This window comes from Vipera ursinii, assembly GCF_947247035.1.
Source record: "Vipera ursinii genome assembly, chromosome: 2".
NCBI classification, from domain to species: domain Eukaryota; kingdom Metazoa; phylum Chordata; class Lepidosauria; order Squamata; family Viperidae; genus Vipera; species Vipera ursinii.
Genome location: NC_139513.1, coordinates 180,007,541 through 180,120,002, shown reverse-complemented (window position 1 = coordinate 180,120,002; position 112,462 = coordinate 180,007,541). Strand labels below are relative to the sequence as shown.

Genomic DNA, 112,462 nt, shown 5'->3' with positions numbered 1-112,462 from the left:
GGTAGTTCCCTGGTGTTCCAGCTTTGAAAGATTTTATTCAGTGGTTTTGAGCTCACATTTGCCAGCTCCTTCCGAAACCTGGGATGTAATCAGTGGTGGGATTCAGCCAGTTTGCACCACTTTGGCAGAACCGGTAGCTAATTTTTTGTTGACCAGGCCGAGAATGGACTTCCGGAAGCAGTATCCACACAAAGAACCAGTTGTTCACATATTTTAATTCCACCACTGGATGTAATCCATTTGGTCCTGCAATTTGGTCTGGAGTGAATAGATGTTCTTTACCTTTTTTTCTCCCCTTTATGGATTACTGCCTTGTTGTGGTGAAAGGGCTTGGATAATTCAAAGAAGCTATGAGCTATGTCATGCAGGGCCATCCAAGATGGACAGATCATAGCACAGAGTTCTGACAAAACGTGATCCACTGGAGAAGGAAATGGCAACCCACTCCAGTATCTTTGACATGAAAGCCCTATGGACAGTACCAAAAGGCAAAAAGATATGACGCTGGAAGATGAACCCCTAAGGTTGGAAGGTGTCCAATATGCTACTGGGGAAGAGCAGAGGGCTAGTACTAGTAGCACCAGAAAGAATGAAGTGACTGGGCCAAAGCCGAAAGGACGCTCAGCTGTGGATGTATGTGATGGTGAAAGGAAAGTCCAATGCTGTAAAGATTTTTTCTCCATAGGAACCTGGAATGTAAGATCCATGAATCAAGGAAAGCTGGACGTGGTCATAGAAGAGATGACAAGACTGAACATCAACATCTTAGGAATCAGCAAACTAAAATGGACAGGAATGGGTGAATTTAATTCAGATGACCAGGTATACTACTGTGGGCAAGAATCCCTCAGAAGAAATGGAGTAGCCTTCATAGTCAATAAAAGAGTAGGAAAAGCAGTTGTTGTTGTTGTTAGCTGCGAAGTCGTGTCCGACCCATCGCGACCCTATGGACAACATTCCTCCAGGCCTTCCTGTTCTCTACCATCTTCTGGAGTCCATTTAAGCTCAAACCTACTGCTTCAGTGACTCCATCCAGCTACCTCATTCTCTGTCGTCCCCTTCTTCTATTGCCCTCAATCTTTCCCAGCATTAGGCTCTTCTCCAGTGAGTCCTTCCTTCTCATTAGATGGCCAAAGTATTTGACTTTGAGCTTCCGGATCTGGCCTTCTAAAGAGCAGTCAGGGTTGATCTCCTCTAGGACTGACCGGTTTGATCGCCTTGCAGTCCAAGGGACTCGCAGGAGTCTTCTCCAGCACCATAGTTCAAAGGCTTCAATTTTTTGGCGCTCAGCCTTTCTTATGGTCCAGCTTTCACAATCCCCAAAATGACAGAATGATCTCAGTTCGTATCCAAGGCAAACCATTCAATATCATAGTAGTCCATGTCCATGCCCCAACCACCGGTGTTGAAGAGGATGAAATTGACCGGTTCTATGAAGCCCTATAGCACCCTATAGAACTAGCACCAAAAAACGATGTCCTTATCATCATGGGGGATTGGAATGCTAAAGTAGGAAGCCAAAAGATAACCGGAATAACAGGCAAGTTTGGCCTTGGAGTACAAAATGAAGCAGGGCACAGGCTGATAGAATTTTGTCAAAAGAATACGATGGTCATAGCAAACACTCTTTTCCAACAACCCAAGAGACGGCTCTACACATGGACATCACCAGACGGTCAACACAGAAATCAGATTGACTATGTGCTCTGCAGCCAAAGATGGAGAAGCTCTATACAGTCAGTAAAAACAAGACCAGGAGCTGACTGGCTCAGACCATGAGCTTCTCGTTGCAAAGTTTAGGTTTAAACTGAAGAAAGTAGGGAAAAGCACTAGGCCACTCAGGTATGAATTAAATCATATCCCTGTTGAATATACAGTAGAGGTGACAAATAGATTTAAGGAATTAGATCTGATAGACAGAATGCCTGAAGAACTATGGACAGAGGTTCGCAACATTGTACAAGAGGTAGCAACTAAAACCATCCCAAAGAAAAAGAAATGCAAGAAAGCAAAATGGCTGTCTAAGGAAGCTTTGCAAATAGCTGAGGAAAGGAGGGAAGTGAAAGGCAAGGGAGAAAAATATATGCCCAATTGAATGCAGAATTCCAGAGAATAGCTAGAAGAGATAAGAATGCCTTCTTAAATGAACAGTGCAAAGAAATAGAAGAAAACAATAGAATAGGGAGGAACAGAGATCTCTTCAAGAAAATTGGAGAGATGAAGGGAACGTTTCATGCAAAAATGGGCATGATAAAGGACCAAAATGGCAGGGACCTAACAGGCAGAAGAGATTAAGAAGAGGTGGCAAAATTACACAGAAGAACTATACAAGAATGAGCTTAATGTCCCTGATAATCACAATGAGTTGGTCACTGACCTCGAGCCAGACATCCTAGAATGTGAAGTGAAGCTTAGAAAATCTGAGCAACAACAAAGCTAGTGGAGGTGACAGTATTCCAGCTGAGCTATTCAAAATCTTAAAAGACGATGCAGTAAAAGTGCTACACTCAATTTGCCAGCAAATTTGGAAAACTCAACAGTGGCCACATTCCAATTCCAAAGAAAGGCAGTGCCAAAGAATGTTCAAACTATCGCACCATTGCACTCATTTCTCATGCTAGTAAAGTAATGCTTAAAACCCTACAAACTAGATTCCAGCAGTATGTGGATCGAGAACTACCAGAAGTACAGGCAGGATTTCGAAGAGGCAGAGGAACTAGAGATCAAATTGCCAACATACGCTGGATCATGGAGAAAGCTAGGGAGGTCCAGAAAAACATCTACTTCTGCTTCATTGACTATGCTAAAGCCTTTGATTGTGTGGATCATAACAAACTGGCAAGTTCTTAAACATATGGGAGTACCAGACCACCTTATTTGTCTCTTGAGAAACCTATATGCGGATCAAGAAGCAACCATGAGAACTGGACACGGAACCACTGATTGGTTCAAAATTGGGAAAGGAGTCCGGCAACGCTGTATACTGTCGCCCTGCCTATTTAACTTATATGCAGAGCACATCATGAGAAAGATGAATCAAAAGTTGGAATTAAGATTGCCAGGAGAAATATCAACAACCTAAGACATGCAGATGATGCCACTCTAATGGCAGAAAGAAAAGAAGAAGTAAAGAGCTTCTTGTTGCGAGTGAAGGAGGACAGTGCAAAAGTTGGGTTGAAACTAAACATTAAGAAAACCAAGATCATGGCATCCGGCCCTCAATTCCTGGCAAATAGATGGGGAAGAAATGGAGGTAGTGACAGATTTTATTTTCCTGGGCTCCAAGATCACCGCAGACGGGGACTGCAGCCAAGAAATTAAAAGACGCTTGCTCCTAGAGAGGAAAGTCATGGCAAATCTAGCCAGCCCACTATAAAGCAGAGACATCACCCTGTCAACAAAAGTGCGTATAGTCAAGGCTATGGTCTTCCGAGTTGCAATGTATGGCAGTGAAAGTTGGACCATAAGAAAGGCTGAGCGCCAAAGAATTGAGGCCTTTGAACTATGGTGCTGGAGAAGACTCCTGCGAGTCCCCTGGACTGCAAGGCAATCAAACCGGTCAGTCCTAGAGGAAATCAACCGTGACTGCTCTTTATTTATTTTTTAAAATTTTTTTATTGCTTTTATAAAAACATATTAAAACAAAAAATACATATAAAAACAAAACATAACATAAACAATACAATCAACAAAAATACAAAAAGAATACTTAACTTCCATTATTCTTAATCTTTCTAATCATTTTCAGGTGACTTCCTCAAGTCCCCCCATCTGCGTTTCATTGTAGATCATCATTAGCAATTTCTATTTCATATTTCATATATTAAATTCATATTAAATCATATTTAATATCTATCTATATTTAATTTATCATTTAACAATCATTCTTTCATATTATCCTTAATACTAAACATTAAACTCTAAAACTGCAACCTATAAGCATTTCCAAGTCCATTTCAAACTAATTAATATGACAATATTTCTTCAAATAGTCCTTAAATTTCTTCCAATCTTCTTCCACCGACTCTTCTCCCTGGTCACGGATTCTCCTGGTCAGCTCGGTGAGTTCCATATAGTCCATCATTTTCATCTGCCATTCTTCCACAGTTGGTATTTCTTGTGTCTTCCAATTCTTGGCTATCAAAATTCTCACCGCTGTTGTGGCATACAGAAAGAGAGTAACATCTTTTTTGGGAATTTCTTTTCCAACTATACCCAATAAGAAGGCTTCTGATTTCTTAATAAATGTGTTTTTCAACACTTTCTTTAATTCATTATAGATCGTTTCCCAGAAGTCTTTTAGTATGCTCCAACCCTGACTGCTCTTTAGAAGGCCAGATCCTGAAGTTGAAACTCAAATACTTTGGCCACCTAATGAGAAGGAAGGACTCACTGGAGAAGAGCTTAATGCTGGGAAAGATTGAGGGCAATAGAAGAAGGGGACAACAGAGAATGAGGTGGCTGGATGGAGTCACTGAAGCAGTAGGCGTGAGCTTAAATGGACTCCAGAAGATGGTAGAGGACAGGAAGGCCTGGATGAACATTGTCCATGGGGTCGCGATAGGTTGGACATGACTTCGCAGCTAACAACAACAACCTTTTTCCTGCCTATTTTGACTTGCATTCCTATTCTGTTACGTATGGTGCTGCTTTTGATAAGTTGGACTATTTTTTCTTTTGCATAAAGACAGATGCAAACAATGAATTAAGCAGTTCCACTTTCTCCCTGCCACCCATCACCTCATTTCCGTCTTCTTAGTTTATTGAGGTTAGCTGCCAATAAATTTGATTTATACATAAATAGGCTATCAGACGTACAAAGCTTCATTTTTGTGCGCATCTGTTTATGCTTTCACAAACATGTATAGAAAAAAAATAGGTACATACTGATGAAATGAAAAATGTAAAACATTGACTTCCGGTCCTACATGCAGCACAGCAGTCAAGGGGTATGGGATTCCATGCCCTCCAGCTGAGTTTCTTCCTGTTAGGGGACCCTAAATGGGCCAGAGGCCATCTGAAGAGGCAGCAAAGAAGGAAGGAAGTCCTGTGGACCTCGGAGGGATGGCAGTCAACCTGATCGGTCCAGGAGAAGCCTTCCAGAAACCAACAGGAGAAAGGCTAGCCTAACTTCAGATTCTAGCCCAAGCTGTAAGCAACCAAAGTCAAAAGCACTATTTTAAGCTGATCGTAAACAGCGTGCTTGAATCTAGGTAAGAACATCAATTTTCTCTATCCTGCCTACCAACTTTCCTGGAAGGGGGGGGGGGAAATCCCAAGAAGCAAAAAACCTCCAAGACTGAAGGAGGGGATTTTTGCCCCACCCTTTTGCTAATGGAAGCGGCGAATTAAATTTTATGGAGGACCAAAATTTGAAAAATAAACCAGGGCTGACATCTACTGGTGGATGAAGATTATGACAGCTATGGCTTTCATGCAGGACTTGGTAAAATCTGGAAAAAAATAATCTCTACTTGTGACCTAATAGAGAACAGCTGTGACAAAAAAAAAATCTGGGCTGCAGATAAAGTGAGACTTACAAACTTTAGGAAACAAAAAAAAAGAACTTTTTTGAACTCCCTGGATTATAAGTATCTATTTAACTCTGACTTCAAAGCTATTTCCAGAGCTTTGGATTCTTGGTCATCATGGAAAATCAGAGATTTATAGAAAGAACTTATCAAGAAAAAATACTTTTCAAGAGGAGACATATGATATGTTGCAACTAATTCAAATAGCAATGATTTCAAATCACAAAGAAATCCCAAATAACTTTGAAAATATAAACCAACTCATCTCCAATTCAACTTTACAACAAAAAAAATCAGGAAAATACAACAGAGAAGGAACAGATAAAACAGATAATTGAATACAAACTCGAAGACAGGGACTTAAAAGACGGAATACTACAAAATAAAGAAGTATGATTTAATCCAAGTGGAAAAAAACCTACAAGAAATACTGGATTTGGAAAAGGCAACCTATATTTCAACACTACAAAATAAACTTGAGGATAAGAAAAAAGACTGGATAAAATGGACTGCAGAGATGCCAGGAAAAATACTAGAACTGGAGAGACAAAAAATGACAAGAGAAGCAGAGAGAAAAAGAAGGAAAAAGATTTTCAACAAAAATAGGGCAAATGCCTCTAACAAAGATACTGTACTTGACTTACTTTTTATATTTACAGTAACACCTATAAGAATATGGAAAGATTCTTTGACCCAGCAGAATATATTGATTAAGAAAGACATTCGGCAAAAGAAAGGGTAAAGTGAAAATTAAGAAAATAGATGATGGGGCCTATCAGAGAGAATATTTAAAAAAGAAACACCTATTTGAGAATGGTTAAAGAAATAAAAAATTTTTGGATGTGAATTTGACTTTAAGAGGGAAGAGCCCCTCAAGTAACATAGTACTTTCTTTTTCTGTCTTTTTATTTTATTTTTGGATATGAGTAATATAAAAGAGTTGGAATGGCCTATATAAAGGAAATGTTTTAGATATCTAAATGTGATTGACTTTAGGAAAATTATAAAGGGATTTAAAAATGTTTTGACTAAGAGCTAAAAGACTAGACACAGGGGTGTCAAACTGCCGGCCCGCGGGCTGGACGCATCATCCGGAAGCCGCACCCACCCTATTGCTGGCAATGGCAAAACTCTCCCGATATGTTGCACAACATCATGTGACGTCACAAGTTTGACATGCCTGGACTAGAGGATTAGACTCATTAAATGGAATATTTGAAGATTAAATACATTTTCAATTATGGGGAAAAAGAACAATTTTTTTTGGAAATATGTGTTAGCTTATAGGAAATAGGTATTTTAAGTAGCATACTATCTTTTTATTTTATCCTTTTTCTTTCTCTTTTTACTTTTATTTATTCCTTAAGAAAGGTAAAAGCAGGGCTTTTCTTTCTCATAGAACGCTCAGAACGGCGTTCCGGCACCTTTTTTTTTGCAAAAAAAAAAAAAGCTCCCTCTATTGCAGGGATAGGCAATCTTGGCTCTTTTTTATGACTCGTGGACTTCAACTCCCAGAAATCCTGAGCCAGCCACGCTGAGGGGAAAGAGAGGTTTCCAAACTGAGCCATGCTGGCTCAGGAATTCTGGGAGTTGAAGTCCCTGAGTCATAAAAGAGCCAAGGTTGCCTACCCTGCACTAGAGGAGGACAGTAAAATTATTTACAAGGTTACTTCTTTAGGAACTAAACTTTTAGAATCTAAAACAGCTAATTCAAAAAAGCCAACAGGAAAGAACCTCACATTTTTCATCTGCTTCTGTCTTTTGGAAGGTAAAATTAGATAACAAAATAATCTGTTTCCTATGTTAACATCTCTGCAATGAAATCAATAAAGGTAACAGGAAAGAAATGAGAAACATTTTTCTCAATGTAATATGTCTAATTTAGCTGATGCTAGAAAAAAATAGCATCTTTTGTAAATATTCTTGAAAACTATTTTGGATCTATAACCATCTATCACAACTAAACCACTTTAAATTAAACAATTCTTAAGAATGAAATATTCTTAATTTGGACTTTACTTTTACTGTTTGGACTGTTGTGTGTTTTGAAAAATAGACTATTTAGAATCTAGTTATGTTGCACTTCAGTCTTTAAATAATTAACCTAGTATATACATAACAATATATGATGTTTTCCATGGTGAGCTTAACATCAATAACAACATTTATTAAAAAGGCTAAAAAAATTTCTGGTGGTATTATCTGTACATTAAAATTTTGTTTAGTCACAATCTTTCACTGTGCAATGTTGCACAGGCAAGTTGTCTGCAGCGAAGGCAGGAACTTTGCACCCCTCCCTGCTGCCCAACTACACCATCTCAACTAGGTAAGTAAGATATTTGCAAATAGGATGGCAATAAACAATTTAGGCTGCATTTACATCAGGGCTTTTCAACCATTTGAGAAATTGTACCACTTTTAGGACATGACAATATTCAAGCATTACCAGTGCTTAACAAGGTGTCAAAAACTTGATGACTAAAAAAAAGGGGGGGTATTTTGGGTTTCATTGGTTAGATTCATTTATTGTGATAGAAATGGCTAGTTTATAATATTATAGAAAAGCAAAAAGTTGAGGTTCAATGTTAATGCTTCCTTCTACTCCTGTAACAGAGGAAGTCAGAAGTCTGCCTTTTCTTTTTCCCTTTTCCCCTTCTTTTCCCTTTTTCTCTCACCCGCTTGCAAAAGCCCCCCCACTCACTCACACTTTGCTCACAAAAGCCTCCAGTTGCTCTCACTCACTCCTCCGTCTCTTTCAAAGGCATCTCATTCAGTCTCTCCCCCACTCACTCCATCTCTTTCAAAGGCCTCTTGCTTGCTCACTCACTGCCCCGTCACTTCCAAACGCCATTTGCTCGTTCACTAACTCACTGCCCCATCGCTTCCAAACGCCACTTGCTCGCTCACTTACATACTGCATTTGGAAGTGATGGGGCAGTAAGTGCCAGTGCCGGAGGCCATCAGCTGTTTGGCGCCAGAGACCACTGCCATGAGGGACACACCTCTGGGTTGGGGTTCGAAACAGCTCCGGGTGGGGGCTCAGCACGGGCCGGGGCGTGGCAACTGCAGGGAGGGGAATCCCCATGGTGGCTGTGGGGAGGGGAATCCCCACGGCATGTGGCTCCAAGCCTCAGGGGTGGGGGTGCAAAGGACGGGCAGCAACGCCGTAGCAAGACACCGGCATCGCTCCCAGTGACAGCACCTCTGAGTTCCGGCACCTTTTTTTTTTTTTAAGAAAAACACTCAGTAAAAGTATTGGGTTGGTTTACATGAGAAAAAAATAGATTTAAATATTTAAATGTAATTAACTCTTGAGAAAATCTTAACCAGTAAAAATATTTAGAACATCGTGGGAAAAACAAATGTAAACAAGAACTGTAAACAGGATATATGATGAGACAACCAGAATGACTAGATAGAAAAGGAATATTATATAGATATGATTATTATTTGTAGAAATATTAGAAAACTTTTATATTGGTAAAAGAACACTATGGGGAAACGAGGAAATCAAGTAAAGTTATCATGTGGATTATAGAATTTAATTGTTAGTGAATGTTTGTTAAATGTAAACCCAGAGAACGCACTGTCTACCGAATATTACGATTATGTTAAAAAATAATAAAACATACTTAAAAAAAGAAAAACACTCTTTTGCATTTTATAATCATACATCACTATCTCTAAAATGATGCTTGATATGTTCGGTTTTAGAAGCTCTTAAGTAATAATGCGTTTACGTTTTTAAGAAGCCATCCCACTTTGGAATTCTGCCTCGCTTGAGAAGAGTGACGGTGAGGACATTCGTCCCGCCTATTCTACATTGGGCAAGTTCTGCGTAGTCTATTGGCCCCCGCCTTCACTCCCGTGGAACAATTTGCTGATTGATAGCTTCCCGGTGACTGGGAGGATATCCAATTATTTCCGCTGGTGAGCCCAACCCTTTCCGTCCTGAGCGGCCCGGAAATGAACCTGCTTCAGCGCAGGAGGGCTGAGTGGTAAAGCTATGTCCGGGCAGCCGTTGCGGGTCAACGCGGCGTTTGCTGTGCGTTATGGAAAGTACCGGCGTCGCGAGGAGCTGCAGCGGCGTGAGTCGTGGACAAAGTGGCCGGGTTTGGGCTTTGGGGGATTTGTTATGGGGATTTGTTACGGCCTTTGGGGCTGTCTTCATGTAATGCCTCGTTTCTCGCTCCCTCAGTGCAGGACAAATATGGGGAAGAAAAAAAAGCCTCGAGTTCCGAGTCGGCGTCTAGCGAAGAAGAGGTGGGTAGGCGTTACGCCGCCAATTTGAAGGGCAGATAGCGAGTGACAAGAAGCTCTAGTTTCTGTTAATCCGGGAGAATTGGGTTGCGTTTCCTTTTTTTTTTAATTAAAGAGTTTTACAAAAACAAGATTTTACAATATATCCCCAAATCCCCCCCACCCCAAACCCGCCCACTCCCCTCCCACTTCCCAGAGCTAAATACAGGATTATAGTTATAATAATCATATTCTAAATAAAAATTATGCATAATATACAATTAAACAAATTCATAATGTGCTTTAACTCCCCTTTAACATAGATACATACAAAGTACCAACACTAAGATCAATAACAATATCCCTCTAAAATCTCATAAGCTAAATGGAACTTTTTAGTCCCATATTTATTCTGAATATAATCTATCCATCTCCTCCAAACTGAAATATATCTTTCCTGTGAATGATCTTTCAAGTAAGCAGAAATCTTAGACATTTCTGCAAGATTCGAAACTTTAAACACCCATTCTTCTATAGTAGGCAAACTATCCTTCTTCCAATATTGTCCCACCAGTAACCGTGCTGCTGTTATCATCTTCAACATCAAATTGGTTTCTTTAACATCGCAATCTACAACAATACCCAATAAAAACAATTGTGGAGAAAACTTTATCTTTCTCTTAAAAATCTTTTGAATGTTCCACCAAATTTTAATCCAAAAAGCTTTTATATTTCTACAAGTCCACCACATATGAAAATAGGTGGCTTCTAAACTACCACATCTCCAACATTTAGACTGTAATTTAGGATACATGTTAGACAACTTCTTGGGATCCAGATGCCATCTATAAAACATTTTATAAAAATTTTCTCTTAAGTTTTGAGCCTGAATAAATTTAACATTTCTGACCCAAATTATCTCCCAAGTGTCCAGCGAAATTGGTTCCTGAATATTTTGTGCCCACTTTATCATACAGTCTTTAACTAATTCCGTTTCCGAATCCAATTCAATTAAAGCATTACATATCCTCTTTATATGTGCACAATTTAAGTCTCTAATTTGTTTTACTAAATTTTGATCTATAATTGTGATGCCAACCTTTTGATCTAACTTCCACCTAGCTTTCAATTGGGTATATTGGGTTGCGTTTCCTGAGGAGTGTTGTTCCCTTGCTACTCTGAAAACTGAAATTCCAAAGCATTCGGAGCGACGGCTGGGTTGACGTTTAGGGGCCGTTTCCCTGTGCAAGTGAAACGCTGCCTTCCCAGGGGTTCGCAAAGGGGAACTCTGATATTTGCTGCCAGGGGATGCGGTTCTTATCACCTTCCTAGAAGTGTTACTTATAATTTAAATTTTTAAATAATGTGTATCTAATGCTTTCCACTCATTGAGGATTTTCTGTGTCTTGCAAGGATTAAAAGCAAAAGCAATAAATTAAAAACAGTGATAAAAGACATGGAGAGGGCCAGGGAGGATTCTTAGCAATAAGCACTGGATAAAGCTCTTTTCTGGGGAAAGGGCCCTGTCTTCAGAGCTCTTTTGAAGGATAGCAGGATCAGACTTCCTAAGGCAGGGATCCCCAATCCCCAGTCCGTGGACCACTACTGGGCTGCTGTATACCTGCAACTAGGCCACACAGACAAGCAAAGCCACATCTGTGGGATGCAGGCAGCACACAAAACCATGCACCCCCCAGTCCGTAGAAAAACCTCCCCACAGAACCGGTCCCTGGTGCCCAAAAGATTGGGGACCTCTGTCCTAAGGGACTCAGTTATAAAGGACAAGCTATAAAGCTTTCTGTTGTTTATACTTTTCAGGTTCTATATTTGCTGGGAAAAATTGAAAAATAGTACCACAGAGCAACTATTTTTTTTTCTAATGCTTTGGTGATTCTTTCCTTCTATGATAGGAACTTGACCCCAAACTGGATCGTGCTTTTTATTCCATGTTAGGCTTATTAAAAACAAAGGATCCCCGAATTTATCAAAAGAATGTCACTTTCTACACTGAGGAAGGTGAGTATAATTTACAAATTTGTTAGATTAAGGCAACTGTCCAGTGGCTTTTTATCCAAATATAAATACACACATTTCGTTATTTGGGTTGGGTAATGAGATTTAACTTTACTAGTAGTTGTCAGGTGATCAATTATGCTTGATTCTCTTCTCAGATTCTTGTTCAGCCATTGTTTGTAAGAAGACTTCTAAAAAGAAGAAGAAAAAGCCCATGTTTCTTAAGGATTATGAGAGAAAAGTTATGGTGGAGAAGGCAGGGTAAGACATAAAAAGTTGGACTACCTCATATATAGGTTAGAGATGTTGAACACTGAGAGTTTATCTTTGCTTAAATGATTTTAGAGAGGAGTGTAATTGGGATAGCATTAGGTACGTTTTACACTTATTTTCTGAGGTTTCAAGTCATTGACAAAACACAGAAGATAAGTATTTGAACCTTTATCCTCATATTAAGTCCAAATACATATCTTCTGTGTTCAAGTATTTTTTCAATGGTACAAGTAGTTCTCATTTAGTGATCACGATTGGGACTAGGAACTAAATCACTAAGTGGAAAATCACATGACTACAACTGTGCTTATGATTTTATCTTAGTTTTCCTCTCGTCTCCTCTCCTCCCCCCCAATGCCTTGTCTTTCAAATGCTCACCCAGGCACTGGAATAGTTAGCAAGAAGAGAATTGTATTTACGTTCACTCTCAAAAGAAGGCATTATAAGAGAGGAAACAGGCACTCAGTGGTGAATACGCATTTTACCATGTAACAGATTTCCTGAAAGCTATCTGCAATTTTTATGACATTTCTTTGGCATGTAATTTTTAATATTCATTGATACATTATACAACCTACAACCACAGTTGGGACCAAAATTTCTATTGCTAGGCAAGGTGGTTTTTAAGTAAAATGTGCCTGATTTTACAACATATTTTGCTACGGTTGTTAAATGAATTGTGGTTACAAAGCTTTTCCCATTGACTTTGCTTGTTGAAGGCTGACTGAGAAGTTCACAAATGGGATCACATGGTCCCAGGATGCTACAACTATCATTAATAAATGTGGGGGCGGGAAGGGTGCTGAGGTGGGGGTAGTCAGGCTGACCTCCGGCCAGAGCGGGGGGGCCCTTGCCCCAGGACCAAAGTGGCAGGTGGAGTCCCGGAGGCTCAGGGAGAGAGGGTGGTAAAGTGGGGAGGCATCCTGCCGTCAGCATCCATGCCAGCTGCCCCTTCCCCGTGGAGCTGGAGAGCTTGCCACACCACTGTCCAAATGCCCTTGCTTCCTTCAGGAATTGCATTTCTTTGCTTACCTGGCTTCCAGCACCGTGCCGTTTCTCCTTTGTGATCTGCTGCCGCAGCATGCAGGGAAACTAAGTATCTGAGAGGAAAAAAGGTCAATCAATTCCAACTTTGAGACATGATTGTTGTTTTTTTGCGAGAAGTTGAAATTGATTGATTGACCTTTTTGTTTGGAGTGACAACCCAAATGACAGTATTTCCCATGCTTTCAGGTAACTCCACAATAAAATCCATGGAGATTGCTCTCCAGAGTGCTAAAGGGCTCGCTACTGGCTGCAGGAGGCCAGGCATTTTCCCCTGCCTTCGCTTGGCCAGTCACGTTGGGCAGCTGGCCACATAGCTTTCAATGTCTTTCTTTAAAGATGGCCACCAAAATTGCCGCTTAAGCAGGTGAAGAGTCTTTACAAACCCAAAGTGTCTTGTCTTTTTCGAATTGTGATAGGCCTGTATGATTTTTAAGTCTCTGACTTGCAGGCATATACAGCTTCCTTCCAACACAGACCAAACCCTCTTGCATCGAACAGAGGTGTCTGTATCCTCCAAACCACTCATCTTTTTCCAGCGCCTTCTTTAACTCCTCGACCCCCACATTGTCTAATGGCAGGATTTTCTTAGCCTGCACTCTCGTAGTGACAGGGGCCACCAGTTACTGTGGGGAAAGGAGGGGTTTAACCACCTCTGCCATCCTACTGTTGTATTGTGGCATTCCTGACAAAGCATCTGCCAGGAAGTTTTTTCCTCCGGGCAGGTAGTGGATGGTGGAAGTGTTGAGTCCAGCATGCCTGTTTCAGAGACAATCTCCTGGGGTTTTTTAAAGGTTCGAGATTCTTATGATCAGTCCAGACCTGAAAAGAAATGTCTTCTAAGAAATGTCACCAGGTTAAGAGGGCCCATCTCACTGCATAGGCCTCCTTCTCCCAAGCTGCCCATCATTGTTCAGTCTCAGACAATTTTTGGATGTGTAAGCACAGGGTTGTAACTGACCCTGCTGGTTTTTCTGCAGTAATGCGCCTCCACTGCCACATCCTTAGCGTCAGCCTGAATCACAAATGGCTTTTCAATACCAGCTCCACTGCCTTGGTGGAGCAGTGGGCTAATGCCTCCTTAAGTAACACCAGCTGCCTGCAATTAGTGCAGGTTCGCATCCCACCAGGCTCAAGGTTGACTCAGCCTTCCATCCTTCCGAGGTAGGTAAAATGAGGACCCAGATTGTTGGGGGCAATTAAGCTGACTTTGTAATAATGCCGCTTGGGGTGTGTGTGAAAGCCCTAATAAGCAGGCATATACATAGAATGAAGGCTACTGCTAAGCTTGTAAGCCGCCCTGAATCTTCGGAGAAGGGCGGGATATAAATGGAATTAAAATAAAAAATAAATAAATAAAAAGTTCTTAAGTTTCTTGAATGCAGATTGATATTCTGCTGTCCATTTTAGTGGCTGGCTGGACTTCGGCTTACCCCCTCCCTTAGTTTTCAGTAAGTTTGAACAAACAAGGGGATAAATTTCCTGTAAAAGTTGGCAAATCCCAGAAAGCTCTGTAACTGCTTCCTGGTGCAGGGAGGGGTCCACTCCATGATGGCCCGCACTTTCTATGGGTCCATCTCCACTCCTTTGTGGGAGATGTTATAGCCCAGATAGTCAATTCTATCATTAGAAATTCACACTGAGAATTTGGCATACAATTTAGCAGTGCGGAGCTTCTTTAGGTCTGCCCTAACTCACTTTACATGTTTGGCTTTAGTTTCAATGTAGATCCAAGATATCAAGATATCGTCCAAATACACCAGAACCCCCTTGTACAAGAGCTCATGGAGGGCCTCATTGATTAGTTGCATGAACACTGCTGGGCCTTCATGTAACCTGAAAGGGAGCACCCTAAATTGGAAGCAACCTAGGGGGCAGTTGGAAAGCAGTCTTCCATTCATCCCCCTCTTTAATGCGATAGTACACTTCTCACAAGTCAAATTTAGAGAAGATTTTTTCTTTTGCTAGGTGAGCTAGCATGTACCTCATGAGGGGCAGGGGGTACATGTTTTCCATGGATACTGTGTACAAACACCTATAATCCAAGCAGAGATGAAGAGACCCATCCTTCTCTCTGAATAGCACAGGGGCTGCCACCCAAAGTCTGGCTGGCTGGATGAAACCCCGGGTTAAATTCTTGTCAATGAGCTTGCATAGCTCATTTAGTTCCCTAGGAGTCATCAAATATAGTTTCAGTTTAGGTAACAGCCCCTGGCATGATTTCAATTGCACAGTCTGACCTCTTTTCACTGAAAGCCTCGGCTAAATTGTGGTACTCTTTTGGAATGCTCTGAGTCTCTTCCTCACTCAGCGCTGACACTAATTCTTGCTTCGGACCCTCCGTTCTATTACCAGGCAACCCCGGGGAGGAGCTCTCTTCCTTGGGAACTTTACCTCCCCTCTCTCCAGTCGATAAAGGGCTTCTATTTCTTTAACCAGGTTAGCCTAAGGACAAGGGGCCATTCCATGCCAAGAGCCACAATGAAAGCCAAAGTGTCTCAGTGGCATCCCATGGTGAGTCCCAGGAGTTCAGTGACAAAGCTTGCTGGGATGCCCCCTGCCACGGACCCATCGAGCTGACAAAAGGCAATGGGGTCTTTGAGTTTCCTAAGGGGAAGTCCCTTTTTCCCAACTAGGCTGGGGCTTATTAAGCACTGGTGCATCCCAAGTCCATCAGTGTAGTTATGGCCATTCTCCTGCCCATGCCTGGGATCGACAGTTCTATGGGCATAGGGGTTCAATCGGCCCACTTAACAATGAGTCGTTGTCATAGTTGCACTCCGACATCCCCAGCTCGTTGCCTGATGGGGTTGGAGCTCTGCTCCCAGCCTTTGGGGCTTGGGGGAGCTCCATAACCTCCAGTGGACTTCAGGGCCATGTCTTTCAAGTGCTGGGCAATGTGGCTTCCTAGCCGGAGTTTTGCTGCAGCATTCCATGGCACAACGCCCTTCTTTGCTGCACTTGAATCAGGCAGAGGAATGCGGTTGGTTCACTGAGATTTTGCTGGCCTCTCCTTCTCTTCTCCGGCTGGCTTCACACACACACACCTGACTTTGTAGAACGGTACAGGTTGTGGGTCTGGTCGATTTTCACTTCTTTAGCTAGGACATACCAGCTTGACATACAGGCGAGCTGGTGCTCCCTGGGCCACAAAAGCATTTTATAGATCATTGTTTAGCCTGTCTTGGAAACAGCTTTTCAGGATGTCTTTGGGCCAGTTGAGGTGGCAAGCCAAGTCGCGAAACACCTCCAGTCAATGCCCCTGTTTCACTGTTTTTATATGATCCCAAGCCTTCTGGTCTGCCAACCGATCTTCAAACCGGCATCTCAGGAAGGTCATGAACCGGTTAAAATTTCGGAGTTCAGGAGTGTCGCAGTTATATAGAGTCACCATCCATCTGGTGCCTAGGGTGATGACCCTGATCTTAGCTGCATAGTTGGAGAGAGACCTCCCATACACTTGAATGTATGTGAGGATGTGAGCCAAGAAGAATCCCAATTGTTGAGGATCCCCATCAAATTTAACTCCCAATGGAACTAGCTTTGGCTCATCCGGGGGAGTTCTCTTTTGAAGTGGTCATGGGGACCGGGCCCTCCAAGGAGTGCTTGCTGTCAGACTGCCTGAGTAGTTTTTGTCAACCCCGCAGCCCCACCTACCGCCTCGGTGGTTACAGTCTCTCCTTCACCGTGTTCGATTTCCTCGGCTAGTTCTTCTTCCCTTTCTTGGCAGCCCAGGGATCTGGCTTTCAGGTCCTCGAAAACTTCCACCATGTAACGCGTGGCGCACTTCAAGATCCCCTCCATCAGGTCTAACTGCCTGTCTGATTCTTTATTGTCAGAAAAGATTTCTGTCCTTTACTTTCGAGTCTTCTTCTGACCTCGGGTGAAAGTTACTCTTTGCGTTCTTTCTTCCCAGTCTTCTTTCTTCCCGTCACTGAGTGACCACCTCAATGTCGAGCAGTCTTCTAGGGCAACGGCTTCCTCCAACCAGATGGAAGTGCCTTCTCTGGGATAGTTTTGGACAGCTGACTCACTGCTGTCTTCGGTCCCAGCTTCTCCCATTTCACTGCCGAGTAGAGACATGTTGTGCACGACTCCCCTCGGTACCAGCTAACATCACACGCCTCACCAAAAAGAAGCAGTTCCAGCCATCATATTACAAGTGAGATAGTTAAATGTTTGATCAAATATAGCAGACTAAATTTTAAGTTAATAATTTTGTATGGCCCGCAAATGATGTTATAAATATCCAAATGGCCCTTGGCAGAAAAAAGATGCCTGGAGGCTGCGGGGGGCTTAAAGGAGACTGCTTCATGCTTGCAGCTCCAAGGGGGAAGCAGCAGTGGTGGCGGAGCTCTCTGCTAGTCGCCTGACCTGCCCCATGCATCTGCCATCCCCACCTGGAGCCTCTACCTCGTTACCAGCCATCCTGGTGGGATTCTGCTGCTGCTGCTGGGCCATCCTGGGCCATGCCCTGATGCTGTCTCCCAAACTCCACCTTTGCCTGCTACCCAGGATTTTCATATGCAGCAGCTGGTTTGGGAAGCAGTGGCGGCGGCATAGTGCTCTGTCCTGGAGGGAAGATTCTGCTGTTGCTGCTGTTGGGCTGGCCTGGGCTGCCCCCCGCTGCTGCCTCCCAAGCCAGCTGACAGACATGAAAATCCTCAACAGCGGGTGAAAGTGGAACTTGGGAGGCAGCGGCAGAGCACACCCCAGGCTGGCCAGCAGCAACAGCAGAATCCTCTCCCCCAGGACGGCCCCTCCGGCATCATTACATGCTATTTAAATCTAGTGCCAAGATTAGAGCCTCAGGCTGGTAAGGAGGCAGAGGAAGCTCCATCTCCTTCAAGGAAGCTCAGTTTCCTTGCAAATGGGGCACTTTGAAATGGAGCGATTAGCTCTGTCTCCAAGCATCCCATTCACAAGCAGATGGAGCTTCCAGTTTCCGTCAGATCTCCGGGGCAAAAGTAGGTGCCAATGGGGCACTTTTGAACCGAGTGAATCGCTTCATTCCAAAGCACCCCATAGGCACCCAAACACTTCCTGTGAACGGAGATCAGACAGAGAATGGAAGTTCCGTCTCTTTGCAAATGGGGCTTTTTGAAATGGAGTGATTAGCTCTGTCTTCAGGCGTCCCATTTGCAACCAAATGGAGCTTTTATTCTCTGTCAGATCTCAGAGGGAAGTGTTTGAGCGCCTATGGGGCACTTCGGAACAAAGTGATTCGCTCGGTTCTGAAGTGCCCCATAGATACCCAAACACTTCCCCCCACCTCTGCCTCTGATTGCAGACTTACCTGCACTGCGCCAAGGACGCCTTCGGCCCCAGCTTGCGCAGCTGCTTGTGCTGGCCATGCCCAACCCCCCTGGGCTTATTTTCGGCATGGGTCTTATTTTTGGGGAAACACAGTAATATCGCAGTTCCAATTTATTTTTCAAGTTCTTTGTCCATTAGGACTAAAACAAAAGTCTCTAGCTTTATCTTTGTATTCACTTTAAGAATCTTCTGTATTAAGATATGAATCCTATTCCAATATATCTTGGTGTCAATGCTGCTAACATCAGATGTTCTTGCTTGACAACATAGGGTGATGTAGTCTTTTTCTTTAACTTGTATATTACTTTTAGAGTTAGAATTAGTGGACTCTGGGGGGGGAGTAGGGAGAATGTATCTCAAGACTGTTTGTAATAAGAGAAGATAAGAATTTGGCAGGCTGTTAAACAGGAGGGAAAGCTTACAATTCAAACTAACTGAAGAATGTGATTTATGACAGTTAATTAGAGAGAGGAACTGTGCTTGATACTGTGTTCTTAGGGGAGGGGAATCCAGATTTCGGCTTGACCATGTACCTGCCGAAGCTATGCTCTTTTGATTAAAGACTCCTTAAGGTAAACAGCGTTCCGTGCACCTTTGGCATCTAGTCTTGCCGGCCACATGACCACGGAGACGTCCTCGGACAAGCGCTGGCTCTTCGGCTTTGAAACGGAGATGAGAACCGGCCCCTAGAATCAGAAATGACTAGCACGCATGTGCGGGGGAACCTTTAACTTTACTTTAAGGTAAACAATGCCTCAAGGTTCTTTGAAGAATTTTATCTGTCGGAACCATGACACTTGGCTTTGTTGGAAGTCCATCATAGATGATAATAAGTTCCTTCTTTACATTTACACTTCCTGCATACATTTGAAGTAACTTTATATATAATTTTTACCCAAATCTTTATATATAATTTTCATCCAAATTCCCATAATCTGTATCCCAGACCCAGATGAAACTTTCAAAAAGTCAACTGACCCAAATTTGCTGAAAACCTTGTTAAAACCAGGCATACAGAGCTTTCCCTCTCCCTCACCTGGGTACATCTGACCATCTTTCACTCCTGTTGTGCCCAAAGTATGTCCCTCTTAGGAAAGAACTCAGGCAGTCACAAAAAGGGTCAAAACCTGGCCAGTAGGTGCTCTCAGCCAGTTGTAGGACTGCTTTGAAACCACTGACTGGAATGTATTCAAAGAACAAGATCTGAATGCATGTACAGATGCCGTACTCTCTTATATTAGAACATGCACTGATAGTGTAACAACAGAAAAGTGCATTAGAGTTTACGGGAACTGTAAACCCTGGATGACTGCAGAGATACGAACACTCCTGAGAGCCCGGGATTCTGCCTTTAAGGCAAGGGACAGGGACACATACAGAGAGCCCAGGGCAAATCTCAGAAGAGGCATTAGGATGGTGAAACAACAATATAAACACAAGGTGGAGAACCACTTAGCAGACAATGATCCGAGGCAAGTATGGCAGGGACTGCAGCACTTAACCAACTACAAGGGCAGTACGAGGAGCATGGCTAACACCATTGCCTCGTTGGCTGAGGAGCTGAATATCTTCTTCGCTCGCTACGAGGTAAAAAGATCAGACCCCATAGCTTCTGCCGGCCGGCCTTCTGATTTTCAGCCACTCACCCTGTGTAAACACCAAGCGAGAGCTGTATTGAAGGCTGTGAATCCCAGCAAAGCTGCAGGCCCAGACAGGGTGCTGGGGATAGTGGTTAGGAATTGTGCCGACCAATTAGCAGGGGTCCTGACAAGGATTTTTAACATCTCCCTGCAAACGGCATGTGTACTATCGTCCTTGAAAGCAGCTACCATTGTCCCGGTCCCCAAGAAAACTGCAGTTGAGTGCCTGAACGACTACAGATCTATTGGATTAACGTCTGTAGTCATGAATGCTTCGAAAGATTGGTTCTCCAACATCTCAGGACATGCCTTCCACTGGATTTTGATAAACATCAATTTGCCTATAGGGGAAATAGGTCGACAGACGATGCCATAGCTACTGCTTTACACCCTGTAGCAAGTCATCTTGAGAAACCTGGAAGTTATGTCAGGATGCTTTCTGTTGACTATAGCTCAGCTTTTAACACCATTTTGCCGAGCATTCCCATCGAGAAGCTGACTGACTTGAAATTCTCCCCCGCCATCTGCGATTGGATTCAAGACTTTCTTAGGGACCGGCTACAAACAGTGAGGGTCGGGTCTGCTTTGTCCACCCCCCTGAAGCTTTGCACCAGCTCGCCACAGGGCTGTGTACTTAGCCCCTACCTGTACTCTTTATACACATATGACTGTGTATCATCTGACCCATCCACTGCGATAATTAAGTTCGCAGATGATACAACTGTGGTGGGTCTTATTACAGGTGGAAATGAGACAGCATACAGGGCAGAGGTACAAAAACTATCCATATGGTATAGTAACAACAACTTGCACCTGAACATCGGCAAGACGAAAGAGATGGTGCTAGACTTCCGGAGGAAAAAGGAGGAACCTGCCCCACTTTACATCGGGAAGGACTGTGTGGAAAGAGTTTCCGCCTTTAAATTTCTGGGAGTCTACCTCTGTGAAGTTCTGACCTGGAAAGTTAATACAACCCAGGTGGCTAGAAAGGCCCAACAGAGGCTTCACTTTCTCAGGGTCTTGCGGAAGAACAGGGTAGAACAACGGCTAATGACCCTCTTTTACCAGTCTACTATAGAGAGCGTCCTCTCGTATGATATTGTGGTTTGGTATGCTGGTCTGACAGCCGCAGATAGGAAAGTATTACAGAGGGTGGTGAGTACAGCACAAGACATTGTAGGCTGTCCCCTGACACCACTGGATGACATCGCCAGGGCTCGTTGCCTTGGAAGAGTGAGGAAAATTCTCAGGGATGACTCACACCCTGGATGGTATCTCTTTACTCTCCTACCATCAGGTAGGAGATATAGGAATATAGCCAGCCGCACCAACAGGCTGAAAACAGCTTTTATCTGTGGGCTGTTAGGCTTTTGAATGAGAAATAACTTTTGTGAATTTTACAGAATTGACTTGGGAGGCCGGTGTGTGGTGTAGTTGGTTCACATGGTGTAGTAAGATGGAGGGTTTGTTGTCACTGTGTGTTGGGGGGGTGGGAGCACAAAGGGAGGCTCAGCTAATCTCAATGTACACATAGTTGTACTTTGACAATAAAGGTTCATTCATACAGTGGATTTCACCAAGTAGTCAGCATTATCATAGATTCTTGAAGGCGATAATCGCCTTTACGAAAAGACATATCCCTCAAGGATTTAGAAGAGAGTACATCCCAGGATGGACTGAAGGACTCTACCAAACCTTTTACAGAGCGTGATCCCAAGATCACCGATGGTTTTTTACACAGCTTGGATGAAGCTTGATGTAAGAAGTGGGAACAATACACAGAATCACTAAGTTTCAGCAAATCCAGCAGGAAAGCTTGGGGCCTATTAAGAAAACTGAGTGGAGTTAGGCAACCCGCATGACAAACACCCAGTATAACCCCTGACCAAATAGTCCCCTGAGCTATATCTCTCTCCAAAGCTCCAAGGGTGAAAGGACACCCCATTCTCATCAAAAAAGCATTTTCAGCTTTTCAGCATTCCGGTGAAATGCTTTCTCTATAAAGGAAATTGACACTGACATTGGTAGTCTGAAATGTGATAAAGCATCAGGCATCAATGGTATTCCTCCAGAATTCCTGATAAACTTTGGAGGCGCACACAGAATTGGATTGGTAAATTCCTTTCAGATGTAGTTTCCAACGGCTGCCTTCCATCAGAATTAAAAAATGCTAGAATAACATCACTTCTAAAACCTGGCAAACTATAAGACAGAGTTAATAGCTACCACCCAATCACCCTTTTGAGTTCCTGCTATAAAGATTAATTATAAACAGGATAGGTCCCATAATAGATAAACATCTGCCTGTGGAACAAGCCAGCTTCCAACAAGACTGGAACCTAACATACTATATTGAAGCAGGATTCCAATGAGGTCTCAAAACCATGGCCAAATCTGTAGACCTAACAGGCATACAACACAGTTTGGAAGGACGGGTTGTTATACAAACTGCCATATCCCCTGCAAAAATCTCTATCAAGTAATTAATAACATGCTGAGTGATTGGTCCTTTCAGATAATAATGAGGGACAACATAGGTAAGGTAAGAAGATTAAATATTGGCTTTCCACAAGGCTCTGTAATGGCACCTACACTATTCAACATATATATCAGATATGCCAGCAGCAAGACAAGAAAAACACATGGAGGTGGCAGGCAGGTTCCTGTCCAAAGATCTTAAAATCTTGGAAAAACTCTTCACTGACTGGAGGCTTACTCCTAGCACCAGCAAAACAGTAGCCATGTGCTTCCACCTTAACAACAAACTAGCTTGTTTAAGCCCTGAAGGTCTACTTAAACAACAACCTATTCCCCTATGATCCCCAGCCAAAGTACTTAGGACTGGAGTCTCTACTATAAGATACACCTAGAGAATACGGCAGCAAAAATCAATACTAGGAATAACATAGTTCAGAAATTATGTCAAACTAAATGGAAAGGACAGGAAGGCCTGGAGGAACATTGTCCATAGGGTCGCGATGGGTCGGACACGACTTCGCAACTAACAACAACAACAAAATGGAAAGTGTCAGTGTGTAAGAAATTTTATAAACTAGAATAGCCATAGCAACAAACCAGCCAATGAGAACTGTTTTTGATTAAGACACAATATTGGCTGTGTGAGGCATGTGATCCAGTCTAGGTCTGGGCGTGTCTTGTTTTCTCTGTGTTGTTTTCTTTTGATCTCCAAGTTAAGAGTTGTTGATGTTCCCCAGAGCTAAATGAAACTGTATGTATCATGTTTATATATATTTTATAGATAAAGTTTTTCTAAACTATGCCTCCTGCTCATTTTGAATGTGTGCTTATATTGGGGGCTTATTTTTGCACTGGAAAGCTGTAAACAAGACATGTTAAACACAAGGCCTGGGGGCCAGATCTGGCCTGCGAAGTGGTTTCATGTGGCCCACGAACCCATCCTGGAAACAGTGAGGGAACGGCCCCCGCTGCCTTGGCCCTGGCCCTGGCCCAGACCGGCCAGGAGCCAATGTACAATTTTGTGGTGGCCATCTATGCTGAAACGCATTCAGTCTTAGCTCCACAAGGCTGTCTGGAAACAGCAAGGGACCAGCCCCTGCCGCGTCGGCCCTGCCCCTTGGGCGCACGCTGGGGAGGTATCACCCTTTGTGAGGAATGAAGAAATACACCATCGCCTGGAAGTGGCCAGCACACAGCCCTGCCTACTTCAGGCAGGCTAGAGGCTGGGCAGCATTGCGCTTCTCTTCAGATTCATGCCACCCAGCTCAGCCTCTCGACACTGTGAGGAGAGCACACCACTGCCTGCCAAAACCGGGAAGGCTGGGGGCTGGGCAGCATTGTGCAGGTTACATCAACTCTCATGCTGCTCATGGCATCCCCTTCCTCACAGCCCACCAAACCAGATATGTGAAGTAGGCAAGGGCCATGTGCTGGCCACTTCCAGGCGATGGTGCATTTCTTCATTCCTCATGAAGGATGACACTTCCTCAGCTGCATTTCTTGCCTGTTTTTCTTCCTCCCTCATTTCAAATATTTTCCCACCATTCTTAGGAAGGAAGGAAGGAAGGAGAGGGAGGGTCTGAGGGAAGTCCTGCCTTAATCCTTCCCTGCTGCCCTTTCACCATCCCCTTGCCTCCTCCTCCTTGGTCTATCCTGGTGGGGTGTGTGTGTCTCCCATCCTATTGCTAAGGAAGCTTTGGATACAAAGCCAGGTCTCCTCACATGGAGATGGAGTGGGCCTCTGTCTTGACTTTGCCCTCGTACCCATCATGAGCAACCTGGCTAAGGAGAGCAAGCACAGCAGCAGCAGCCTTGAGGAGGTAAGTGCAGCTGGGTGCCCCCTTGGGGAAGTGGGACTGGGCTTAGTGCCGCGGGTGCTTGAGGGCTGGGCTGGGCATTTGACCTCCGTGCCACAGTCCAGCCCCCGCCCTGGCCTGAGAGGAACAGTGAAGCTCTTCCAGTGGACCATGCCTTGGCACTTGCCCCGGTCCCATCTCCTTCTGCCCATAGGTACCCTTGACGTGAATGATGCCATGCCTACCCAGTAGGCCACACCCACTCAACCCATGCCCACCCAGTAGGCCACGCACACCCTGGCCACACACACCCGGCCCCCCTGAGGGCAACCACAATGCTGATGCGGCCCTCAATGAAATTGAGTTTGACAACCCTGCTGTAAACTAGCAGGGAGCTTCAGCTGCCGTTATGTCATCAGCACTAAAGTTTGTCTACTCTGCAGTAGAATACTGTGTCCCTATATGGCTTCACACTTATGACCGTTGCAGCATCCCTGTGGTCATGTGATTTACATTTGGATGCTTGACAAGTAACTCAAATTTATGACCATTGCACTGTCCTGGGGTCATATGATCACCTTTTGCAACCATCTGACAAGCAGAGTCAATGGGGAAACCATATTCACTTAATAGCTGTGTTACTAATTTAACAGCTACAGTGATTCACTTAACAACTGTGGCAAGAAAAGTCATAACATAGGGCAAAACTCATTTAACAAATTTCTAAAGAAAGCTTCCTAGGATAATACCTAGGAATCTTTGTAGGGAACTTTATTCCAAACCCTTCAGATGGCATGTCTAACAAAGTGAATTTTCCAATGACATGAGAAATTCAGTGATTCTGTAGTAGACTATCTTGTCACCATATTTTCATGTAATGACACTTGCGTTTTTGCAGTATAGAGGAGTTAGGTTTCCCGTGCTACATTTCTGTATCTGGAACTGAAAGAAAATGTTCGTACTTCAATTTCCCATCCTTAGTAAGTTTATATCAGCTTAGCAGTAGGATGAATGTATGAGCAGCTTTGTTTCTTTCTGAGAAGATTCAACCTCTTTGGAAGCAATATCTCATCAGTATCAGAGGACTGAAATTTATGTTTCAGATAATTTGGTTTCTTTAATTTCAAGTGTTTGTGAGCAAAGATTGGTCAACTCATCGTTCTTTTTTTCTGTAGCAAATATGCTGATGAAGAGGATGAAGAAGAGATAACAGTTAAAAATCAACTGGTGAGTCTGGAAGGGGTTTGCAAGTATATCAATTTGAAGTCTGGATCCCCTCAAACAGTTCTAAAATCTAAAACATGTAAAGTTACTGGCTGAATTTTCTTTTTCCCTTTTTCTAGACTTATGTAGAAGAACAGAAGGAGCTGAAGGAGAGGTGAGGCAAGAATTCATTGTAGTTATTAGCTATCTGAAAGGCAGGAACTGAATGGAAACAACTTGGGCGGTTCAAAATCATTATGCTGATTGCTCTGTATGTGTACATATCCTCCAAATGGTAAATGACTATAAAAAAGAGGTGTGATTTGGAACTAAATCATCTTGGAACCCTGTTTCTCCATAGGCATTGGGGGAGTAAGGTATAGTTATTTCATATTTGCTTAGTGTTCTTTCTATATGATCATTAGCTTGTCCCTTGTCTTTTGTTGCACATCTCTTAAGATTAATGACAGATTCTGGGGTTTATTTCAGTTTTACTTTTTATTTTTCTGTAGCTGCATTTGTCCATAAACAAAGAATATTTGGTGGCAACTGAAGTATTGTTAAATATCTTGCTGGGGTTGTTTGGAGCAGAGAATTTCTCTTTAGTTGGATCTGAACATTACATTAAACCAAAATGTAATTTGGGACTTCCAGTTTGCTGTCATGATGGCACAGATGAAAGAAACTGGGACTCTGGTTTCCTAGTCTGATTTTGCTCCATCTGGGGACCCCAAGGGGTCGGAAAGTTGCCCTGGAGAGGCGACGAGGAGGAAGGGAAGCCTTGGGAGCTTGGAGCCAATTGTGGTCAGCCCAATCAAACTAAGGAACCCTTCAAACAGATGGGAGAAAGGCTGCCAGCAACTGCACAGACAGCCCGAGTCATAGACAGCTGGGAAAGAAGCGAGAAACGCTGCATGCCACTGAACAGCTTATTTTCAACAACGTGTTGAGATCTGGATGAGACAGCTTTTTATTTCTTTTCCCTGTGGATTTACAAATATGAATCCCTGGATTGGACAATTTCCAAAAGCAAAAGACCCCAGGAAGATTTGGAAATAGGGAGTTAAAAGCGGCAAAAAATCTTAAATGGGGGAACAATATTAAGGAATACAAAAATATATATATAGAAAATGAAATTGGGATTGATATCAAGAAAACTTTGCTAACTTTTAGGATTTGGGAAAATTTCTTATTTTCCCTGAGAAAGAATTTTTAAAAGTTTTTTAAACCTGGATATAGACATTACAGTTAAATGAGGACATCTCGTGGTGGGAAGAAGAAGGCGCTACAATAATACAAAAAGAACTAGAGAAATTGCTGACCTTGGACTAACACCTGTTGTAAACAAAAAGGATTCTGTGTGATTCTATGCTAGGAAAAGTTTTGTATAATCATATCTCCTGGCTCTGGATACAACTATTAAAGAAACTATTTGGAGATGATAGAGGCTCTTTATATTTTTGAACTGATCGGAATATTTGGATTAGCCTAAAAAGTTGTCTTTTTTCATGGTGGGATTATAGCCTAAAGCAGTTGGATTTTCTTTTCCTTTTTTCCTGTGGATTTACAAAAGCTGATTAATTGAAAAATGAGTGTACCACATACTAAAATTACAAAAAAAAACCTTTTTCTGTACCCTCCTCTGGGACATCTAGTCCAGCAAGGCAGGGATCCATTGAAACAATGTTACGAGAAAAAAACAATTTCCAAAAAGAAATGCAAGCCACATTACAATTAATTCAAGAAACAAAGAAGAATCATGAAGAGACAAAAAACAACTTAGATAAGCTAAATGAGCAAATGCTTGATATAGAGACACAATTTGATGTCCATAAACAAATGATTGCTAAAAATGAACAAAGAATTCAGAAAATGGAGGATAAATCAGAAGAAACTGATTAAAAAATGGAGGCAATAATGGAAGAAGATGAAAGCTAGGACAAGCAAATCAAAGCCTAGAAGGAGCAGTTGCAGCCTTGGAAATGGAGACAGCTGTATATTATTTCAGGGCCCGTCCGACGAGTCACCAAAAAGAATGAAACCGGAACGGGAGCTGGTTCTCCTAAGCCACGTTTATTAGCCTCATAAACAGTTGCTCGAAGACAAACGAAGTCAGCGTTGATTCTACAGCATAATCAATGCTGCTAAATAGCCGGCAAAGCCAACACCCTCCACCACACCCCTAATTATTCCACCACGCCCACACCTTACTTAACTACCACCCCCTACAGTGTCCACCCTTTGGCACCCGCCCCACCACCATTGCAGCCGGTAAGCCACCCCCCAGCCCAAACCACCCTCCTTTCCCCCAGAGCTCCGCATAATTTCACTTTCCCCCTCATCTCTCCAGTCTGCCATGAGCTGTGTCCCGAGCCCCTCCCTAACTCGCCGGCAGTCTCCACCACCCCCTGAGCCCTCCTGGCACCCGTCCTTGTCCTTCCGCTTGAGCGCTGGGTGTCCACCGGCCGCCCCACCGTACAGCCGCTCCCTGGCCCTCTGGTCGGCCTCGGAGGCTGTCAGGCCGCGACGGCATTCTCGCCCTCCCCTCCAGCCCCCGAAAGCCAGCTGGCCGCTCCATGGCCTTGCATGCCAGCCGCGCTCCCTCCCGACTCTCTGGTCGCTTCCGGGAGCCGGCAAGAGCGGCACGGTGCTGTGGGACGTGTTGGCAAGCGGGCCCCAGGCTGGCAGGCTGCACTCGGTGCCTCGACGTCGCCGCTCTCCATTCTGGGCGCCACCGAGGGAGGAAGAGTCAGGAAGAGGCCGCCGAGAGTCCCTGGAGGCCGGTAGGGTGCTTTTCGGCTTCTCCGGACGTTGGGCGGGCGGTTGCTGAGGCGAGGCGATGGCCGAGCATTGTCCCGGCCTTCTAGGAAGACGCGGGCGCCGGCGGTTGATTTTGGGGCCTGGCGGGTCGCTCCGCGGGCGCCGGCGGTGGTTTTCAGGGCCGGGCGGGTCGCTCCGCGGCCCCTCCGAATGTCGGGCATGCCAGGCCCGACATATTATTTAAGATTCCAGAATATACCTGAAGACAAGAAAGATATTTATAGGGGAAGTGATTATTAATTTACTGGCGGAGGCAGATGAAATTGAAGATTGATCAGACATTTAGAATGAATTCAAGCTATGCAATGAAACAGAAAGTGCCTAGAGAAGTCCACGTTAGATTTGTAAGGAAAACAATGAGGGATGAGATATTGAAAAGAGTTAGGGATAATCCACTACAATACAGAAACAGGGAAATTGTGGTGTTGAAGCAGATGCCTAAGAGAATAAGGGACATCCGAAAACAATATCACTTTCTGACTACAAAGCTAATTGCAAAAGGTGTAAAGTTCAGATAGTTAATGCCAGAAGAGATTTTAATTAATTGGAACAATATAAGATTGGACTCAATTTGGAAGGCAGAGTATTTTTGGAAGAAAGAACACAATACCAACAAGAGGATAGAGAAGTCCAGAAACAGATAGAACAAGCAACAGAGGAAACAATTACACAAATTGAAGAAGAGAAAGAGAAGACAGACCAAGAGGGCGAGGGAATGGCAAGAGAGCAGAGAACCACAAGATCAACAAAACCTAAACATAAGTAAACAAAATGGAGAAGGAAAACGGATATTTTTTCAGTGAATATAAATGGACTGAACTCCCCCATCAAAAAGGAAAAGATTTTTTTTAAAATTGCAGAAATTAAAATAAATATAATTAAACATAAAACATAACATAAAAAACTATATTACAAACTTTTGGAATGTCCAAAAATTGGGAAACTACTGTGCATTAGTGCAACAAAAACAAGAGAGTAGTAGCTGTATATGTTAGAGAGACAATAAACTCTAAAATGATCTATTCAGATGAAGGAGGAAGAATTGTAATGGTGGAAATAATTTTAAATCAAAAACAGATACTTTTGATAGTAATATATGCAGCAAACAATAAGCAAGAAGAATTTTATCAAAAATGTCATAGAAAAATAGTAGAAATGGAATATCAAAATATTTCCTTAGTAGGGAATTTTAATGCCGGCCCATGGGCTGGATGCATCATCCAGAAGCCGCACCCACCCCATTGCCGGCAATGGCAAAACCATCCTGATACATTGCACGACATCACGTGACGTCACGAGTTTGACATGTCTGCAATAGTAGATGGGACATTAGACAATAAAAGTAGCAAAACAGGAAAACAAGGAAGAAAGAGACTACCTAAGACTTTTTTTAACATGATAGAGGTAATTGGTGTACAAGATACTTGGAGAGAAACGAATTTAGAAAAGCTACAATATACATTTTACTCAAACAGTTATAAAACTTGGTCCAGAATTGACGTGATTTAGATGATGCCTGAATTAAGAATCAATATGCAGGAAATTGAGATAGAATTAGGCACTTGGGCAGACCATAATCCCTTAAAAATGATACAGAAAAAAATAAAAGTAGCAAAACAGGAAAACAAGGAAGAAAGAGACTACCTACGACTTTTTTTAACATGATAGAGGTATTTGGTGTACAAGATACTTGGAGAGAAACGAATTTAGAAAAGCTACAATATACATTTTACTCAAACAGTTATAAAACTTGGTCCAGAATTGACGTGTTTTAGATGATGCCTGAATTAAGAATATGCAGGAAATTGAGATAGAATTAGGCACTTGGGCAGACCATAATCCCTTAAAAATGATACAGAAAAAATTAAGATGGACCTTGAATCAATCCATATTAAAAGAGAAAGAATTTATACAATTAGCAACAAAAGAAATGATTTTTTTAAAGAAAATAAAGAAGATACAACATTGTTAAGAGAAGAATTTGAAAAATTAGAATTAGAACTACAAATAAATCCACAAAAGAAAGTATTGAAAAGACAAATGGAAATAATAAAACACAAACTAAATTTAATAGAATCAGAAAAACTGGTGCAGCAAATTAAAAGAGCAAAGCAAAACTTTTTTGAAAATGCAAATAAACCAGGAAGATAGCTAGCTTACAAACTTAAAAAACGGAGAAAAAACTAATAATTTAGTAGATGAAAAAGGTTGTCTACAATTTAAAAGTGAGACAATAAAAAAGATAATGAATATTATGAAACTGTGATATGGAAGAAATTTCATGGGAGAAAACAACTCTGTCATGGTTCCGACTAATGAAACACTTCAAAGAAGTGTATGGAAAAAACTTAGCTTACCAAAAGTCTCAGAAAACTTCAGAACTATGTTAAATGAGAAAATAACAATGAGGGAATTGATAAGAGGCTATAAAAAAACAAAATGACAAAACACCAGGACCAGATGGGCTCCCAGTAGAGTTTTATAAATGTCTACACTGCGTTTACCATTGAAAGAGGTCTGTAATCAATTTCTATTGGAGGCTAAATTCCCAAATACATGGACAGAAGCAAATATTACTCTGATACCAACGCAGTGGCTCAGTGGGTTAGGACGCTGAGCTTGTCGATCAGAAGGTCGGCAGTTTGGCGGGTCGAATCCCAAGTGCCGCGTAGCAGAGTGAGCGCCTGTTACTCGTCCCAGCTTCTGCCAACCTAGCAGTTCGAAAGCACGTAAAAATGCAAGTAGAAGAATAGGGACCACTACGGTTGGAAGTTAACAGCGTTCCGTGCGCCTTTGGCATCTAGTCATGCCGGCCACATGACCACGGAGACGTCCTCGGACAAGCGCTGGCTCTTTGGCTTTGAAACGGAGATGAGCACCGGCCCCTAGAGTCGGAAACGACTAGCATGCATGTGCAGGGGAACCTTTACCTTTACCTTTATAAAATCTTTACTTCAATAATAGCTGAGAGACTGAAAAGATTTGTGATTGAATTTATACATCCAGACCAAAATGGATTTCTACCAAAGAGACAAATAAAAAAATAATTTAAGAATTATAATGGACCTATTGGAATATTGTGAAATGCATCCAGGGAGGCAACTGGCATTAGTATTTCTAGACGCTTAAAAGGCATTTGATAATGTTGCTTGGCAATTTATGACACAACAACTAAAAACAATGGACTTGGACAAAATTTTATAAATATGACCAAGACAATATATCACAAAGAAACAGCAAAAGTGATTGTAAATGGAGACTATGCAGAGTCTAAGAAAAGGCACAAGAAAAGGACATCCACTATCCCCATTGTTATTTATTTTAATCTTTGAAGTTTTAAATAGAAATATTAGACAAGATTTAGAAATTAAAGGACTAGAGGTAAAAGGTGAAAGCTAAGAAATTTCAAGCCTTTGCAGATGATTTGGTATTCATTCTAGACTAGAGGAACCCTTAGAGATGATTCCTAAATTATTGGAAAAGATAGAACAGTTTGGAGAGACAGTAGGATTGAAGATAAATAGAAAAAAAACTAAAGTGATAGTTTAAAATCTTACAGAAAAACAACAAAAAAACAATTGTCAGAAAACAGATCTACAAATAGTTAAAAAGGTTAAATATTTCGGAATATATTTGACAGCAAGATATTCAATGATAAAAAACAAAATTACTAAACCAAATAAAACTTGACTTGGAAAAATCTGCAGTTGTTAATGTTAGGGAGAATTGCTACGGTGAAAATGAATATATTACCAAAAATACTTTTCTTATTCCAAATGATACCTATAAAACTAGAGAACATTTTTTTTGAAGACCTGAAGTCCTTAATTTTAAGATTTATCTGGCAAGGAAAGAAAGTTAGAATTAAATTGAAAATGTTACAAGAAGCTAAGGGAAATGGAGGTTTTGGTTTGCCAGATTGGATATTATTTTACCAAGCATTGGTGTTAACATGGGTAAAAGAATGGATAACCCTCAGAAATAAAAGATTATTGTATCTAGAGGGACATGACTTACAACTTGGTTGGCATGCTTTCCTATGTTATGGGAAAAATAAAATTCATAAATATTTCCAAAACCACTACATTAGAAAGGCGTTATTACTAACATGGGAAAAAATAAAATGTAAAATAAATTTGAAAATTCCAGGATGGCTTTCAACAATGGAAGCATTCGTACACCCAAATCTAGTTAGTCTTGAGAAAATATGGATATATAAAAGATATTCTAAACTCTGGAGAAGGAGGGAGGCTGTTTAATGAATATCAGTGGGCTAGTTCTTCCAAAAATACTTTAACTAAATTGTTTCTCTTTCTTCAATTAATATATACAAAAATAGAGGAAGAATTATTTGATGATCCAAATGCATTGACTTGGAAAGTTAGTTGGCAAAGGAAGAAAGCTAGAGTAAGATTGAAGGAAACAGAAGTTATTAGAGGGGATGCTTTATTACTAATTAGATGTTTGAATATCGTTAAGAATAGATTGTTAGAAATAGAAGTATTATTATAACTAGATAGATAGTATTTGTAATCAGAATATTTATTTATTTATTTTATTATATTTATATACCGCCCTTTCCCGAAGGACTCAGGGCGGTTTACAGGGTATGAAAAGGGAAATAAGAATATGCTAAGAACTTTGAATAAGGGATGCTTTTGGTTACCCAAATATAACTTGTTTTGAAATTATAAATGATACTTTGAACATGGATGGGAAATTAAATTGAAAAAAGCAAAAATAGGATATGGACTAAATAAATGAAAATTGAGTGCAGATGCAAAATTTGTTACATTTTTCTAATAGTGTCAATAATATCAGATATTCCAAACTGATATTATTGACACTATTAGAAAAATGTAACAAATGTAGATATGCAATTGTATATTTACTAACAACAATAAGAATTTTATTTGCTTAGTGTGGAAAAATGGTTATTACCAGAAGAACAGAGGATGTACTGGAGGGTGTAGTATTAGACTTAAGAAGCTTACATGTACCATGGAATCACTAATGGACTCAGTCATCTTGTTGTCTATTGGGCTCTTGTTTGTGAAAATAGAAAATGAATGAATATATAAAAAAGATTCTAAACTCTGAAGGGAACTTAAAATCTAGATAATCAGGGTATTGATTTATCATGGTGGTCACATTTATAGATGCAAGTGAAATATAATAAAGATGTTAAATTGTATGGATTCTATAAAGAGCAGATTTTGTTAGATCAGATATTATTAACCTCTGATGAAAAACTAATTAAGAAAATGTATAACTTTTTATTAAATTTGAAAATGGAAGATGAACAAGTAAAACAAGTGAAAACATGGGCAAAGAATTTTGGATACAATATAGATTAAGAGCAGGGCTTTTCAACCTTTTCACAGATTGTGCCACTTTTAGGACATGACACTATTTGAGTACCACCAGTGCTTAGGAAGGTGTCAAAAACTTGATGACTAAAAAAGGGGGGGGGAGATTTTGGGTTTTACTGATTAGATTCATTTGTTGTTATGGAAATGGATAGTTTATAATAAAAAGTTGAGGTTCAATGTTAATGCTTCCTTCTGCTGTAACAGAGGAAGTCTGTTCTTTTTCCCTTCTCCCCCTCAATTTTTTACATTTTTCCTCCCCACTGTATCCTATTATTTGCTTTTGTATTTTATTCTATAATCTAATAAAATGCTACAAACTGTACAAAAAAGTTAAAAAGTACTGGTTTTAATTTCTTTGGTTGCTGTTCCTTTGCTGAATCACCCGGCTTTTCATTTCATCAGCGCTGATTGCATTCTCCTGGCTGGAGAAAACGAACCAGGGGACCTTTTCTTCCAGCAGCAGCTGCTGCTTTTTCCCTGTCTCTTTTTCTTCCCTGACTGTTGAGCTCTCCTATAGCTTCTTCTCTGTCCCCTTCTCTTCCCCTGTTGTCTTTTTTTCCCCTTTCCCACCAAAACCACCACCTTTTATATCCTCTCCTCCCCCCCCCCTTTTTCTCCAGTTTATCTCCAGCTCCATGCTGCTTCTAGAAGCGCCAGTCAGCTGGAGCCCTGCCAGCGCTCCTGGGGCTTCTGCTGAGCCCTGACAGACTTGCAGCTCCAGCTGCCTCTCCCTCAGGCTTGGGTCTCTTCGGCTCATTCCCCTGCCCTGCTACACTTCTCTAAGACGGTCACGCACCACCTGCCACGTGCCAAAGTACCACAAGTGGTACGTGTACCACTGGCTGAAAAGCCCTGATTTAGAGAAATGGCAAAGCCTGTGGGAAAGAAATTATAAATTGACAATGTCAACCTCTTATAAAGAAAACTTATATAAAATGTTGTATAGATGGCACTTGCCACCAGCAAGATTAGCAAAAATGTTTAAAAATATAGTGAATAAATGTTGGAAATATAATCATAAACCAGGTACTTATTATCATGTATGGTGGACATGTGTTAAAGCAAAGAAATATTTGACAAAAATGCATACGTGTCTAGAAAATGTGTTGGGGAAACATGAAGATTTTAAAGCTGAACTTTATTAGGTATAATGCAAAAAAAGCTTGACAAAAGAAATATATATTTGATTTTACATGTGACAACAGCAGCAAGACTTATATTTGCACAATGTTGGAAAAATGAAGAAATACCATTGGAGGAAGAAATAGACAGCCTTACTCTGAGAGTTAAAGAAAAAGAAAAACAGAATATTTTCGAACTTGGGACTTATTTTATCAATGGTTGGAAAAACGAACTAGGGATTAGGAATCTAATTTGTATTAGTGAACAATAAATTCAGACAACACATTTGTTAAATAAGCCCTGTTGAATTATGTTAAAAAGCCAATAAAACTTATAAAAAAATAAAATAAACCAAAATGTAATTTGCCTGGCTTTGTTTCTTTGAACTCAGTTCTCATTATTTTTATTTATTTATTTAATTGATTTTATATACTGCCCTATTCCCGAAGGACTCAGGGCAGTTTACAGGGCGAGTTAAAACAATACAAATAAGTACACTTTAAAATGGAATTAAATTAAGACTAGCCCACAATTAAACAAATTAAAATTAAAATTAGGAAACTATAGTTCTGGATTAGTGGTTTAATAAACCTAGTTATTTGATAGGCCATGGTTAAAAAATCAGTTTACTAATTTGAATTTAATTATTGTAATTGTAAATCTTTGTGACCATGTGCTGTGTGATGGTATTGATTTTTAACCTCCAAAAACATTTGACCTACCTTTGTATCTGATACAGCTTCCGAAAGTTTGTGGCAGAAAGCGATGAAGAAGAAGGCAACAGTGGCAATTCTTCAGCTCTGCTTCAGAAACGGGTTAAAAGTAAGGAAGAGAAAGTATGTGTCTATATAAGGTAGTATTATTTAGGTCTTTTGCTCATCTAAGTAGGGTACTGTTCTGAAAATCAGCTTAGTTTCTGAGGGGAAAGGTGGGAAATACATATTTTTTCTGCTTGGTCCTCCAGGCTGTCTGAAATATTAATCATATCTTCAGATTATGAGGAACTTTACTTGAATGTCACAGGGGATACCTCCTTCCTGTGATAACTTTTTCTTGATTACTCCTGATTTTCCAGGAGTTCTCAACAGTGACATGCCTTTCTGATATTTCAGATACCCATTCCTTAAAAAAAATAGAATGCTGAATGTGTCTCCAATTTTATATGCAATTTACCTATAGTATACAGTGGCCTCCTCATGAGATGCTTCACTGGGTCTAAGGTAGGGTTAGCACCTTGCTTAAATACAAGAATTAGCTTAACTTAGAACAACTGAATCCCAGTGAGTTATATCAGTCAAATTCAAATAGACTGCACTACATAATAACTAAGTATTTATGAACAAGCTAGATAACCTGGCATATCTACAAATTTAATTATTTTCAGTTCAATTGGAGCAGCTTTACATCTTGCTAATTTTCTTCTGCTGTGCTGAATAAATCATTTATCAGGTGGTAGTAAGGTTAACTATTTTATGAGAACCTGGCGATCCAATTTTGTCAACTGTCAATTAAACTTAAAGACAAATGGCAGATATCATGACAACATGAGACAAAGAATTTGCTTCCGAAAATATACAACTAGTCTACACTTCAGTATTGCCCAAATCTTTTTTAAGATAGCCCAGGGTATTACTTAGGTTTTGAAAACTTGGTTTATAATGGAGAGAGACACTTAATTTTTCAGTAGCCAAATTTATATTGATTTTTTTAAGGAGGGGCAAAAATAAAGTATAAATATTTTGACTGAAAAATAATCTAACTCAAGAATGAATTTGAAAGTAATTAAAAATGCAAATAAAAATCCCCATAGTATGATGCTGGAACTATAAAGGGATATTAATGTTGTCTGTTTAATACTTACTTTCTTTCAGGAACATGAGGAAGCAGACTATATCAGCTGGTTGAAAGGTCAAAAGAAGCTAGAAACAGAGAATGAACTTCAAGATCTGGCTAGTAATGGGATGGGGACAATTGATAACTGTACAAATGGCTGGAATAACTGGAGGTTACCGTAAGAGTTGAATGTTGGCTTAGGATATAATTGTTTCTTGGTGATTTAGGAGACCCTAGAAATCCAGATAACAATTATTCAACTGACTTGGATTATTCTCTGAAAATAATTATTTACTGATCTCTAGAACTTTCATTTGGGAGTACTAAGTAAGGAAGAGGGACAGATTTTATTCTTGACCGTTTGAGTGGGGGATTTTTTACAGGTAGTCCTTGAGTTACAAATGGAATGGAGCCTGCCCATTCCATTCATAACTTGAGGACTCGTAGGAGTGAATCTTGTACCTTGAATGCGATCACTCCCTGCTTTCAGGCACACATTTGCTAATTGAATGTGTGGCTTGTTAAGTGCACATGAGGTATCTCAGGGTGGGGAAGGCCATGGGGGGGGCTAGTGATGGAACAGGCCACCTGCTTCAGACCACTTAAGGCCTCCCCCGGCTCACTGAGATATCTCATTCTCCCTCCCCTGGGGTCCCCACAGTTGCTCCTCCCCCCATCCTGCCATGCCGGGTCACTTACCTTGTGAAGATCTGTCTCCTCTCCAGCCTTTCTGTTTCTTTGCCTGCTCCTGGCGAGTGGTGAGAGCAGAAGGAGAGCAGGACAAGTGCACCCTGCTCAGCTTCTCTGCCTCACAGGGCTGCCTACCACTTCTGGAGCAGTGGGCAGTCTTGGTGAGTCTCCTCCAAAGGCTTCCAGATTCAACAAGGAAAAGCATACCGAAAGAAGGTTTGGGTCACCGAAATCATGTTGCTTCAAGTCTCCAGTTGGCATGCATTTTTCGCACAGAGACTGAAAGCTTCTGGATGCCCTGATCTCACGGGAAGTCAGGCACCTATTCTCTGCAAAAATGGATGGGTGCTAGAAGTTGCACGAGATCATGGCCCCCAGAAGCTTTCGGCTTCTGGCCAAAAAGTGTTTATGCACCTATAAGTGCTGCTTCAAAGAGCCCAATAGGGCTTGAGGCGGCCTTTGCCTCTGAGAACGGAGCCCCTGGAAGGAGCGTGTGTCGCTCCTGGCCTTCATTCTTGGTGGCAAAGGCCTCAAGCCCTTTGCCAATGAAAACGAAGCCCCTGGAGGGAGTGTGTGTCACTCCCAACGTCTGTTCTCAGCAGCAAAGGCCTAATTGAGGCCTTTGCTGGTGAAAATGGACCCCCAAGTTGATGGATGCGTCATCCCCAGCTTCCGTTTTCACAGGCAAAGGCCTTTCCTGAAGGCCTCTGCTGGCAAAAACAGAACCCGGGAGTGACGTGCGTGTCAACCTGGGGCTCTGTTTGCAGCGGCAGCTGCTTTTTGCATAGATGGCAAAAGGCTTTGCAAATTGAGGGAAGATCTCAGGCCATGCAGAGGATCCCAGTGATGTAGGCTGCCTGGAGCCCTGGGCAGTGGAGGGCAAGTGCCCCGTCTAGCCTTTCCCAACGTGGCGCCTGGCTGCGCTTACCTACTCCTCAAGGATGCTGCTGATTAGCTTGCTCTGCTTGGCCAAGTTGCTTATGGTGTGTGCGGGAGGGCAAAATGTGTGGGTCAGAAGGAGGCCCACTCCCTCTCTCTGTGAAGAGACCTGGCTTTGTAACCAAAGCATCCTCAGCAATCGGATGGGAGACCACCAGAGAAGGTCAGGAGGACCAAACAAGGGGATGCAGAAAGGGCAAAAGGGCTACTTGTGGCCAAGTGGTAAGGCAGTACTTCCCTCAGACCCATCCTCCCTCTCATTATAATCTTATCTTCCTGCCTTCCTTTCTTCTTTTCTTTTTTTTCCTTCCCTCTTCATTCTCCTTTACTTCTTCCTTCCATCTTTCCTTCTTTTTGTTAGTCTTTCCTCTTTCCCTTTCTCCTTTCCCGTCCCTTCTTGGATGCTCAAATGCAAAAGGTGAAATATTTCTCAATGCCTTCTTGCCTTGTGAACAAATGCCACTTTTGCTAGTAGTCTGTGGCCACTTAAAAGACTGAGAATAAACCAGGCTCAGTTTATTCCATGTTTGCATTTAGTGGGGGCGTCCACAGACAACAGTACAGCAAAACTGTCAAAATGGTGACTGTGATAGTTGAACAGAGCTCCTGTTTTTTATGTGCAACAGCTTTAGTATTAGGAACAGAGGTAATTTAGTTGCTTTTCTATTAATACATAATCCTTAAAATAGCTCTCCTGTAGAGACCCTGCCATGGTCTAATTCAGACTGGAAATATAGCAAAGGAAAATATTTTCCCCCACTCTGCTTTGTCCTGTTTTCCCCACTGGAAATGGCTGTTTGTAACACACAAGGAGGGGATACTTTCCTAAGAATTCACAATTCAAGAATACCAGTGTTAACTTGGATTGCCTATAAAGTCCTGTCTGTGAAACAAAAGAGAACACAAAATTGCTTTCTCCTTTGAGCCCAAGTCTCAATGGATCTAGGATTGAAGCAGAACTGTGTGAATTGGAGCATTTCCAACCACATTTCCTTTCCTTTCCTTTCCTTTCCTTTCCTTTCCTTTCCTTTCCTTTCCTTCCCTTCCCTTCCCTTCCCTTCCCTTCCCTTCCTTTCCTTTCCTTTCCTTTCCTTTCCTCCTTCCTTCCTTCCTTCCTTCCTTCCTTCCTTCCTCCCTCCCTCCCTCCCTCCCCCCTCCCTCCCTTCTCATTCTCATCTCTTTCCTTCCTCCGTGCTCAGGAAGGGGTGATGAGAGGGGGAGAGATTGCCAGCGCTGCCAGTGTCCATGATACCGCCATCGCTATCCCACACAGGCGAGAGGGCCCAGTCCCAGTGAAAGGGAAGCCTCATGGCTGCGAGGCTAGTCCAGCAAGCAGGCCATGGAGGTGCTGACAGATCTACAATCTGTGTCTATCAAAGCCAGAAAGCACTCAGCTTTAGATCCACGGGGCAGCACCGGAACCAGTGATGAGCCGCCCCGCCACCTCTGCCCTGGTGACGACCAGCGCCAGCATCCTGGGTGAAGTCAGCCTGTGGGACAAGACAGCCAGCAGGGACGTCAGACTCTGCCTGCTTGCTGCTTCTTGCACATGCGCCCAGAAGGCGGGGTGGGTACGCTAGTTGCTGGTTCCAGGGCTGCCCCATGGATCTAAGGCTGAGCATGTTTGTGGTGCTGCAACATTCATAATTTTGGGACTTGTTTGCAAACACTAGGGGGCACTTATCATGTAACCTCGAACATTCGCTAAGGGAATGTTTATAACTCGGAGATTACCTGTACTGATCACCCTGTGGCTAATTTTAATTCCAAGTTGCTGCAATAAAATAGAAGAAAAAACACTCATTATGAAGGTAGCTGTATCAAAAAACCAAAAACTTGAAAGATCAATTGTTAGTTTTCTCTATGTCTCATCATAGTTTGTCCACCTCCTTCCAACACCTTTAGGATAAAATGGGCATAAGACATTTCTGTAGAGTCTAGATCATCCCTGAGCAAAGAGAAGTGGGATGGCAGTTATATTTGGAGTGAATTTAATGATGATTATTGTTCACATTTTCATTCTTAGTAGTATGTTTTGGATTTCATCTGTGTATCTCTATCTCCATAGATACCTCTGAAAATATACTGGAATGATCCAAAACTGGATGAAGGGGAGCAGTTTCTGAGAGATTATATCTTAAACCAATGTTATAAGGAAGGAAGCAGTGAGGAGGAGCAGGAACAGGAGCATCAACCTGAAGGGTCAGAACTTTTTAAGCTTTTGACTTTTTTCTTTCCCTTCAAAATTGGAGCAAAGAGTGAGCTAATAGGAAAGGAATGTATTGGTTTCTCACAGTCTACTAATAATGTATTACATAGTTATATAGGTTATCACTAGTAGCTCATTAAGGATGTAACTCAATGTGCAACAGCTATGAAAAAGGCAATTTTGTGTTAGGGATCATTTGGAAAGAGATTGAAAATAAACCTGACCATACTGTAATGCCCTTTGATACCTTTGTGGGACATTAAAATTTGGAATTAGGTGTACTGAAGTGGATGTGGTAGCCACATTTGAAACAAGAAGTGATAGAATTGGAAAAATGTAGAAAAAACTGCTAGAATGATTAGAACACCTCTCTGAATGGATCTGTTTCATTTACGTAAAAAGCAACTGGTAAAATCATGTATGGTGTGAGGAAGATGGCCAGAGAGAAGGTTCTCCCCTTCAGACTTTAGAATTAGGGGTCATTCAGTGCAGCAAGTTGCAATTAAAAAAATAAAAGAAGGTTCTTTGCTTGGCATATAGCCACTGACTTGAATAGCTTTAAAGGAGGATTGAATAAATTCAAGGACACTAGACCTGTTAACACTGAATGTTACCTCAGACATGGGGGAAGCATATCTCCAACTACCAGTTACAAGGGAATATTGTTAAGGACAGTTATCTCTCCATTTTCAGTTTTTTTAAAAATATAGATTTTATTGATTTTTTTACAATGACAATCTTTAGTGCTTAGTAAACAGCGTGTTGTCTGGGTTCATATATTTAAAAAACAATAATTTATGTAATTCTATAATCAATATATTAATAGTTTGTTTCCTTGAACTTCCCTTCTTCTAATAATATGCTCCTTTATCAGCATTAGGCAGATATAATTCTTAATATTTTCAGCATCAAGTTCCCTTCATCCAGAGGGAGGGTCTTCTCAGGGTGCCGCCAGTAAAAGATTGCCGGCAGATAACACCCAGGGGGAGGGCCTTTTCTGTGGGTGCGCCTGCCCTCTGGAACCAGCTGCCCGTGGAGCTCAGGACTACCCCTGACCTACGTTCATTCCGCCGAGACCTGAAGACTTGGCTCTTTGAGCTCTCTGGCCCAGGCTGAGAATTTAAACTGGGGTTTTATTTTCAGGGATAATTTAATCTTTTATTTGTCTTTTAACTTTGTATTTTGTATTGGTATGATTTTAAAATGCCCTGTAAACCGCCCTGATTCCTTCGGGAAAGGGCGGTATATAAATCTAATAAAATCTTTAAAAAATCTAAATCTAATGCATACAAAGTTGGATATAGACATTATTTTGTATTTGTACAAGTAACAATGGCATCCATGTATAACATCTTTTCTGCTTGACTTATATTGCAGTTGTAAAAGTCATCTTATTAAATCACTATATATCCTGTTTACAGAATTCTTATTTATACTTAATTTCCTCTCAATATTCAGATCATTATCAGTCATAATTTTCTCAAAATTGATTACCTTTGAATATCCAAACTTTTCATTTACTTATATCATCCCAATATTTTCATATTTCATATATTATAAAGATACTGTACTACTTATATATCTTATAACATCCACATATAACGTCTTTTCTGGTCAGCTTATGTTTCAATTATATTTGTAAAAGACATCTTGCTAAGTCACTATACTGGTAAAACTCGAAAAATTAGAATAATGTGCAAAAGTTTATTTCAGTAATGCAACTTAAAAGGGGAAACTGATATATGAGATAGACTCATTACATGCAAAGCAAGATAGTTCAAGCCGTGATTTGTCATAATTGTGATGATTATGGCTTACAGCTCATGAAAACCCCAAATCCACAATCTCAGAAAATTAGAATATTACATGCAATCAATAAAACAAGGAGTGTACATAGAACAATATTGGACCTCTGAAAAGTATAAGCATGCATATGTACTCAGTACTTGATTTGGGCCCCTTTTGCAGCAATTACTGCCTCAATGCGGCGTGGCATGGAAGCTATCAGCCTGTGGCACTGCTGAGGTGTTATGGAAGACCAGGATGCTTCAGTAGCGGCCTTCAGCTCTTCTGCATTGTTCGGTCTCATGTCTCATCTTTCTCTTGGCAATGCCCCATAGATTCTCTATGGGGTTCAGGTCAGGTGAGTTTGCTGGCCACTCAAGCACAGTAATCCCACGGTCATTGAACCAGGTTTTGGTGCTTTTGGCAGTGTGGGCAACTGCCAAGTCCTGCTGGAAAATGAAGTCAGCATCCCCATAAAGCTCGTCTGTGGAAGGAAGTGTGAAGTGCTCCAAAATCTCCTGGTAGACGGCTGCGTTGACCCTGGACTTAATGAAGCACAGTGGACCAACACCAGCAAATGTCATGGCTCCCCAAATCAACACAGACTGTGGAAACTTCACACTGGACTTCAAGCATCTTGCAGTGTGTGCCTCTCCATTCTTCCTCCAGACTCTAGGTCCTTGGTTTCCAAATGAGATGCAAAAGTTGCTCTCATCAGAAAAGAGGACTTTGGACCACTGAGCAACAGACCAGGTCTGTTTTTCTTTAGCCCAGGTAAGACGCTTCTGACGTTTGTTGTTCTGGAGCGTCTTGACAAGAGGAATACAACATTTGAAGCCCATGTCCAGGATTCGTCTGTGTATGGTGGCTCTTGGTGCACTGACTCTAGCCTCAGTCCACTCCTTGTGAAAGTCCCTAACACTTTTGAATGGCCTTTTCCTGACAATCCTCTCCAGGCTGCGGTCATCCCTGCTGCTTGTGCACCTTTTTCTTCCACACTTTTCCCTTCCACATAACTTTCTATTAATGTGCTTTGATGCAGCACTTTGGGAACATCCAACTTCTTTTGCAATTACCTTTTGAGGCTTTCCCTCCTTATGGAGGGTGTATAAGTGATGGTTTTCTGCACCACTGTCTGGTCAGCAGTCTTCCCCATGATTGTGATTCCTACTGAACCAGAGACCATTTAAAGGCTCAGGAACCCTTTGCAGGTGTTATGGCTTAATTAGCTGATTAGAGTGGGACCCTTTGAGCCTAGAATATTGCACCTTTTCACAATATTCTAATTTTCTGAGATTGTGGATTTGGGGTTTTCATGAGTGTAAGCCATAATCACAATTATGACAAATCACGGCTTGAACTATCTTGTTTTGCATGTAATGAGTCTATCTCATATATTAGTTTCCCCTTTTAAGTTGCATTACTGAAATAAATGTACTTTTGCACGATATTCAAATTTTTCGAGTTTCACCTGTATGTCCTGTTTTCAAAATTCTTATTTAAGCTTAGTTTTCCCTCAGTATTCAAATCATTCTTCTCTGTCATACTTCTGTCAAAATTAATTACTTTTAAATGTCCTACCTTTTCATTCACATACATCATCCCAATATTTTCACATTTCATATAAAAATATACTATTTATGTCTCTTATCCCTCTTACTATAAAAGGTAAAGGTAAAAGTTCCCATGCGGCACTCGGAATTCGACCCGCCAAACTGCAGACCTTCTGAGCGACAAGCTCAGCATCCTAACCCACTGAGCCACCGCGTCCCTTTTCCTCTTACTATAAAAAGTAAAGGTAAAGGTTCCCCCGCACATGCGTGCTAGTCGTTTCCGACTCTAGGGGCCGGTGCTCATCTCCGTTTCAAAGCCGAAGAGCCAGCGCTTGTCCGAGGACGTCTCCGTGGTCATGTGGCCAGCATGACTAGATGCCAAAGGCGCACGGAACGCTGTTACCTTCCCACCGTAGTGGTCCCTATTTTTCTACTTGCATTTTTATGTGCTTTCAAACTGCTAGGTTGGCAGAAGCTGGGACGAGTAACAGGCGCTCACTCTGTTACGCGGCACTTGGGATTCGACCCGCCAAACTGCCGACCTTCTGATCGACAAGCTCAGCGTCCTAACCCACTGAGCCACCGCGTCTTACTATAGCTATATCCAAAATTTTATGTTCTTTTAACCATACTCAAACAAGTGTAGAATCATGTAGTACTCCATCCGGTAAGTCGAGTCAGGTCTCTTGAATCTAACTCTAGTCTTCTTTTGCCAAGTAGCTTTCAAAGTTAGTATATTCTGCTTGCCAGGGGATTCCTGTATTTTCGTAAATAATGTTGGGATTGAGAAAGACAGGTTGTATATGATGTACGCTTTTTGTCTCCCAGATTCTAATGATTCTCCTGGCAGCTCTATAATCCATTTTCTTAAAACTTTTTCTTATCCTCAAATTTGTTTTGAAGTCCTGACAGATAAAATATCTTTTCCATTTTCATTGTTGTGGCAAAACTTTGTAGATTTTTTTTATTAAAAAGTTTTGTAAAAATTACAATATAATCCCCAAAACCAACCCACCCAAAACTCCCCCCTCTCCCTCCCCCACTTCCCAAACCTGAACACAGGGTTACAAATATAATAATCATAATCTAACTAACATTAACCAACTATATAAATAATCAAGTTCATAATGCGCTTTAACTCCCCTTTAACGTAAATACAAACAAAATAAAAGTGAACATAATAATAAAAACATAAACAAATTAATATCCAAGTTATTAAACAATACTAATACTAAAAATAATAATACCATATAATTAAAACTAATAAAATTCTGCTATAATAAACTATTAATAATAATAACAATCTAAAATTTACCCATAAGCTAAATGGAACTTTTTGGTCCCATATTTATTCTGAATATAATCTATCTATCTTCTCCAGACCGAAATGTATCTTTCTTGTGAATGATCCTTCAAGTAAGCAGAAATCTTAGCCATTTCTGCTAAATTTGACACTTTAAATGTCCATTCGTCTATAGTAGGCAAACTATCTTTCTTCCAATATTGCCCTACCAATAACTTTGCAGCTGTTATCAAGTTCAACATCAAATTAGTTTCTTTAGTATCACAATCTATAATAACACCCAATAAAAATAGTTGTGGGGTAAACTTTATCTTTCTCTTAAAAATCTTTTGAATGTTCCACCAAATTTTAATCCAAAAAGCTTTTATATTTCTACAAGTCCACCAGATATGAAAATAAGTGGCATCCAAACTGCCACATTTGGGCTGTAAATTAGGATACACACAAGACAACTTTTTAGGATCCAAATGCCATCTATAAAACATTTTATAAAAATTTTCTCTTAAATTTTGGGCCTGGGTAAATGTAACATTTCTAACCCAAATTACCTCCCATATATCCAATGGGATCGGTTCTTGAATATTTTGAGCCCACTTTACCATACAATCTTTAACTAATTCCATTTCTGAATCCAATTCTATTAAAGCATTGTAAATTCTCTTTATATGCGCTCGATTTTGATCTGTGATCTGTTTTACCAAATTTTCGTCCAGTAGTGTAATGCCAACCTTCTGATCTAACTTCCACCTAGCTTGCAATTGAGTATACTGGAACCAGGACTGTACAATATTTTCTTGTTTTAACTCAACTAACAACTTTAATTGCCAATCATTCCCTACCAATCTAAGTAATTCCTTATAAGAAATCATATCCGAACTCACACCCAACTCACACTCTATCGCGTGTCCAGGAACCCCCCAAATTGGTATTTTATAATTTATCTTATAATAATACTTTTTCCAGACATGCAATAAAGCACTTATTAAAATATGAGATTTAAAAGCCTTGTCAACTTTTTTGTCATAAATTAAATATGCATGCCACCCATATAATAAGTCCCATCGCTCAAGATAAAGTGTTCTTTTATTTGTTAAATTAAGCCAATCACTAACCAATGTTAAAACTACCGCATCATAATATAATTTCAAGTTAGGCACCTTAAGTCCTCCTCTTTCCCGTGCGTCTTGTAGAATCTTAAGTTTAACTCTTTTTTTATTATTGAAAAGTTTTAGAATACATTTTAAAAACATAAACTCCCTCCCTCCCCCTCCCCCCAACTTACCCTCCCTCACCCACCCACCCCGACTTCCCAGAGCTGAATACAGGGTATTGACTTTTACAAACTAAAGCTAGAATATGCTAACTAACTAAAAAAACACATTAAATTCTATCACACTTTAACTCCCCTTAAACATAACTAACTAATAATGAATACCTAATGATACATCATATAAAACTAATACTTATTCATATGCTAAATGAAACTTTTTAGTCCCATATTTATTCTGAATATACTCAATCCATCATCTCCATTCCACAATATATCTCTGTTGTGATTGTTCTTTCAAATATGCTGAAATCTTTGCCATTTCTGTCAGGTTTGAAACTTTCAAAGTCCACTCTTCTATAGTAGGCAGTTCCCCCTTCTTCCAATCTTGCGCTACTAAAAGTCTTGCTGCCGTAATTAAATTCAACATCAATTTAGTATCTATAACAGTACAATCTGTAATAATACCCAACAGAAATAACTGTGGAGAAAACCTTATCCTTTTCTTAAATATCTTCTGCATGTTCCACCAAATTTTAATCCAAAAAGCTTTGACTTTTTTACAAGTCCACCATATATGATAATACGTTGCATCATCACAACCACACCTCCAACATTTAGGCTGACAGTTCGGATACATACTTGCTAATTTTTTTGGATCTAAATGCTATCTATAAAACATTTTATAAAAATTCTCTCTTAAATTTTGAGCCTGTGTAAATTTTACAATTCTAACCCATATCTTTTCCCAAGTATCCATTGTTATGACATCCTGAAAATTCTGGGCCCATTTTATCATACAATCTTTAACAAGTTCCGTTTCTGAGTCTATTTCTATCAATGCATTATATATCCTTCTTATATGTGCTTGACCTTGATCTCTAATTTGTTTAACCAAATTTTCATCAGTTATCGAAATACCAACTTTCTGATCTTCCTTTCATCTAGCTTGTAACTGCCCATACTGGAACCAAGTTTGTACTATTTTCCCTTCTTTTAAAATATTAAATGGCTTTAATTGCCACACATTCCTTTCCATCCTAAGAATTTCTTTATATGTAGTCACATCATGTTTAAATCCCACATTTATATTTTCTATTGCATGTTTAGGTATTGCCCAAATTGGTATTTTATAATTTAACTTACGTCGAGCCTTGGTGGAGCAGTGGGCTAATGCCTCCTTAAGTAACACCAGCTGCCTGCAATTAGTGCAGGTTCGCATCCCACCAGGCTCAAGGTTGACTCAACCTTCCTTCCTTCCGAGGTAGGTAAAATGAGGACCCAGATTGTTGGGGGCAATAAGCTGACTTTGTAATAATGCCGCTTGGGGGGGGCGAAAGCCCTAATAAGCAGGCATATACATAGAATGAAGGCTATTGCTAAGCACATTGATTTGTGCTTTAAATTGTAAGCCGCCCTGAGCCTTCGGAGAAGGGCGGGATATAAATGGGATTGAAATAAAATAAATAAATAAATATTTTTTCCAAACTCGCAACAGAGCATACGTGTCTTAAAAACATTATCCACCTTCTTGTCATGCAATAAATATGCATGCCAACCAAATAACAAATCACAACCCTCAATATTCAATAATCTCCCTTGTGTTGAATTAAACCAATCACTAATTGATAAAGCAGCAGCCTCATAATATAATTTAAAACTAAATATTTTAGTTTTTTGAGCATTTAACTTAAATCCAGAAACCTTTCCATATAACAATATTATCTCCATCAAATCTACAACTGAGTAGGTCGGTTGACTTAAAGTAATAACCAAGTCATCTGCAAATGCTCTCAATCTATAATCTTGACCTCTTATTTTAATTCCCTTAATTTTATTTGAGTCTCTTATCTTAATCAATAATATTTCCAATGTTAAAACAAACAACAAAGGTGACAACGGACACCCCTGTCTTGTCCCCTTTTCAATGTTACATGCTTCTGTCAAACTACCATTATTATTTGAGCTGTTTGCTTCTGATATATTGCCCTCATAATTGCAAAAAGGTATCCCCAAACTCCATTTTCTCCAGTACCTTAAATAAAAATTGCCAGTCCAATTGATCAAAAGCTTTTTCAGCATCCAAAAAAATCAGCGCTGCAGAGACCTGGTTATTTCTTTCCAAAAATTCCAATAAATCTACAATATGTCTCACATTATTTTTCATTTGTCTACCACTTATAAAACCTGTTTGGTCACTATGAATCATTTGCTGCATTACCTTCATTAATCTATTTGCTATTTTTTTTGCAAATATCTTGTAATCAGTATTTAAGAGTGATATTGGCGTATAATTTTTGGGTTGGGTAAGATCTTGATCTTCCTTCGGAATCAGCGATATAAAAGCTGTTTTCCACGATGGAGGCACTTCACCTCCGGATTGGATTGTTCTAAATAATTGTTTTAAAGGTTCCACCATTTCTAACTGTAAATCTTTATAATAAACAGCAGTCAAGCCATCTGTTCCTGGTGCTTTCCCCACCTTTAATTGTTTAATTGCTAAAATAATTTTTTTCAGCATTTATCAATTGATTCATCCCTTCCCTTTGCTCTTGTGTAAGAACAGGGATATTCACTTCTTATAAATATCTATCTATATCTATACCTTGAATCTTATCCCCAACATATAACTTAGAATAGAATTCAACAAAAGCCTTTTTAATAAGATTTTGCTGAAACACCTCTTTACCTTATGTACTATTCTATCTATGTTACGTGACCTTTGTTTCTTCCTTAACAAATAAGGTGACCACCTACCCGGCTTATTAGCATTACAAAAAGTATTATGTTTAATATACCGTAGGTTGGTTGCCACTTGATCTGCCATCAACATATTAAACTGACCTCTTAACAAAGTAATTGCTTCTTTGATCTTATCAGATGGATTCAAAATTAGAGCCTTCTCTTTCCTCTTAATTTCCTCCTCTAACTCTTTTCGCTTATATTCCAATTTACGCCTATATTTATTATTCAAATATATTAACACTCCTCTCATATAAGCTTTACTTGCATCCCAAACCATTTCAATAGAAGTACCCTTATGCATATTTGTATTAAAAATGCTTTCTTCTGTTTTTTACATTCATCCACATTTTCTTGATATCTAAACAGATTTTCATTCAATCTCCAAGACCACCTCTGTCCACTCTCTTTTTCCAATTCCAACCATACTGGACTATGATCTGATAAAATTCTTGGACATATCTTAATCTTCTTGATCCTAGAAAAAAATCATTAGTAGTTAATACAAAGTCAATCCTGGAAAAGGATTGATGTCTATCAGAAAAAAAGGTAAAATCTTTTTCTTCCAAATTTCTTTCTGTCCAAACATCTCTCAATTCCAAGTCATCTCAAAAAAAGATTTAGGCAATCTAGCATGATTTGGTATGCTTTTAAAAAGACCTTTTTTGTCTTTTTGTGTGTCCAGGACTCCATTCCAATTTCCCATCAAAATACACGATTTATAATCCCATTGAATTATCTTACTATGTAAAAGTTTATAAAATTCTCCTTGCTGTTGATTAGGAGTATATAATCCAACCAAAAGTATCTTCTTGCCTTCTATTAAAAGTTCAATTATAATATATCTTTCTTGTTTATCTGTTTCAATTAAATTAGCTGTTAAATTTTTCTTCATATAAATAACTACTCCATTTTTCTTATCTGGAGCAGACGCACTAAACTGTACACCCAATCTAGAGTTTATCAGATATTTTTGATCAGCTGCACGAATATTAAATCTTAAGTTTAACTCTTGATTTTTTCCCCACCCAGATAAATTTATTAATACCCTTCTGCCATTCATCCAGATTAGCATCTTTTTTCAGTATAGGTATCATTTGAAACAAAAAGAGAAACTTTGGTAAAACATTCATTTTAACAGCTACAATTTTCCCCAGCAAAAATAATTGTAGTTTTTTCCAATTATTTAAATCCTTTTGTACTTTTAGCCATAATGTCTCATAATTATTCTTATATAATTTCACATTAGAGGCTGTAATATATACTCCCTTAAATATTTGTTTTACTTTTTCACTATTTCATAACCTGTCAATTTTACTAACATTTCCTTTTCATTCATAGTCATATTTTTAGATAATATTTTAGTCTTATTATTTACCTTAAAACACAAAGAAACAGCATTCCAGTGCCATTTTTCCCCTTTAAGTCAAATTAAAATATGGAGAAGATTAATTCTGCCCGAGTTTCCAGCAACTTCTCCTGGTCAGCTCTGTCTGCTTTTAAATCACTCACAAGTCACTTTAAATAGCAGATGTGGATGCGGCGTCTTGCTTCGCTCCTAAAGCTCGGAGCAAAGGCGTCCTGGGTGTGGAGAAAGCCTCGGGCTCTGAGGGAGCTCTCACCCTCCGACCCCCAAATAATTAAGGGGGTCTAGGGGAGCTCTACCTCTACCCGAGGAAAACTCTCCTCCCCCTCTTCTCCCAAGGGGGAGGTTTTCAAGCCGCGGGACAGTTGATTTTCGCTGTCTCCGCGCGCTTTCCACGGAATCCCAGTACAGGTGGCCAGAAGAAAGCCGCCATCGGTGTGCCATCGCCACCGGAAGTCAGATTTTTTTTTTGTATTAAGGTGTACTTCTCTTGATTTGTAGCTTCCCTATTTATTATTTACCTTAAAACACAAAGAAACAGCATTCCAGTGCCATTTTTCTCCTTTAAGTCAAATTAAAATATGGAGAAGATTAATTCTGCCCGAGTTTCCAGCACTTGCAATTTTAACTTCTCCTGGTCAGCTCTGTCTGCTTTTAAATCACTCACAAGTCACTTTAAATAGCAGATGTGGATGCGGCGTCTTGCTTCGCTCCTAAAGCTCGGAGCAAAGGCGTCCTGGGTGCGGAGAAAGCCTCGGGCGCTGAGGGAGCTCTCACCCTCCGACCCCCAAATAATTAAGGGGGTCTAGGGGAGCTCTACCTCTACCCGAGGAAAACTCTCCTCCCCCTCTTCTCCCGAGGGGGAGGTTTTCAAGCCGCGGGACAGTTGATTTTCGCTGTCTCCGCGCGCTTTCCACGGAATCCCAGTACAGGTGGCCAGAAGAAAGCCGCCATCGGTGTGCCATCACCACCGGAAGTCAGATTTTTTTTTTGTATTAAGGTGTACTTCTCTTGATTTGTAGCTTCCCTATTTAAGTCGCTTTTGTCAGTGCTGCAAACATTGGATGTTTTTGCTCTGACAATATAAGAGGCGGCCTTTTCCTTTAAACTGTTTTGCTTTAAATTAAATGAAGCTGGGGGGAGGAGAATGCTATCCCGGTTGTTTTTAATAAGTTAAGGAATGGCACACTATAGAACGGAAGCAAAGCTTTGTATGGTTGGAGAATTGGAGAATGCAATTTATGACGTTTAAATTAAGGGGGGGAATTATATTTGATACGATGTGTTCAGGGGAGGAGAATTCAGATTCTGGCATCTATCCATGCTGTGCCAATGTCTTGTTCTCATTATTATAGACTTCTTTAGAATATACGCCAGAAGATCATTTGAAGTGTTTCATTAGTCGGAATCATGCCAGAATCACCTTTCTTTTCAAATAAACTGGGGTCCTGAGCCCCAGCCGCTGTCTCTAGCCTTGAGAGAAGCTGGCAAACATTCAGGGGAAAATCTTCATCATAGGAAAAGAGAAAATGCTCGAAGATGGTGACTTGGCAGCTACTGACACTCCAGAGGAGGAAGCAACAGACAGCATGCTATGGGAAGATGAGTTTTTGCAGTACTCCAAGTTGGGGGCAGAACCCAAGCAGTTAGGAGAGCTTATCTGGTTGTCAGGCTGGAACCACTCCAGTGGAGAATCCAGACAGCTCGAGACTGCCTTGCCGCCCTCAAAGATTTCAAAAGCAGAATGATGGAGAGCTACCAGATCATCTGCCACTGAGAATTTGTGTGCAGACAGAATCCTGTCTGCAGACCAGACAGCCCTCCAGCCCCAGGAATCCCCTGCTAGGCTCTCTACCCCCACAGAGACAGAGAACCCCAGCCTGGCGCCCTTGCAACAATGGGAGGTTTGGGAACCCCCGCAAGTGGAAGGCTAACAACCTCTGAGCTTGCCACAGCTAATAAAGGCCTTGCAATATTTTTGGGTGTTGCAGAAGCCTGGAGATAGCAGCTGGTGGGAGAATGACCACAGCTAGGAGATTGGTCACTGTCCCCGAACGTACAGCTACCTCTGTGGGGCCCACAAATGAGGGAGATCCAGCAGCCTCAACCACAGCAAGGGGAGGCAGCAGCAGGGCCCGAATGTGCAACCCCTGGGCATACAGCAGGACTAATGGGGTCACCAGCAACTGGAGGTTCAACAGCTGCTGTGGAGGGCCCAGCAGCCGTTGAATCAACAACCAGGATGGGGCCAGCAGCAACTGGGGTTACAACAGCCACAGTGGGGGCCCCAGCAACCAATGATGGCCCCACCTTTCAGAGCAACCTTTGATGGAAACCCAGAGAAACTGATTTTTTCCCCTCACCCTAGTATGATCTCATTTGAATTGCTGGGCCTATCTCTACCTGGATCCAGGTGCTATGGTCAATGTGATTGCGTCTAGCCTAGAGGGAGAAGCATCCAAATGGTTAAACAATTTATATAATGAGCAAGCCGCTGAATTGGAGGGCCCCCACCTCTTCCTCCTAGGGCTGAGAGAAAGATTTGAGGACCCATCTATTGCCCTCAAAGCAGAAGAACAAATCCACAAGTTAAAACAAGCTGGCTGACCTGCCCTGGAATATGTGCGAGAGTTTCGCAAGATAGCCCGTCGGATAGAGAGATGACCTGAGCAATCCATAATTCATCATTTCAGGGAAGGATTGGACAACCACCTTTCTCAGGCCTGCCTCTATCGAGCTGTACCTGACCAGCTGCAAGAATGGTACCGGGGAGCGGTAAGATTAGATGTTCAGCTCACCCGCTATAAGAAGCCTTTCCCACCTGAAGCCGAGCCAAGGCCAGAACAACCCAAATGACAATCACCCTCACGTAAACCTCCAACTACTGTGATGGCTGAAAGACCCAGGCCACCTGCAGGCCCATCAATTAAGTGTTTCCGGTGCAGACAGCAGGCACACTGAACAGCAAATTGTCCAGTCCCCTCACCCCAATTGCAGAATAGACCAGGACCAGCTGCGAGAAAGAAACCTGGACAGCGGTAACGAAAGAGAAATCCAACCAGATCACGCAGGAACCTGTTGCCCAAGTCACATCCCCCACACAAGAGGATGCCAGGACTCAGTCTGGATCTGCCCCTGTTCTACCCTCTTTCAACAGTGATGACGAAGGAGAGAATGACCCGATGGTGAGCCGACACGTCCCCCCTTTCTCACTACCTGCCAAGCTCATAATCCCTAAGTCGGGTACGCAGGTAGATTTAAAGGTGCTAGTTGATTCTGGATGGTCCCGATGCATCATTAGCTTGCCATTTGCCTTGAAACTGGGCATAAGCAAAACTGCTCTCCAAACCTGTGAGGTTCAAGCAAGCCATGGCTCCCTGATTACACACAATTAACGGAGCCCCTACGCCAAGAAATAGGTGAGCACTGGGAGTTTATTCGCTTCCTGGTGGCCCCAAAAATGACTGAGGCTGTGATCCTAGGATCATCCTGGTTGGACAAATGGAAGCTGTTTATCTGGTGGGAGAAAGGAATGAGAACAGTGAGACTACCTATAGGGACTAAACCTTCCACTGATTCAACAGATGTAGCAGGACAATTTAGGCCACCAACTGAATGAGCGTGCATGGCTGCCTCACCGCCCCCAGGTGAACCAACCGTCCCCAGTGAGTACCGGGACCTGGTGGGGGTATTTAGTGACAAAGAATGCGACACCCTGCCCCCTCACAGACCCAATGATTGTTCTAGCGAATTGTTGCCAGGAGCCAAACTCCCATGACCGAGGATGTACGCCATGTCCCCCCTCGAAATGGAGGGGATGCAACGATATGTGGATAAAAACCTAGCGAGAGTTCATTGAACGAGCCAAATCTACTGTGGGAGCCCATGTGTTGTTCAAGGAAAAAAAAGATGGGTCTCTTCATGTCTGCATAGACTATAAAGGGCTTAACACGGTGAATGTGGAGAACAAATATCCCCTCCCCCTCTAGAAAGACTTGTTAACCCACCTAGCTAAGGGGAGCATTTTCACATAATTGGACCTGAGAGAGGCATACTACCGGGTGAGAGTAAAAGAGGGAGACGAGTGGAAAACTGCCTTTAATTGTCCCTTGGGAAGCTACCAATTCAAAGTCATGCCATTTGGACTGCAGGAGGCCCCATCCACATTCATGCAGCTGATTAATGAGGTTCTACATGATCATTTATACAAAGGTGTTCTGGTGTATCTTGATGACATCTTGATATACAGCATGACTGATCATATAAAGCTAGTGAGAGAAAAACTTGCAAAGGACTCCCATCTGCCCAACGACTGACTAAATTTTTCCTCAAACATACGTACCAACTGCATGGCTCCCCTAAGCGAATAATTTCGGATAGAGGAGTGCAGTTCATAGCGAAATTTTGGAGGAGTTTTCTTATATTAATTGGATCATCTCAAGGCTTATCAACTGCTTTTCATCTGCCTACCAATGGGGCTGCAGAATCCACTAACAAAATGGTGGAGCAGTATCTCAGATGCTATGTTTCCTACCAACAGAAAAACTGGATTGACCTCCTCCCTTTCGCCGAGGTGGTTTACCATAATTCTGTTCACAGCAGCACCAGCTACATGCTTTTCAGAGTAGCCACAGAAAAAGAGTTCAGCCCAATACGTGAATACCCTCAGGTGCCCTCCACTTCCCAGACACTTGATCTATCAGTGAGGAAGTGTCAACTAAATATTTACGCCTCAAATTACCCAGAAAGTAATTAGGACCAAAATTCCTGGGCCTTTCCCCATTGTAAGGATCATCAACCCCGTCACAGTAGAATTAAAATTCCCTAGGGTTTTAGGAAAAGTACACCCTGTCTTCCATTGCAGCCTGCTGGAACCTTTTCGGGACTCCACCTGGAATGTAAGATCCATGAATCAAGGAAAGCTGGACGTGGTCAAACAAGAGATGACAAGACTGAACATCGACATCTTAGGTATCAGCGAACTAAAATGGACAGGAATGGGTGAATTTAATTCAGATGACCATCAGGTATACTACTGCGGGCAAGAATCCCTCAGAAGAAATGGAATAGCCTTCATAGTCAATAAAAGAGTAGGAAAAGGAATACTGGGACACAATCCTCAAAATGACAGAATGATCTCAGTTCGAATCCAAGGCAAACCATTCAATCTCACAGTAGTCCAAGTCTATGCCCCAACCACCAATGCTGAAGAGGATGAAATTGACCGGTTCTATGAAGCCCTTATAGAACTAACACCAAAAAATGATGTCCTTATCATCATGGGGGATTGGAATGCTAAAGTAGGAAGCCAAAAGATAACCGGAATAACAGGCAAGTTTGGCCTTGGAGTACAAAATGAAGCAGGGCACAGGCTGATAGAATTTTGTCAAGAGAATACGATGGTCATAGCAAACACTCTTTTCCAACAACCCAAGAGACGGCTCTACACATGGACATCACCAGACAGTCAACACAGAAATCAGATTGACTATATGCTCTGCAGCCAAAGATGGAGAAGCTATATACAGTCAGTAAAAACAAGACTAGGAGCTGACTGTGGCTCAGACCATGAGCTTCTCATTGCAAAGTTTAGGCTTAAACTGAAGAAAGTAGGGAAAAGCACTAGGCCACTCAGGTATGAATTAAATTGAATATACAGTAGAGGTGACAAATAGATTTAAGGAATTAGATCTGATAGACAGAATGCCTGAAGAACTATGGACAGAGGTTCGCAACATTGTACAACAGGTAGCAACCAAAACCATCCCAAAGAAAAAGAAATGCAAGAAAGCAAAATGGTTGTCTGAGGAAGCTTTGCAAATAGCTGAGGAAAGGAGGGAAGTGAAAGGCAAGGGAGAAAAATATATGCCCAATTGAATGCAGAATTCCAGAGAATAGCTAGAAGAGATAAGAATGCCTTCTTAAATGAACAGTGCAAAGAAATAGAAGAAAACAATAGAATAGGGAGGACCAGAGATCTTTTCAAGAAAATTGGAGAGATGAAGGGAATGTTTAATGCAAAAATGGGCATAATAAAGGACCAAAATGGCAGGGACCTAACAGAGTCAGAAGAGATTAAGAAGAGGTGGCAAAATTACACAGAAGAACTATACAAGAATGAGCTTAACGTCCCTGATAATCACAATGAGGTTGTCACTGACCTCGAGCCAGACATCCTAGAATGTGAAGTGAAGTGGGCCTTAGAAAATCTGAGCAACAACAAAGCTAGTGGAGGTGACAGTATTCCAGCTGAGCTATTCAAAATCTTAAAAGACGATGCAGTAAATGTGCTACACTCAATTTGCCAGCAAATGTGGAAAACTCAACAGTGCCCACAGGATTGGAAAAGATCAGTTTACATTCCAATTCCAAAGAAAGGCAGTGCCAAAGAATGTTCAAACTATCGCACCATTGCACTCATTTCTCATGCTAGTAAAGTTATGCTTAAAATCCTACAAGCTAGACTCTAGCAGTATGTGGATCGAGAACTACCAGAGGTACAGGCAGGATTTCAAAGAGGCAGAGGAACTAGAGATCAAATTGCCAACATACGCTGGATCATGGAGAAAGCTAGAGAGTTCCAGAAAAACATCTACTTCTGCTTCATTAACTATGCTAAAGCATTTGATTGTGTGGATCATAACAAACTCTGGCAAGTTCTTAAAGAGATGGGCGTACCAGACCATCTTATTTGTCTCTTGAGAAACCTATATGTGGGCCAAGACGCAACAGTGAGAACTGGACACGGAACCACTGATTGGTTCAAAATTGGGAAAGGAGTCCGGCAAGGCTGTATACTGTCACCCTGCCTATTTAACTTATATGCAGAGCACATCATGAGAAAGGCAGGGCTAGATGACTCAAAAGTTGGAATTAAGATTGCCGGAAGAAATACCAACAACCTAAGATATGCAGATTATACCACTCTAATGGCAGAAAGTGAAGAGGAACTAAAGAGCCTCTTGTTGTGGATGAAGAAGGAGAATGCAAAAGTTGGGTTGAAACTAAATATTAAAAAAACCAAGATCATGGCATCCAGCCCTCTCAATTCCTGGCAAATAGATGGGGAAGAAATGGAGGTAGTGACAGATTTTATTTTCCTGGGCTCCAAGATCACTGCAGATGGGGACTGCAGCTAAGAAATTAAAAGACGCTTGCTCCTGGGGAGGAAAGTCATGGCAAATCTAGACAGCACACTAAAAAGCAGAGACACATCACCCTGTCAACAAAAGTGCGTATAGTCAAGGCTATGGTCTTCTCAGTTGCAATGTATGGCTGTGAAAGGTGGACCATAAGAAAAGCTGAGCGCCAAGGAATTGAAGCCTTTGAACTATGGTGCTGGAGAAGACTCCTGCGAGTCCCTTGGACTGCAAGGCGATCAAACTGGTCAGTCCTACAGGAGATCAACCCTGACTGCTCTTTAGAAGGCCAGATCCTAAAGCTAAAACTCAAATACTTTGGCCACCTAATGAGAAGGAAGGACTCACTGGAGAAGACCCTAATGCTGGGAAAGATTGAGGGCAAGAGAAGAAGGGGATGACAGAGAATGAGGTGGCTGGATGGAGTCACTGAAGCAGTAGGCGTGAGCTTAAATGGACTCCAGAAGATGTTAGAGGACAGGAAGGCCTGGAGGAACGTTGTCCATAGGGTCGCGATGGGTCAGACATGACTTTGCAGCTAACAACAACAACAACCTTAAGACCTCCCCCTAAGAAGGCACCCGGGCCCCTTGTAGTAGCGGGTCAGACACACTATGAAGTGAAAAGCATTCTTGACTCTAGAATTTTTAAAGGGAAATTGCAGTACCTAGTACTATGGAAGGGGTACTTGCTGTCTGAAGCTACTTGGGTGAAATCTAGTGATGTGAAGGCTGTCCGACTCATCAAAAAGTTTCATGAAAGAAACCCCAACAAACCAAGTGATAATCCCTGACACATGCTTTTGTTTATCTTACAGGATTTATCCTTTTTGTAAGGGGCGGCTGGATGTCAATGCTGCAAACATTAGATGTTTTTGCTTTGACAGTATAAGAGGCAGCTTTTTTATTTAAACTGTTTGCTCTGATTAAAATGAAGGCTAACCTGTTTGTTTTAAACAAGATAAGGTATAGCACGCTACAGATAGGAAGTGAAACTTGGCATGTTAAACTAATTGGAGAATGTGATTAATGACATGCAATTAAGGGAGGGAATTGTTTATGATAAAATGTGTTCAGGGGAGGGAATGAAGAGAGAGAATTCAGATTCTGGCATCCATCCATGAGTGCCGATGCTTCATTCTCATTATTATAGACTTTTAAGAAAAACAATGCCTGAATATTCTTTGATTTGTCTCATTAATCGGAACCATGACATCATCACTCTGAACCTCTCGAGCATTGCCCTGACCAATTTTACATGCTCCTGTCAATCCTACTAGCAAACCCAACAAAGGAATCCTCAAGGCAATTGAGTCCCAGCAGGCATAACTTTATTGATCACAGCATTTGAGAACTAAAGAAGCAAAACCAACTCTGAAATTTCCCGCATGAAAGTTTGCTTAGTTAATTAGATTCCTAATTCCCCACCCACTGGGTGTTCACCTTGTCCAATAGTAATATTTGTTTTTGTTATAGGAACAGTTCACTTTTCCATCGAGCACCTGTGGCAGTGACCTTGGCTTGGTGCATGTTCTCATGGTCTGAATGGCTTCTTGGCGTTCCATTCCATTTCCTCCCCTCCTTTTTTGGCAAGATAATGAAGCTAACAGGCATTGTAGCAATTCAGTCTTGACATCTTGATCCCCCAAAGGAAGGGCAGAGTTGGAAAACATTAAACACAAATTATCACTATTTTTTTTTATTGAAAAGTTTTATCATACATTTTATCTTTAACAATCCCCCCTAGCCCTCCCCTATCCCTCCCTCCCTCCCTCCCCCCCTCCCCCCCGACTTCCCAGAGCTAAGTACAAGGTATAAAAAATTAAAAAAACCCAATCATAAACATTCATATGCTAACAACCATAAACTCTGAGATCCATCTCTCTCTAGCTCATATAGGATAACTACAAACACTATTAATATAAGATATATAAAAAAAAGAAAAGAAAAAAAAGAGGAGAAAAAAAAGGAAGACTTATTCAAATGCTACATGAAACTTCTTAGTCCCATATTTGTTCTGGATATAATCAATCCATTTTTTCCACTCCATAATGTAATGTTCTTGCGAGTGATCTTTCAAATAAGCCGAAATCTTTGCCATCTCTGCCAGGTCAGAAACCTTTAAAGTCCATTCTTCTATAGTCGGCAGTTCCTCCTTCTTCCAGTAGGCTTAAAATCTCCTTGTACGTAGTCACATCATGTTTAAAACCAACATTTATATTTTCTATTGCGTGTTTTGGGATTGCCCACAATGGTATCTTACAATCTAATTTATGTCTGTACTTCTTCCAAACCCTCAACAATGCCTGTCTTAAAATATGCACTCTAAACACATTATCTACCTTCTTATCATACAACAAATATGCATGCCAGCCAAACAACAAGTCATGGCCCTCAAGATTTAATAATCTCTCTTGTGTCAAATTGATCCAATCACTTATTCCTGCTAAAGCAGCAGCTTCATAATATAATTTAAAATTAGGCATTTTAAGACCACCTCTTTCACGAGTATCCTGTATTATCTTTAGTTTAACTCGTGGCCTTTTCCCTGCCCATACAAATTTATTGATACCTCGCTGCCATTCCTCCAAATTAGAATCCTTCTTAAGAACCGGTATCATTTGAAATAAAAATAAGAATTTAGGCAGGACATTCATTTTCACTGCTGCGATTCGCCCCAACAAAGACAATTGCAATTTTTCCCAACTCTCCATTTCTTTTTGAATTTTCCCCCATAATTTTTCATAGTTATTTTTATATAACTTTGTATTAGAGGGCGACAAAAGCACCCCCAAATATTTAACCCTTTTAACAATCTCAAATCCAGTTAATCCTTCTAAGAGAGCCTTTTGCGAAGCTGTCATATTTTTGGCCAGAATTTTAGTTTTTTGTGTATTAACTTTAAATCCAGAAACCTTCCCATATTGTATTATTATCTCCATCAGGTCCACAACAGAGTTCTCCGGCTGGGTCACTGTAACAACCAGATCGTCTGCGAACGCTCTCAATCTATAATCCTGATCTCTAATTTGTATACCCTTAATTTTTTCCGAATTCCGTATTTTAACCAACAATATCTCCAATGTTAGTACAAATAACAAGGGCGATAACGGACACCCTTGCCTTGTGCCCTTCTCAATATTACATGCTTCTGTCAGGCTATTATTAACTATTATTCGGGCAGTTTGTTTTTGATATAATGCCCTAATTGGTTGCAAAAAATTATCCCCAAAATTCATTTTATCCAAGACTTTCATCAAAAATTGCCAGTTCAATTGATCAAAAGCTTTTTCAGCATCTAAAAAAATTAGCGCCGCAGGGATCTGGTTTTTCCTTTCCAAAAACTCTAACACATCAACTATATGCCTCACATTATTTTTCATTTGCCTACCACTAATAAACCCCGTTTGGTCCCCATGAATCGTCTGTTGCAGAACCCTCATCAGTCTATTAGCCAACACCTTAGCAAATATCTTGTAATCTGTATTTAAAAGCGATATCGGTCTATAATTTTTAACTTGAGTAGCATCTTGGTCTTCCTTCGGAATCAAAGAAATAAAAGCAGTTCTCCAAGACGGAGGCACCTTTCCCCCCCTCTGAATTGTCTGGAACAGTTCCTTTAACGGTTTTATCATCTCTAATTGTAGATTTTTGTAATAAGCCGCAGTCAAACCATCCGTGCCTGGCGCTTTGTCCACCTTCAATTCCTTAATTGCTATAAGAATTTCTTCTTCTGTTATCAATTGATTAATCCCCTCTTTTTGTTCTTGCGTAAGAACCGGGATGCTAGCATTCTCCAAATATATATCAATGTCTTTTTCATTAATCTTCTCCTTAGCATATAATTTAGAATAAAAATCCACAAAAGCATCCTTAATAAGATCCTGTTGAAACACAACCCTTCCCTTATGCTCAGTTTTATCTATATTAGAAGCCCTTTGGTTTTTCCTCAGTCTATAAGCTAACCATCTACCTGGTTTATTAGCATTGCAAAAGGTGTTGTGCCTGGCAAACCGCAAATTGGTTGCCACTTGGTCAGCCATTAATTTATCAAATTGTCCTTTTAATAGCTTAATAACCTCCTTAGTCTTCACATCCGCTGGATTCAAAATCAAAGCCTTTTCTTTTTCCTTAATTTCATTCTCCAAATCTTTCCTCCTGGCTTCCAAAATACGTCTATGTTTATTGTTCATATATATCAACACCCCTCTCATATAGGCCTTGCTAGCATCCCAAACCATGTCCATAGAAGTGTCTTTGTTCATATTAATTTCAAAAAAATCCTTCATCCGCTGTTTACATTCTTCCACATTTCTCTGATTTCTAAACAAATTCTCATTTACGCGCCACGAGCGCCTATCTCTATTCTCCTTATTAATCTCTAGCCAGACTGGGCTGTGATCAGAAATAGTTCTTGCACATATCTTCACCTTTTTAATCCTTGAAAAAAAGTCATTAGTCAGCAAAATAAAATCGATCCTGGAAAAAGATTGATGTCTGTCAGAAAAAAAAGTATAATCCTTTTCATGCAAATGTATTTCACGCCAAATATCTCGCAGTTCCAAGTCATCCTTCATTTCAAAAAAGGATTTAGGCAGTCTAGCATGACTTGGAACGTGCTTAAAAGAACCAGCCTTATCCATCTGTACATCCAAAACACCATTTCAGTCCCCCATAAAAATAAACGATTTATAATCCAACTGAGTAAGCTTTGTGTGAAGTAAACTAAAAAAATCAGCTTGTTGTTGATTAGGAGCATATAATCCAACTAAAAGCGTCTTTTTACCTTCTAACAGCAACTCTATCATAACGTATCTTCCATGCTTATCTGCTTCAATTAAGTCCGCTGTTAAGGCACTTTTAACATAAACAACCACTCCATTTTTCTTATTCATTGCAGAAGCAACAAATTGCGTGCCCAACCTTAAGTTCGATAAATACTTTTGGTCCATAGCCCTAATATGCGTTTCTTGCAAACATATAACATCTATCTTGAATTGTTTTAAATATTGAAAAACTTTCTTCCTCTTCTGTGGTGAATTTAGTGCATTAACGTTCCAAGTTAAGAATTTAGTCACCATGCATGTCATCCCAAAGCTGTTGGAGCACATCTTTAATAGGCTCTCCTTTAGGCCGTGCTCCTCCCACTGCTTGGCTGTAAGTACGTTTTGGAAGTTCCATAGACTTCTGCTGATCTTGTTCTTTTATTTTTTTTGCTCGTTTCAAAGCAGCACGCGTCACCCTCTGCTCTCCAGGATCAGCCAAAGAAGTTGTAGCTTGATCTCCTCCAGCACCATTCTCCTCTGTCTGTCCAGCTTCAGCCTCTTGAAGTTTTCCTTCTCCAGATCCCTTTGCAGCTTCCAGAAGTGGTAGTGGGGTTGCTTTTAAAACATTATTATAAAAATCCCGCGCCTGTGTCACAGTGACCAGACGGTACCTTTTGCCTTCATGCATCGCCACCAATCCAACTGGAATCTCCCATCTGAACCTTATATCACATTGTTTAAGCTCCTGCACAAGAAATGCATAATCTTTCCTTCTCCTTAAGATCTTTGGAGGAATTTCTTTTAAAACCAAAACTTCTTGGTCAGCAATCACAACTTTAGTATCATAGGCAGCTTGAATAACTTCATCTCTAATTTCCCTCTTTGCAAAATATACCACCACATCTCTAGGTAACTTTCTCTGTCTAGCAATCCATGAATTAACACGGAACACTTTATCCATGCCTCCCTTTATTTCAGATGCTGGCTGACCCAATACAGCTTCCAGAGCTTCAGAAATCAGCTGCTTTAGGTCTTCCTTAATATTTTCTTTTAAACCTCTGATTCTAACAGCATATTGCATCTGGTAATATTGAACTAGACACAGTTCTCTGTCCATTTTGTCCCTTAAATCTTCATTCTCCAATACCTTTGCTTCTAATATGGCATTCTTTTGAGTCAGGTCCTCCACTTTTTCATCCAGATCTTGCACACATTCAGCCACACTACGCACTGTAGACAAAATGTCTACCCTCATCGCACTGAACTTCTCCTCCATCCTCTCCTCCAATTTCTCCTCCATCTTTGCCAATTTATCACCCATTGATTCCAAAATTACCTGGGCATGTTTTTCAAGAGCATCTTGTAAGTCCTTCGATGTCAGTGCAGCAGGAGGAAGCAAAGCTTGCAATGATGTCTGTTGCACCGGAGAAGTTCCAGCACTCCGAAGAGTTTTTGGGGGAGGTTTAGCCGCCATCTTTTTACTTTCACTTGTGACGCACTTTCACTTTAATTTTATAAAGTCCATTAAGCTAGAGAGCAAAAATAAAAGTCCTCTTCACCATATCCTCCTGTACCGCTCTGCCTGCTCTTTTTATTCCATGGTCTTTCCTTCTGGCAGGGGTGGTCGCAAACGCCTGGCTCCGCTCCAGAAATCACGGAGCAGAGACGCTGAACAGCTGGGAGCAACCCAGGCTACGGGGGAGTTCAATCCTTCAGCCGCCCAAGCTTTAAGCTCAGGCGGCCCCGGAGAACTCAACCCCTACCTGGGGCCTCTCCCCCTCCTCTTCTCCCGAGGAGGGGGCTTCAAATTCACCCGAACAGCTGATCGGCGCTGTTTCGGGTGAAAACAACACAGCTGAGCCGCGGACAGCCCGAAAAGGCTGTCTCCGGCGCCGCGCCGCCACCGGAAGTCCCACAAATTATCACTATTAATCATTAATGCTCAGTTATGGTTTTGAGCATTGAGGGTATTCATCAAGAATTTTTTTATTAATCTGTTTGTGCTAACATTATGAGTGGCCACCCATTCCACATCTACTAAGGGGTATCCTTTCCACTGTACTAAATACTGCAGTTTCTCTTTAAAAAATTGTGAGACCAGAATTCTGTTAATCTTGTAGTTTTTAGTTTTAGTTTTTATTAAATTTTTATACCGCCCTTCTCCCTAGGGACTCAGGGCGGTGAACAGGGCAGATAATAAAAGTACAAAACTTCCCCCCCCCCCGCCCCAATAACTGGAGGAGGACGCTCCTTTTCAATTGATCTTAGGTTAGAGTCTTGAAACAGCTTCAACAAACTACAGTAGAACATCAGATGTCTTAAATAATGGCAGAAGATCATTTGAAGTGTTTCATTAGTCGGAACTATGACAGCTGCCTTCTAGTTTGTGTTCTGTTATCTGGTTTATTCGTTCTTTATTGTCATAAAGAGTTTGTCTGAGAGTTTTTTAGTTGTGATTTTAAATTGAAAATGTGCTCATTTATGTCATCAAAGTGGTTTTTAATCTCATCGTGAATTGAAACCATTGTCATTTGAATCTGTTGTAGCGTTGCATACATTTCCTTTTGGAAAGTATTTGACTCATCTTGGAGTATTGGTCCTGCAGATCTCTGATATTCCAGGCTAGGTCCTTCAGAAGGGAATATTAGGTGTGGTTTCCTGTCACTTTTAGATAGGTATGCAATATTCATTTTGTCTTCTCCCTTCAGGTAGTCTTTTACCAGTACCATAGTCTCTCTGTTTAGCCTTATCAAACCAGCCAATCTTAAAATCAAAACAACCAAATCTTATATAGTTCTTATATTTGTGCATGATTTTTGTTATCAAAAGTGTTTCCAATTATCAAGGCATCAGTGAAAGCAATGTTTTATAACGATTCTTCTATTTAGAGGTCTTTGAATTATCAATCAGTCAAAATTGTAGCAAAATGTTTCACCACTTTAAAGCCTTCAAGTAAATTCCCCCCTAGAAGATTAGCCAAGAGGCAAAGTTTTTCTTTCTCTGCAAACAATTCTTGAGCTTAGACAAGTTAAAGGGTTGTTGTTGTTTTTTGCAGACATTTCTTAAGCTTATGGATGGCCAGGTATGTTTTCTTTCTTTGTTCCCAGCAGTTTTCTATTTAGCTGAGTGTTATCAAAGTTCAAGGGAACAAATTGTTCATTATTTCTGGGCATCTTGCCAATTTCTGAGTCAGTGTTATACTTTGTTCTATGCTCTAGTTCTCTACTAGATGTCAGTAGTTATTTATTTTCCAACTTTTTCAAACAAAGAATTATTTTTCTTTTTTTAAACTTCATTGGGACTCTAGGATATAAAATCTTAATTTTCAGATTTATCCAGACTATAGTAATATTAATTTTATTTTAGTATATTTCTTTCCCCCTTGGAAATTAATTCACCGCTGCTGTCTGTTCAGGGGATGCAATCCCCTCCCTTCACTTTTGGAGGATTTCTTGCTTTGTGTTGTGATTCAGGGTCAGCCTGTGGGTTCGGCAGTTGGGTCGGATGACGACTCAGAGGAGGAGGGGGGTGTTGAAGATCTTGCTGATGATAGCCCTCAGGCAGGCCCCTCCCACTTGGTCACCATGGAGACCCAGCTGTGTGAGCCTGACAGTGTGGATGAAGATGACCCACAGCTGGCCCTGTTCAAGGACGCCCGACGCAGGAGGCAGTCAAGTAGGAGCAAACAGAGGAAGGCTGTGGGGCTTCTCGGAAGGAGGCAGAGAGGCCACGCCCTGAACTCTTTATAAAGGGAATGTTTGGGAAGGGCTGGTTTGCTGAAAGCAACCGCTCTGATAGTGTTTCAAAGCTCCTGTATCTTGGTACGTGTCTTGTTTGTTTTTGTAATAAATTTGTCAGACGTATTCCAGCCTCTTGCCATTTATAAAGGGGTTGCCTTTTCTGCAAGGCCGGTAGCAGGCTGGTACAGAACACTTTGGGGATCTTTTCCAAGGAATCAGTTACAAAATAGAAGATTAATACTGTCACCCAGTTCTAAGCACGCTGTTCACCGTTGTTCTGGTTTGTGCTCTTAGATTTCAGCTGCTAGCAGTTTGGGCTAGATGCTGGTGTGCAGCTAGCCTTTCTCCTGTTGGGTTAGAAGGCTTCCTCCGGATCAAACGGATTGACCACCATTGTTCCATGTTCATCGGGGTGCCCCTCTTTGTTCGTCACCTCTCCAGGGCGACATCAGACCTGTTTAGGGTCCCTGGCAGGGCGAAACTAGCCATGGGGTGCGGAGCCCCAGAATCCCTCGGCTGCGTTGCTGCGAGGTGGAACAGGAAGTCCTCCATTTTCAGTTTTTGAGCTCCAGAGGCTGGCAAAAGGCCTCTGCCCCACACAGATCTGCACAGCAATTTTGCGCCCTCCCCACTGCCAATCCAGGCCGCTGACGTGCCGCAAAATCACCCAATGGTTATGGATGGGAGCTCCAGAGGCTTTGAAAAGGCCTCTGCCACCTGGATCAGCTGGGGGTGTGTGAAATCGCTGTGCAGCCTTAGATCCATGGGGCAGAGGCCTTTTCCAAGCGGCGACGGCGGCAGGATGATCATGCGAGGGGTGGGAAATGGCAGTAGTGGCATGGCGATTCTGGGGGGGGAAGGGTGGCGGCGGCAGGACAATTCGTATGGGGGGGAGAAATGACGTGCGGAGAAATCCGTGTGATGGCTCAGCCAGGGCTCGGGAGACTGATTGGGGCACCAATCTTCCCTCCCCCTCCATGGCAGGCTGCTACTCACCGTGCTGTAGGCCACCCTTGCAGCCCCCGGGAGTCTGCCCCCGGTCAGAAGGAGCTGGCCACCTGGGCTACGGGGGTGTACAGGGGTTCTGTTCTACCAAAAGGCCACCAACTCCTGGCTAGCAACCTACCCTGTCAGTGCCAAAGCGCCACGCGCCTTGCCCAGAACCACACCCAGCTGCTGCCTCGGCCCCTCTGCTGCGGAAGGCGAGCACGCCACCAGGGCTGGGGCCGAGAGGAGACAAACATCCATGCCACGCCAAATCCGGACATTTGCCACAATGCGCAAGGTGGCTGCAAACAGCTACCTCTTGTGTCACGGCAAATATCCGGTTTTGTGCAGCATGGCTGCTTGGCTCCGGTTGGAGGCAAAAGTTCACCTCGAACGTCGTGGCAGAGGGCTGGTTTTGGGCATGTCATGGCTGCTCACCTCCGGAGGTGAATGGCTGCCTCGTGCATTGCGGCAGAGGGCTGGTTTCGGGCATGTTGCAGCCGCTCGAAAGGCTGCCTGGCGTGTCACAGCAGAGGGACGGTTTCAGCGCGTCACGGCCACTTGCCTTCCTCCGGAGGTGAATGGCTGCCTGGAGCATCATGGCAGTGGACCAGTTTTGGCACATCGTGGCCTGGCGCGTCGTGGCCAAGTTTCAGTTTCGGGCACGTTGTGGCCGCGCATCTCCCCCAGAGGCAAACGGCCACCTGGTGTGTCGTGGCACAGGGCCAGTTTTGGCATCTCTTCCCCCACCCCTTCAATATCTTTTCCCCACCCCCCTTCAATATCATGTCTTCCCCACCCCCTTTAATATCTCTTCCTCTACCCTCTTTAATATGTCTTCCACCACCTCCTTTAATATCATGTCTTCCACCACCCCCTTTAATATGTCTTCCACCACCCTTTGTCTTCCACCACCCCCTTTAATATATCTTCCACCACCCCCTTTAATATCATCTCTTCCCCCATCCTCTTTACTATCAGTAAGGCTCCTCCAGTGGACCATGACCTGGCACTCGCCCCGATCCCATCCCCACTCTGCCGGAGACCCTCAGATCCGCCCCAGTCCTGCCCAGCTCCGAACAAGTGCCCCTGACATGAGTGACATCGAGCTGGCCATGCCCACCCAGTAGGCCACACCCAGGCCAGCCACGCCCACCTAGTAGGCCACGCCCACCCAGTACCTGACAATAAATAAGTGTGGTTTGGGCACTTGGTCTCTAAAAGGTTCGCCATCACTGCACTACCCTGTTTTTGTCTCTCCTCTACTTCCCCCTCTGTTTTTCAACTGTTAACTAAACTGATAACATATTAACTTGTCCATCAGTATCATAGTAATCTCTGCAGTCCTAGAAATTCAACTTTTTTGAGTACCTCAGTGGTTGACCACTGAGAAACCAGTTGCAAGACTACCTTGGCTTGATAATAGCAAGTCTATTCCTCTGTTGTTACATAAACTTCTTGTTCCTGGTATTACGGTAGCCTAATTGCTCCCTTATTTGCTCAGTATGTTTGCATACAATCTAAGTATAGCTTTAGCTACCAGGCATTACATAGAATTACATACACTACCCCCATGGTGGCAAACGTATGGCATGCATGCCACAGATGGCACACGGAGCCACCCCTGTGGGCACGTGCACCGTCGCCCCATAGAGAGATGGGGCCAGGAGGCTCCCTGACCCCTCTCCACGTGCTCCTGCACTCTTGCTCTCTTTCTCTCTGCACTGAGAGTCAGGGAGCATCTGCAACAGCTGGGCAGATTCAGGCTGGATGGTGGAGGCAGCTGCAGAACGAGTCCAGGTAAGTCTCTGGAGTGATTTCGCGCCCCCCCCACGGCCGATCCGGGCAGCAGAGGCCTTTTTGAAGCTCTGGAGCTTGCATCCATGGCCGCAGGGTGATTGTACAGTGTGCCAGTGGCCAATCCAGGCTCCAGAGGCCGGCAAAAGGCCTCTGCCCCACACAGATCTGCACAGCAATTTTGCGCCCTCCCCACTGCCAATCCAGGCCGCTGATGTGCCGCAAAATCACCCCATGGTTATGGATGGGAGCTCCAGAGGCTTTGAAAAGGCCTCTGCCACCTGGATCAGCTGGGGTGTGTGAAATCACTGTGCAGCCTCGCACCTAGTAGGCCACGCCCACCCAGTACCTGACAATAAATAAGTGTGGTTTGGGCACTTGGTCTCTAAAAGGTTCGCCATCACTGCACTACCCTGTTTTTGTCTCTCCTCTACTTCCCCCTCTGTTTTTCAACTGTTAACTAAACTGATAACATATTAACTTGTCCATCAGTATCATAGTAATCTCTGCAGTCCTAGAAATTCAACTTTGGCCCTATTGACTGCTTGAAAAAATGTTTGATTTCTGTGGCCAATCAAGGCAGAAATTATGAGAAATGGTCATTGGGTTATTGCTAGGGGCATATTTACAACTGAAGTATGGTCCCTGAAACTGCCTAAATTTGATTAGGGTCCAAACTTTCGGAGTAAACCGGTATTGACACCATAAGATTGGTGTATTCCATTTAGGTGACATATTTTGTAGAATAGTTCCCTTGATTTAAACTTAATTCATTTGCTAACTACCGTATTTTCCGGCGTATAAGACGACCCCCAACTTTTGAGAAGATTTTCAAGATTTTTCATCTTATACGCCGGAAAATACTTACATGCCAGTTGCCAAGTGTCCGACACAAGCCCGATTCAGCCCCGTCTGATGCAGATGGTGCAAAGCCTCCCTTTTGAAGCCCAAAGGGGCTTTTCCTTCCACCCACCCATTTGAGAGCACATTTGCAGACGGAGCAGCCGCGCGTCTGGAGCCAAGCCCCGCCCATGAGGCGGTCAGCCAGGTGGGCTCGGAAGACGCGCTGGAGAGCCGGGCTTGGGGCGGCCATGCCGAGGCCGGCTGGCGAGGGCCGCTGCGTCTTCTGCGGGCGAGAGGGGCGCCAGGCCCGCCAGAAGTCCCCGGAAGTTCCTGGAACGGGCTGGCAGGCACGCTCTTCCCCAGCCCGCCGGAAGTCCCTGGAAGTTCTTGGAACGGCCTAGCAGCAGGCGGGCGCTCCCTCCCCGACCCGCCGGGGAGCGTCTCCCAAAGCGCAGCGTCTGGCGGCCGGGAGTCCGTCAGCCTGGTCACTGGCGAGCTGGCCTGCGGCTAGGGCCGGGGCCCAGGAACCGGTAGCCGGGTGCGGGTGGAGGTAAGGAAAGCCGGGCACGGGCTTCTGTGGCTGGTTGCAAGGCCGGATGCGGGCGTCTGCCGGGAGAGATAGCGGGTAGCAGGGCGCGCTCTGCTTATGCTCAGATGCCGCTTGGGTGAGGGTGAGGGGCTTCCTGCCACTCCCGGGGTCTGGCGTTTGCAAGGGGGAGGGGAAGGGGCTTAGAGGCTCTTGGGGGTGGGAAGGGAGAGTCACGTTGAAGGGGGGACTGGACTAAGGAGGCTTGAAGTTGCTTTGCAAGAACGGGGACACTCGACTGATTTATGTTTTTTTTCCAGCGTATAAGACGACTGAGCGTATAAGACGACCCCCCAACTTTTGAGAAGATTTTCATGGGTTAAAAAGTCGTCTTATACGCCGGAAAATACGGTATTGTAAATTGTTCCGTATATACTAAAGTATAGTAATGCTTTATAAATAATTAAGCTACAGTTTAGATATAACTCCAATGGAGATAGAACCTATTTTTGAAATAATGCTGCTACTGAGAATTCCTGAAGTGTTATGCAATGTGCTGGGGTAGAAAGAGGAATATTGAATTGGTAGAAAATATTTCAGCTGTGTTTGCTCAAATCAGCATTTCTTAAACTTTTTGCTCCCTGGACCCCTTCCTACTTTTAAAAATTATGGGGGACCCTGAAAGAGCTTTTATTTGTATGGGTTATATTTAGCAACATTTAAACATTAAACATTAAAACTGATGCATTTGTAAAATATTTATTGAATAAAATAAAAATAACAAAATTAAGTTAATTAGATATTAACATATTTTTCATGAAAATTCCTAATATTTTTAACAAATTAAGTTACATTGTTTTAAATTTTTGCAAGTATCTTTAATATCTGGCATTTTGATTTCATGGACCCTTAAGAGGGTCTTGGTATTCCCAGGGATCCTAAGACCGTGCTTTAATAACTGATTCATGTAATACTGTTTTGTGCTGCCTCCCCATAGGCCCCCTGGGATCCCGCTGGCTGTTTCAGACTCATCAGATGAAGGTGAATTCTTCTTAAAGAAACAAGCGGATTTTGAGCGCAAATACAATTTTCGTTTTGAGGAACCTGAAGCACAACATGTAAGTGTGATGGCAGTGGCTAGAAATCTGAATGGGAAAACCAAATGCTCAGTTCAAAAACTATTGCATTCAAGTAATGCCCCTTTCTCTTTTTTTACTCCCATTCCCCCACTAATAGGTAAAAACATATCCCCGTTTTATTGCAACATCTGTGCGTCGAAAGGATGAGCGCCGCAAAGAGAAGCGCCAAGAAATACAGGAGCGCAAGAGAAAAGTGAGTGGCTTGGAATCTACCCTAAACCTTGAACCAATATGCCTCATTTGTCAATGGTTTATCTCTTAACACTCTTTCCTAGTTCATGCATTTACTAATTTATTTAAAAGGAGAGGGAACAGAAGCAGCAGGAGCTGAAGCACCTGAAGAACCTGAAGCGTCAGGAGATCCTGGAACAGTTAAAGAAGCTACATAAGATTACTGGTAAAGCAAATAACAGTTTCAAAGAAAGTGACCTGGAAGGAGACTTTGATCCCTGCCTGCATGACCAGCTCATGGAGGTGAGTAGTTGTTCTTCCCTATTTGCCTAGACCAAGGGCCGGCAACCCAAAACAGTGAAAGAGCCACTCGGAACCGGTTCCCTCACAAAAGAAAAAGCTGGGAGCTGCAAAGAAGGGTGCGCATGCATGCGCGCATGCGCAAAACAACAGGCTCCAACTCTTCCCCCCCCAGGAAACAAGAGGTTCATGGACTGGTTTTCACGCCGCCTTCCAGCTGCTGCCACTACTGCTGCAAACTGGAAAGGGTGATTCATAGCTTTGGAAGCCCCCCAAGCAGGAAAGCATGTCCCGATGAAGCCTTTTCCTACCAGGCTTTGCTGCAAAACCCCACATTGTCCAGGGCCCCCGTGATCGCCCAGAAGTGACCCAACAAACAGCACACCTTTCTCGGCCTGCAAAACACCACAAGCGCAGCAAACACCCTCTCCGAAGGGAACCCGGAACCCTTCCGCTCCCTAAACCCAACGATTGGCGAATGACATCCTTTCCCTCCCTCCCTCCGCTGCCGCCACTTGCCGTTCCCGCATCACCTTTACTCCTCGCCTTTACCTTTGCTAAGCCTTCTCGTGACAAGTTTGAAGAGTGTACGGGCAAATTTCACGAGGCCGTGCTTGGTGCAAGCTTCCCGCACCTGCTCATGGCTCCCGAGGAGGAAAGGCCCGGCTTCTCTCCTGCTAGCTAGCCCGAAAAGTCCTCGCCAACTTCGAGAGCGCAAAACTCTCAACTGAAGCCGGGTGGGGGGAAAGGGAGGTGGCCCTTTCACTGCCACTTCCCCGGACGCCGGGCTTCCTGCGCAAAGCTTGCAGCCTTGGGAGGCACCTGCGCAGCAGCGGCGGTGGGTCTCCCTGACGACGGGTGCTGGGTCGCAGCGCCGTCTTCAGCCTGGGCGCCACCGGAGCCACCCGAGCGCCCTGCCCCTCCCCCCAGGGCCTCCAAACCGTCGCTGCCAGTTTGGAGATCATGTTTGATGAAGGTGGAAGCTCTGCAAACATGCGCAGCTTTCCAAACCGCCGCCGTCCCGTTTGCAGAGCTTCCCCCTTCGTTCATGTTTGAAGGAGGCGGAAGCTCTACAAACGGGACGACGGCAGTTTGGAGAGGTGCGCACGCACTCTCCAAACCGCCACTGCCCGTTTGGAGACCTGCCGCGCTCGTCAAACATGGATGAACGCGGCAGATGTGCAAACGGGACAGCGGCGGTTTGGAGAGTGCGCGCGCACCTCTCCAAACCGCCGCCGCCCATTTGGAGACCTGCCGCGCTCGTCAAACATGAACGAACGCGGCAGCTGTACGAACGGGGGGGCGGCGGTTTGGAGAGTGCGCGTGCACCTCTCCAAACCTCCACCGCAGGCAGCAGTTCTGCAAACTGTTTGGAGAGCTGCTGCCTTCGTCAAACATGGACGAAGGCAGCATCTCTGCAAACAGGGCAGTGTAGGTTTGGAGAGCTGCGCGCGCAGCTCCCCAAACCTCCCCAAACCTCTGCCGACCCATGGCCTAGACAGAGTAAGAGACTGCTCTAATGTAAATCTTATTCTGACTTTCCAAGTTTAAGAGTCTTGATTGTGTGGAACTAGGGCTGTGGAAGAATAGTATTTAGCTTAAAGTCATCTAGAGAGTTCGTGGTAATAGTGAAATTTAATGACAGAACTGCTCAAAATTCAGGTTTTTTTCTTTGTTCTTTGCATGACATGATAAATCCTTGCCTGCCTAAGTACTTAGTTACTATAAATCTGAATTTGGCTTTGTGTACAGCTGGCTGATTGATCATTTTTGGAGAATATAGCAACTAATTGTATGAAGTAGAAATGCCTGACAAAAGTAACCTTCCCAAGAACCCAGCAAAATATTTAACTGTTAAAGGCTGCTGAAACTAAGAGGAAGTAACTCAAAAAATGTTTCAGCATCTTCACTAGAAAGCAAAGACAGTTTTCTTACTACACTGATTAGAGTAAAACATCTGCTGTTTATAATTCAGAATGACATACTATTTAATATCCATGAATATCCCAGTAAATTTGCAAGGGCTGGGTTGCTGGATGGATGCTCACCTACCATTGTCCTTGTTACTCTCATTCCCCATTTGCATTTTTAAAATACCTGTCTTCAAATAACTGCCCAGATAGTCCCTAGCCAAGCCTAATTGATTTTAAAAAAATTGAGTAGGTTTACATCTGGTTAATTTGTGGATGGGAAATGATGGAAGAAATACCAGAAATGTAGACTAGGCTGGGAAGCTGTAAAAACATCCTGGAAGGATACAGACTTATTCCATTTTACCATCAAAAAAATTATGTGTACATGTCCATAAAATCACTGGGACTCGACTTGGAGGAGACTTGTTGGTTTGATAGGATGTGTCAACCATCCCACTTAGTGCATGCAGCAAATAAAGACTACTGGGCCATTTTTTCTTTCCCAGAATATAATTTACTGAGCAGATATGGATACGAAAGTAGTGAAGCCAATTCTAACGCTTTCGCACACAAACAGCATAGTTAAACATTCATTCCCCTTTCCTTGTCCCTCCCATTGTCACTTTATTCCATCCAATCAATTATGTTCAGTTTATTTGGGGAACAGACTCTAGTGGACTTTCCCAACCGGTGACCTTGGAACACTGGTATGACTCTCTTTGGAGTTGGTGCTCTTGCATTCCATTACCCCCTCCCTTGCATTCCAGCCCACTCCCTCCCCCCCCCCCCGTTATTTATTTTATTTATTTATTATGGGACTTATATGCCGCCCTATCTCCCAGAGGACTCAGGGCGGCTAACAACAATAAAAACCAACAGTACAAAAGTTAAGAAAAAATTAAAAAACAGCCCCAAATATTAATTACACAGTTAAAATTAAAACTTTTAAAAACCCATCATCAATCCAGGTCAGCCTGATGGAAAAAGAACGTCTTGAGGTTGCGGCGAAAGGACCGGAGGTCCGGGGCCATCCGAAGCTCAAAGGGGAGTTGATTCCAAAGGGCTGGCGCTCCCACAGAGAAGGCCCTCCCCCTGGGGGTCGCCAGCCGACATTGTCTGGCCAACGGCACCCTGAGGAGGCCCTCTCTGTGTGAGCGCACTGGGCGATGGGAAGTTGTCCCCGGCAGCAGACGGTCCTGCAGATATCCCGGGCCTAAGCCATGTAGGGCTTTAAAGGTAAGAACCAGCACCTTAAATCTCACCCGGAGGGCAACCGGTAGCCAATGCAGCTCACGCAGGAGGGGTGTAATATGGGAGTATTGGGATGCTCCCATCACTACCCGCGTGGCCGCATTCTGCACCAGCTGGAGCCTCTGGGTGGTCTTCAAGGGCAGCCCCATGTAGAGAGCATTGCAGTAATCTATCCGAGAGGTAACGAGTGCATGAGGCATCTCGGTCCAGATAGGGCATCTCGGTCCAGATAGGGGCGCAACTGGCGCACCAGGCGAACCTGGGCGAATGCCCTCCTGGCCACGACTCCAATATGATCTTCAAAACTGAGTCGTGAATCCAGGAGGACGCCTAAATTGCGTGCCCTATCAACGGGAGGCAACACCTCTCCCCCCATAACCAAAGATGGAACCTCTTGGACAAGACGAGATGCCGTTACGTAAAGCCACTCAGTCTTGATTGGGTTGAGCTGGAGCCTGTTCTTCCCCATCCAAATCCGTACCGCTTCCAGGCAACGGGACATCACATCGAGGGCATCACTAGCTTGGTTCGGGGTGGAGATAAAGAGCTGGATATCATCGGCATATTGATGATACCTCACCCCGAAACCACGGATGATCTCACCCAGCGGCTTCATATAGATGTTGAACAGAAGAGGCGAGAGTACCGACCCCTGAGGCACCCCACAACTAAGGGGCCTAGGGGCTGACCTCTGCCCTCCTGTCAACACCGTCTGCGAGCGGCCCGAGAGGTAGGAGGAGAACCACCGTAAAACGGTGCCTCCCACTCCCAACCCCGCCAGACGTCGCAGCAAGATACCATGGTCGATGGTATCAAAAGCCGCTGAGAGATCTAAAAGGACCAGGACAGAGGAATAACCCCTGTCTCGGGCCCGCCACAGATCATCCACCAGTGCGACCAGTGCCGTCTCCGTGCTGTACCCGGGCCTGAAACCCGATTGGTATGGATCGAGACACTTTTTGTCTGGCTGAGAGCAGGGTTTGTGAATCAAGCCATGATATGCTGCCCTTCCAAAAGGAAGACTATCCCTGAAACAGAACAAACACACATATTATTAATGGTATCTTTTACTCAGAATCACCCAGGTTTAGTTGGGGTACTTGCTGTGCGAGTTTACGGGCACAGACCTATTCTGCCTCCGCAAGAGGAAACCCCTTCCACAGGATTAATTATTGCAATTATTATCCGACCGATTGCGACTAAGAATCCTCACCAGGTCTTATCTCGCTGCGATAAGGGTGGCAAAATCCAACTACTTTTCCACCCTCATCGCGTCCGCAGATAATCGCCCAGCTGCCTTGTTCAGGGTGACTCGCTCCCTATTAAACCAAGAGGTGAGGGAGGAACCCTTGCAGGGTCGAGCCGAGGAATTTGGTCAATATCTGCTGGATAAAATCGCTCGGATTCGAACTGGTCTGGACTCCAACTGGGCTGAGATGGAAGAACAAGACATGGACAGTCTTGTCGACGTCATCTGGGAAGAATTTGATCCTGTAACTCCTAAGGAAGTGGACAGGATTATGAGAAGGTTAAGCTCCTCCACATGCTTACTGGACCCGTGCCCTTCCTGGCTGGCCTATGCAGCTCGAGAGGCGACACGAGGCTGGTTCCTAGCGGTCATCTCTGCTTCTCTGAGTGAGGGTCACTTCCCCACCGCCTTGAAGGAGGCGGTGGTGAGACCTCTCCTCAAGAAGCCCACCTTGGACCCATCCTCTTTGAATAACTTTCGTCCAGTCTCCAATCTTCGCTTCCTTGCGAAGGTTGTTGAGAGCGTGGTGGCGCACCAACTTCCTCAGATCCTGGATGAAGCGGTTTATCTAGACCCGTACCAATCGGGTTTCAGGCCGGGCTACAGCACGGAGACGGCATTGGTCGCTCTGATGAATGATCTCTGGAGAGCCCGGGACAGGGGCCATTCCTCTGTCCTAGTCTTATTAGACCTCTCGGCGGCTTTCGATACCATCGACCATGGTATCTTGCTGCGACGCCTCAGGGGACTGGGAGTGGGAGGCACGGTTCTGCGTTGGTTCTCCTCCTTTCTCCAGGGTCGCTCGCAGTCGGTGCTGACAGGGGGACAGAGGTCGACCCCGAGGCCTCTCGCTTGCGGAGTCCCTCAGGGGTCGGTCCTCTCGCCTCTCCTGTTCAACATCTACATGAAACCGCTGGGTGAGATCATTCGCAGTTTTGGAGTAGGGTACCATCAGTATGCTGATGACACCCAGCTTTTTATCTCAACTCCAAACAATATCAGTGATGCCCTAGACGTGATGTCCCGCTGCCTGAAAGCGGTCCGGGAATGGATGGGGAGAAACAGGCTTCAACTGAACCCGGACAAGACTGAATGGCTGTACGTACCGGGAAGCCAGGAGATTCAGAACGTCCCACTGCTTAACATTGGGGACAAGTTACTTCCCCCTGTTGATAGGGCCCGCAACCTGGGTGTCCTCCTAGACTCGCAGCTCTCCCTGGAAGACCACATTGGAGCTGTGACCAAGGGGGCCTTCTCCCGGGTTCGACTAATTCGCCAACTGCGGCCTTATCTGGACCTGGATTCCTTACGTACAGTCACCCATGCCCTTGTGACATCTCGCCTAGACTATTGTAACGCTCTCTACATGGGGCTGCCCTTGAGATCCACTCGGAAGCTTCAACTGGTGCAAAGTGCGGCGGCACGGACACTCTTGGGAGCCTCCCGATACTCCCATATCACACCTCTCCTCCGTGCGCTGCACTGGCTTCCGGCTGCCTTCCGTGTGAAGTTCAAGGTGCTAACGATGACTTACAAAGCCCTACATGGCATGGGTCCGGACTACCTTCGGGAGCACCTTCTGCCGATGTCAGCACCCCACCGTCCTGTGCGCTCCCACAGAGAGGGCCTCCTCAGGGTGCCACCGCTCAAGGAATGTCGGCTGGTGGCCCCCAGGGGGAGGGCATTCTCAGTGGGTGCGCCAGCCCTCTGGAACACCTTACCAACAGAAATCCGGATGGCCCCTGACCTCCGTACCTTCCGTCGCGACTTAAAAACTTTCCTGTTTCAGCAGGCTGGCCTGGCATGATAGCGTTAATTGGGGTCCCAGTTTGTGTTCATTAGTGTTTCTTATTATCTTTTTTGTTCAATCTGTATACCTTCCTTCCTCTGTACACCGCCCCGAGTCCCTCGGGAGAAGGGCGGTTTATAAAAACTAATAAATAAATAAATAAATAAATAAATTTCCCCTTGTGGATTCAGGAGTCCAGGATCTCCTTAACTTCAAAATGTTTTTCCCCTTTTACCCATAGGAGGAAAGGGGGCGGTTCAGCATCTAGTCACAGAGGAGAGCTACAGAAGGGTTTCAGTGAAACACTGGGTGGATGTGTCTTAAGGTTCTTTGGCAGCTTCAATTCTGCAGTCACCAGATTTATGATCTGGGTGATGGGGAAGTGTCCTATATACTTGGGACCTAGATTCTTGCAGAATTGCCCTAGCTGCAGGAACATGGTAGATAGATAAACGTATCTCCTATTTTAAAGTGCTTTTGGGCTTCCTATCTTCTTCCTATCAACTTGTCTCTTCTGTGTTTCTGTTGTGGCTTTTAGTGCCTTACGAACCACAGGCCATGTATTTACTTGTAGAGTATTAATCCATTCAGTCAGCAATGCGTCTGAAGGGGTCTGCTAGGGGAGGTCTGGCATGGGCATGAAAACTGCATCAGTAGCTACTTGGAAAGGAGTAAACTTGGTGCCACTTTGTACAGAGTTATTGTATGCTACTTCAGCGAAAGGCAGGAGCTTGGCCCAATTGTCTTGCTGGTAGTTTACATAGCAGCAGAGGTACTGCTCTAGTATGGCATTCATACATTCACAAGCTCCATTTGTTTGCAGTTGATGGGCAGAGTTAAGATTCTGGGAGGACCATATCAGATTCAGGAATTCACGCCAAAACTTTGAAGTGAATTGTGCCCCCTGATCATTTATTATATGCTTGGGAGCACCATGCAACCGATACACACATTGCACAAACAGCTTAGCCAGTGATTAGGTGGAGGGGATCTTGGGGCCACAAAGTAGGCTCATTTGGAGAAAAGATCTCTAACAACCCAAATCAAGGTATTCCCAGCGCTCTCTGGTAACTCTACAATGAAATCCATTGATATTTCCTTCCGGGGGTTGAGGGGCTGGCCATGATCTGCAGCAGCCTTGGTGATCTTCCAGGTAGTTTTTTTGTCGGCACACACACAAGGCAGCTGGCTACTTAGATCTCTGTCCTTCATGAGTGGCCACCAAAACAATCGTTTTACTAGGTGGAGAGTTTTCACAAACCCAAAGTGCCCTGCCGCTTTCATATCATGGCTAAGCTGGAACACCAGGGTATACTGGCTTGCTGGAATATACAATTTGGCCTCCATCCATGCCAACTCATCTCTCATTGAGGGCTTGTCCTTATGTTGCTGGAGCCACTCATTTTCCGCTAAAGCCCCTCTTTAGAGTTTGCACTAGAACTTCAGCTACTAATGTTGGTGAGGCTTGCTGCTGTCTTGTGAGGGCTTAGATTACCTGCACTTTCTTAAGGTCCATTTTCACATTGTCCTGTGAAATCCTTAACCCCAGTTAATCCAATCTGGTTCTATGGAAGTCATACTTGGACAGTTTTAGATTTAGATTTAGATTTTTTTTAGATTTTATTAGATTTATATACCGCCCTTTCCTGAAGGACTCAGGGCGGTTTACATGGCATTTTAAAATCATACCAATACAAAATACAAAGTTAAAAGACAAATAAAAGATTAAATTATCCCTGAAAATAAAACCCCAGTTTAAATTCTCAGCCTGGGCCAGAGAGCTCAAAGAGCCAAGTCTTCAGGTCTCGGCGGAATGAACGTAGGTCAGGGGTAGTCCTGAGTTTTGCATAAAGCTGAGCCTTTCAGAGTTTCTCGAGCATCTGTCAATGCTGCAAACATTAGATGTTTTTGCTCTGACAATATAAGAGGTAGCCTTTTTATTTAAACTGCTCTGATTAAAATGAAGGCTAACCCAGTTGTTTTAAACAAGATAAGGTATAGCGCGCTACAGATAGGAAGTGAAACTTGGCATGTTAAACTAATTGAAGAATGTGATTAATGATGTGCAATTAAGGGAAGGAATTGTTTATGATATGATGTGTTCAGGGGATGGAATGAAGAGAGAGAATCCAGATTCTGGCATCCATCCATGAGTGCCGATGCTTCATTCTCATTATTATAGACTTTTAAGAAAAACAATGCCTGAATATTCTTTGATTTGTCTCAATAATCGGAACCACGTGAAAAGTTTAGTTAAAAATTAGATTCCCGCTTCTCCACCAACCAGATGTTCACCTTGTCCAGTAGCAATATTTCTTTTTGTTATGGGAACAGTTCACTTCTCCATTGAGAACCTGCAACAGTGACCTTGACTTGATGCAGCCTCTCACGGTCTGTGAATCGCTTCTTGACATTACATTCTATTCCATTCCCTCCCCCCTTTTCTTTGGCAAGATGATGAAGTTAATAGGCATTGTAGCAGTTCAATTTTGACAGCTCCTCCATTGTTTTGGTATAGATCAAAATGTCATCTAAGTATATTAGGATTCCTTTATATAGATGTTCATGTAGCACCTCATTTATCAGTTGCATGAAGATAGCCGGGGCCCCATGCAGTTCAAATGGCATCACTCAGAACTGGTAACAGTCCAGTGGGCAGTTGAATGCCCCCTTCCATTCATTACCCTTCCTGATCCTTACCTGGCAATACGCCTTTCTCAAGTCCAGTTTTGTAAACATTCTCCCCTTCACAAGTGTCCCAACATATCCTTCATCGAGGTGGTATGCATTCATACCACAACCTAAGAGACCCATCTTTCTTTTCTTTGAAGAGTACTAGGGCTGCCATTCATGACTTCAACAGTTGAATAAAGCCCCAGACTAGGTTCTTATCCACAAACTCTCAGAGTTTCTCCATTTCCCGGGGCATCATTGAATACAACTTTAGCTTTGGCAGTTCAGCCCTGGGCACAATTTCAGTAACGCAGTCTTCCCCCCCCCCCCCCAAATAGGTGACTGAAGCATCATCCTGCTGCTCTATGCAGATGATGCTGTAATCCTCTCCAGGACACCAGTAGCCTTAAAAGAGCCTCGTCCAGTATTGTAATTACAATAAACGTTTACGTTTACGTTTTATTTAATTTATATACCGCCCTTCTCCCTGGGGACTCAGGGCGGTTCACAGGGCATATAAATAAAAATACAATACTATACAAAAGTTAAAACAAAGATTAAATCAATGCCCAATTAAAAAACAATAATACAATCTAAAATGACAATTTAAAACCCAGCTCCCCCATCAGGCCAGACCGGCCAATTCAAACAAATGGGTCTTCAGACCACGACGGAAAGTTCGGAGGTCCGATGCCGTCCGGAGCTCCACCGGCAGTTGGTTCCACAAAGCCGGGGCACCCACAGAGAAGGCTCTCCCCCTGGGGGCCGCCAGTCGGCATTCCCTGACCGGAGGCACCCTGAGGAGGCCCTCTCTGTGGGAACGCACAGGGCGGAGGGGAGTTGAAGCCGGCAGCAGGTGGTCCCCGAGGTACCCCGGACCCATGCCATGTAGGGACTTAAAGATCATAACCAAGACCTTGAACCTCACCCGGAAGACAACTGGTAACCAATGCAGCTCGCGGAGCAAAGGTGTAACATGGGAGTACCGGGAAACTCCCAAGACAACTCTCGCGGCCGCATTCTGTACCAGTTGGAGCCTCCGAGTGGTCTTCAAGGGAAGCCCCATGTAGAGAGCATTACAGTAGTCAAGGCGAGAGGTCACGAGCGCATGAGTGACCGTGCACAGGGCATCCCGGTCCAGATAGGGCCGCAACTGGCGCACCAGGCGAACCTGGGCAAAAGCCCCCCTAGTCACGGCCACTACATGATCTTCTAGGGTAAGCCGTGAATCTAGGAGGACTCCCAAGTTGCGAGCCCTATCCACGGGGGGTAAGAGCTCACCCCCCATAGAAAGAGATGGAACATTTTGAATGTCCCGGGATGCCGGAATGCACAGCCACTCAGTCTTGTCAGGGTTGAGCTGAAGTCTGTTCCTCCCCATCCAGACCCGAACCGCCTCCAGGCAACGGGACATCACAGCGAGGGCATCACTGGGGTGGTTTGGGGTCGAAAAGAAAAGTTGGGTATCATCGGCATATTGATGATACCCAACTCCAAAACCACGAATGATCTCACCCAGCGGTTTCATGTAGATGTTGAACAGGAGAGGCGAGAGAACCGACCCCTGAGGAACTCCACAAACGAGAGACCTAGGGGCCGATCTCTGCCCCCCTGCCAACACCGACTGCGAACGTCCCAGGAGATAAGAGGAGAACCACCGAAGAACCGTGCCTCCCACTCCCAATCCCCTGAGACGCCGCAGCAAGATACCATGGCATAAATTATGAGAAAACAAAAGTTATGGCTTTTGCAAAAAGGCCAAAACTCTACTCATGGTATCTTAATGGTCATAATATAGAGCATGTAACCACCTTTAAGTACCTAGGAGTGATCATTCATGCCACTGGCTCAAGAAAAGCACATGGAGAATATGCGGCTGCCTCTGGCCAAATATTAGCAAACACCATCCATACAAAGGAAGGACACTATGTTCCAGCTGCAATTAAGCTCTTTCTGGCCAAGTTGCTTTCACAGGTTCTCTACGGGACCTTGCTCAGACCCTCAGCTTTGTATTTCACACCATTGGAAAGAGTTCAATCCAAATTTATTAGAACAATTCTCCAGATGCCACATTGTGTCTCAAATACACTTCTGTGCCTCAAGACAGGATTGATAAAAGTTGAAGGAAGAATCTGTATAGCTTCGATAAATATCTGGCTAAAGCTTAATTTCTTTCTGCAAGGCCTTGCTCCATTAATCCTGCAAGACAAATTTTCCTCATGGATCAAGGCAATCGAGTCCAACTTGCCAAACTAGGCTTCTCCCCAGCCTCAATACTCAAATTGGACTACAACCAAGCAAAACAAATCTTGTGACAAAGGGTAGAGGACATTGAGAAGCAAGTGGACTTAGGGATAGCTCTGCTGTTTCTAGCTACAGACGCTACTAGATATGTTGATACTCCCACCAGTTATCTTAGCCAGTTGGAGTCAGCAAACCACTGCAAAGCATTTACGCTTCCATCAGTTGTCCTGTATGGCAAGTATAAAAAGATACCATTGACTGAAAAACTCTGCTCCTGTGGCTCAGGAGAGGTGGAGATCATTGTATGCATACAAGTTTATTGGCACTGTTCACTTTTGCTTTCTCAATTGTAGGCTCATGGCAGCTCTTTAACACTTACACTATTGGCTGTTGTCTTTCCGCAGCATCCATCATCCATTTCCATCCCAATTAATGGAGGAGTTCCACTTTTTTCACTACCCTAAACCTAAGACCCTGCATCAGTCATCGCAGGGGGTACGATAAATTGAATGGTTTCTAGATGAGTCCCTGTCTTTAACATTGGGCGTGGCACAAGACACTCAGCTGCTGAGTGGCCCTTCTTGTCACAGCGGAAACATCCGGTAGGGCTCAGATGTGGCTTTCCCATTTTGACAGAGGGCACACTACCTCTTCCTTTGAGCTCCTCGCCTCTCAGCTGGGTGGCAGCAGCAACTCTCCTGTCCTGTATGCTCATGAAACTCCATTACATCGATCTCCACCTCTCTGGCCATGCGATACCATGCCCACAGAGTTCATAGCACTGCTCAGGACAGGCAGTATAAGTCCTTATTCAGTCCCTCTCTGAAGCAGGTGATAGTAGGTGCTCAATCCTGTCCCCTAGATGACTGGCGAGTTGATGGAAGTCTTGGATATACTCTGTCACTGGTTGTTGCCCGTTTCAAGGTTAGATACGGGTTTCTGCACAACAGGCTGCCACAGGGTCCCTGAAGTGCTCTTGTGAGGCCGGCCTGAAGGTATCAAGGTCGATCAACTCCATAGCATCCTCGACATGCACTGGCACCAGCCATTCTGAGGCGGCCTCCTCCAGGTTGTCAGTGATTGTATGGACCTGGGTCACATCGTCTGGATACATCACTCTGTGGTGCTCCATGTGCCAAGCCTGAGCCAAGAAGTGGGCTAGGCGGTTTGGGTGCCTGTTGAAGCAAGCCATGAAGGTGGCTGGCTGGCGCTCCTCGTGGACCAGGAAAATTCCTGGGGCAGAAACCCGACAGCTGCTGGTGCTGGGACCACTGGCTGGAGAGAAGGAGGAGGAGGAGCAAGAGTGACCACTGGGTAGTGGTGGTCCCCAACGCTTGGATGATGTCCTTCTGTTTCACCACTGCATGAATTTACATCCCTCTGAATTTCTCTCTTAGCTGCTCCATAGTCAGGCTTGAGATGCTGACTGGAAGTTTCCACTTGTCCCATTCGGCTGCTCACCTTCCATCAGTTCATCACACCTCGTTGACCTCTGGCGGGGGAGGAACTCCTCAGCTTCTGTCAAGTTCCCCACCCCCGCTGACCACCAGGTCTTAGAACCCTGGGACTGGGGCATCTCCTGTCTATTCTTTAGGTGCTGTGGGTTGCTGCTCTGGCTTTTCAGGTTTCAGCCATGCCCTAGTAGGTTGGGCACCTGCTCCACCCTGAGATGCTGCCAGTGCTTCTTGAGCCAGATTTTTTCCTGGCTTCTTCTCTAGTTCTTTCTCTATAGCAGGGGTGTCAAACTGCCGGCCCACGGGCCAGATGTGTCACGACAAAATGGGGGGAAAAGCTCTGATATGTCGTGCGACGTCATGTGACATCACGAGTTTGACATGCCTGCTCTATAGACATCATTGCTCAAACCTGGTGGTGTTCAAGCAGGGTATTACTGTGAGAATTGTCTTAATGTCAACCATCCCACTCAGTGCATGCAGCAAATAAAGACTCCGGAGCCATTTTTTGTTTCCAATAATATAATTTACTGAGCAGAAATGGATATGAAAGTGAAGCAAATTCTAATACTTTCACATGCAAACGTAGTTAAATGTTTCCCTTTTCCCTGGCCATCACATTGTCACTTTATTCCATCCAATCGATTATATTCAAATTATTTGGGAAACAGACACTGGTGAACTTTCCCAGCCAGTGACCTTGGAACGCTGGTATGTTTCACCTCAGAGTCAGTGCTCTTGCATTCTATTATCCCCTCCCTGGCATTCCAACCCACTCCCTCTCCCTGTTGCTTCTTGTCTGGCTGTAAGCAGGGTTTGCAAATTGAGCCATGGCAGGATATGCCTCGATTATTATTATCAATCATTATTATTATCAAATTTATTTGCCACCCATCTCATAGTTCAAAGCAACTCTGAGTAGATATTGTGAAGTTATTCTTTGGCAACAAAACCAGCCACTTTTAGGAAAATGGTCTCTTTTAGAGCTAGGAGCATGGCTAAGAGCCATGGTGGTGCAGTAGTTAGAATGCAGTACTGCAGGCTAATTCTGCTGACTGCCAACTTCCAGCAGTTTGGCAGTTCGATCCTCACCAGCTCAAGGTTGACTCAGTCTTCCATCCTTCTGAGGTTGGTAAAATGAGGACCCAGATTGTTGGGGGCAATATGCTGACTCTGTAAACTGCTTAGAGAGGTCTGTAAAGGACTGTAGAGCACTGAAGTGGTATAGTTGCTATTTGTCGTAGTTCCGGTAAATGACAGTTCAAACAAAAGGCAGGCATTGTTTATCTAAAAAGTCTTAATAATGAAACAAAACATCAGCACTCATGGAGGGATGCCAGAATCTGAAATCTCCTCCCCCGAAACCCATTGTAACACACAATCCCTGCCCTTATCTACACGTCATAAATCACATTATCCAATTAATTTTACATATGAAGTTTCACTTCCCATTCTGTACGCAGGCTTTTCTTATCTTCTCAAAACATCCAGTTGATGTTTCCCCCCAAAGCGAAGCAATTAAAGTAACAGGCTGTCTCTTATATTGTCAGTGCAAAAATATGTCAACCTTTGCAGCATTGACATCCAGCCCCCCTTACAAAAAGAACAGCTCCTGTAATGTAAACAAACATAAGTTAGGAGCTGGCTTTTGGTTTGTTGGGGTGTTTCTCATAAATCTTTTTGATAAGTCTGTCAGCTTTCACATCGCTAGATTTCACCCAAATGGCTTCAGACAATGGGTATCCCTTCCATTGTACTAGGTACTGCAATTTTCAAAGATTCTAGAGTCAAGAATACATTTCACTTCATAATGGGTGTGACCTGCTAACTACGAGGGATCCAGGTGCTTTCTTAGGGGGAGGTCTTAAAGTGGAGGCTCAAAAAGATTTCAGTAAGCTACAATGGAACACCGGGTGAATTTTCCCCAAAAGTCTGGGGAGTTTCAATTTTACTGTGACTGGGTTGATGATTTTCACAATGGGGAAAGGCCCCAAGAATTTTGGTCCCAATTTCTTGCTGGGTAATTTGAGACAATAATATAATTTACTGAGCAGAAATGCAGTGCACTTGGAATGTTCTTTGGGGAGCCCTCTTTTTATCAGCCTGTTTTTTTATAAGTCTCAGCACTCTTTTTAAAACCATTTTTGTGTTTCTCCAAACTTCTTCCCACCCCCTCACCCATTGATCAAGTGTTTGGGAAGCAGGTGGCAACTGAGGATAGTCAGGCATTGGGCTGAACTTTTTTCCTGTAGCTACTCTGAAAGGCATGTAGCCAGTGCTGCTGTGAACAGAATTATTGTAGGCCACCTCGGCGAAAGGGAGGAGGTCAGTCCAGTTTGTTTGTTGGTAGGACACATAGCATCTGAGGTATTGCTCCACCATTTTGTTAGCGTATTGTGCAGCCCCATTGGTAGCTGGATGAAAAGCAGATGATAAGCCTTAGGATGATCCAATTAATTTAAGGAAATTCCTCCAAAATTTCGCTGTGAACTGCACTCCTGTATCTGAAATTATTCGCTCAGGGGCACTATGCAGTCGGTAGATATGTTTCAGGAACAATTTAGTCAGTTGTGCAGATGGGAGTCCTTTACAGGTGATAAAGCCTGCTTCGAAAACAGATCTATCACCTTCCAGATGACAGTATTTCATCTATTGTTAGGTAGATCTACAATAAAGTCCATAGCTATTTCTTCCCATGGTTGGGAAGGATTGGCTACTGACTGCAGTAGCCCATGGGTTTTCCCTGGAATTCTTTTCATGGTGGCACATAACGGTACAACTCTTCACATAGTTTTCCACATCTTGTTTTAGCCCTGGCCACCAAAATGGCCGGCGGATGAGGTGTAGATTTTTTAAATATCCAAAGTGTCCAGCCTGTTTTACATCATGGCTGTGTCTGAGAGCATTGAGACAGAGTGTTTTAGGTAGATAGTTTTTCCCCCATGTATGCCAAACCATCCCTGCATGATAGGGAGGTTTGATTATCTTTGAACCATTGATCGGTAAGGAGCTCTCATTTTATCTTCTTCACTCCCAGGTCATCAGGATTAGGGGTTCTGCGAGGTGTGAGTTGTACTGCAATTTTCGAACTGGGGATAATTGCCTCATAGACCTCTTCGCATTCACTTTTATACTGTGGCAATCGGGATAGCGCATCAGCTAGGAAGTTTTTCCTTCCCAGTATGTACTTTAAAGTAAAGTTAAAACGGTTTAAGTACTGTGCCCATCGCACTTGCTTTGGGGACAATTTGCATGGAGTTTTTAGTGCCTCTAAATTTTTGTGATCTGTCCATACTTCAAAAGGCACCTTGCTCCCTTCTAAATAGTGTCGCCAGTTTAATAGCCCCCACCTAATTGTGAAGGCCTCCTTCTCCCAGACTGTCCATCACATTATCCAATTAGTTTTACATATGAAGTTTCACTTCCCATTCTGTATGTGGGCTTTTTTTATTTTCTCAAAACATCCAGTTGACGTTTCCCCCCAAAGCGAAGCAATTAAAGTAACAGGCTGTCTCTTATATTGTCAGTGCAAAAATATGTCAATCTTTGCAGCATTGACATCATTGCAATTTGCATGCTATGTTTTGGGTAGAAGTTGGTGAGATTTATAGGTGCAATTATTTGTTTCTGTAGGGATGGGCCCCTCTCATCAGTTACAAAAGTATTAACTATGTAAGTAGTATTTTTGCTTGGTAAAAAGAGTAAAGGTAAATAAGTAAAGATAAAAGTAAATAAGTAAAAGGTAAAGATAAATAAGAATAAAGGTATAGAATAAATAAGGTAAAGGAAAATAAATGCAGTTTATTTTTGCCAATTTAATATATTAGCATGTTTATATTTTGATAAAAAATTGTGGATCCCCAATTATATTAAAAGCTCTAATTGCTGTCAAGCTGGTTGCATATGAGCTGCTGCAAAGATAAGCAATTGCAGCATTCAATCAGTTGCAGATCATGTCTGTCTCAAGGGAGGGGTTTCTTGCCTTAGCCATATGAGGCAACACAATTAGGAGCCCTTAGGCCAGGGGTGTCAAACTCGAAACGTCATGTGACGTGTCGCAATGTATCACGACTTTTTCTCCATTGCCAGCAATGGGGTGCTTGCGGTTTCAGCATGATGCATCTGGCCTGTGGGCCGGCAGTTTGACACCCTTTCCTTAGCCTTTGTGCACAATTCATGAGTTATAAACATTGCAGAGAGCAGGCATTGCAAAACAGTTTCAATCAGCAATACTTTTTTGTTTAAAAAAATCAAATGGGGAAGAAAAATGTGGCTTCAAGAATGCTAAAGATTTATTTCCTCTGGGACAAATAAATCTTGAATGTTACTTTTCCTTATCTAGAATTATTTTGGGGATGAATACTATGGAGTTGGTGAGGAAGAGAAACCACAATTTGAAACTGAAGAAGGAAGTGACGGTATGTTGGGACATCCTGGAATGAGGGAAAATTGCTGTTCATATGAAAAAACAGTATTTTGGGAACAAGAGAACCAATCAACTGCTTAGAATTTAAATATAGCTCCAACCAACCAACCAATCACATGACCATCTGACCACACTGGCACACAAGACATTTATAAGCTGAGGAATTCTGGGAGTTGAAGTCCACAAGTCATAAAAGGGCCAAGTTTGAAGACCCCTGATCAAGATGATCACTTTGATGGAAAGTTGCTTGGAGAATTGGGGATATCGTTAACCATATACATAAGTAAAAAAAACCCAATGACTTAGGACATGGGTGCCAAACTCGCCTCATCATGTGACATGTTGCAATGTATTGTGACTTTTTTCCCCTTGCCAGAGCTGGGATGTGCGTGGCTTCCACATGACGCATCCAGCCCTTGGGCCAGCAGTTTGGCACCCCTAACTTAGGACATAGAACAGGGGTCGGCAACCTGAATCGGTGAAAGAGCCACTTGGAACTGGTTCCCTCACAAAAAAAAACTGGGAGCCGCAAAATGCGCATGCGCACATCCGCATGCATGCGCAGAACAGGGTTTGATTAAAGTGGAGCTTACCTAAGGCGAGACATACACCGGCCATGCCCCCCTCTCCAGCTCTGGTATGGATGGCTCCGCCATGCTGGCTTCTCCTCAGAAAAGACTGCTCTGAGGGAGCGGAGGAGGAGGGCGATAGGGAGAAAGAGCTGCTGCGGCAAATCTTCTGAGGCTGCTGCTTGGGCTCGCGTATCTCAGCCTGCTGTAGGATGTGGTGGGTTTTGTGGGATGTTTGCATGCAGTTTACTTGAGGGGGAAGGGAGGAGGAGGAAGAAGTGCGGAGCAGCCAGTCAGAGCCCTGATTGTTTGCTTATTGAGAAAGAGAGAGAGAAAGGAGGAGGGAGGAAAGGAGGGAAGACAAGAAAGGAAGAAAGCAGGAAGAATATAGGAAGGGAGGAAAAAATAAAGAGAAAGAAAACAGTTGCTGCTTAACACGCTGCGGCCGGGCGTGTTGCGTGGCTGGCAGCTTTGGGGCAGGCAAGAGGGGCTTCTTCCTCTGGGGGTGGAGGGAGAAAGACTGATTCTCCAACCGGCTCTTCAAACCGGCTTGTCAAACGCGCACATGAGGAAAAGGTGCTGCTCGGGGCCGGAGAGGAGGCCGAGCAAATTTCCCCCGCCTTGCCAGGCAAACGGAGGCTTGTCAAACGCGTGCACGAGGCAAAGGTGCTGCTCGGGGCTGGAGAGGAGGCCGAGCAAATTTCCCCCTCCTTGCCAGGCAAATGGAAGCTGATGGAAAGCACGTGCGAGGGAAAGGTGCTGCTCGGGGCCGGAGAGGAGGCCGAGCAAATTTCCCTCGCCTAGCCAGGCAAATGGAGCCATGGCGCTCTTCAGCAGGCACAAGCAACCCCGATCCCACTCTCCTCCACCTCCCCTTGGAAGAGCTGTGGGCCTTAGGAGCCTCCCCCAATGCCCCCCCCACACCCGTGAGGGAAAAGATGCAGCAACTGGATTGACGGTGCTGCCTCCTCCTTCTCCAAAGGTGCACCTCCCGGCTCTGAGGGACGGATGCAAACCAAGAAACCGAGCTCCGCTTTGCCCGATGCTTACTTTTGCTTTCCAAAGTGGCCTTGGCCACTTTGCACAGGAATTGCAGCCGGGGATTCCCCCCCCCCTCACATACACACACATTTCTCCTGGCTTGCCCGTATCTGGGGTTTCCTTCCTTGCAAGGAGACCTGCAAGATTTTCTGCTTGCAAAAGGGCGATCACTTCTGCCTCTCTTGCAAACACTGGAATTGGGCAAGGAAGGGAAACCCCTGCTCCACCACCTGCCTTCTCCTTTTTTTCTGCAAGGGGGGGAGGAGGAAGGAGGAGGCGGAGAAGCAGCGGGTAAGATTGCAGCCCAGCCCAGAGAAGGGGAAGGAAGAGCCGGTTGGAGAATGCGTCTTTCTCCCTCCATCCCCAGAGGCGGAAAAAGCAGAGAGGCGAAGAACATGGAGGGCGTGGAAGAACGTGGAAGGAAAGGAAGGAAAGAAAGAAAATATAACCTACAGTAAAGCACATTCCATGCAAAAGAAACACATTCGCACTTATGTGAGCAGACACGTGCCCCCACAAGCAACTCCCCCTCCCCCCAGCCTCCCCTGAGCCAAAAAACTTGCCCTGCCTTAACTGCAGGGAAAACCTGCCAAAAGCCCAACCAGCCCGTGCACAAGCGCTGCCTGCTCGCCTTTCCAGGGTGCTCCAGCCCAGCTTCTTTCCTCCCTTCTAGCTGGACAACCTGTGAAATCGGCCTTTTATATTTATTTATTTATTTGGGCAGGGGGGGAATATGCAAGCATGCCAACTGGGGCAGCGGGTCATGCCGGAGAACAGCGGGAGTGAGGAGAGCAGCCAGGCCAGGAGGACGCATGACCTCCCCACCAGCTGATCCAGGTTGAGCACCTTGCAAGCAAGCGTGCCGGCTAGGTGAGGCCAAGGCCACTTTGGAAAGCAAAAGTAAGCATCAGACAAAGCGGAGGTTTCTCGGAGCCGGGAGATGCACCTTTCGAGGAGGAGGAAGAGGAGGCGGCGGCGTCAATCCAGTTGCTGCATCTCTTCCCTCATGGGTGGGGGGGCCATTGGGGGAGGCTCCTGAGCCCCGCAGCTCTTCCAAGGGGAGGAGGAGGAGAGTGGGATCACTTATTGCTTATGCCTGCTGAAGAACGCCATGGCTCCTTTTGCCTGGCAAGGCTGGGGAAATTTGCTCGACCTCCTCTCCGGCCCCAAGCAGCACCTTTTCCTCGCGCGAGCATTTGACAAACCTCCGTTTGCCTGGGAAGGGGAAAAAAATTTGCTAGGCCTCCTCTCCGGCCCCGAGCAGCACCTTTTCCTCGCATGAGCGTTTGGCAAGCCTCCGTTTGCCTGGCAAGGCAGGGGAAATTTGCTTGGCCTCCTCTCTGGCCCCGAGCAGCACCTTTCCCTCGCACGAGCATTTGACAAGCCTCCATTTGCCTGGCAAGGCGGGGGAAAGTTGCTCGGCCTCCCCTCCGGCCCCGAGCAGCACCTTTCACTCGTGCACGCTTTCCATCAGCTTCCGTTTGCCTGGCAAGGCGGGGGAAATTTGCTCAGCCTCCCCTCTGGCCCAAAGTAGCACCTCTGCCTCACCCGCGCGTTCAATCAGCCTCCACGTCCCCTCCCACACCCCATCTGACCGACCCACACACCTTGTTTCCAGCAATCCTCCGTCTCTTCTGCTGCTGACGCCACGTGCAGTCCAAAGAAGAAAAGATGTTTGTGGGCAGTCCCACAAACCAAAGAATTTCAACCAATCAATTCGCGAGATATTTTTTTCATGAGAAGTTTGAATTGATTGGTTGAACTTTTTTGGGGGGGAATGCACATCACAGAGGACTGGGAGCCGCAGGAGATGGCTGAAAGAGCCGCAGGTTACCGACCCGTGACAGAAGAATAGGAACCATTTGGAGCATGAATTTTTTAGGAGGACTAATTGGTGCACGTTGCTATTTATTATGCAGGACATCCCTAAAATAGATTTAGAACATTGAAAAATTTAAATGAAAGAATGGAGTTACATTAAATGACATTTAAAATGTAGTATTTTTTATCCAGATTCTACATCATTCTGTGAGTGTGCACTGAATATAGGAAGAGGGAAGCCCAATGAACTCTATAGTGTGTCAATTGTGTACTCATGGGCTAAATAAAGTTGAAGAACCAATAAGAGCTGTAGAATCATTGCTTAAAAACACTTTCTTATACCCCAAATTCAGGTGAATGGAATTGGGACAACTGGACTAGAAGGGATGGTAGAATGTGGCAGCAGCAGCAGGAGGAAGATCACCAACCACACTGTGAGGACCCTGACTTTGTGGTATGTTGATTTCTTAATGATTCTAGCTATGTATTGCACAAGAAAGGGAAACTGTTGTCTTCTGGCCCTTTTGCGCTACAGCCAGAGCTGCCTAGTGCTGGCAGGTAATACCCCAGATTTGCAAGACCAACATTAAACCCAAGGAGAGCCATAGTCTACAGCCAGTATAATCCATGTACACTTCAAAGGATTAAAGATACTAAACAAAAACAGAGATGTATAGAAATCAGGGGTGATTGAACCTGTTTGTTTGGCTTGATTTTTTTTCTTAGTCTTTCACTGAGTCTATAGACTTTCCTGCTGAAGTCTTTTTGTCCAGTATTTGTTCCTGTGTGAGGGCTGCAAACCTCAGGATTCAAAAGAAAAAGCATTGTTTCTTAAATGCAAAGTATAGCAGTCTAGGTTCTGTATGGTAAAAAGTCAAGGGGCTCACTTTGATGTCTGGGTAAATGCTGGCGATGGGTAGATGGGTGAGAATTAGAAAATGTGGATAGCAGTTGTTTGTTTGTCTGAGAAGTGAGTTCGTATTTTGCCTTTCTTATGTGAATCCTGGGGTAAGGGGGCTCTGCTTCCAACTTTGGGTTTATGGCTTTGAGACTGGATCTGTGTTTCTCATCCTTGCGGTCCTCTACACACCACCTCTTCAGATGGATGCAGATTATGACTTCTCCCAGCAACCAACCCATTTCAAAAAGAAAAAGAAACTGAAGATTCCTCTTCTAGGGAAGAAGAAATGCAAGTCACCTTTTGCAGAGACCATCTCTCAGGAAAAAAAGCCATTTGATCCTGGTAAGAATTTGGAGAGAAAACTCTCTTAATGAGTCATTGGCAAGGCTTGTGAGGATTGATTTAAAATTATACTACTTTTTAAATGATGGATTTATTACTATGTTTCACCAAAAATAAGACCCAGATGTGTTTTTTTTGCCTCCAAAAGAGGCACCAGGTCTTATTTTTGGGGGTGGTGGTGTCTTTTCCACTCATCTTGCAGTGGCAGCACTGACAGCCCTGCCCAGCCGGTCCACTTCTTCTGAGGCTGAAGGAGCAGCTTCATTCTGCAGCTGACAATGGAGCTCTGGCCTACATTTTGCAGTCAGAGGGCTTCCGGAAAGGCCTGTGGCTGTAAAATGCAGGCAGGAGCTCCATTCTCAGCTGCAAAATGAAGCTGCTCCTTTGGCTGCAGAAGTGCACCGGCAAGGCAAGTGTCAATCCTTTGGAGGCCTGGCTGCAATGATAAGCTCCCACCCGGGCCCTAGCTTGATTTTTAGGCATGTGCCTCGCCCCAAAACTAGGGCTTATTTTGGGGGTAGGGCTTATATTAGGCCCACCCCAAAAATTAAGCTAGGGCTTATTTTGGGCGGTAGGTCTTACTTTCGTGAAAACATGGTAGCTAGATAACTATCAGAGCATACTGCCTTTATTACAACCAAGCAAGATGCCATAGAAAGGTATTTCAGTTCCCTAGAAATATTCACTAAGCTAGGTAATACGAAAAACAAAGTTGTGTGGGGAGGGAAGTAGAAGCATCCAAATATTAGAATTATGGAAGTTTTGAGATACGTATTATAGATAGTCCAAAGAAGATGTAGCTAAAGAAGGATGGGCAGAATCTGAAAGAGTAACATATCTTGACTTCCATTAATTCTTTTGAATTCTGCAGAAACAAAGCCATTTGAACAATATTTGAATGAGTTCTACCACTTGGAATATGAGGACTTGATAGGTGACCTTCCTTGTCGTTTCAAGTACCATACAGTTGTTCCCTGCAACTATGGACTGTCAACTGAAGAGGTAAACTTTTCATATACCGTATTTTCCGGTGTATAAGACGACCCCCTACATTTCCTGTTAAATTATAGGGTTTGGGCTATACTTGCCGTATAAGACTACCGTATTTTCCGGCGTATAAGACGACCCGGCGTATAAGACGACCCCCTACTTTTCCTGTTAAATTATAGGGTTTGGGCTATACTCACTGTATAAGACTACCCCTCTTCCAATGCACACCAAATAAAAATTAAAAAACATCAGATTTGATTTTAATATGGTAATTTTATCAAATGCTTATGACATGCAGGTGCTTAGTAGGAAAACTGTCACTTATAAACATAAGGCTGTTTGTCATCAAACATGTAAACATAAAACAGTGCAAGTGGATTAAACTTTTCCTAATTCACTCTAAAGCTGAAAGGAAGGATAAAGACAATAAACCCATGGGAGCTGCCATGCTGTTTGTTTTCTAAGCTGTCAACCAAACTGGAATTGATGATGATAGGAGGAAGATAACAAACAATATAGAGAGAGCAAGTGCCGGGCAAGTCCCTGGCGAGTCAGCAACGCCCATCGTAACTCCAAGCTATTTTTACAGGATTTGCTGGCGTGACAGTTTCCCTTTAAAAGCCTTCAAAATCCTCCTCTTCATCATCTGATTTCATTAGTACATCAATGACATCTTGTGATACACTTGTAAGGCAGTCATCGTATGGATCTAATTCCGTATCAGAAGGTGTGGTCTCAGCTTTGGCTTCCTCTTCATCTTGCCACAAGCAGTCGTCCTCCATACCATCTAATGAATTTGATATGCCACACTTCTTGAAAGACTTGATTATTGTTTCTGCATTAATATCATTCCACGCTTTTATGACAAACTTGCACAAAACATCCAACTGTGGAGCACGCATGTTTCCTCCTTTTGTGAATGACTTTTCGCCGCTAACCATCCACTCATTCCACTGTTCTCGAATGCGATCTTTAAATGGCTTATTTAGGCACACATCCAGTGGCTGTACCAACGATGTCAATCCTGCAGGAATAACTGCCGCATCTGTGTTCATTCTTGCCAGCCTTTGCTTGGTGCTGGGAGTTAAATGAGCCCTGAACATATCCCACACCAGTAGACTACGTTTTTGAATAAGTCCACCTGGTCGCCTGCTCCATACATTATCAAGCCATAGCTTTACCCCTTCTTCATCCATCCAGCCTTTTTCATTCACATGTACAAAACAACCAACAGGGAACTTGAGTTTTGGCATTGTTTTTCTTTTAAAAATAATCATTGATTTCAGTCTGGCGCCATCAGCTGTGCATGCTAGTACCACTGTAAAATTGGACTTCTCATGTCCTGTTGTTTTAATTAAAATTGTTTTTTCACCTTTTGGATGGACAGTTTTATTTCCAACCATATCAAAACTCATTGGGGTTTCATCCATATTTCCGATACTACTTAACGCATAGCCATGTTTTTTGCGCTGTTGTATTACGTATCGATGGAAACTAATTACTTTGGCATCAAGATCTGCAGGTACTTTTTGTGAAATTTTTGTCTTTTGCCTCAGTACCAGATTATGCCTTTCCAAGAATCTAGTACACCAGGATACAGTGGCCTTAAATCCTTTGCTGTGATCTGGGTTAGATTTGGCCCACTGAAGTGCAAACAAACATATTTTATTTCTTGTCACTATATAACCGCTTTGGCGATGCTCATTCACCATGTCTATTACATGTTTTTCAAGTTCTGGCCAATGTGGAGTGCCTCTTCTTAATGCACACTTACCCCTTGGCATACTCTTTAAGGTTTTTTCATTTGCTTTCCAGTCCCGAACCATCTTTTCTGTTACTCCATATTGTCTTGCAGCAGCACAGTTATTATGTTCTGTGGCAAACTTTACAACTTTAAGTTTGAAACTGGCTTCATATTTCTTCTTACTGGTGGAGCCATGATGGGGCCTTGACTGTTAGCCAGTTGTATGAACAAGTACAGATACTGGTGCTGTGCTGTACTATATTCACCACCACATGTATCTGCTCACCAGACAAGACTACCTTCCCTCAGAATCACCATTCCCAGTATAAAACAACCAGCCAATCACAACAAGCAATGTATTTCCTGCATACAAAATCTGCTTGGATTGGGTGGCCCAGCCCTCCCTGTCTCCAAGAGATCTGAGCTATGCAATGTGTCACAGGAGTGTTTGGGAGTCAATAAGCTGAAGACTTTGAGGAACCCTGCCTTATAGCAAAGGTAAAGAATCCCAGTTTTATAAAGTACCGGTAGCTCTAATGTGCTTCATTGAGAATTCACCCCAGTAGGAGGAGATGCAGATTCTATGCATATTTATGGTACACAGAAGTGAAAGAAATAACTCAATATTTCACTTCCTGGCACACAATCTGCATATTAACAACTCTTTTAGTACCCTTTTTTTATAAGTGCCACGATATTGCTAAAATAAAAGAGGTAAACTTCGTGACCCACCCAGCCCATGCATAAAACAGAAATGAAAAGTCTTTAAAAAGTTTTGCGCGGTTAAATAAACGGCATTTGCATATTGTTTCTCCACGGAGCACCGACAAAATTCGCTCGAATTAAGGAACGTGGGGAGCTTGGAAAAAGTGGATTGATTATATCCAGAACAAATATGGGACTAAAAAGTTTCACTTAGCATTTGAATAAGTTTTTTTTCTTTTTTTTTCTTCTCTTTTCTCTTTTTTTATGTAATATTAGTATTGCTTGTAGTCATTTCATATGAGCTAGAGTGCGATAGATTTAATAGTTTATTGTTGTTAGCAGATGGTTGCTTATGATTGTTTTTTGCTTTTATACCTTGTATTTAGCTTTGGGAAGTGGGGGGAGGGGGGGAGGGATAGGGAGGGCTAGGTAGGGGTGGGCGGAGGGAGGGGGGAGGGATTGTTAAAGATAAAATGTATTGTAAAAATTTTCAATAAAAAAAAGGAACGTGGGGAGCTAAAGAATCGGGCTATAGGGAATGTCTGGCATGACGGGCAACCCTGGGAAACACGAGGACTGTAGTGGCACCCTCAGTTCGCACGTTCCGATCCAGGAAAGCGCCCGGAGCCTCCTCCGTTATGGTATTTCTAACGGAACGTCTCCATGCCCGTCACACCTGCCTCGCCTTTTAAATCAAGCTCCCTTTCCTCCCTGCTCCCTGTTTCCCTCCCTGTTTCCCTGCTCCGCCTGCTCTGTGATTGGCCCAGCTTTGCTCCTTTCCTGCCAAAGGGGCGCCTCGCCTTATTGTCTCTGAGCTCTCTCGCCTGCTGCGCTGCTGCTCTTAGTTCCGCACTCCGAGCAAGCAATTCTTGTGGTCAGCGCGAGTCAGGCGGTGCCTCGGCGGGAGCAAAGGCTCTCCCTTCCTACGGTCGAGCGGGGCGCCTCTGGGGACCGCCTGCCCGTCCTCTCGTCGGGGACCTGACAGCCAAGCATTAGAGGCGCTAGCACGGCCAATCCTTGAGCGAGCAACGGCAGCAGCTGCAATAGCCACCCCAGAAGCTGACGAGTTTGCCTTCCATCACCCGTTCGCCGTCGGCCGCTTAATCACGGGTCGCCATCGCCTGCCTCCATTCAGCCCAGGGCTCCAGCCGAGCGGGAGTCGTGTTTCTGCGAAGAGGCGGAGGCCGTGGCGGCGGCAAGGGACTCGAGAAAACTTCCTGGGTTTCTCGAGTCCCTTGCCGCCGCCACGGCCGCCGCCTCTTTGCAGAAACACGACTCCTGCTCGGCTGGAGCCCTGGGCTGAATGGAGGCAGGCGATGGCGACCCGTGATTAAGCGGCCGACGGCGAACGGGTGATGGAAGGCAAACTCGTCAGCTTCTGGGGCGGCTATTGCAGCTGCTGCCGTTGCTCGCTCAAGGACTGGCCGTGCTAGCGCCTCTAATGCTTGGCTGTCAGGTCCCCGACGAGAGGACGGGCAGGCGGTCCCCAGAGGCGCCCCGCTCGACCGTAGGAAGGGAGAGCCTTTGCTCCCGCCGAGGCACCGCCTGACTCGTGCTGACCACAAGAATTGCTTGCTTGGAGTGCGGAACTGAGAGCAGCAGCGCAGCAGGCGAGAGAGCTCAGAGACAATAAGGCGAGGCGCCCCTTTGGCGGGAAAGGAGCAAAGCTGGGCCAATCACAGAGCAGGCGGAGCAGGGAAACAGGGCAGCGGCTGCTCGAGACGACGGGCGGGGCTAGTCTCGCTCCTCTCGTCGGGGACCTGTCAGCCAGCATTGGAGGCGCTAGCACGGCCAGTCCTTGAGCGAGCAACGGCAGCAGCTGCAGTAGCCGCCCCAGAAGCTGACGAGTTTGCCTTCCATCACCCGTTCGCCGTCGGCCGCTTAACCACGGGTCGCCACCGCCTGCCTCCATTCACCCAGCGATCCCGCCGCCCAGCAGAAAAAAGATCCGAAGGTGTTTTTTTTCCGGCGTATAAGGCGACTGGGCATATAAAACGACCCCTCAACTTTTGAGAAGATTTTCAGGGGTTCAAAAGTCGTCTTATACGCCGGAAAATACGGTACCCCTCTTCAAATGCACACCAAATAAAAATTAAAAAACATCAGATTTGATTTTAATATGGTAATTTTAATTCAAATGCTTATGACATGCAGGTACTTAGTAGGAAAACTGTCACTTATAAACATAAGGCTGTTTGTCATCAAACATGTAAACATAAAACAGTGCAAGTGGATTAAACTGAAGAAGAAGAAGAAGAAGAAGAAGAAGAAGAAGAAGAAGAAAAAGAAAAAGAAAAAGAAAAAGAAAAAGAAAAAGAAAAAGAAAAAAAGAAAAAGAAGAAAAAGAAAAAGAAAAAGAAAAAGAAGAAAAAGAAGAAAAAGAAGAAAAAGAAGAAAAAGAAGAAAAAGAAGAAAAAGAAGAAGTTGTTGTTGGAAGGGACCTTGGAGGTCATCTAGTCCAACCCCCTGCTAAGGCAGGAAACCCTATACCATTTCAGACAAATGGCTGTCCAGTCTCTTCTTAAAAACTTCCAGTGTTGGAGCATTCACCACTTCTGGAGGCAGGTTGTTCCACTGGTTAATTGTTCTAACTGTCAGGAATTTTCTCCTTAGTTCTAGGTTGCTTCTCTCCTTGACTAGTTTCCATCCATTGCTTCTTGTCCTGCTTTCAGGTGCTTTGGAGAATAGCTTGGCTCCCTCTTCTTTGTGGCAGCCCCTGAGATATTGGATCACTGCTATCGTGTCACCCCTCACCCTTCTCTTCATTAAACTACACATACCCAATTCCAGCAACCCTTTTCCTATTTTCCTAATTCACTTTTTCACTTTTCCTACTTCACTCTAAAGCTTTCCCTGCGCAGAGCCTTAAGTAACCCCAGCTGCCTGCAATTAGTGCAGGTTCTCATCCCACCAGGCTCAAGGTTGACTCAGCCTTCCATTATTCCGAGGTAGGTAAAATGAGGACTCAGATTGTTGGGAGCAATAAGCTGACTTTGTAATAATGCTGCTTGTGGGGGGGGGGGGTGAAAGCTCTAATAGGCAGGCATATACATAGAATGAAGGCTATTGCTAAGCACATTGATTTGTGCTTTAAATTGTAAGCCGCCCTGAGTCTTCGGAGAAGGGCGGGATATAAATGGGATTTTAAAAAAAGACCAAATGGGAGATCCACTCCAGGTTTTCCAGCCAGCCCGCCTAGTTCCTGAGTCAAATGTATCCTTAGAGCTAAGCTGCTTCTCTGGCTATGCATTCCCCACCTGCCTTTCAGATTGCTCTTGCATTCCCCACCTGCCTACAGCTGCTCTTCAACTTTAGAAGGAAAGAAGCCCAGACCCCAGCCTGTAAAAAATCACAGACTGCAGCTTCTACTCCAATTGGTCCCGCTTTCCCTGCGCAGACTAAATGGAAGATCCGCTCCAGGTTTTCCAGCCAGCCCTGTCCCTAAAGTTTCAGCACCTGGGCGTATAAGACAACCCCTGACTTTTGAGAAGATTTTCATGGGTTAAAAAGTAGTCTTCTACGCCGGAATCTACGGTAGTAGAAAATAGTACAGCTTTCTTCATAGTGTAGGAAAGGATCAGAGTGGGTACATTCTGCACTAAGAGAAACATAAAAAAACCAATGGTCTTTCTCTTTTAAGATTTTGACTGCTAGTGATAAAGAGCTGAACCGCTGGTGTTCTCTACGGAAGACCTGCATGTACAGGTGAGGGGCAGCAACATAAAGCGGAAAGGAGCTCTTTATATATAAATGGCTGGAATCCAGCACATGACATGGAGATCGAGGCTTGGGCTCTAACATTTCTTGGCTCTCCCACCCACCCACCCTGCCACAAAGGACTAGGACAGAACAAAATAGCAGAGTTGGAAGGGACCTTGGAGGTCATCTAGTCCAACCCCCTGCTCAAGCAGGAGACCTTATATCATCTCAGGCAAGTGACTGTCTAGTCTCTTCCTAAAAACCTCCATTGATGGAGTATTTACAACTTCTGAAGGCAAGGTGTTCCACTGATTTAATTTTTTCTCACTGTTAGGAAATTTCTCCTTAGTTAATTACTTAGAATTACTTTTTTACTATTTTTTATTTTTTAACTATTATATTGTATATTACATTTTATATTATATTAATATTATATTATATTACTATTTTATAGTATAACTATTGCTACTTAGTTAACTACTAGTCTGTGTAGTTAATTAACTACATAGGCTAGTAGTTAATGGGCAAAGAAGCCTAGTAATCAAGTATTGGGTGGGGCAAAGAAGTAAAGTCATAGAACAAGACATGGTAGGACCAAAATTGGACAAAGAAATATTTTTGGAACTCTGTCTTGTCTTGAACTCCTGATAATGCCCTTTTATTATCTAATAACATGAAATATAGTAAGGCATGGATGTTTTATGGGTTTTTTTAAAAAATGAAATCTTGTAATAATAAGATCTAAGTGTGAAAATATGCATTCCTGTATTTTCCTTCCATAAGATAAGAGCAAATTATAGGTCAGTTATCCATTTCTTTGGGTTTCTGCCTTTTGAAAAGTAGATTTCAGAAAGCCCCTTATTTCATGCCATTTTCCTCTCCCATCCTACACCAGATACTAAATGGTGCTGGGATGATTCAGGAATAAAAGGGATTTGCATGTTTTCTGAACAGATCAGAAAAAGAAGAGTTGCAGGAGAAGGCAGTCTATGAGAAGAAAAGCCAAGATGCTTGGAAGAAGAAACAGATTCTCAAATCCCTTCAAACAGGGTATGTCCTCTGAGGCCTAGGCTGTAGCTGGTCCAGCCTGAAAAGTAGTTCTTTTCCTGTATAATTAACTATAATAATTCAAATAGTTCAGGTTTAAGAAAGTAATATGGAAGAAAAGGAAAGCACCGTATATACTTGAGTATAAGCCGACTCGAGTATAAGCCGAGACCCCCAATTTCACCCCCAAAAACTGGAAAAAGTTATTGACTCGAGTATAAGCCGATCCGCCGTTCTGCAAGCCTCTGCCGCCAGCAGAGGCTCGATCCGCCATTTTGGAAGCCTGAATACACAGGAATACCCTGTGTGGCCGCGGCTCTCGGGGAAGCCCTGGCTGTCCGCTTCCTCGCTCCACGCTGCCATTCGGGGCCCGCGCGTTCCCCGGGCAAATCGCGGCGCCCAGCAGGCGAGGAAACACGCCCGCTCCAGTCGCCCCCCCTTCCCTCAGGAGACGCGAAGCAAGTGACCGCCCGGAGCTTACCGAGGACTTGCGCGCCGCCGAGGCTTCAGTGCTTCCAGGATCGCGCGCACCTCTCCCAAGCCGCCGCCGTCCGGAGACCTGCCGAAGTTTGGGGAGGTTTGGGGAGGTGCGCGCGCACCTCCCCAAACCTCCCCAAACGTCAGCAGGTCTCCAGACCTCCGCGCCCTGCCTGCCTGCTTCTTTCCGCAGTGGAAAGAAGCAGGCAGGCAGGGCGCGGAGGAACGGAGACCTGCCGACGTTTGGGGAGGTTTGGACGCCTCCCCAAACGTCGGCAGGTCTCCGTTCCTCCGCGCAGACCTGCCGACGTTTGGGGAGGTTTGGGCGCCTCCCCAAACCTCCCCAAACTTCGGCAGGTCTCCGTTCCTCCTGCCGACGTTTGGGGAGGTTTGGGCGCCTCCCCAAACCTCCCCAAACGTCGGCAGGTCTCCGTTCCTCCGCGCAGACCTGCCGACGTTTGGGGAGGTTTGGGCGCCTCCCCAAACCTCCCCAAACGTCGGCAGGTCTCCGTTCCTCCTGCCGACGTTTGGGGAGGTTTGGGCGCCTCCCCAAACCTCCCCAAAAGTCGGCAGGTCTCCGTTCCTCCTGCCGACGTTTGGGGAGGTTTGGGCGGCTCCCCAAACGTCGGCAGGTCTCCGTTCCTCCGCACAGACCTGCCGACGTTTGGGGAGGTTTGGGCGCCTCCCCAAACCTCCCCAAACGCCGGCAGGTCTGCGCGGAGGAACGGAGACCTGCCGACGTTTGGGGAGGTTTGGGGAGGCGCCCAAACCTCCCCAAACGTTGGCAGGAGGAACGGAGACCTGCCGACGTTTGGGGAGGTTTGGGGAGGCGCCCAAACCTCCCCAAACATCGGCAGGAGGAAGGGAGACCTGCCGACGTTTGGGGAGGTTTGGGGAGGCGCCCAAACCTCCCCAAACGTCGGCAGGTCTGCGCGGAGGAACGGAGACCTGCCGACGTTTGGGGAGGTTTGGGGAGGCGCCCAAACCTCCCCAAACGTCGGCAGGTCTGCGCGGAGGAACGGAGACCTGCCGACGTTTGGGGAGGTTTGGGGAGGCGCCCAAACCTCCCCAAACGTCGGCAGGTCTCCGTTCCTCCGCGCCCTGCCTGCCTGCTTCTTTCCGCTGCGGAAAGAAGCAGGCAGGCAAGGCGCAGAGGTCCGGAGACCTGCCGACGTTTGGGGAGGTTTGGGGAGGTGCGCGCGCACCTCCCCAAACCTGCCCAAACTTCGGCAGGTCTCCGGATGGCGGTGGCTTGGGAGAGGTGCGCGCGATCCCGGAAGCACCAAAGCCTCGGCCGCGCACAAGTCCTCGGTAAGTTTTTTTTGTTGACTGGAGTATAAGCCGAAGTGGAATTTTTCAGCCCAAAAAGTGGGCTGAAAAATTCGGCTTATACTCAAGTATATAAGGCAATTAGATTTACCCAGGGAAGGATATTCCTACGTTTAAACATAATGAAATAGCCACCATGCTTTCTATCCTTTTTCCAACTATCATGGGAGCCTTTCTCTTTTAATTCATTACTCACTTTGTATAGTTGCTATCTCTTTCACTTAATGTGTCTGAAAATTTTGACCCTGAGGAGAAACAAACTTTCCTTTCTTTAGAACTTTAGCTTTGAGGTTGAGCTGAGGGTCTTTGATGCTTTACTTGTACTGCTGTCTTGAGACTAGATTTTTTATATTCTATATGCTCTGGATCTGATTTGGCCACATGATTTTTTTTTTGCAGAATGGAAAAAGATGGAAAGCAGCTTCAGCCCAAGAAGAGAAAAAAGAGCAGGGAAACCAAGTGTTTTGGGCACTCTTCAGAAGAAACACAGCTGGTTAGTGCTGGTTGTGAGGAGGAAGGACTTTTGTTTTGCAAGACCTCAACAGATTCTGTTACAAGGAAAGAATTTGATGCTTCTGCCTCAAATGGCTCTTGTTCTGTGCCCCCCCGAGTTCAAAGATCAAATAAGAGAGGCAGAAAGGGGTTGGTATTAGGCACCAAGATACGAATGAAAGGCTCGGAGTTCAGTTGCCAGCGGCTCCAAGCCTATGGTCTCAATCCCAAGGGCTTGTGCTATCGCCAGCTGCTTCGTGAGAAGAGGCGGAAGAAGCAATGTGGGGGGGGGAGGACAGTCAGATTTGACCCATGAAGGGACCAAGCAACGTCATCTACTTTGATTTCGGAGTTTAGCCTCCTTTTCTTGGCGTGGAGTCTACAGTGGTTAATAGTGGCTTCTAGGTGGGATTTAATTGATCTTTGGGAAATATGGATCAAATTGATTATCTTTTAATGCATTTGCTGCCTTATATTTTGGATTAACTTTGACTCAAGAATCCACTGCAGTAGCTAATCCTATATTACTCCTTTTGATCACTTCCACTTGCATACTAGAGGGCCATTGCTTGCAAAGTACCTTAATCATAATGATGGTTTAAGATTAAAAAAACCTCTGGGAGATTGTGAAATGAAAATTGACCTCCATTTTTATTGACCTAAATACCTTTGGGCTGTATAAGATAATATTTAAAGACTAAAGCTGATAGCTAGCTGTCAGAATCATCACAATGTACTTTTAATATTTTTGATTACATTGAATCATGGTGTTAGAAGAACCATTTAGGTTTCAGGTTCAACCTTTTGCTTGGTGCAGGAACTCATAAGAAATATCCCAGACAGCTGTCTAGCTCTCTTTTGAAAAATATCCAATACAAAGGGAATCTGGATAACTGGTTCCATTGTTCCAAATTTTATTGAAAACAAACTGCAGAGTAAATAAAGTGTCTTGTTTGAGTGATACAAGGATGCCCCAAGCCCAAATAGGATCAAATCAGCACACGTTCCAGCACTTAGAGGTTTTGCTTCTCTAGCAGACTATTTTAAGTATATTTTGAGTATAGAGAGAACTGGCAAAACTGCTTGACTGCTATATCAGGAACATAGCACATATGATGAATAACAACACAATAGTCTGGTTTATGATAGACAATAGGGCCAATTACTATCTAAGCCTGAATCATTCTTGATTTACATTGCTGAGTTCATGGATGAAACAGGGAAAGGACAAAGGCATAGGTCTCCCAAGAAACCGAATTAAACAAGTGTATCTTCCAGAAAGCAATGGAAAGGAAGAATTACTGCTATGAAGAACTGTCTTCTGCCAATTCCATGGTAACATGCCATAGAAATGCTTTCATGCTTATAGTAGAAAATGTTAGTGAGAAGTGTGGAGAGAAGCAGAAGTATAAGTAGTCCTTGACTTACGATTGGTTGCTTAATGACTGTTCAAAGTTTCAATCGAAACACACTCCACTTACAAGCCAGTTCCAAAGTTCTGATGGCCACCCCGTCCCCTGTGGTCACATTACATTTTGAGCGAATTTGATCACAGTTACATGATCACAATTTATGTTTTTGCCAAAAACTGGCATTTATTTCTGGTTTTCAGCAAAAATATTCCATAGTGAACTATGGATTCACTTAACAACAGTAGTCACTTTATGACTGCTGCAAAAAGTCATAAAATTGTGTCAATCACATGGGTGACTTGCTTTATGACCATAATGGACAGACTCTATTATGGTTTTGAGGACTAGTCAGTAGTAATACTGCATTCATCCACCAGTAGTAACTGATTCCTAGTACCTTGGTGGATAAATGTACTATTGCAGGCAATCTCTGTCCACAGCCTGGAGTGTGATCCTGACAGGGCTCAAGGCTGATTCATCCATCCTTCTGAGGTCGGTAAAATGAGGACCAAGATTGTTGGGGGCAATATACTGACATTGTAGATCAATCCAGAGTGCTGTAAAGCAGACATGTCAAACACAAGGCCCGGGGGCCAAATCTGGCCCGCGAAGTGGTTTCATGTAGCCCGCGAAGCCATCCTGGAAACGGAGGGAACGGCCCCCACTGCCTTGGCCCTGGCCCAGAGACCCTCCTTCTGCCAGAGACCTTCAGATCTGTCCCACTCCTGCCCATAGGCACCCTTGATGCAAACGCCCACCCTGGCCATACCCACCCAGCCCCCTGAGGGTAACCGCAATGCTGATGCGGCCCTCAATGAAATTGAGTTTGACACCCCTGCACTATGGGCAGTGTGTAAGCCTAAGTACTATTGCTATTGCTATTCCAAACAGTATCAAAAATGTGGAATGGAATTCCATTGGGGATAGATGCGATCACTGCCTTTTGACAAAGGGGCTTGGGTAGATCAAAGTAGCTATGAGCTAAGCCATGCAGGGCCATCCAAGATGGACAGGTTATAGTGAAGAGTTCTGACAAAACATGGTCCACTGGAGAAGGAAATGGCAACCCACTCCAGTATCCTTGCCATGGACGGTATCAAAAGGCTAAAAGATATGCCAGAAGATGAGTCCTGAAGGTGTCCAATGTGCCACTAGGGAAGAATGGAAGACAATTACAAATTACAATTCACCCAGAGTGCAAACAGGTGGGCCAAAGCCCAAAGGATGCTCAGCTGTGGATGTGTCTGGTGGTGAAAGTAAAGTTCAATGTTATAAAAAACAATATTGCATAGGAACCTGGAATGTAAGATCTATGAATCAAGGAAAGCTGGATGTGCTCAAACATAAAATGGCAACATTGAACATTGAAATCTTGGGAACTGATGAACTAGGGAATGGGCAAATTTAATTTAGATAACCATTATATATATTACTGTGAGCAAGAATCCCTTAGAAGAAATGGAGTAGCTCTCACAGTCAATAAAAGAGTTGGAAAACCAGTAGGCCTTTCAGGTATCAACTGTCATATCCCTTACAAATAATTCAGTGGACATGAGGAATAGATTTAAGAGATTAGATCTGGTAGTGTGCCTGAAGAACTATAGACAGAGGTTCGTAATACTATATAGGAGACAGCAAGTAAAACTGTCCCAAGGAGGGAAAAATATAAAAGAAGCATAGTGGATGTCTGATGAGGCCTTACAAATAGCTGAGGAAAGCAGAAAAGAGAAAGGGAAACATACTCAACTGAATGCAGATTTCCAGAGAATAGCAAGGAGAGATAGGAAGATTTCTTAAATGAGCAGTGCAGAGAAATAGAGGGAAACAATAGAATGGAAAAGATTAGAAATCTCTTCAAGAAAATTGGAAATATCAAGGGAGCATTTCATGCAAAGATGGGTATGATAAAGGGCAAAAATGGTAGAGACCTAACAAAAGCAGGAAAAAATAGAGGTTAAAAACTAAGTTCACTTCCTTGCAAGTAGAATAAATGGAAGCAGTGACAGATTTTATTTTTCTGGGTCAAGATCACAGCAGATGGTGATTGCGGCCATGAAATAAAAGATGCACCTTAGGAAGAAAGCTATGGGAAACCTAAAAAGGAGAGACATCACCTTGCCAACAAAGGTCCATATAGCCAAAGTTATAGTTATGGTTTTATTTATTTATTTATTATTTGGATTTATATACCGCCCCTCTCCCGAAGGACTCGGGGCGGTGTACAGGGCAATTAAAACACTATATACAACACATAATATACAAAAATTAAAATAAATTAAACCAAGTAGCCCTAAACAATAAAACACGTTCTAAAATTTAAAATCTAAAACCCCAATCCCTCAGTCCAGGCCGGCAAGTTCAAATAACCAAGTCTTCAGGTCGTGGCAAAAAGAGCGAAGGTCGGGAGCCATCCGGAGCTCAACAGGAACTGGTTCCAGATGGCAGGCGCGCCCACAGAGAATGCTCTCCCCCTTGGGGGCCGCCAGTCGATATTCCCTGACCGACAGCACCCTGAGGAGGCCCTCTCTATGGGAGCGCACAGGATGATGGGAAGTTAATGCCGGCAAAAGGTACTCCCGTAAATAATCCGGGCCCATGCCATTTAGGGCTTTATAGCACCTTGAATCTCACCCGGAAGACAACTGGAAGCCAATGCAGAGGTGTTACATGGGAGTATCGGGAGTCCCCCATCACAACTCGCGGGGCCGCATTCTGCACCAGCTGGAGCCTCTGAGTGGTATTCAAGGGCAGCCCCATGTAGAGAGCATTGCAGTCTATCCGAGAGGTCACAAGCCCATGAGTGACTGCGTAGGGCATTTTGGTCCAAATAGGGCCGCAACTGGCGCACCAGGCGAACCTGGGCAAAAGCCCCCATGGTCACAGCTCCTATATGATCTTCTAAACTGAGCTGTGAGTCAAGGAGGACACCCAAGTTGCGAGCCCTATCTACGGGGGGTAACACCTCACCCCCTATAGATAAAGATGGAATAGAGTGGACAACCTGAGATGCCAGTATGCACAGCCACTCAGTCTTGTCGGGATTTAGACGAAGCCTGTTCCTCCCCATCCAGACCCTCACCGCCTCCAGGCAACGGGACATCACGGCGAGGGCTTCACCGGGTTGATCTGGGGTGGAAATAAAAACCTGGGTATCATCAGCGTACTGATGATACCCCACCCCAAAACCACAAATGATCTCACCCAGCGGCTTCATATAGATGTTGAACAGAAGGGGCGAGAGGACCGACCCCTGAAGGACTCCACAAACGAGAGGCCTCGAGGCCGACCTCTGCCCCCCTGCCAACACCAACTGCGAATGACCCAGGAGGTAGGAGAACCACTGTAAAACAGTGCCACCCACTCCCAACCCCCTGAGGCGCCGCAGTAGGATACCATGGTCGATGGTATCAAAAGCCACTGAGAGGTCTAATAGGACTAGGACAGAGGAGCAACCTCTGTCCTGAGCCCACCAGAGATCATTCACCAGTGCTGTATCTGGGCCTAAAGCCCGATTGGTAGGGGTCCAGATAATCCGCTTCCTCCAGGAACAGAGGAAGCTGATGTGCCACCACACTCTCAACAACCTTTGCTAAAAAGCGAAGGTTGGAGACCGGACGACAGTTGTTCAAAATGGCCGGGTCCAGGGCAGGCTTCCTGAGGAGGGGCCTCACCACCGCCTCCTTCAAGGTGGCAAGGAAGCTACCCTCTCTCAAAGAAGCAGTTATTACTGCCTGGAGCCAGCCTCATGTCCCCTCCTGAGCTGCATAAACCAGCCAGGAGGGGCACGGGTCCAATAAACACATGGTAGAACTCAGCCTCCCCATGATCCTGTCCACTTCTTTTGGAGTCACAGGATCAAATTCTTCCCAAGTAATGTTCCCAAGACCGCTTGATTCCCCATTGTCAGTTTCCGCCCAGTTGGAGTCCAGACTGGCCCGAATCTGAGCGATTTTATCCACCAGATATTGACTAAACTCCTCGGCATGACCCTGCAGGGGCTCCTCCCTCACCTCCTGATTCAGGAGGGAGCGAGTCACCCCAAACAGGGTGGCCGGGTGATTATCTGCGGACACGATGAGGGCAGCGATGTAATTAGACTTCGCTGCCTTCATTGCCGCGAGATAAGACCTCGTAAAGGTTCTTAACCACAATTGATCAGACTCAGACCGGCTGGACCTCCAACAGCTCTCTAGGCTCCGTCTCCGACGCTTCATCTCCCGGAGCTCCACGGAAAACCATGGTGCCCGCTGGGATCTGTGCCGGGTGCCTCTGTGGCCGCCCTTTCCCAGTATGTGTGTGAGAGTTGAATCACAAGGAAGGCTAAGTACTAAAGAATTGATGCTTTTTAATTGTGGTGCTAGAGAAGACGCTTGAGAGTCTCCTGAACTGCAAGGAAATCAAATCAGTCAATCCTAAAGGAAATCAATTTCTTTGGAAAGACAGATACTAAATGTAAGGACCCACCTCAGCTAACCACCCAAGAAAGCAGAACTAGCAGGCATTGTCTCAAAAGGAATTTTTATTAGGGGTTAGTGACAGGGAAGTCAAGGCGAGATCTGGGGAAAATCCCGCTTAAATGGTATAGCTAAACTAGCAATCTTCCTCCTCCCACCAAAGTCATAGTGTCCATTTGTGAAGTAGCCTAAGGACCACTCGGGACGACAGGCTAGTTAACAACAGGGTTTATTTAGTACAAGGCAAACATAGAATAACTTGTCCGGCTTTTATAGCTGGCAGCTGGCAGCGAGGGCCAATCAGGAGTGTTCATTTTGGCGCCGCGTCAAACCGGGACCAATCCGCGTCGTCTTCTGTTGACAGCTCCGGCTTCCGCATGGTTTGGTGTTTTGACAGCCGCGAGCTGTCAGTGGTTGCGCCTGCTCTGTGCGGGGAACTTTGACAGCTCAGGCTTCCGCCTGGTCCGGTGTTTGACAGCCGCGAGCTGTCAGTGGTGGCGCCTGCGCTGTGCAGGGAACTTTGACAGCTGTCAAAGTTCCCGCGTGTTTTTTCTGTCAGGCGGCTTTCCTAGTTTTTACAATCTGTTAAAGAAGTATTATTACTGTTTACATATACAACACACCCCTTACCCCTCCCCTGGCGCGTTTCCTCCCTCTTGGACGTTGGAACCTGCCCACTGATAGTCTCTTAGGTAGGTGGGGGCTCTTCGATTCCTGTTGGAGCGGCGAAGGGGTGGGGGATTGTCTGGTTCTGGTAGTTCGTTCCCCTGCTGTTCTTCTTCCTGGTTTGGCATAGGAAGTATTTCCGGGGGGGGTTGTAGCTCGGAATGCTTTGGGTGCTCAGAGTTGTGTGGTGGTTGTCTGGGTCTGAGTTGGTCAATATGGCGGCGTATGTTGCCGTGTGCTTGTGTGGCGATAAGGTATGAAATGGGTCCGGTTTGTTTTAGTACTGTCCCTTGGACCCACTTGTTTTTATCCGTGTATGACCGTGCCCATATCAATTGTCCTGGGTTGAGTGTGCGATTTGGGTAGAGGTGCTCTTTTTCTTCTGGGTATGTGTCAGGGTGCAGTCTATCGAGTCGTGTTAATAGCCTCCTCCCCCATCTCAATTCCGCTGGTGATTTGCCCGTCGTTGTGCATGGGGTTGTGTGTTGTGACAAGAGGAACTGGCTGAGACGCCTCTGCCAATTCCCTTTAACGAATTTTTTCAAAGCTTCTTTTGTGGACCGTACCATAATTTCCGCCATCCCGTTCGACGATGGGTGGAACGGCGCCGACGTTACCAGCCTAATACAATTCTTCATAGCGAACATCTGAAATTCACGAGAGGTGAATTGAGGTCCGTTGTCTGAAACTATGGTGTCTGGAAGGCCATGTGTGGCGAATATTTTTCTTAAGGCTTGAATAGTGGATTCGGACGTTGTTTTTCTAAGGGGAGTGACTTCTAGCCATTTAGAATAGCTGTCCACTACAATTAAGAAACTTTGGCCCTGGATAGGTCCTGCAAAATCTAAATGTATACGTGACCAAGGGTTCCTTGTAGTTTCCCATTTGTGGATCGGTGCTTGGGGTGGCTCGTTTCGGGTCGCCTGACAGGTATAGCACCCTCCTACGTACTTTTCTATTTGTTTATCAATGCCTGGCCACCATACATAACTTCTAGCCATCGCTTTCATCTTTACAATGCCTGGGTGTCCTTCATGTAAAATGTGTAATGTTTGGTCTATGTTTTTCTCTGGTATGATGACCCTATTTCCCCACAGCAGGCATCCCCTATGGGTGGAGATCTCATTTTTCCTGTTAAAATATGGTTGGAATTGGGGTTGTGGGTTTTGAGCTGGCCACCCTGTTGTGGCCCATTTGAGGATTCTGGTAAGTATTTTGTCTTTGGCTGAATTGTTGGCTATAATGTTTGCAGTCAGGGGGCAATCTGGAAGTTGGGAGATTGCTAAAATCAGACCAGCTGGGGCTGGGTCAGAGTCCTTGTTTTGCATGGGCAGTCTGCTGAGGCAGTCTGCGTGTCCTAATTCTTTTCCTGGTTTATGTATTAGTTGATAGGAATAGGCTGCTAAGAATGTGGACCACCGTAATATTCTCGGAGAGAGAATTTGTGGTGTAGTTTTATTCCAAGTGAATATGCCCAGCAGGGGTTTGTGATCAGTAAATATAGTAAATGGCCTCCCATAAAGGTAGTCATGAAATTTTTTGACCCCTGCAACTATTGCTAGGGCTTCCCTATTTGTGCGTAATTTCTTTCTGCTTTGGTCAGAGTGCGTGAATAGAAGGCTATGGGTCTTTGTGTACCGTCCTTGAATAGATGACTTAATACCGCCCCGATTCCATAGGGAGAGGCATCGCAAGCGATGCATATTGGGGTATCTTCTCTGAATAGGGTGATAGTTGAGCTGTGACAGATAATCTGTTTTAATGATTGGAAACTATTCTCATGTATCTTGGTCCAGGACCAAACAGTACCCTTGTCCAGGAGCCTATGCAGGG

At 43.9% G+C, this 112,462-nt stretch overlaps 1 protein-coding gene across 1 annotated transcript; it reads left to right on the top strand.

Moving 5' to 3' along the window:
* Positions 1-9,486: 9,486 nt before the first annotated feature.
* KRI1 (KRI1 homolog) lies at positions 9,487-104,787 on the top strand. The gene is made up of 19 exons (XM_083354679.1): positions 9,487-9,619; positions 9,730-9,794; positions 11,681-11,786; positions 11,942-12,044; positions 25,506-25,557; positions 25,674-25,708; positions 35,587-35,683; positions 36,719-36,796; positions 40,378-40,511; positions 71,329-71,449; positions 71,568-71,663; positions 71,774-71,944; positions 88,857-88,932; positions 92,725-92,825; positions 93,473-93,614; positions 94,486-94,616; positions 100,694-100,758; positions 101,707-101,802; positions 104,005-104,787. The coding sequence occupies exons 1-19, from the start codon at positions 9,538-9,540 to the stop codon at positions 104,411-104,413; spliced, it is 2,160 nt and encodes a 719-aa protein (XP_083210805.1). The 5' UTR covers positions 9,487-9,537; the 3' UTR covers positions 104,414-104,787.
* The last annotated feature ends 7,675 nt before the right edge of the window (positions 104,788-112,462 follow it).

Coding starts and splice junctions, on each gene's coding strand:
- KRI1 (XM_083354679.1), top strand. CDS start 9,538: ATGTCCGGGCAGCCGTTGCGGGTCAACGCGGCGTTTGCTGTGCGTTAT. Junction 9,620..9,729: donor TCGCGAGGAGCTGCAGCGGC/GTGAGTCGTGGA, acceptor TCGCTCCCTCAG/TGCAGGACAAATATGGGGAA. Junction 92,826..93,472: donor GTGAGGACCCTGACTTTGTG/GTATGTTGATTT, acceptor CCACCTCTTCAG/ATGGATGCAGATTATGACTT.